The sequence below is a fragment of the Taudactylus pleione genome, unplaced genomic scaffold (genome assembly GCF_031769625.1).
Source record: "Taudactylus pleione unplaced genomic scaffold, aTauple2 ptg000332l, whole genome shotgun sequence".
Classification (NCBI taxonomy): domain Eukaryota; kingdom Metazoa; phylum Chordata; class Amphibia; order Anura; family Myobatrachidae; genus Taudactylus; species Taudactylus pleione.
In genome coordinates this window covers 2,698,421-2,842,599 of record NW_028284733.1, presented here as the reverse complement: position 1 = coordinate 2,842,599, position 144,179 = coordinate 2,698,421, and the positions used below count along the sequence as shown (strand labels likewise).

Below are 144,179 nucleotides of genomic sequence, written 5' to 3'. Positions count from 1 at the left end.
GTAGCTATTGAGCTATTGTGGAATTAAATGTTCTGGAATGCTTTCATTGAATAAATACGCTGGTGCGACAATCATTATGTCGACACTACATATGTTGGAACCTCAATGCCGACATCTTTGTAATACAATGGGCTCTATTTACTACAATCCGCATATTGAATGCGGATTGTAGTGTGATATTACCGAGTGAATTCGCATTGCGAATTCAGGTACTATCACAGGGATTTACTATAAATCCCTTGCAGGGACAGAGTTTGCGATAAAGCTCTGTCCCTGCGGATCCCATCCGCACTCTAGTCGCGGTATTTTCGGAAAAAATACCGCGACTAAGAGCCCGCGCATGCGCCGACCGACCACCGCTGCTACCCCCCCCACCGACGCTAAGCCCCGCCCCCCCCAGCGCTAAGCCCCGCCCCCCGCGATTGCGGACCACCGCGACCCCCCCCTCCCCCCCCCCCCGCGACCCCCCCTCCCTTCATTACACTTACCTGCATCCTCCTGGCCTCCGGTGGTCTTCTCCGGGCTTCCCGATCAGGTGATCTCCCATACTGCACTGGAACCCGATCACCTGATGACCGGGCCCCAGTGCACTGTGGGAGACCAGCTGACCGGAGAGGAGCCATCACCGGAGCCCCGATCACCGGTCCCTGGATTCAAGTAAGTGAAAAAAAAAATGTTTAATTTTTTTTTTCTTTTTTTTACAGCAATCAGCTTGCTGTCTATTTAGACCACACAGCTGATTACTGGTACCGGCTCCCGCCTCTGCTCTCCCCGTTAGAGCAGAGTGGGAGCCCGGTAACCAGGGGAGACCCTGGATAACGCCACCTCCAGGTGGCGTTATTATCACAGGGCTTCCCCCGGTATTTTTTTACAATTTATTTTTAGTAACTTGCACACAGATCACATTTCCCATTACAATTATGGGAAATGCGATCTGCTTTACTAAAAATAAGTGATACTGGGGGTTGGAGTAGAATTTTATTAATTCTACTCCAATTGCCCTGTAATAAATACAGGTGAAACTAAAATAATGTGAAAAGGGTGTGAAAACACCCTTTTTCACTTTATTTTAGTAAAAATAATGTTAATAAATAGAGCCCAATGGGAGAAGAAATGGCCATAAACTGTTTGTTTTTCTCTCCCATTGGATTACAAAAAATAATTGCCCACAGAAACTTAAGAAATAGAAGACCTTATTTTATAATCCAGAGCTGAACAAGGGACTAAAGTCTGTTTTATTTACCCATTTTTTCACTCTTAGGGGTAAATGTACTAAAGTGGGAATTTTAGATGTGGAGATATTGCCCATAGCAACCAATGAGATCTACATAACATCTAACTATCACCTTCTAGAAGATAATAGCTAGAATCTGATTGGTTGCTATGGGCAACATCTCCAATACTAAAAACTCTCACTTTAGTAAATATACCCCTTAGTGTAATGGGCAGAGGGCTTAAGGACCTTGACATACTAAGTGGCGGGTTTGAAATCCCAGGAAAATCCTGGTGGCTAACTGGCGAGATTGCATCCTTCAGATTTACAAAGCTCAAACCCTTTGTGAAAGCACCGAGAAACAACATTTTAGAATAGGAAAGAACATTGAATGGCTATTGCTGTTCCATTCTAAGAATTTGGATCTGGATTTGGCTTTGCAAAACCACCCTCAAGTGGTTTGGTTTTGAATATGGATTTATTTATTTTTTTAAAGGTAAAAAGTTTTAATAACAGCTAAAATCATGTAATTTATGCAATCCAAAATACGAAATTTGGATTTAAAACCGCAAATAGATCATAACCATGACCCGGATTTACTCGGATCTCCTCAGCAGATTAGAACCGCGACTCGGATTTACCCGGATTCACGAAATTCGGGTGGATTCAGATTTCTGGAGAACTGAACTGCACATCTCTAATAAGAATAGAACCCCCAGGTTTTCTAAGTGGCACGCTCCCAGCTCCCCCTATCAGAACATGATCTGTCTGCCCACAGAAGTTCCCTAGAGGAGCAGCAGAGACAGAGGCAGCAGAAAGATTTCCCACTGTGAGTCATGGTCTGTGACCCAGCCATTAAATCTTCTATAAAGGTAAGCATTGAGGAAGTATTATTTATTAGGGAGAGTGGACAAACGGATATAATGCCTAGGATCCCAATGGGCCATAATCTGATACTTCCACCAATGTTTACTTTTATTTTGTTTTAACTTCCCCCACTGCATAGTTTCAATACATAATATTTTTATAGGTTTTTCCGGTCTGGGGTCATGGCATCCTACACATAGACTTACAATGATGGAGGATCACTGTTTAGTATGTATAATATATAGACTGTATATGTTTCCATTTTTATGTTCTTTTGTTTCTTTCACATTTTCCTAGTTCACTTTTTCTCCTGCCTGACCATATGTATTAGGGTCTGAGGACTGGATGCGGTGCTGCCATGCGCCCATGGTCAGATTTTGTATCTTACTCTGTTTAGGCTGGGTAACCTATGGGTAGTGCTCTGATGATGTCATTGGAGGGCGTGGCTGTGAGCCTGAAGCTGCTGCTGGCTGGGAGGCAACATGCTGCACTGAGTGGACACCTGGGTGATAACTGGTGGAGGGTATAAGATAAGGACATATTTTGTTGTTTCTGTATCACTGATGTTGATTTGAATAAATCGAAAAGTTGGACACTGGTTTACAGTACCTATGCAATATGCTTTGTTAAAATCCCTGAGTGCCACCTTGCTGACTGTTGTTATGTCACTCTATATGGTAGGCACCAGGGTTGCTACAATTTCCTTTACACGAGAGATGGATTCTGGATCTGTACATACTGGATCCTATCATTCAGGTAGTATCTACTTATCAAGGCACCATTTCTTAATTACTTACTGTATCTAAAGTTAAATCAATTTCAATGATTAAAACTAATGAAAAGAGAGGTTTATTACTTTTTACACAGTGTCATCCTCTCGGATCACTTTCATGACAAAAAAAATCCCCAGGGGATTTAGAATCAAAAATTACACCACTATTGGCAAATTCAACCAGGGGTTTTGCAGGAAGTTGGTCGCAGTGTTGAACAAATGCAGTTTCAACATGATGCCCTTAGTGATTGAGGAAGCCGGTTGGGAACTCAAGATCACAAAAGAGAAAATGACATGCTTTGAATAAGAACACATACAAAAGCTGACTACAGACAAAACCAATAATTGGTTTGAACAACTACAAACACAGGTAGACAATTACTGCAAGGAGTTGATACAGTTTAAATGGGACAAGTTACAAACTGTAAACAGGGATTACAGCGAGTGTAAAGTATATCGCTGGGTCTCCACCACCTCCGCTAAAATCCATTTTATGGGGAAACAGAGGGTCTGTCTCCACTCTACCGAGACAGAATCCTGAGGGGGCACTGACATTTCGGCAAGTGACATAGAATGTTTACAAGCAAAACCCTCCACTTCCCAGAAACCCCCTTTTAGGGGTAAATACCTGGGTGTGGGGCAGCCTTTTAAAATACAGTTTACTAAGAACAGGCACCAGTGGGTGAGGCAGAAAAGACACCAGAAGGAAGAGAACCTAGTGTTTAATTTATCTTCCAGAATTCTGACACTAAAATGCAGTGAGTGAACACCAGGGTGAAAACTGGTGTAGAGTATACGGTAAGGACATATTTAGTTGTTTCTGTATCCCTGATGATGATTTGAATAAATCAAATTGTTGCACGCTGGTTGAAATCCCTAGGTGCCACCTTGCTGGCTGTTGTTTTATATACAGTATATATATACATATATATATATATATATATATATATTTACAGACACCAGTGGCGTAACTAGGGTATTTGGAGCCAGGGGCAAATTTGAAAAGGGAGACCCCCCCCATGTGCGCGCGCCGAAGGTGCACGTGGCAAAAAATGGGCGTGGTCACTTAAAAATGGGGCGTGTCAACTTGACACACCCCTTTATTTTCAAATTGAACATTCCTATCCATATGCACCTTAACCCCAGTAGTTCCCCTTATACAGTACCACCAGTATGCAGTTGTGGTCCCTCTCATGCAGGCCCATAGTAGTGCCCCTTATACAGTATCCCCAGTAGTGGTCCCTCTTATACAGCCCCCAATTAGTTCCCCTTACTCAGTATCCCCAGTAGTGGCCCCCCCAAATGCAGTGCCCCATGTAGTGTTCCCCCTTATGCAGTGCCCCATGTAGCAGTCCCCACAATGCAGTGCGCCCAGTAGCAGTATCCCCTTATGCAGTGCCCTTTTATATAGTGCCCCCAGCAGTAGTCCCCCCATGCAGTTTTCCCAGTAGTGGTCCCCTTAAGCAGGCACCCTGTAGTGAGCCCCCCTATCTAGTGTCCCCTGTAGTGGTCCCCGCAGTGCCCCTAGCAGTAAGCCCCTTATATAGTGCCCCCAGCAGTAGTGTCCCCCCTCCCATGCAGTGCCCCCAGTAGTGGTCCCCCTGATGCAGGCTCCCAGTAGTGACCCCCCCCTATCCAGTTGTCCCTGTAGTGGCCCTTCCTATTATTGCCCCCAGTAGTGGTCCCCCGAGTGCAGTGCCTCTAGTAATACTAGGCCCCTTTTAGAATAGAATGCCCCCAGTGGTAGTCCCCCCCAAGTAGTAGTCCCCAGTAGAGGTCCTCCCAATGGCACCCCCAGTAGATGTCCCCCCCAGTAGTAGCCAACCCCTCCCCCGTTGTGCAGATAGGTTTAAAAATAAATAAATATATATAAAAATATACTTACCTGATTCCACGCTGCTCCTGTCCGCAATGCTGCTCCCACCCTCCAGTCCGCCCGGGCTGGCGCGCTCAGCATTATGGGACTGACGTCATGACGTCAGTCCCATTACCCACTGCAGGAGCCGGACGGAAGTCCGGCTCTTGCAGTGGGTGCTGCAGCATTCAATGAGAGTCTATCTGACTGTCATTGGCTGCTGTTTAACACACGCATCGCCACCAGCGCTGGCGGCGATGCGTGTGTTATGCACAGCCTGAGCCCGCCTCCTGGCGCTATTGGGCAAGCGCTCAGGGGGAGGGAACGGGCTCTGGCGTGCAGCACAGGACCGGCGCTGGAAGCCTAGTGCCGGTCCTGTGCAAATGTGTAGCGCTGACCACACTCATTGCGGTCGGCGCTACACTGGCTATCTAGGGCGGGCGGGCCGGTACCGTGGCCGGCGGCGCCCCCCCGCACCACCGGTCCATCGGCGCCCAGGGCATGAACCCCGCTCACCCTGCCCTAGTTACTCCACTGATAGACACACATAAAACTTATAGGGAATCTTACCTCAAAATTATTTTTCCTGAAACTGTGTTTCTTCCTGTGAAACAAATGACTTGAGTTACAGTATAATGTAAAACAAAGACTAATAATTGACAATCATAAAACATTATGTTGCAGATTCATTTTTGAATTACCTTGTGAATTACAATACTGTTACTTGTCTAACATATATTAAAGAAACAATTACTTAATTTTATTCTTCATTTATGCTTGGTCTGAATAAGTTCTATTTTTTTTTATAAAGATGTTTCTGGAAGATAAAAGAGGAGATTTATGAAATTTTGTAGAAAGGTAAAGTGCCAACCAATCAGCTCCTATCTGTCATCTTACAGACTGTGCTAGAAAAATGACAGTTAGGAGCTGCTTGGTTGGCACTTTATCTCTCTCTACTTTATATATATCTAACATTTGATAAATCTCCCCCATAGTGGGTTCGTTTTCACTGAACAGCCGTAAGTGTTCCTTGTGGTTCTTTCTGCTTTCCTGTCCCTTCCACTTGACTGTCCTTCTACTCCCTAAACTGGTGTTTGATAAGAATACAATCTACAGTATGGAAGCAGAGCGATGCGAATGGAGACAAGGGTAGTGGAGATTTCTATCACATGAAAGGGAGGGCAGGTCTTATTTAAAAAACAATAAGTAAAAGGGGGTACAAAGTACAAAGGGGGTGACCCCAGTGTGCTATTTACATGCTATATATAGCAGGGACTCTGACAGAAACGTAAGAGATACACTAATGCAGTTGGTTATTTTATACTGCAGGGCAAATGTTCAAGAACATAAAAGCTAGATTCTGATTGGTTGCTATGGGCAACACCTCCACTTCTATAAATCTTCACTTTAGTAAATATACACCAGAGTGTCTATACGCCATATGACGCGGGACGCCCGACGGGACTCAGATGTTCTGAGAGAAGTAGCGTACTGTACTTTTCTTTAAATTAAGCGATTATATGCATCACAGAAACACCACTGACAGTGTACTAGAGATGCTGGGCTGCCATATTTAACTGCACAGGAATTGGTTTCACACAACAGAATATGACGTAAGAAAAAGCCGCTCACATCGGAGCCCCCAGTATCCGGTGCGCCGAGGGGGGTGATTTGGTGCGATTGAAGACACAGTATATGATGACACACCTGTATCTGATCAATCCTACACATTTTCTGTACCTTCTACCAAATGAATCACTGGGGGATGTACCACATCACTCTCACTTAGGACATCATGACAGGCATCCATTCAATAAACACAAAGCCCGTTTCTACACATTGTTATAGGACCCTATTTCTTTAAACTCCATTAGATAAACCATGTAGAATCATTTTAAAATGTTGTTAGTAAACTTTCAAAATAGGTTTAGTAAAAACATAGTAATAATTTTAAATGAAAACATTTTCTTTTGACATTTCAATTTCCAAATACAGTACTGTACTTTATACTTATTTAACATTAGAGATGTTGCTGAAAAATGTATGGGAAATGCAGAAGTTAATTTTGTTTCACAAATGATAAACAAAACATTGAGGTATGATTACAACATGATTCCTAGATAAGATACAATGCTACATAACTCATACTCAGAAAGTGGAAGGATTGAAAGTGGATTCTAGCACTTTAAGATGAAGTCCAGTGATACATTAAAGATACATTTAGGAAAAAAATGTTTATGCTTCAATTCTGATTTTGTTGCCTTTCAGTGGGGTATAACCTTTTCATTTGAAACTTCATTAAAAAAAAGGAAGAAATACTGTCACTTTTATCTGATACTGCAATGCTAAACAAGGGGGAGATTATAATTTTACTGTACCTCCAAATATAGAAAACAATCCCTAAAAATGCAATAACGCAGACAATTCCAATAGCAGTTCCAATATAAATATTAGTTTGTGGTCCCACTGTAAAAACAACAATTTACTTCATCATCATCATAATCATTGTTATAGTACTGTCATCGTCATCATCGTTATCATCATCGTCATTGTTTTAGTACTGTCATCATCATTAATGTCACCATAACTACTAATAAATTTGTCATCAACATCATCATTGTCATCCCCATTGTACTCATTATCCTTATTATCCCAACAATAGTCGTGCATTATATATTGCAGTGAAGGGGGTCCACTATCTTATTGTAATGTTGGTATCATAATTATGATTGTTACAAGCAGTAGCATTAACATTCTAATCATTAACAATTGAGCCACCATAGTCTTCATCATCTTAGTATTAGAAATCAATATCAACTTTATCATTTATCAATATTATTTTACTACTAACATCATTATCACCAACTTCATCATTATGATCATCAATACAATCTTCGGTGGTCCTTTAATATTTACCAATTTTATCATCGTGACTATTGTGATTTATTATAATAATAATAATACACAAGTTATGCTAATATGTGTATAAAGTCCTATAAATAAACTGATCAAAATGTGTGTGGTTTTTAAAGACTGATACACCTCCTACTGTTATTGTCAACAGATAATAAATGTACATGAAAAGTTGTATGCCCTGTATACAAGCACTTGGTTTATAATCTATCGTATTTATAGGGGTACAATAACTAATCTTAAATTTCAAATATCCATATTCTGTATAGTATGTAATGCATTTTCCTATATATAACCACCAATATATATACAAAATTATAATCAATATTTAATATTTTAGTCATTAGATCAACATCAATATTACCTTCAGCATAATTATCATCAATATGCACTAATATTGGATTTGCCTTTAATTAGTTTACTATTGTCTTTAAAATAAGTGTATTTTTGATGATAATAATAATATAAATCATTATAGAAAAGCATCAGGTATTTGATAATAATCTAAATAATAATAGAAAATCATCAGGTATTTCATAATAATATAAATAATAATAGAACATCATCAGGTATTTGAATAAAGTTAGTTGAAAATAGCCTGATTTGATCATTTTAAAAGCTAATTTATATTTTAATAGAGGAAGTTTTTGTACATTTTTATCAATGTTCACTAAACATTTTTGTTAAGAAAAAAACCTAGAAAATTAGGTTGTCTAAAAATAGCCATGGCTGGGGCCAAAAGCAAGAATTGGCACAGGACAAATATGAAGATTGTGCTGTAGAATGTGCTGTAACTTTTTTCTCGGTAATACAACTATTGCTTTCTAAGAAAATTTACATTAGCAAATAATTAAGGGAATCAGTATTTAGTTTTTAGTGTAGAGTGCATTAATCAATAAAGAAAAATATCGGGTTATTTATTGATATTTGCTTCAGATGGCATGTGGATGGTGTCAAATTAATAGGTACACTGGCAAGGAAGTGTTGTTATTTTGTTATAATAATGTTCTCAATATTTTTTTATATACTAAATGTAATTTCCTTTATGTTTTTGCTGTTTTTTTTTATATCTTGTATATGTAAACAATTTCTTAGTACCACTTCTGTTCTCTTTTGTGCGAGAAATATTCTTTTTTATTTTTGTATGCTGAGCTAATTAATATTTCAAGCCAGGAAGAATTTCTTCCCTTAATTAATCAATTATTTGCTTGCAAACCTCTACCTATACATTTTATATAAATATATACTTATATACAATATGCTAGGTCTGTTATGTCTCTGACATGTGCAGTGGGAGCCAAGGTCCCCCTCCAATGGCTCACACTGCTGGTGAGACATGGTAGAAGAGGAGGACAAGTATAAAAGGGTCAGGGTAGGGATGGAGAAGGGGTGGAGGTGGAATGGGAATATAGGATGGAGGAAGGGATGAGGGGCAAAGGATAGAGGTAAAGATAGAGGAGAAAATTGGGAAAGAACTGGACCCAACATAGGATGGGTCCAAAACTACTAGTTAGCTTATAAGTCAAATCAAACTGAGCATTATTATAGATAATTACATTTGCTTTGTTCCATCCTTATTTAGTTCATAAACACAATCTGTTTGAAAGCAAACAATAATAAAAAAAAAAAAAAACTTAAATTAAAATTAACATGGTTTCCTATTTTTGAGAATAAGCCTATCACAAGGTTTGTATGGAATAATATATTATATTATATGCAAAACATACTTTTAATGTTGGGTTTAGCTGTCTTGTGACTTGTTTGGCCATTGGGGAATGAAACTGTACACTGAATTTCTGATCCAATATCTGTTGAAGAGGGTTGATATGTTAGTTCAGACAATGCCCTTCTCACCCCTTCGCCAAGTTCTATGTTAAGTTCTGTGACATGTAAACCAATAACGTTCCAATTGAAATTCGGTGGACTGGAGCCACATGTATGATTTGTAGAACATGTGATTATGGTGGATTCTCCCACTGTCAACTGCCCAGGCACTGACAGCACTGCATCTGGTGGGACATCTGCAGAGATGGTTTAACCGTTAGTGATTGTTCATGTAAGTAAAAAAATATATACAGTATATGTGCATAAAAGAATAAATACCTGTTTAGCAAACACAAGACAACTAGAACCAAGTCATATGAGATTCATGTACTGTACTTTACTGACAACATACATTCTTATTTTAGATAAAACTACAATATCTATTTGAACTATTATTTGGTTTGTCAAAATAAATCATCTTTTTCTCCTTTTCATTTTTATTTGCAAGACTACATATTACAAACATTATAAAACATTTACCAGACAATTTTACATTCATCTCATTCTCAAACAGTTATCAGGTACATATTTTTGTTATTGAATAAGTCATCTTAAATTATGTATTTTGTATGCTTAATATTAAAATAACAACTTTTTAAAATACAATAAATGGATAGTCAATAGACTGTAGTTCAAATTAGAAAGATTTCTGGTGTTGTTAATGCATGTGATGAAAGTAGCCAATAATAATCATATCTATTTCAATAAGATTACTAACAGGAAATGAGATTACTTTCAGCCAACATGTGTTAAAATTCTTGGCCGATTGCCTGATATTGGTAGTAATATTTCAGCCAAGGTGGTCACCTAAAGACAGCAAACATTCAACAGTATCACCATCAACTGGTGCAACATCGGAATCGGTACAGAATCCCAGCTGCCGCATGACCGGCAGTTAGATTCCCGGCAGCCCGGCAGATCAGCAGAGCCCAGCAGTGGAAGCCCGACAGCGCTGGAAATCCCAATCGTCCCTAACATAAGTATAAACTAACCTAACCTAACCCCCTAACGCTCCTTAGGGGTGCCTAACCCTAACCTCCCCCCCAAGTACCTAACCCTAATCCCCCCTCTAAGTGCCTAACCCTAACCGCCCCTTCCCTGGTGCCTAAACCTAAGTCCCCTGGGGGGTACCTAACCCTAACCCTTCCTCCCCTTAGCCTAATACTAACCCTCCCGGGGGGGTGCCTAACCCTAAGTCCCCCCTGGGTTCCCTAAACCTAACCCTCCCCCTCCATGGCTGTCCGCTCGCGGCGCCTGGCATCCCTTCGATCGGGATACCGGGCGCCGGTCTCCTGGCATCGGGTAAATGACAGGCATCTAGATATAGAAGCCGGTCATTTAGCCCATGCCGGGATAAAGCAGCCGGGAAGCCGGCTGTCGTGTATTAATGCAGCCGGTTTCCCGACTGCATACTGCAACATCACCTTATTAATAAATTCATGACTACAGATGCATCCTCATACACCTATTCTTTTTGTACCATATGGCACAAGGTGCAAGGTGCTGCACAAACATTCCACCATGGGTAAATCCTTTAGTTTTGGACTTTATCCAGAATGTTTGCCTTGTAGTTATATACAACGTCATAATAGGTTCTCAGTATTAATAATTGTCTCACAATTAATTAGTAAAAAGTTACAGATTGGGCAAATCAAAGTGTGGTGTGAGGCATGACCTGACTCGTTCTTATCGAACCGCCGTCTTTCGCCTTTTTACCCAGATTAGAGGCACGAAAGCTACTGAACATGAAATGCCAGCGTCAGTTTCCAGGGTACCTGTGCATTCTACATTTGTTACATTAATTAAGTGAATAAGATGCATATTTTGTGAAAAAGTCTCTTGCGAGAATCTTGGTTTGACTAAGTTGCTACATCCTTGGTGCACCAAACAGGTTATTTGGTGTGATTTGAGGATAGGTGAACATTCAGTGCAAAATAGGAAAGATTGAGTCTTTGTTTGCCATTCAGAATCAACTAACTCATTTCCTCTCCAGCACTTAAATGTCCTTCATACTTCTACCAGCCAAACACATTAAAAAACAAGCTACCTGCAATGTGCATAATCCCTTTAATGTTATCCAGCAAGCCTTTATATTGCCTCTCCTGGGATTATATTGTATTTATTTAAATAATTAGTAGCATCAGCCTATACAGTATGTTTAGTTTTGACAACGAAAATTGGCATATGTTCAATAAAGTACTGTAGGTTCCATAAAAAATAGATTAGATCAAATTGAATATGTACATTTTTTTACCTGTGACCTTTAGCTCAACATAATCAAAAACTCGTCTAAAAGATTTCTTCCTGTCATTTGCATAATATGATGTTTCATCTTGTTTTGTCACTTTGTGTATACGGAGAGTACACATATCCTTTGTATATGTTATGAGAGCTGCACGGTTCTTATAAATTGTTGATATGTCTTCGATATGTGTACTGTAAATGATCTTACTGCCAAGTAGAATGCTTGGAACTTGCCATACCACTTCAAGGTTTTCTACTTCTGTGGGTGATGGTGTGACTGTGCAGGGGATCTCCACACAAGAGCCAAGTAATGCCTGGATCCTGGATGGGAAGTTATACTTCCTTTGTTGGCCAACATGCACTAGTTTAAAAGAGTAAATAAAAGTAATTGACTTAGGCAGATGTTCTGCATAATAAAAATAACCTATAGTTTATGTGTGAGTCCAATAATGATTGGACCATCTCTTATCCACTGTCTGAAAACTTCACTGGACCCATCAAAATCTGTTTCACCAACTACTTTGTATTAGTTTTAGAAGATAACTTGATTCAACTGTATTAGATTCTGTGCAGAGGGCTCTTCAGGTATCATATGTTGTCTTTGAAGAGGAGAGTTGATGCTTCTTTGTGCATACTCTGTTCACCCATCAAACTAATTACAGTGATCTGGCACCACTGATTGAAACTGGTAACCAATCTTGATCTCAAACTCTGTGACTGTGATAGTTAATTCTACCTGAATATTGTAATATAAAATAAAGGGTGCACTCCTTTATGTGCCTCAGTCAGCCACAGGAATTGTGTAAATTGTCATAATTCATAGCCAATGTGGCATGTGGTTGCAGCCTGTTTGTTTTAATTTTGGTTGAGAATTCCGGAAATGTTTACAAGTAAAATAGAGAAGTCCAAAATTAGCCATTATTGAAAGCTAAACATGGGCAAAACATTTTGGCATGGTCCAGAATTCAGTCAATTTTATCCAGCTTAGGTCTAAGTTAATTGTGAGATTAAAAAAATTACCAAATTATCAATCTTCTGGAACGGTATGAATTGGAATAGCAAACACTGAAATTTAAAGTCTAATTTTTGCCTAAGAAATTATACAACCAAAAGTCAAAGTTAATAAACTAAATAATAAATTAAATATTTTTTTATTCTTGAAAATACTTTATTTCACAATTTAAAAAAAAACTTTGCAAATAGCTTTGACAAAAAATAACTACATAGGCAGTATAACAAAACAATTACTTACTAAATCTTAGCAAAATGTTCTAATTTGTTTTCAGAAAAAATACTTCTGAAAAATAGTACTGCTCAAGATTTACCTTCCCCTGTTATAATTTAATTATCTGGTTCACCTCTCATAGACCTATTGAATTGATTAATACAGTACATGTCTGCTTCAACATTGTTACTAGAATATTACAGTAAACAGCAATGTAAATTATTAAATTACCATTTTAATATACCTGGTATAAGAATGAAGAGAATAATAAAATGTTCTCTCATGATGGCTGGTATGAAGTAACACTTCATTGGTGTCAATTGGTTTCATCTAGTAAAGTTTCACCTATGGGGGAAAAAAATACAGATAATGAATATCAAGAATTAGGGCCTGATTCAGTATGGATCGCTAATGTGATGGCGGGTGTGTCTCACTGTGATAGTATGCTAATCCACTGGGATCGCTATGCCTTCACAGCACAACATAAGGACGCCCACCTTACCTTATTGACACATCCGTAATACTTTGCAAAACAGCGAAAACATCGGTAATATTGAGTACCATCAGAGCCTCATGCACACTAGCACAAGGTCTGACCTTGCTCAGAAATTTCTAACCTCATCGCACGCAGTGAAAGCCCAAGCTGCATACTGCATCGCAGTGGCTAATTTATGCTTACCCCTGCAACGGCGTTCAAACACACTGACATGACTTCGTTTCGCCGACCACCCCCCATCTCCACCCCCCGTCACCACCCCCAAACGGATCTTCCTGGCAATCACTCTGCGATGGGTCTGCGTAGTCACTGCAATCGCAGTCCCGATTGCAGTGGCGTATTCGTGCAGAATGCAACAATCGGCCAATTGCATGCGTAATCACATTTAATTATCTCGTTGGAAAAATTAAATCACATTTAAAATATTTATTATAAACAAATGTGTTTCTTATTAACAAACATTACAATTATTTAAAAAATAACATAAACATTTTTGGAATAAATAATTAAATTGTAGCTCTACTGCCACTAAACAGAGAATTAGTTGAACTTCTGAAATATTATCTTATACATCGAGACTGACCTATCTTATGAGGAAGGCTGCAAAATACTTTTCCACACAACGGCCGGCGTTCAATTAGCCCCAATAATTTTTCGGGCAAGTAAAGCGGGTCTTATCGATTTTTTTGCATTCAGGCAATTTAATTTGATCCTGCTTTAGTCACCCCCCAAAAATTAGCCATTTTTGGGCAAATAGACATAGGATCCATGATAAGTTCACAGACCTATGTCATTTTATGGCCGAGATCACGAAAAATCCGGCAGTCATCTGGGATTTTTTTTCACCTGTCCCAGGCAGGTGAAAAGAAATCACAGTTGACTACCGGATTAGGGGCTAATAAAATAGCCCCTTGTGGATCAATTAACCATGGAAAATTACTGCTGCTAATTGAATTACCCCCATAGTATCAAACTAGATGTGGGGGGAAAAATCCAAGAAAGAGTAGCTTCAGGTACTTAGGCCCTCATTCAGACCCACTCACGAGCGGCTGTCCGCTCGCAAGCGGGTCGATGGTCCACACTGCGCATGCGCACAACGGAGGGAGCTCCGTCGTGCGCATGCGTGAGACCCGACGAGCGAAGGACTTTCCTTCGCTCGTAGTGTCTCATCAAAGGGGGCGTGCTGTCGATGGTTACTGCGTGCCTGCCAGACGGAGGCGTTCCCAAGGGAACGCCTACCGTCTGAAGCCGGCCCCACTGACATCACTCTGATAGAGCCAAAATCACTCCTGGCCTTGCGGTTGAGAAACTCAACCGCAGGCTTCTGCTCGCAGTTTCGATGGTCGCAATGGTCAAGACCATCGCGACCATCATCCTGCACGCTCGTATATGCTGTGGGTGGTGACCCACAGCTATACAAGCGTCCAGGAGGATGCTCCATATTAATGGAGGTGGGCCCTGATTCAGAGCGAGCGCTCTGGTCAGAGCGTCCGGCTCTGAATCAGGGCCTTAATGGAGACTCCACAGCGCTGTTCATCTAGTCTAATAGATATGGGGGGAATTTATACAACTAGAAAATAAACTGCTTTGGATAAACATACCATAAGGATTTGTATATTAAATAATAAAAAAACTAAGACATAAAATTAGATAAATAATGAAAACAAAATGAAAACATACTGTACTGTAATTACATGCACTAGAAAGAAGAAACATCTAGCTCTGCTGATCCATGAAAAATACAATGAAATACAAAAACAGTTATATAGCTACAGTTCTTTTGAATGCAATTAGTTTCCAAAATAAGCATCTTAACAGCTCGTTTGATAAACTTCATGTAACAAATGATCTATTTAATCCAGTTAAACATAGCTAGAAATAAAATTGTACTCAGTAAAATAGCATTGGTACTTACTTGTTACAGGCTAGTCTGCATATATTGCAATATAAAATTAAAACAAACACTTCTGTAAATATAGCATGTAATAAGATTTCATCATTTCCTTTACGTCTTCATAGCTTGTATGCGTATTTTTTGTAAATCTGTCTCTGCTGGATACTGAGGATAAATTTGTGTGTCAGCTGATTGTGGGTCACGTCAATATCACTTTATCTTTTTGTCTCATATTCAGAAAAGTCCTTTCATTGCATAGTGTGCACTTTTATACATGAACAATGCATAAGTCTAAGCCACTTTGTAGGCTAGAAAACATTTTAAACTCAGTTTAGAGATCTAGAAAGTGAGAGAGAAGGATTATTTCAGTGTAGAACAAGTATAGTAAAAATGTGCCTATCTGGGGGTGTATCTGTTGTGGGTGCTTTAGTTCTTGTGAGAAATATGTGCTGATGCTGACCATTGGAACTGTTTATCAAAAAAGAATAAGTAACCCCAATGTACCCCCGTGAATAGTCTTACCAGAAGAGGCACTCAAAGCATAGACTTGTAATTGGCAAAGCCAAGGTACAGCAATTTTGTGGCACCTCCTAGAAAGCTTCCAAGCTGGGCTGGGCTGGTGACACAACACTAGAAAAAAAGTCCCATGATACATTCACCCTCCCACAAAAAACAGAATTATCATTCTTCTTGGTCGTGAAGTAAATACTTAAAAATTAATTAAACAATAAAGGATTCCCAGCAATCCCTGTCAGCCTAAAGTTTTTGGGTATGCTATTTCTTGTTGAATTGCAAACACTGGCATACTCATAACTGCAAAAGCATGCTGGTACATGTACTGTAGAACTACAAGCAGGGTTGGACTGGCCCACAGGGGTATAGGGGAAATCCCCGGTGGGCCCCACTGCCTGTGGGCCCACCCCCTCCTCTGGGTGTCAGGTTTCATACCCCAAATTATTAATTGCTACACTATTAGACAGTCAGTTACCTGGTGGAGCAGGGAAACTGATTAACAAGGTGTTTGGTTCACTTCTATAGAAACTACACCAAGTTTTGCCTAATGGTAAGCCAAGCATCTGTGGTGGTAGGCTACACCCCCTCTGGTGGATGACCACACCCCTTAAGCATGGGCCCTTACCACTGATTACCCCGGTGGGCCCCTTATGCTCCAGACCGACACTGACTGCAAGCACTAGCAAGCCCTGTAAAAAGATAAAACACTGTAAAATAAAGATACCTAAACCATTGACAAAATTGGTTATTTGATTACACATTCCCTGGCACATAGACTCTTAACCCATTTATTGTTTATCTAAATCAGAGGGTCCTCTACTGTCAACCAGGTATGCTATCCGAGGGATGAACAAAACCACAGTAATGATAAAAAATACTACTTACAGGAGCTGCACTGCTAATTGAAAGTTTTGAGTCAGTCAATCAAGCCAAAAAGAAGTAAGTAGCTATCATCCCAAATAATGTGCAAAAAGATGCTCATGGGTGGAAGACCTTAGGTGTCACTTGTACGTCAACAATAAGATACAAAAAAGACAGTTTCAGAAATCCACAACCAGATGCTTCCTGCTAATCTAATTATCTAATTGAAGTATAAATATGTCAGAACAAAGACTGAAGGAATGATTCAGAGAGTCCTAGTCTAGGAATATAGGTGGCAACCAGTCTACAGTTTTAGAATCAACAGGGAAGTCTTTAATAAAATTCTTTAAAATATGTTTTGTATTTTTCTTAGTCTGGCTGATTAGGAACCATATAGAAAAATAAAAAATGTAATATAATGTAAATGTAATAGGTTGAGTAAAATGTTGGTCACCATGTGTCAAACATCACAGGGAGACTTAGCACCAAGGGAAGGTGTTCCTAATAATCCAACTTAGTTTTTGCATTTACAAGAATCAAGCTTAGCCAAGTCTATCAAATCGGTTTTTGATATATATACTCCATGAAGTAGAAAACCAATGACAGTACTGGGCACAAAATGGGAATATGGATAAAATTAAAAAAAGGAAGTATATCGGATAAAGCATTTATCAATAATAATAATATTTATTATTATTATTATCAAATCAAATTAATTTACTGTCACATCCCCATACAATGCGTTAGCGAAAATGTAATGCAAGATACTCACAGTCAAACATAAAACAATATCACATCACAAAATCACATAAAAACAAAATTTAAAGGTTTAAACTAATAATTAAAGCAGGGAAGAAACTGTTTCGCATCCTACTAGTTCGACACCTACTACATCTAAAACACTTACCAGGAGGCAAAAAAGAGAATAGAGAATGACATGGGTGGCTACAATCAGCGACAATCTTATTTGCTTTCGAAACATACCTTTTAGTATAGATGTCTTCTAGCCTAGGTAAAGACCAATAATTCTTTCAATCACTTTAGTTGCCCTAGCTAAGGATCCACGATCCAAACACTTGGAATTCCCATACCAAACAGTGATAGACTACATCAGAAGGCTCTCAGTTATACCACAATAAAAATTTACCAATAATGGCCTAGATAATCTACTTGCTCTTAGGGCCTGATTCAGAGCCGCTCGTAAGCGGCAGTACGCTCGTTCCGAGCGATGTTCGCACTTCTGCGCATGCGTACGGTTTATAATATGCATGCGCGAACCAGTAAGTGCAGCCGAAAATCGTTTGTTCGCTATATAGCGAATGCCTGCTACTTTGAGTGACAGGATGAGGCGTATGTGGGTGGTAACAGGGGAAGGTGCTTGAAAACGGGTAGTGGAGATCAGAACGCAGGCGTGCTTAAAGGTCAAAACGGGCGTTTTATGGGTGTGCATAATTAAAACAGCAGCGTCATTGACCACGTCACCTGGTTGTTTTATAGTCAAAACTGCTCGCAATATAGTGGTAGGAAAAACCAACCACAAGAATAGCGAGCAGTTCATACGCTGATCGATGTACTCGATTAATCTCATAAATAGCGGACATGACGTATGATGCGAGCGGCCAGGGGGCGCATTTTTCAAATAAATGTCCGCAAGTTTTGATCGCTCGTTCAGACATGGAGGCGTCCGCAAAGAGCGAACAGTTCATTTGAATAGCCACCCCCTTTTTCTGAACGAACGAGCGCTAATTGCGTCCGGCTCTGAATCAGGCCCTTAGTTTCCTAAGTAAAAATGGCTGAGCCTTTCCCACCACTGAAGACATATGTGAAGACAATGACAAGTCCTCAGAAAAATGAATTCCAGGAAACTTAAAACCACCAACCCTCTCCACCTCAGCGCCTTTCAGGAACAGGGTCGGGGGGTACTTTTCCTCCTAAAATCTACCACCACCTCTTTAGTTTTCTTACTATTTAACAGCAGCATGTTGTTCTCTCCACCTAAAAATTTGATCTACATTTGCTCTATAACTATCCTCATCCTCATTAGTGATCAGACCCACAATTGTGGTGTCATCAGAAAATTTTACAATGAGATTAGATTTCGAACTAGAGACACAATCTGATATATACAAGGATTAAAGGAAGGGACTTAATATGCAACCTTGAGGTACTCCTATACTCACAACAATTGGTGAATAATAATAATAATAATTATATTATTATTATTATTATTATTATTATTATTATTATTATTATTATTATTATTATTATTATTATTATTATTTATTGTCTGAAATAACCAGCTGCTACAAAGTAGGAAAGCACTGGAATTCCTAAAGCAAAAAATGGATATACATGGAAAGGAGCACAGAATACTACACATATTGTTATGATCTGGAGTCAGAACTGAAGTCAAGTGGAAAGAAATCAACAGTGGTCAGAGATAGTCTGGTTCAGTATATAGATAAACACATAATTGCATAAGGGGTTTAGGCAGAGGTCAATGATGAAACAGTATTGGTACATGAGTTGAGGATGACGGAAGGCAGAAAACAGAAGCAAACAATGGCAACTAAATCATTGGCAGGAGCACACAAATCTGCAAAGGAGGAAGTTACAGAATGTTGCTCATAGAGGAAGTCTGAGTGTGGAGATAGAACATGTTGAAACGCCAACCCAGTTTAGCTATCAATCAACGCTAGGTCCCTGTATCATGTGTATCAGCGATCGCACAACAGATCAGAAGTCTGTGAACGACATTTTTTATAGACATATCTGCTGTACACACTTGACGATACACTATAGATATATTCATTGAACGGGTGATATATATCTATCAGTGTTTACCCAGCTTTAGAAAGTCAGAAAACAAAGAGACTGAAGTCCTGTTTCAGAGATGGACAGTAATATAATCACAACTGCATTCACTCAATGATTGCAGTTTGCTAAAATATATGAATTACTTCCAAAGCACAGCCGAGCATAGGGTCTCCCACTGCTGCCTTCTCATATCTGTCCGATAACGTGCAACAGTGTAAACATCTGTACCATCAATGCACATCGGATTTAAGCCAAGTCTGACCTGCCTCAAACTCTGCAGCTCTCCCAACATGCCGAGAGCTCTCATGCTGCACAAGAGAACGTACTGGCTAATTTATGCACGCCCATGAAACAGCGTTTAAATGGTCAGACATGCCTGCATCCTTCTAATCACCCAACTTTACTTTCTCCACATGCTGACTACCTGTCACTAACTTTGCGAGTTGTTCCTCTACGAATGTAATCACTGAATGTGCGCAGTGTTGCGGTCGCACAGGCACAATAGTAAACAATCGCTTGTTCTGAAAAAATATAACAGCATTGCATCCATCTCTTAATCAGGCCCTGAGCTTACACACAGAGCACAAGCAAGAATAGCTCAGTCAGCAAAGGAACAGCATATAGAGGATGTGTGATGTCAGCAGGCGCGCCAAGAGCGATGGCGGGTCAGGATGAAGGGGGCCAGGAAGCCCAGGCAGCTTCTCATTGGCTCATTGGCTGGCGGCCGCGAGCCCTGTGATTGGCTGGCGCCCGCGAGCCCTGTGTTTGGCTGGTGGCCGCGAGCCCTGTGATTGGCTGGTGGCCGCGAGCCCTGTGATTGGCTGGCGGCCGCGAGCCCTGTGATTGGCTGGCGGCCGCCAGCCCTGTGATTGGCTGGCAGCCAGTGTGTGCTGACTGTAGCCGGGACTGGATGCTTTGTCCTGGCTTCATTCCAGCGTCTCCGCTGCCGGCGATCGAGATGTGTACTCTGCAGGACACATTCCCGCCGGTGTTCCAGCACTGGGATGTCATACTGCATCCCAGCACTGGTTAAAATGAAGTGGGGCCGGGAAGTGGCGGTATGTCATACCGCCGTATGCCGCCCCACTTCGACCACTATTTAAATTACCAGCCAACCAGCTCCTAACTGCCATGTCACAGGCTGTGTTTGAAAAGTGATAGGTTGGTACTTTATTTCCATTCACTTTATTTCTCTACAAGGCTTAGTACATAGACACCTTCATTTTCTGTTGGGTCACATGTTCTTTATAATTGAGGGTATACGGTCATAATCCTGAGTGTCAGAATGCCAGCGCCGGAATCCCGACACTGGTGGGAATCGACCACTAGCATCCTAAAAGTAAATTATTTGGTTAGGGGGAGGGCTAGGGTTATTCACTAGGGGGGGTTAGGGTTAGGCACGAAGGGGAGGGTTAGGTTTAGGGTGCGAGGGAGGGTAAGTTTAGACACTAGGAGGGAAGGGTTAGGATAATGACCAACAAGTGTCACTATCCTAACCCTGGCGGGATGCCGGAGTCGGGATTCTGACCTCTGGGATCCCAAGCCCTGGCATCCAATACCCAACCCTAATTCACAAGTGATGTTAATAAATAAATGCTTGTAAATAATATAAAGAGTGAGTACCGATGTCATACTGTACCTTAAAATTGGTGAGTTCTGATGTCATCACTTCAGTGTTCATTAAGAAAACGTGGTTATTATTAGGAATTATGCATTCCTTGCGTACATTTATTATGTATTTTAGAAGTCATCACAGATCTTTGACCTGTGTAAAAATATCCAGAATGAGTGCATTCTCTCATATATAAACCTGGGCCATGTTCTTTACAGGATTCTTAATCAGATTATCTCATTTTACCTGTTTTTTTTTTAAAAATGGTGATAATATTTATAACCTGCTTATGCCTGTCATCAAAACTCAGTGTTATAGGTCTATTGCAATCCGGGGGCTGTTTTTGGAATTAAATACCTGCTCCTATTCATATTGTCATTATTTAGAGTCTGGGCATCGACAACCCTACACCTCCCCTCCCTCCCTCCCTCCCTCCCTCTTACTTGGGAGGGCAGGGACTGTAGTGGGGGTAGCGGACTGTCAGGGGCTGTGCTTTATAGCAATAGGCTGTACGGCCCCTACACCGCATAGAGAAGGAAGTGTAATGTGTTTAACTTAAATCCCGCATATTGCACCTCCTTTACCATGCAGTGCAGGGGCCGTACAAAATATCCGGAGAATACCACTCTGCGCTCACTCAAAGTATAAAATTTGCTTATCTTAAATATGATGTCCTGATCTTGGGACCTCAAATCCTTTTGTAATAGACACTTTATATAATAGGTGTGGGATGTATGTTCCGATGTTGATGAATATGTGGGAACATAAAACATAAAACACAATCTAGTGCAGACGTATAAGGATTCACTTAAGTACACAATAATTCACATATAAGGGTGTATATGATCTACCCCAAATTAAGACACATATAGTCCATTCAGGTATGTACTCTCCATGTGTCCATAATGAAATGGAAAAAAGTCACGTTTGAAAACAGAAGAGACAAAATTTCCGAAAAAATAAAAATGTTTTAATTGGATATGTCCAGATAATGGAGTTCCAAATAACTTTAAAAATACAACAATGCTTCACAGCTGAGATATCCACAAAAGGTGAAGGTGGCTTCCTACCAGAATCCAGTGGTTTTTTGTGCGTGTAAGAGTGATCTCACTGCCCGCAGTAATGCACCCAAATCTTCGATGGAAATGGCACCATCCTCCTCTGGTCTGGTCAGGATAGCTGTTCAACACCAATACCGCCAACGCATTTCGATCAGTACTCTGATCTTCCTCAAGGCTTAGATGTTTACAACTCTTCCCATGGGTATTTATACCCAGTGGGATAAGATACACCTGATTGCTGGGAGGAGCCACCCTCACTTACAAAATACACATGTTTACAAATATTACATGAATGACTATCTAACATAAAAAATATCTTCCTAAACGAATAGCCATACCATCGTTTCATTAATAACATAAAAAACATAGATTTCATAGTCTTTATTTATAAATAAAATAATACATATGGATTTCCGGCTATTACTTCCAGTTCGGCCAATAAATATGTCCCCGCAGAGCTCAACCATAAAGGTTCCTCCTCCGTTAGTCTAATTTTTGGTGAGGATAACACCAAGGAGATTTACTCTTTAGCAGCCTTCGTAGCGCAATTGTTGGCAGACATCATTTTCTATACTCAGGGGCCGTACAGCCTATTGCTATAAAGCACAGCCCCTGATCATTCTGGGCTGCTGCACCTTGCCTCCCCCCCGTTCTGACACCCATGTTTAGTGTACAGCTCTGCATTACTGGTACATGCGTGTGCTTGACTGCAGAGCCTGCACAATTTGAGCATGCAGTGAACAAGCCACATAATGGCAAAATGTGTGATTAGACTGGTCCACAAGAGCTTTCACTGGTATCATTTTGATTAATTGCAATATTTTTGAATATCCTTAAGTGGGTCCTTTATTTGGGCTACTGCAGGAGTTAGCATTGACATTGTTTTAAATATTTTTACAAATCCCTAATTGTATCTATTATTTGAATTGTATCTATTATTTGATCTATTGATCCTTTGTCTCTCTTCCTTTGATATCAGATGAACTCTCATTGAGACCCCAATAGTACCCCCAATCCTGCCTGAGTACTCCTAATAATTATCCACTTTGGGCTCACAAAACAGCAGATTCATCCACTATCTTCCTTACGGGATGCAGTCAGGTTACCGCTATCGCGCCCGCCGATATCCCGACACTGACAGCCCGACAGGGGAATAAAGATAGGCATTGAAATCTCGACCCCTACCATTAGCCCCACTACAAAATCCTGACACCCAGCATACCGAACGAAGGTATGCCGTGTCTCTTAGCGTCTAGCCGCGGGAGGGGAGGGTTAGGTTTAGGGACCCCCGGGGGACTCAGGTTAGGCATACCCCCTGGGAGGGTTAGGGTAGGGAAAGGGCAGGTGAGGATTAGGCACTACTAGGGTGGGTTAGGCACCCCCCCAGGAGTGTTAGGTTTAGGGTGCGGGCAGGGGGGTTATGTTTATGCACTAACAGGGGGAGGTTAGGGATAGGCACTAGGGGGGAGGTTAGGGATAGGCACCACTAAGGGAGGGTTAGGGGGTACAGGTGAAGGTTAGGATACTTACGAGCCCCAGTCAGGAATTAGGTCCGTTGGTGTTCTGCTGTCGATATTTGATCCGGCGGCTATTCAATCGACATTAAATACCGATTCCCTTCCTTTCATCCTGACTGCCTTCTCTCACTCCCCTGTTCACTGCCTAGGCACACAGGGGAAGAGGGGGGGCAGTAGAAACATGAAAAGTCTATGGAATCAGATTATTATACAATGTAACAATTTTTCTGTTCTTGGGTAGTAAGTGCTGCTTTTTAATTGCTTATGTCTCAAAAGTACGGAAAATTGTATTCTTTCACCTGGAACTTTGCTTTTGTTATCTGTACATTTTATACTTTGAAATTTACCTATTTCAGATGAGAAAAGGGCACATTTGCATTATCTTTTATACAATGTAAGAAAAAACTTAACATACTGTATGTATGAAAATTAACATATGCAGTGTAGGGTGGTATTCAAGTGATATAGCGTACCCGATCTCTCATCTAAAGTGACCGGAGATTACTTCCGGGCGCTATTCAATTGTTGCAGATTTTTGTGCTCATCACGCCCATAGTGGTCGGGTTTAGCTATGTAAAACAGCTACCCCCGACCAAAGTGCTGGGCACGATCGCAAAAAGTGCCGCTTGGGTATCGAAACAGGTCATTTTTTGCCCATTTCAGCTCGCACTCCCCTGGGGCTGCGAGCTGAAATGATGTGCGGCAGCTGATTGCACCTGACAGGAGCAGCAATTCAATAGCTCCTGTTGGGTACATAGGGGGGTGATGCAATTGAATACCACCCATAGAATTGTACAATTATGATCACAACAAAATTAGAGGGGAGTAGCCTTTCAAGATTTTCACTTATACAGTATCACTTTCACGAATCTGCCCCCAAATGTAGTCTCCCATCATGTTCTTGTTATACTTTCCTTGGTAGCAGTGTTCAAACTCCAGTATATCTTGGTGGAAGTGCTCACCTTTCTTCTCTGAGTACACTCCTATGTTCTCCTTGAATTTCTCAAGATGAGCATCAAGAATATAGACTTTGAGGAACATCCTGTTGCCCATTGTGCCAAACTTCTTCACCAAAGTCTCAACCTACTCCACATAGTTTTCGGCTTTGTGATTGCCCAAGATTCACCAAACCACTGCGATAAAGCTGGTCCCTCCTTCTGAGCAAGCATTTTTGGGATTTCCTTGCACTGAAGTATCTTCTTAATCTGTGGTCCCGCAAAAACACCAGCTATGACATTTGTCTCAGACATCTTAAGGAAGAATTCTTGAAGGTACTTGAAGGCTGCTGAATGCTTATCTAAAGCACTAACAAACTGTATCATAAGGCCCAACTTGATGTGTAGTAGAGGCAACAGCACCTTCCTGGAGTCCATTAGTGGCTCCCACTTGATGTTATTCATCCCCACACAGAACTCTGGGCCTGATTCAGACCCGCTCGCGAGCGCTGAGCACTCGCAAGTGGGTCGATGTTGCCCAAGTGTGCAGCTCCATCGTCCGCATGCGCAAGACCCGAATAACATGGGAACGCCTTACCATCCGAATAACATGGGAACGCCTACCATCTGGGGCCGGCCCCACTGACATCACTAGTGATGTCAGTGGGAGTGCTTTTGGCTCTGATAGAGCCAAAAGCACTCCAGGGCTTGCGGAAGATGAGACCCTACCACAAGGGTCTCGTTGCAAGCCCGATGGTCGCGATGGTCTTGACCATCGCGACCATCATTTTGGCTGCTCGCTATAGCTGTGGGTGGTCACCCACAGCTATGCGAGCGGCCAGGAGGCCACTCCAAAAAGTAGGAGGGATGGCCCTGATTCAGAGCGAGTGCTCTGTCAGAGTGTCCGGCTCTGACTCAGGGCCTCTGTCCACTGTGGCCAGTGTCATCTGTTGTAGTGTGCCTTGGTGACTCTGCTGTCCTAAAGGCTCCCCTCCCGGAACTATTCAATTCAGTGTACTGTTATATCAGAGCATTCCGGTTCTCACGACTTAACAAAGGTGTCAAGGCGCAGTAACCAGCTTTCTCTGACTAAAGTGGTGGGTGCACAGCTGTAGGCACCGCGCTAAGCAGGAAAACAGCTGCGCACCCGGAAATTTTGTTGGATTTCTCCTCGCATCCCCAGTGAGGGGCGAGGAGAAATTCTTTGCCCTCCCAAACAGTGCAGTGTATTGAATAGCTTCGGGAGCTCCCTCCCTCGGCTTTTCAACATCGCACTGAATTGAATTCCATCCATAGTGTTATTATTTTCTTATCTATCTCAACATATATACCTATGAGTGTATCTCTTCCTAGCGATTCAGACAATTTGATTATTACTGACAACCAATATATGTTCCTTCACTATACTGTATAACAAGCAATCACCTATGACAATGCTGTTTTTGAGACTTTATAATTGGGTTTACAGATTGCTGAACTGATATGTGCTATATGACCACACATAGGAATGTGTAGGACCTATTTTAATTTTGCAATATATGTTGCTTAAGAGAAATCGTTTTTAATGTATAACGTATGCTGAGTAACCGTTCTTCATTTGGCCATATGTATATTTGTAAAACATTATGGGCCAAATGTAACAGGGTGAGAGTTTAGGAAATGTGAGTGTTTAGCAGTAATCTCTCACATTGTTTAAATTTTATCTTCAAAATGGGAAAACATCTGGAGGAGAGTTTAAAGCATGAGAGTTTATTGAGTCTAAAAACATGTGAGTTTCCATGTTCTCGGACTCTATTACATTGACCAAGTTTAAAAAGTGTGAGTTTAGCAGTAATCCGTCACATTTTCTAATCTCTCACCCTATTATATTTGGCCTTATATCTCTGACATTTGATTCTACTGTATCACCATAGTTGCAACTTTAATTCATACATTCTATTGATATTTCTTCTTGTGAAAGACGACAACCCTTGTGTTTCTAATACTTTTTGTTATTATGGATCACAATATGATTAGGTAGATATTATGTATTATAAACAAGAGCTTCAAAAAGAAGATCATGTACTTTACCATTTAAGGTCCTACATGTAGCTATTGAATCTGACATGATCACTTTTCTTAATATTTTTGCCGAACCTTCTTTTCAAGATCATAATTTAGGTCCAAGAGCATATGGTAAGGACAAGCAATAGTTATATCAATCTTTACTATAGGGCTATTTCTCATCCCCATAAGAGAGAATAGGAGTAATAATTTTGCCCCTATAAAAATTCCGGGTAATGCTTTATCCTTTTTTAATGATATGCTTAGATTTTTCTTAATACTTGAAGGTAATTTTGATTTATTTTGGATAAACCTAATAAAAGTTCAATTCTATCTGTCTATAAGAGTGTCCCAAACAAATTATCAATGCCTATTTCCCTATATACGTAAGCTTGCGATCCGGGCCTTCCTACCTCTATGTCTGTCTCTTATTACCCAGTTTTGTTCTATTAATGTATCCAATTGTAAAGTGCAGCGGAATATGTTGAGCTGTAAGAAACTGTTAATAAATAAAATAAATAAATAAATAGAGGAGTTTTCTTTTTTTTTTTCTTCATTTATACAACATAAAATACTGATTCATGAGTACACCACCAACTTATAACATTTACAATATCTACTTTCAGACAAATACCATTATAATGTTGTTTTGATATTACTATGTGTTTAAAAAAACAAAACTATATAATCATACATATTAAAGATCCAGTGCGGAATCCTTCTTGTTCTTGTACTACAGTTTGAAAGTGTTGGGTAAGATATCCCGGCTGTTGGGATGCTGCTAGTCAGAATACCGACACCTATAGCATTGAATGGTGAGTAGTTTTCTTAACCCTACCCTAACATCCTACCTCTACGCCTAATCCACCCATCCCAGTGCTAAACCCTAACCCTCCCCCCCAGTGCCTAAACCTAACCTCCCAATACCCACATCCTAAACCTAACACCCCCTCCCCAGTGCCTAAACCTAACCTCTCCCCCCTAGTACCTAAACCTAACCTCCCCCTCCCGGCACCCTAACCTTCCATCCCCTGGTGCCTAATCCTAACCCTAACCCCTCTAACTAATGCTACCCTCCCCCTGCACCCCGAAACTTACCGTTGGGATGCCGACAGTCGGGATACTGTTGCTGGGATCCTGACCTGTAAGGACTTTGGCGATGGTATTAAGACTGTCTGCATTCCACACACTGGGATGCTGACTACATCCCGTTTGAAATTATACAGGATCCACCTGTAAAACTGACTTTTATCTGACTGTTTCTTTCTTTGTCTTTTAATACAAAGTAAGAAGTTATAATGCCAAGGAAAATAATGTGGAACAATATCCTGCACTCTCTGGTCCTGCAACCTGCATTCTGAATCAATAGCACATTTTTCCTATAGACCACTTGGCTAAAAATTCCCAACTTTCAGGTGGACTGTCGGAAATAACCATTTCGAAACCATGATGATAAACTCATCTCTAGTACAAATCCAAATACATTGTATTTATCAAGATCAAATAAAAATTTGTGGTCCTAGATGCAAGGGTAGCAAATGCACCAAATTTACAACTGGAAGATGTTATGGACACTTACAACTGGAATTGGCCCACTGCTGACTGCTTCCCTTATGTTTATTGAGCACATTTCACTATACACACAAAAAATGGTATCGGAAGCATATTCTATGCCCAGGAGACGAAAGGAGCACCAACCAGAGTGAGCTGGCATTTGTAAGCGGGCAATCACTAGTGATCACTTGATCCAACAGCTGTCCTCACTATCAACCAGCACTTGACCACTCACAAATGATCCATCTGTTCTATCAGTAATTCTGACTTTTCAAAACCCTTTGCCTATGACGGAACGCCCATGCCCTACCTAGACCAGCCTATTAGGTTGGAAGCTTCCAGAAACAGTCGTAAGTGGCAGAAAGTAGTAAATCAGCATTGGCACAAATGTGTACACACACACACACACCATTTCCACAGGGCAAATTTTCACAATTTGTGTCCCGACAACTGTACTAATTAGTTAGCATCATAGCACATACTTTCCCATAATCTCCTCACATACAATACAGAAAAACACAGATATAATTACCTTGCCAAACATGTTTTACTGTTTTTTATTTTACTACCATACTGAAAATGCCCATTAATATAATTTTGTATGAAATTGGAAAATGATGTGCAGAAACTACAACTCCCAAACCTATCTGTATCTGTAGGTATCAGAGTGAGCTGGGTTATTTTGCATAATAGCATTATACAGGGCATTCTAATACTTCTAAGACAACAGATGAAGCACATTTTGTTGCAATAAATGGGGTAATGAAACTCTTGGTAAACAGAAGCAGCCGTCCACACCGTCAGTCACAATGCACTCACATAATCTTTATGGATGAGCGGGGATGATTATGTAGAACCAAGAACTTTTACTTTGAACTGTATTGTACAGGATTGTGACATTCAATCAACTGGAACGGTGACCCCACAGTGGCTTAGCTGTGGGCCGTAGTGCAAAATGTAAGCCATTGCTACCCATCACACTGACCTCATCATCTGAAACTCTGTAACTGTCAGTGGCAAACGCAGGATTTCTAGAGGGGGGTTTCCAAATGCTCGATTTTAGAGCGATTGTGGCCAGTCCATGAAGAGGGTCATAATTCCAGCATATACAGGGTCATAGGAAGTCATTTGATGCGGCAGTTGGCCATCCTGCCTGAGCTGAATGTTTATTTTAGATGTGAGCACCATTCCAGAGCATTGGAGCAATTCCAGGAGCCTGGAGAAGCAGCAGAAGAACCTAGCACTTCCCTGGACATATATGTACATATTGGGCTCTATAGCAGTGCATCCCTAACAGTGCATGTTTTCCAGATCTCCTAGTTGCTGCACAGGTTATTTATTACTGGCTGATACGTGTTAAAAGATCCACAGATGGTGCTAATTATTTCATTTGTGAAACTGAGAAGAACATGCAGCACTAGTAAAATTCTATTATATTACTATTTCTACTGTGGTCATGGTATGTGCTGGGGAGGGAGGTTTCCAGGCAGATGGAAACCCCCCCCCCCCCTGTGTTTGCCTATGACTGTGTAAGCACCCGAAGTTGACTACTAAATAATGAGGAGGTTCCTTTTCTCGGGATCATGCTGCAGAGATGTCATTGCACACTTCTCCTGATTTAGAAAGACAACTACAACTGTTAAAAAGTTATTAGGCCACAACAAGAAGTTAAGAACCAAGCAGCCCTTGGTCTAGAGCTTCAGTGGATTTGGGTTGAGCTCTGATCCCTTTTGGCAGATGAACTTCCAGATATGATCTCATGTTTATATCATATCTGGCTGTGTCTTAGGACTTGTTCAAAAATGTAACACTCAACTGTAGTGAGTGGAGTTTTCACTAATGGTAACATTTGATCACAAAGACAGATTTGTACAATTGCCAACAAATGGTTGGAAAGCTCAATAGAACATTTCATTAAGACTGGGAAATTTTCAATAAAAAAAAATAGTGATGCATTAGGAATTACTGTATACATATCATATAACCAAAGTTCTAAATTATTTCTATATACATAATTTTTTTTTATATTATAGGATAATACTACTTAAATTAGTCAATGTGAGGTCTGATTTCTAATATGAAAAAATAAATTTATACATTTTATTCGCAATGGACTTTCCAATGAGAGATAATCAACCATTGGGTTTTCTAAATAATTACAGTTCCAAGTTTTTTAATGAATGTTTTTGAAAGCCAGTAATGTTTTTCGGTTTATTGATGTTCAGAAAACTTCCATTCAAAATTGTTTTGCTTTTTTATGGCTATGTAATATTGATGAGATCACACTGATAAAAATATTTCTTTACAGATGGAAAAGTCTTAAAAAAGTTCAAAGCTTGAAGTACGGAAACAACAAGGGTTTCGTAGGTATAAATAAGCAAAATATAAGGTGTCCACCATGTCTAGACTAATTGTCTTCTTTAACGTCTCACAGCTGCATATTCCACAAGCTCTTCTTGGTTGCTGGTGAGATGGGACTGCCGTGTCTGGTTGTTTTGGCGATGGGCGATTGCTGAATATTCAACTTCTGCAAATGAGTGCATGAACTGTAATAAAACAAGAAAGATAAACATAATCCCATCATTTTTATAATTGTTGCTAATATGCTTAACCCTTTTACCAACATTGATGTCCGTCAACTCTATAGTAAGGGGGTGCATTATTCCATACAATACACAATTACTAAAATATACATTTTTGATTCTCCACATAACATGTCAACATTTCCATCCACATTTTGATCTTTATCAAGACCCCCAAAGAATAGTTAAAAGACCACCACTACTTTCCCAGGTGTAAAGGTCTCTGATAAGTTGCATCATGATCCCCACTGATTTGTTGCCCCCCCCCCCCTCCTTACATCAATCCTTACATGTGTTCCTAATACAAATGTCCAATGTGACAAATATTATGCATATTCCTTGGAGGAATGCATAAAGCCATTCTGATTCCAGTTATCTAATACATATCTATAACATAACACTAACTAATATGTTTTTGAAACTTTTGTTTTTATAAGTGATTCATTGATTAGTTATTCTTTCTATCACAAAATTATTTCCAATCACTGTTTTCTTTTCTGATGGCTTTCAACGGTATCACATTCTTGTTTGGTATAATTTCTAAGGGGTAGATGTACTAAGCCCTGGAGAGAGCGAAAGTGGAGTGAGGTAAAGTACCAACCAATCAGCTCCTAAGCAGTGGCGGCTCCAGGGGTGGGGCTGCAGCACAGTCCAAAATTCAAATAGGGGAACCACACCAACTGCCAGTGAGTCCCAGCCATCTACGGCACGTATTCAATTAGAGCGGACCCGCAATACTTTTGCGCCTCTCTGGACTTTCCGCCTAGTTCACCTGTTTTGCTGGCGGAAAAGTATCGCTCGCTTGACCGCATATCGCCGTACTCAATTTGAAAGTAGGCGAAAACGGGGCCCGGTGAAACTTGAACAAGCGGAAAGTCCTGTCAGATTTGAGGAAATCAGCCTGTCACCCCCCAAATGATGCTCTGACATGGGGGTTCCCTATAGTACCCCCCGATTTGGCTTGCTGAAGGTATTTGGTGTTTTTAAATGGGCTCAATAGCTGCTAAATAGCATTCTTGTATAAGTGATGCAGAATAGTATTCAGGAGTATTTTTTGTTGAAAATAACTTATCCCAGCAAATTTGGGGTACTTGAAAATGGGGGTCAGCATATTTAAAAGTTGCTAAAGTTGAAAAAATCATGAAAACTCCACCTGCCGCAAGCACTTACAATAAAAAAACACTTGGGGCATACTTGGGGACCCCCCAGAGTCAAGTCCGCTAGTTTTTGACTTTGTACCCCAACATTTTTTTTTTTTACGCCCCCCAAATTTAAAGTCATTTTGGGGTGTTCTTAAGTGCTTTTAAATTTTTTTTTGACACAGTTTACCTTTGGGGGACTGTCTGAAGGCTGCACCGGGGTTCCCGCAATGTTGCACCCCAAAACCCCAATTCTGCACTTTTATCCGCCTGCTATTCATAGGTGAAACTTTTCTGCCTATTACATTGCATTGACTTTCCGCCTAGGTGGAAAAACTTTCAAATTGAACACGGAGTAAAGTCCAAACAGGCGAAAATGACGTCATCGGGAAAAGTTTCCGCCAAAAACACCCGAAAATGGCTTTTCGCTCCAAATTGAATACGGCCCTATGTTTGGCAGCATTTGAAATGGCAGTTGGTGTGGCTTCACCTCTGGAGCCGCCACTGCTCCTAACTGTCATTTTTCAAACACATCCTGTAAAGTGACAGTTGGGAGCTAATTGGTTGGTACTTTATCTCACTCCATTTTCTCTCTCTCCAAGGCTAAATACATCTCCCTCTAATTCTTATAGCTAGTTCCAGAAACAGGAATAAATCAGGGAACTAATTTCAGAAATTAGATTAATATGGAACTAAAGATTTACTCAGAATGCGGAAGCCACTATAAATGCATCAACGTGTAATGCTAGGCCAGTAATGAGACCATTGTTTATATGTAATGGAGTTTCTTTATAGGATAAAGGACAGCACCAGTTAACTGACTTGATAGCTTTTAGTTACTGAAATTTATATTTTAATATTTCCTGAATTTCATTACTCATCTCCTATTATTGCTAAACACACATGACCGCAATCACACGCAACCTAGCAAAGCAATGCTGTGTTATAGCACCATGCAATAGATGTGATTTACAAAGACATTTCATTTTCTTACCTCTTCATTGCTGTAAATTGCATTATTGTCCTCTAATCTCTTGTCAGATGAACTCCTGAAATCGGTATAGAATATCATAATATAGAAATGTAATATTATAAGAACTGAAAATGTTGTTTGTACATACATATTTGCTTAAAGGGAAAATATTCTAATCCTGGACCTTATACTGATTTATGCTAATGCAATTGCAACTGCCATCTCTTACAGACTGCATTATTACCCCTTTTACACCAGAGCAAAAACCTGGGTTTTTGCTGGGTCTACCCAGGTCGCAGCTCAGTGTAAAAGGGTCCCTGAAAAATAACCTGGGTCAAGTGACCCAGCAATTCAACCCAGGTAGCTACCAGGGTTGGACCCAGGATGGACCCAGATAATGATGCAGTGTAAACGGTGCAACCCGGGTTATCTGACCTGGATCATGCCTAAAATTAGCGGATTGGTGGTTGTCGAGCATTCACCTCCCACTTTTTATGACCTCACAGGTTTAGCAGGGCAGACCTGAGTTCAGTGTGAACAGGGCTGACCTGGGAGTAACCCAGATAAAAGGTGTAGTGTAAATGGGTCTGACCTGGGTCTGACCAGGGTTGGAACCATGTCCAAAAACCCAGGTCGGACCTGGGTTTTTGGTGGAAAAGAGGTATTAGTGAAAATATACCTCCCCCAAATGCTGACTACCTGTCATTCATATTGTTAGCGAATCCTCTGTGCGAGCTTAATCGCAAACCACTTGCTGCAAATGTGCATTACAGCTTTCACGCATGTGTAATTGCTGAAAGATGCTGGATCTTCGTTAATATCGGTATCGTGTGAATTTCTGAATCAGGCCCTCTGATCATAGAAAGACTTCTGAAGTTGAGAGTGTGTTAAACTTCTATATTGCTTGGATTAAATTATTGCTACTTTCATTTATACTGTATATTAGAAGGAAGATTATACTGTAGCTCTGGTGCAGTACCAAAAGTGAAAATATATTGGACATTGGGCATATTGTACCAGTTGTTGTGTTTGAATCACTTAATAAGATATAAATCTTATCAGATGATATTAGTATATCTGTGTTAATCCAAGGAACGTCCCAGCGATGAAGGGTAAAGTGCTACTGGCTACTGAGAGATGTGAGGATTACCCAGTCCCTTTGGTATTTCTCTTTGGAAGCTTTACATTCTTAACTAGATGAATGGGAATTATCTTGGTTCAACAATATTTCTATATATATATATTATACATATATAAACATTATATATATTTTATTAGCATGTGACCAATTTTAAAACATTAAAGCATTTAAAGAAAGAACAGATAAACCTAATTTTTATTCACTTTTGGTACGCAGATAAGTTGCACTTTACAACAATTCTTTCATTGTTATACACCAATTAGTGCACTAGAGGGCGCCTCTTTTCTTTCTTTGGTATTCACAGGTTCATCTTTCCTCAGATCCGCAACAGAGGCAACATTGAAATTAGGCAAATATGTATGTATAAATATACTGTATATAGTTTTAAAGTGTGTATGTTTATATGTTGTCATTTTATACTCATCTGTCTATATATAATATAAAATAAAGACCCTGGTAGGCATGTGTCTGTTTGTTCAGGCTAATCTAAAGAATCACTGGATGGATTTTGATGCAGTTTTCACTATTTTATAGGAAGGTTTAGGTGTATGAAACATTAATGTGTGACAAAGAGAGCTGAGCAGTGATGATTTTAGTAAAGCAAGTCAAAGAGAAAAACAGACGTCCGAGCTCTTTCATGTCTTATGCTGCCTAAACCATTAACAATGGACTTTGGCCTCCATTTACTAACAAGTTTTACCACCAAAACGAGTGATAAAAGTCACTGTGTATGATAAATGGTGCTCCAGCCAATCAGCTCCCAACCATCAACTGTTAGAAAAATGACATTTGGGAGCTGATTGGCTGGAGCACCATTTATCATACACAGTGACATTTATCACTTGTTTTGCTGATAAAACTCATTACTAAATGGGGGCCTTTATTCTAGACCAGTGGTTCTCAAACTCAGTCCTCAGGACCCCACACAGTTCATGATTTGCAGGACACCCAGCAGGTGCACAGGTGTACTCATTATTCACTGACACATTTTAAAAGATCCACAGGTGAAGCTAATTATTTCAATTGGGATTCTGTCAGGATACCTGCAAAACATGCACTGTGTGGGGTCCTGAGGACCGAGTTTGAGAACCTGTATTCTAGACCATGTAAAGATTGATACATATTATCTGGTTTATCCATAAAAATCGTTTTTACTGATTTAAAATTTCAGTTTTTCCCTTTTATCACCGTTCCTATTTCATTTATGTGAAAAATTATATTTTTCATTTCAAACTAGTCCAATTCCCGGTAAGAGTCTGCTTCAGCATGACAATATACACAGCACAGGAACAGACACCTGACTTGGCTGGTGTTGAACTGAGTGGAGACTGTTTTGCTCAAGGAGAACTTTACGTGGCCCTTTTGCAAGTTACGTCAAAACAAAATCTTTTCATGTTGACGGTAGGTGGAAAAACAACCAATGTTGTCTACAAGGCAATCTTATAAGACCCCAATTAAAAAAATAGCCTTAGATTCAAAATGACTCCCATGTGAAGCCGAGGCGGGTCGCTAGTTTGTTATATTACCCGGATAGTAGCCCCATAAATATTGCTCACAATTTAGAAGGAAGTGCAGTATCTTGTAGCGAGAAAAACAACAGCAACAACAACACAAAAAAACTTCTTTGCAGAGGTACTGTAGGAAGAACTCACGGGGTTCTGGTGCCCTGGACATTTCCATACTCAGGTTCTTCTTCAATTATTTGGTCTTGTCCCATCATGTGCTGAATCAAGGAGATAATAATTACAGACATAACATATTCAGATGTTTTCAGATAAACCATACTGAGATATTTTACTGATGAATTCATAAGAATTAACATGAAAATCTTATTCTGCATTTGAATGGGAGTCTGTGATGGAATTTGTTCTCAAGAGTTATTTGCTGGATTCCTCCCATCATATTTATTCCACGCGTTCTACCACATTTGCAGAATGAATTGCTCATCATCGTCCCAGCTCTATCTGTGGACTATATAGTCAGTGACTTATGGAAATACAATGTAAGATGGTGATGCATACATAGAACCCAAAGACTGCGCTGCTGCAAAATGGATTGTTCCATCCCAATAATCTTTGATTACGTGATCTTTTACCACAGCTTCACTCATTTCACACATTTATATACAATTCCAATTTGTGATGTAGATCTGAAAATGTTAAGGTTTAGTGGTTGACTATAGGGGAGCTGTATCAGGTCTTGGAGAGAGATAAAGTGAAGCAGTTACTCAAAGCAACTAGACACAGGGCCGGCACTTTCACTAGGCAATCTTAGGCAGCTTCCTAGGGGCGCCAGCCACTAGAGGGCGCCTGGCCTTCTGATCACCCCCTCCATTTGTCGGGTGCCTGCTGAGATTGTGTTACCAGAGGGCGCCAGGCTCCTTCTCTCCCCCCCCATGACCCCTCCCACCCCCACTCCAGATGCCAGAAGCAGCTGTAAGTACAGAGCTCACTCCTGAACTCCGTCTTCTGGGTCCCGCAGTGCACTATGGGAGTGATGTCATGACGTCACTCCAATAGTTCTGAGGAGCGGGCACCAGGGACAGGGGGCAACAGGCACTGGAGTGGGGTCTAAGGTAAGTAGTGTTTTTTTTTATGTGTGTGTGTATGTGTGTGTGCGCAGGGGGGGGCTTACTACTTGGGGCACTACAGAGGGCACTATAGGGGCCCTTACTACTGGGGGCACTACAGGGTCCCTTACTACTAGGGGCACTACAGGGGCCCTTACTACTGGGGGCACTACAGGGTCCCTTACTACTGGGGGCACTACAGGGGCCCTTACTACTGGGGGCACTACAGGGGCCCTTACTACTGGGGCCCTTACTATGGCACTTCAAGGGGCATTACTACTGGGGGCACTAAAAGGGCATCACAACTGGGGACACTGCAGGGGCCTTTACTACTGGGGGCAATGCAGGGGCCTTTAAAACTGGGGGCACTGCAGGGGGCATTACTACTGGAGGCATTAATTTTAGGGGCATTACTACAGGGGGCATTACTACTACTGGGGGCACTGCATAAGGGGCACCATTACAGTGGGCATTGCATAAGGGTCACCTTTACAGTGGGCATTTAGTGTTTTAGGGGAACTACAACTGTGGCCATTGTGTAAGACCTAATTTAGTGGGGCCCCTTAAAAATGTTGCTATGGGGCCAAAAAATTTCTAGTTATGCCTCTGATACTGTATATATATATATATATATATATATATATATACACACACACACACACACGTACGTGTGTGTGTGTGTGTGTATATATATATACACACACACACACACACACACACGTGTGTGTGTATATATATATCTGCATGTGCCCCCCTCTTCGAACTTATTTAGCCCCTCAGGTGAAAATGACTTTGCACAGGTGGAGTGGCGGATAAGTTTTGTGTTTTATTTAAATATATAAAAATAGATTTTTTTAACACAAACTTATCCGCCACTCCACCTGTGCAAAGTCATTTTCACCTGAGGGGCTAAATAAGTACAGGGGGGGGGGGCGAGGCGCATGCAGAAATTTTTCCTAGGGTGCCTAGAAGTCTAGCATTGGCCCTGACTAGACAAATGACATTTAGAGGTGATTGGTTACTTTGTTCTCTACTTTCTCTCTCTCAGCTTCTGCACTTTCTCTCTCTCTCAGAGGCTTGATACATCTCCCTCTATACTATGTACTTAGTTAACTGCCCAATATGCACTGGATGACACTGGGAGAGACACTGAACATGAATGATAAAAACACTCACAGGGAAAGGGATCCTGGTATTTGTTCCAAGGATTGGGGTGTCACCATGAGCTGACTTGCTGTTCCGTCTTCTAAAATGATAAAATTGAAACTCAGCGCCATATAATGAGTTTCACTACAGAAGGAAATTCTGACATTTTGCATCATCAAGTGGGCAAGACAATGTGTATGGTGACACAGGGGCAGTTTAAGAGAGGAGGGGGCGCATGTAAATTCTCTGTGTGGGCCCCCTTCTTTCTAGCAGGGCAGGTCTCCTTAAACATGGCGTCTTCGCTGTGTTGCTGGAGACAAAAGTACTGCGCATGTGCAATTCACCAGGAAAATGGCTGCCATGACATTTTCCTGGTGATTAGAATCTACAGCACGGACTGACGTGGGACACTGAAGAGGTAGTTATATTAATATGGGTGTAGGGTGTGTGGTGTGGGCCTGCCGAGACCCAGAGGCCATGTGCACCACACAATCTACACCCATTATAGATATGCCAATGTGATGACACTTGTTGCATCATGATGCTGTCCACTGAGATGGATGTGGCTTGTGGGCACAATGTTCTGCACATCCCCACCCTCCTGGCAGGCAAACAAGTTTCCTTGCAGTTTAATTACAGGCAGTCCCAGCAGTCCAGGAGGTCTCTACTTAATATATGAGTCTACTGGAAATAGTGATGCCCAAGACCTATTGTAGTTCACACATATTGTGTCATCTTCAGATGGTGTTTGCTTTTCCCTATGGGGTGAGTCCTGAGTTGTGAAGAGGGATCCTTTTGGATCTCTCAGCCCGTTTGACTTCTTTCACCTGATGTAGGGTCTCTCTGCACCTGCGTGATCCCCAGTTCACGCAGGCGCACTAGCACTGCAGAGTCAGACTGGGCAGTGGTAAGTTTTACCAAAGGATTTGAGGGGACAGCTGATCTTCAATGACTAGGCAAGTGGTAATCATCAGCTAACATGCTAAGTATTTGCCTCCCACAGTGTTTGGAATGGATCTCGCATGTGATAGTGAAAGTCTGAACAAGTTTGTGTTTGCACCAGACACCAGCTCAGCTTGGGAATGTTTAGTCCATTATATATATTTTTTTTTCATTTCACTTTTTGAAAAATATTTTTCAGAAATTTCAAGAAATGTAGGGCACATTCAAAATGTCATTAGTGCCTCATTACATAATCTTATATAGATGATCGCTGCCTCAGGACACATTTTATTACCTTACGTAGAAGTAAATGAACAGTATAAGCAGAATCAGAAGTACTCCGCCCAAAGCCAACAGAATCTCAAGTAGAAAATCATTGTCATCACCATATTGATTGTTTGGGTTTTGATCATCAGCTGTAATCAAGAAAATAACGTTATCACATTACATGATACTTTATAAAGATGCACAAGGTAAATATCTTATTGTATAGTCACCAATAGTGTTATTGAGGTAAACTGCACAAGCATAACATATCTACTGTACATGGTAAAATAATGCGTTATAAAAGTTCTTCATACTGTACATTATAAGGATATTAGAGAAGTCATTGAGGAGTTTCAATACTATAATATTCTATACAGGAACTATTAGTCTATGGGGCATATTTAATAAAATATGTGATCTGCCTCCGAATATTAAGAATCCTCATTGCCGGATATTGCAGCAATAAGGATTCTTTTTACGTCAGGATCTACCAATTTGAATCTCCTGTACAAAGGCTCTGATAAGAGCTCATTCTGGTGATCAGGTACAAGAGATTGCATCTGTGCCCACTATACTTCTACCTATGGATCCTCTCGTAGCTACTGTGTATATATGGCTATACAGCTGTGCAATGGAGAAAATGGAGACTTCCTGCAGCCCGCCGGAGAGGGATCGCAATATCCCTCTACAGCATGGCAGCCTTTTTGTAATCAGTGGGCTAATGCCATCTGAAGATGGAGTAAGCCCACACATGCAAGATCCGCACAGTTTCACCTTGAGGATCTTGTTAAATACAGTCCTCATAGAAAACTAATGGGGACAGCTGATGCGAATTCCTGCAGAAAGAAAGCAGGACATAATGTATCACTAATATATTTTGTTTTCCTATTTGGTACATTTAAGGGATATTTAAGTCTGTATATTTTAGGAGCAAAAATAATTCATAAATAGGCCCCTATGGATTCTAAAGTCATTTTTATAATAAACAAGTGATTAGAACAATTTTATGATGAATTTTAGAAAATATCAGCCGTGCAGCCCCAGTGTAGGAAAATAAAGTACTTTAAGTAGTTATCACATATACAAAAAAGAAAAGTAAGTAGTGTTAATGGGTGCACTGGGACACATGTTGGTACTTTAAAATTTAATATTTTTAATAGGCATGCATTAAAATATCTCACTGTATTTAATTTGTTAAGATAGTGAAATATAAAAAGATAGAAGTGTGCAAAAGAGATGAAAATGAATGTGTACAATAAAATATGCAAATGAAACCGTTGTCAATTTGTCATTCTTTCAATATGATCAGTGTTTAGTAACACAGTGGTTCATTACTTATTATAGTTTATTCTGTTATCTAGAGACACTATTCCCTCTATTATATTGCGGTCACTTTCATGCTCTCTGCATTAAATGGTGATCTCTGGAATGCTCCTTGTATTATATGTCAGTCACTGCAAAGCTCCCTGTATTATGTGGCGGTCACTGCAACACTCTCAAACACACCCCCTCAATCTGTTGACAAACTCTTCAGCATTGTGTCGCCTCCCATTGGTGGGCCTTTCATGCCTCAGTCTGACACTGTTCACTGGCCTTAAAAGCTTAGTTTTTGGACATTCTGAACAACCTTAGGGTCGCTCCGATGTTAACAATGTTCTTGATGCTGCTTCATTGCACATAGGCAATGGATCTTAGAAGCCGGCAGTGGGCAATTTTTTTTATAAAAGATAGCTCCTGCAGCATTTGCATATTTCTCAGATCTGCTGCTGCCACAGATGCAGCAACGACCCAGACTCTGAATCAAACCCATAGTGCTCTTGATGGACCATGGCTTTGCACTGGTCCCGATCAGGCGCTCATGTCTTCCCAGGGGCTACTTAAGAGACCATGAATATGAACTCGTAGCTGCATTCTAATGCAAATGACTTATTAGGAATAGTCTTTTGAAATGTAGTGTTTTTGCAAAAAAAATTCCAATATCAGGATTGGGACTGATTCTGAGGTGGACAAGGACAGCTACATCTTTTTCTGCAATTGCACGTGCGTCTTTATGCTAGTGCCACCTGCAATTTGTAAAGACCTCTTGGGCACACTCACTTACTCTTCCGGAAGTTGCAGGAAACTCCCTATTTTTGCAGGTAGTCCCCCACACCCCCCAGAAGAGTGGGTTATTTATCCTGCCGACTTGTAGTGAAGTGAGCAGGATGGAAAAATAATTGGCAGGAGTCACGGGTCCATAGGGAGGAAGGTGGGCTAAAATTACACAGGGCATTTTGTCTGGCACTGGGGAGGGGCCTAATGACATTATGTGCCCACCCACTAAGTGGTCAGCTGCATCTCCTCTCTGGGATTCTCCCAGAGGGGAGAATTTAAATGTCAGCAAGTATGCTGTTGGACTGTTTATGTTACTGTATCTGTAATTAACAAAAAGGTACATACTACTAGATAGAGTATCTGACTTATTTAAAATATATTACCCTGAGATTCATTACTACCATCAGATTGCCCTCTTCTTAATCGATGTGTTGCCTGATGCACTGATGCATCATTAGTGGCCTAGCACACACCATCACTTGTGGACTGTGCCTGCAGCTTCCAAGGTTCTCAACATGCTATAGCTATCCCTATGTTTTTGCCTATTATAGCCAAATAGGTGATCACTCATATCTCCAGACCCTACCGGCATCTGTCAAAGGCTGAGAACTCCATTCCATCTCACAGTAGCTGCCCCTATAAGGAGTAATGAGACTAGAGGGACTTTTTCAATCATAAAGGTCCAATTCTTTTGTGAGTTAAATTAAGCCCAATTCATATGGAATCAATCAGGAGTGAACTCTGACCTTGCACATAATCCTGTCCTCCATAAGGACTATGACCCCTATCAAACTGCTATTTCTATTATCCAGCAGATGGCACCGGCCACTGACCAGATAGTGATGATGACTAACTGACATGGAAGCTAGGGTCTGCCAGGGAATGCATAACAAGGCCCCTCAAGATGGTATGGTCACAACCTTTTGAGGCAACACATTATGTTGCTTCTTTTAGAGGAACAGTATTTACAACAGGGTGAGGTCATGTTCAGTGCTGGTCCATGCACCATTTAGTACAGGGACACAACCAACCAGAGCCGTAACTACACTTTTTGGTGCCCTGTGCCAGAAAGAGAATTGGCTCCCCCCTCATTTTTCAAAGGGATTTAATGCAATCAAAAAAGAGCCATGGCCTCATGGGGAAGGGCCAGGGAAGAGATAGGGGAGGTCAGGAGATGCTGGGGATGAAATAAGAGGAAGCTACAAGCAAAAATGATAATAAACAGAAATTTGACAGGCCCAAACAGCGCCCCCTGACCTGTGGTGCCCTGTGCCATGGCACCGGCCTCGCTACCCTAGCTACGGCCCTGCAACCAACCTCTTAGCAGCCATGGACACTCCTACTGTATGGAGGATTTTGTTATGCAGAAAACAGGCCATGGGAGTTTGCACCAACTATGTCAGTGGTAATATACCTTATGTATTATTGAAACTGACATGAAATAACTCTCGCAACTAGAGAAGAATTCTAATTACAATCCCCTAATTACAATCCCCATTCCTATCTATTTTGATATGACTGAATAAGGTTGCAAAGAAGAAATATGCTATGCAGAGGCTTTAGGTTCTTGGTGTCCCTCCCAGCCTGGGCAAAAGAAAGGTATGCATAACACGTTCATGATGGTGTGATAGCATGGGCCCTGATAGGTTGTACTGCTGGCCTTACAAAAGTCAGTGCCACGCATGATGCCTTGGGGTGTCAATGCAGACATGTAGGAAACTATAAATGGCACCATAACTGGGTGTGTGGAGCAGGAGCCAACACATTATCTGTCCTCATTTTAATATAGTATTACATGGTCAACAAAGAAGGCTCAGGGCCTGATTCAGAGCTGCACGTAAGCGGCCGCTCGTTCGCTCTGAGCGATGTTCGCACAACTGTGCATGCGTATGGGTCGTAATGCGCAAGCGCAAACCAGTCATTGTGGTCAGAAATCGTGCGCTCGTAAATCAACAAGGGGCTGCTAATTTGAGTGACAGAATGTACCGTTTGTGGGTGGTAACAGGGGAAGGTGCTTGAAAACAGGGGAGTGGATGTGCGAACGCAGGCGTGCCTCATGGTCAAAATGGCGTTTAATGGGAGTGCATAATTAGTAAAGGAGCGTCATCAACCACGTCACTTGGTTGTCTTTTAGCCTGAACTGCTCGCAGTGATTGGGGGAAGTAAATCCTACCACAAGCACTGCGAGCAGTTCAGACGCCTTTTCGATGTTCCTAATTAATCTAATAAATAGCGGAGATGACATGTGATGCGAACGACAAGGGGGCGTCTTTACAAAATAGCGAGCGCATTTTTCGTACGCTCGCTCAGACATAGAGGCGTCCACACACCGCAAAGAGCGAGCGCTCAATTTAAATATCCGGACCCTTTTTAAGAACGAGCGTCCACAAATAGCGTCCGGGTCTGAATCAAGCCCACAGTCCCATAAACTTTGTAGACCCATCCAACCCTCACAGCTTCTATTTACGGCTAGAGAATGGTGAAAGATACTTTGAAATGCCCTATGCCATTAGTACTTCTATTTGATTGAGTTCCACCGGAACATTGGTAGAAATTCATGAGCATTGGCTAGAATGAGCAAAATTTACCCTTAAAGACTATCCTGTTCATGTAATTTATTGTTTTAGGGCGTTATTCAGAGGTGGATGCAAATCCCATCTTGGTTGCGATCCCGAACTCAGTGGGTCTGCGAAAATTTCCAAATGTGGCAGCCACAAGGAATTGTACTGCAACAAACACTACAGGCATCTCAAATCCACCCCTCACGTACAAAGACACACCACTGATCTTCTGATAAAATCTATTGTCATTGGAAATAAGCTGCCCGAGCCTTTACCACTGCATACACATTCACAGTCACAGGCTGAGACACAGCCCCAAAACGACCTCAACACACCTGCATTTGCCTCATCATCCCCCCATTACCTCCCACAAATGTTCCCTGACTGTCAAGCACACAGCGTCCAAGTCCAGTCCTCACTTCGACTGCCATTGGTAATCTAACTGTTGCCAAATGAATCCAATCAACTTCGAGGTAGCATTTATCAATTACATTCTATAAAAGTATAGACAGTAGCTGATTGGCTGCTATGAGCAACATCCCCACTGGTCCTCTTCTCCACTCTTTTCATTGCTTGATACATACTGTAAACCCCTTATTTTTTTACAGTTGGTTCAAACAACAGAAACTCTTGGTATGGTCCTGAATTTCTGACCTTTAAAGTGAATCTCTTCGGAGGCGGAACTCCCAGCTTTGTTGTGAGCGATACAAGAGTAGTTTCGAGAATTCTTTTCAGTGCGGTTTACAAACAGGATCTGTCCTATTTCATTTAGTAACAAAGCTTTGTCCTTCATCCAGCTGTAGTGAGTCACGTTAGGTCTGCTGCCCAGGAAATCACACCACAGCTCAATGACTCCTTCTCTGGGCTCAGATGGAATAATGTGAACTTTTCTAGGAGCATCTACAGAACAGATGATTTGAGTTAGACATAACAAGGTATATTCAGTATAGCCAACATACTTACTATCTCCTATAATGCAGTTCATTCTGTGAAATCAAGAACATTAAAAAAAAACACGTAGTTTGTGGACTAAAAACATGATGCAATATAAGAAAATAGTATTTGAACAATTGTAGAAGACTGTTGTGCATTTAAGAAATTACTTAATTAATTAACTATGAGCAAATTGAAGGGAATCATTTTTTTCTGAGCCCGTTCTTTAATTTTGTTTGTTCATGTATTTTGTGTAGTCCTCTCACTGGGCCGGATTCATACCAATGTTTCTGTTGTCGAGTGATTATTTTTGTACTGCATATGCGTACGAGTCACACCGTGCATGCGCCAAGTTTCATTACCGACGGTGGTCGTTGTGTGATTGACAGTCAGGGAGTGTTCTTGTAGGTAATCGGGGGTGTCGACGCAAATGTAGATGTGTCACATCTCTGCGACTGCAAATTCATGCACAGTGGTTATGGCACCAGCGGCTTACTTTTGATGGACATTCGGAGCGACCATGGGGTCGCCGAGAACATCAATGCTTGGACCAATGTGTGACTGATGTTGCATCTGTGCATGCAAGTGCTGGAATTATAGTGCCTCTAGTGGGCGTCTCAATACAAATCCCGGCGGCTGTGACATTTGAATATTTTCACACAACCTCTGCGTATTGGATAGCAGGCGCAATGGTATTTGCATCCACCTCTGAATCAGGCCCACTTGTATCTTGTGTATTTTGTGTTAAAGTAGCCAGGGGCACCAAAATCGGGGAAGAGGGGTGCTAATTACCCAGGCCTGGGCATTTTCGGGTGAGCCCGGGCCAGATGTTAATGGCAACAAATGTGCTGACTATTTTTTCATGAATGTTTTTGGAAGGGGCGTGGCCACAGCTTATGGATTTGGCTATGCACCAATAGTATCGTCTGTGCCCCCCGCATTTCTAGACTACCTTGATAGTAGTAAACAGAATATCAACCTTTTTTTAAAATGTCACTAAGTAACCACCTATTGTAGAAAATCTATACTTTTAATACAGTTGTAGGGATAAATTTACTATAGTGAGAGTTTTTAGAAGTGAGTTTTAAAAGTGATGTTGCCCATAGCAACCAATCAGATTCTACTTAACATTTAACTAGCACCTTCTAGAAGATAATAGCTAGAATCTGATTGGTTGCTATAGGCAACATCACTTTTAAAACTCACTTCTAAAAACTCTCACTTTAGTAAATTTACCCCGTAATGTTTGTGTCTGTACTCAGAATTTTTTTTCCAGAAATCTACTCTTTGGAACTGTGGGGGCAATTCAGGCCCGTTCTCTAGGCTGCATTCACATGTAGCTGGCTGATTTTCGCTAACTGTGCATGCGTATGAGACGCAGTGTGTGCGCATGAACCAGTCTTATTCTGCACGTTAGTTTGAGTGACAGGAGGAGCCGTTTGTGGATGGTGACAGGGGCTGGTCCATGAAAATGGGGGAGTGGATGTGCGAACGCAGGCGTGTCTGTGCGTTCTAACGGTGTTTAATAGGCATGCATAATTAACATGGAGCGTCATTGTACACGTCACATGGTTGTATTTCACACTGCAGCGATCGGAGCGTTTGCGGCGGGGTAGGGTCAACCTTAAGTGCAGTGAGAGGCTTCGATGGCTCTATATGTTACTGTTTTCACATACAATTCCTGGAGAGGATCGTGTGCTGCGAAGGGAAAGGGGCGTCATAAGACTGGCTAGCGATCGCACTGCCGTTGCTCGCTAAGACATAGTGGGCGTACTAATGTCTTACCGTGCTATCGCAGCCTATGCATATAATAGCAGCTGCGTGCGAACGCATCTAGCAAGCGTCTGAATCGAGCCCCGTGTATGACCTATGGAAACAATGAAAAAAAAATTGGAATATTTTTGTCTATCTGTTCGTTCTGCCATCACACAAAAACGAAGGGACGAATTCGGATTGCAATTTCAATACTGTATAGCTCAGTCAACTAGAAAAAAACTAAGGTATGTATTATCTCCATGTGACATCATGGAGAGGAGCATTGAAGGAAAAACCAGACGCTTGTCACTGAACGTGTACAGTGTGCAGGCTCTTCAAACTGAAAATTACTAGATGTATATAAATATTTTTTATGAGACAGCTATACTTTGTGGGACTGTTTATAAACTATGAAGATAATAAATGTTTTTATCAAAGGTCATGAGGGTGGTATGAGGGCCCGACGTCCACAGGTGGGAGTTGTGCTTACAGCCCAACACCATGCAGGACGTTTGGCATTTGCCAGAGAACACCAAGATTGGCAAATTCGCCACTGGCGCCCTGTGCTCTTCACAGATGAAAGCAGGTTCACACTGAGCACATGTGACAGATGTGACAGAGTTTGGAGACATCAAGGAGAACATTCTGCTGCCTGCAACATCCTCCAGCATGACCGGTTTGGCAGTGGGTCAGTAATGGTGTTGGGTGGCATTTCTTTGGTGGGCCACACAGCCCTCCATGTGCTCGCAAGAGGTAGCCTGACTGCCATTAGGTACCGAGATGAGATCCTCAGACCCCTTGTGAGACCATATGCTGATAATGCAAGATAATGCTAGACCTCATGTGGCTCGAGTGTGTGAGCAGTTCCTGCAAGATGAAGGCATTGATGCTTTGGACTGGCCCGCCCGTTCCCCAGACCTGAATCCAATAGAGCACATCTGGGACGTCATGTCTCGCTCCATCCACCAACGCCACGTTGCACCACAGACTGTCCAGGAGTTGGTAGATGCTTTAGTCCAGGTCTGGGAGGAGATCCCTCAGGAGTCCATCCGTCACCTCATCAGGAGCATGCCCAGGCATTGTAGGGAGGTCATACAGGCACGTGGAGGCCACACACACTACTGAGCCTCAGTTTGACTTGTTTTAAGGACATTATATCAAAGTTGGAGCAGCCTGTAGTGTGTCTTTCCACTTTAATTTTGAGTGTGGCTCCAAAACCAAACTCCATGTGTTAATAAATTTGATTTCCAATGATAATTTTTGTGTGATTTTGTTGTCAGCACATTCAACTATGTAAAGAACAAAGTATTTAATAAGAATATTTCATTCATTCAGTTCTAGGATGTGTTATTTTAGTCTTCCCTTTATTTTTTGAGCAGTGTGTATATATATATATATATATATATATATATATATACACACACACACACACACACACTGGTTGAGTCTCCCATATCCAAAATTCTTGGGACCAGAGGTACTTTGGATATCGGAATATGCAGTATTTTGTTATATTTGCATACCATAATGAGATATCTTCGGAATGGGACCCAATACTAAGCACAGAATGCATTAATGTTTCATATGCACCTTATACACACAGCCTGCAGATAATTTTATACAATATTTTCAATAATTTTGTGGCTCAAGCAAACTTTGTGTACATACACTAAATTAATTTATGTTTCATATACACCTTATACACAGTGCCTGAAGGTAATTTTATACAATATTTTTAATAATTTGGTGCCTTAAATAAAGTTTGTGTACTTTGAGCCATCAAAAAGCAAATGTTTCACTCTTTCAGTCATGCTATAACAATCTGTATTTCAGAATATTCCGTATTTCGGAATATTTGGATATGGGACTATATATACACATACACAGTATATACATATATTGCACAACCCGAATGCAAACAGTTATATATATATATATCATCACGAGGTCAATAGAATACAAACCTTATCTGTGTGTATTTTATACACAGGTTCTATTTAACCATCCTAGACTGGATAGGAAATGCATATAAAAATATAACCACGGATGTCACATTGATATGATGTATGGTATTCAGAGAACAGGGCAGTATATTTAAAATTGTGTTCTGCTGTGCTTTCAATATTTTCGCTACTTGATGTTTTTACATATATTGAGATATCATATTTGTTATAAGTCACCTATGTATATTTTATAAGGTATGTTCTTATTAAAGGTTATGTTTTAGCTATATTTTCATCATATCATAATTGTTTATATATTATAAGAGTGCCTCACAAACGGAACTTTCTTTTCTGTTTTGCCTGTGCAAAACAAAACCTTATATATATATATATATATATATATATGTATGCATGTATAAATACACAGATATATATTTATCTCAAGATCTATTTCGCAGGAAAATCCAACTGTATATTAGGCACTAATCAGGCAGCTTATCTTGAGTTATGAAGTTTCAGTATACATGTCAATCCAGTAGATGGCGCACCAAGACAAATACTACATATCATAGAATTGCTGCTTGTGTTAATGTAGGTTAAGTGGCTTGCTCACGAGTTAGGACCTCCAAGCATCATTTTGTGTTATTCCCTGAAGGTAAAACTGCAAATTTTGTTTACATAGACATTTTGTGATCAATGTCTACATTATAAAATATACATCACAATACTAGATGCCTTTGTAAAATTAGTTCAGCTGAGCAATAACAGACATCCACATGAGCAAAGCTGTGACCAAACGCTAGTATAGTATAAAGCAGTAAGACTGGTTTGGGCTCTGTGCAGCTCTCTCCTCCTTACTTGGAGCCATATTCATTTTGAGTGGACCCACAATACTTTTCCGCCTCCCTGCCTTTTCGTGTGTTTTGTAGGCGGAAAAGTATCGCGCACGTGCCCGCGTATCCCAGTATTCAATTTGACAGTACGCGAAAATGGGACCCGACGACACTTAAACAAGCGTAAAGTACTGTCAGATTTGGGGAAATCAGCCTGACACCCCCCAAAAGATGCTCTGACATGGGGGTTTGCTATGGTTACCCCAATTTGGCTTGCTGAAGGTATTTGGTGTTTTTAAACGGGCTCAATAGCTACTAAATAGCGTTTTTGTATAAGTGGTGCAGAATAGTATTCAGGAGTATTTTTTGAACAAAATAACTTTTCCCAGCAAATTTGGGGTACTTGACATTGGGGGTCAGCATATTTTAAAGTTGCTAAAGTTAAGTTGAAAAAATTGTGAAAAATCCACCGTCCGCAAGCACCTGCAATGAAAAAAACACCTGGGGCATACTTGGGGACCCCCCAGAGTATAGTTCGCCTTTTCTTTTAACTTTGTCCCCCAACATTTTTTTTTTCGCCCCCAAATTCAAAGTGATTTTTTGGGGTGTCCTTAAGTGTTTTTTTGTTTAATTTTGAAGGCTGCACGGGGGTTCCCGTAATGTTGTACCCCAAAACCCCAGTTCTGCACTTTTTTCCGCCTGCTATTCATAGGCGAAACTTTTCCGCCTATTACATTGCATTGACTTTCTGCCTAGGCGGAAAGTCTTTCAAATTGAATATGGCGATACTTTTCCGCCTGGCGAAATTACGTCATCGGCAAACCTTTTCCGCGTTTCTGGCTTTTTGCCTCAAATTGAAAACGGTCCATAGTGTCAGCAGAAGTGCAGATAACACAGCAGCAGGATTTGTACTCCACTTACAAATAGCTGATAAAAACAGAAATATAATAGCATTATAACAAAGGATGCATCACATTTCTACAGCAATCAAGTTTCCAAGCCATTCCACCCTATTTCCTATTTGTAATTTTGCATTTTGTGAAATGTATTGTGTATAACAACAGAGTAGGGACAACAATAAATAATTGATTTCATTCTATGCAGATTTTGGGAATGGACTGGATTAGGACTAGCACAGCAACTACAGCAACTAATGCAGCATCTAAACTTCATAAAATAAAAGAGAGATGAATAAATGTGTGTATAATAATTAGGGGTGTGCACCGGCCACTTTTCGTGTTTTGTGTTTTGGTTTTGGATCTGGATCTTTCTTCGTGTTTTGGATCTGGATTGGTTTTGCCAAAACCACCCTTCCGTGTTTTGGGTTCTGGGTTTTGTGTTTTGGATCTGTATTTTTTTTAAAAAAAGCATAAAAACAGCTAAAATCACAGAATTTGTTGGTTTCTCTGCTCCTATGCTATTATTAACCTCAATAACCTTAATTTCCACTCATTTCCAGTCTATTCTGAACACCTCACACCTCACAATAGTGTTTTCATGTCCAAAAGGTTGCACCGAGGTAGCTGGATGACTATGCTAAGCGACACGAGTGGGCGGCACAAACACGTGACCCATCTAGGAGTGACACTGCAGTGGCAGACAGGATGGCAGTTAGAAAAACTAGGCCCCAAACTGTACATAATGCAAAGAAAAAAAGAAGTGCAAGATGGAATTGTCCTTGGGCCCTCCCACCCACCCTTATGTTGTATAAACAGGACATGCACACTTTAACAAATCAATCATTTCAGCGCCAGGGTCTGCCACACAACTGTGGCTGAAATGATTGGTTCGTTTGGGCCCCCACAAAACAAGCTGGCAATTAATGTGTCCCTGCACAAACTGGCTCTAGGGAGGCAAGATGTCATCCTCATCCTCCTCATCCACCGATTCCTCACCCTCTTCAGTGTATACATCCTCATCCTCACAAAGTATTAACTCGTCCCCACTTGAATCCACCACCACAGGTCCCTCTGTACCTTCTGGAGGCTGGTCTCCCTGGAAGAGCTGATAATTCATTTTGATGAACATCATCTTCTCCACATTCTATGGAAGCAACCTCCTACGCCTTTCGCTGACAAGGTTCCCGGCTGCACTAAACACTCTTTCGGAGTACACACTGGAGGGGGGGCAACTCAGGTAAAATAGAGCCAGCTTGTACAGGGGCCTCCAAATTGCCTCTTTTTCCTGCCAGTACAGGTATGGACTGTCTGACATGCCTACTTGGATGCTGTCACCGATGTAATCCTCCACCATTCTGTCAATGGTGACAGTATCATATGCAGTGACAGTAGACATGTCAGAAATTGTTGCCAGGTCCTTCAGTCCGGACCAGATGTCCAAACTTGGTCCTGCCTGCCCTGCATCACCGCCAGCGCGTTGCTTAGGATACCTAAGTTTTTTCCTGGCAGCCCCAGTTGCGGGAGAAAATGAAGAAGGAGCCATTGACATGTCACGTTCCGCTTCAGCTGACAGTGTGTTCACCAGCAGGTCTTTGCACCTCTGCAGGCTTGTGTCGGCCGGAAAGAGAGACACCACATAGGCTTTAAACCTAGGATCAAGCACGGTGGCCAAAATGTAGTGGTCTGATTTCAACAGATTGACCACCCTGGAATCCTGGCAAAGCGAATGAAGGGTTTCATCCACAAGTCCCACATGCCGAGCGGAATCGCTCCGTCTTAGCTCCTCCTTCACTTTCTCCAGCTGCTTCTGCAAAAGCCTGATGAGGGGAATGACCTGACTCAAGCTGGCTGTGTCTGAACTGACTTCACGTGTGGCAAGTTCAAAGGGCTGGAGAACCTTGCACAACACGGAAATCATTCTCCACTGCGCTTGAGTCAGGTGCATACCCCCTCCTTTGCCTATGTCATAGGTGGATGTATAGGCTTGTATGGCCTTTTGCTGCTCCTCCATCCTCTGAAGCATATAGAGGGTTGAGTTCCACCGCGTCACAACCTCTTGCTTCAGGTGATGGCGGGGCAGGTTCAAGAGTGTTTGCTGGCGCTCCAGTCTTCGGCACGCAGTCGCTGAATGGCGAAAGTGGCCAGAAATTTTTCGGGCCACCCAAAGCGTCTCCTGCACGCCCCTGTCGCTTTTCAGAAAATTCTGCACCACCAAGTTTATTGTGTGAGCAAAACATGGGACGTGCTGGAATTTGCCCAGATGTAATGCCCGCACAATATTGGTGGCGTTGTCAGATATCACAAATCCCCAGGAGAGTCTAAGTGGGGTAAGCCACTGGGCGATGATTTCCCTCAGTTTCTCTAAGAGGTTGTCGGCGGTGTGCCTCTTACTGAAACCGGTGATACACAGCGTAGCCTGCCTTGTAACGAGCTGGCGTTTCTGAGATGCTGCTACTGGTGACGCTGCTGCTGTTGCTGCGTAAGGTGATACATCTACCCAGTGGGCTGTCACAGTCATATAGTCCTTAGTCTGCCCTGTTCCACTTGTCCACATGTCCGTGGTTAAGTGGACATTGTGTACAACGCCATTTTTCAGGACACTGAGGACACTTTTTCTGACGTTTCTGTACATTCTCGGTATCACCTGCCTAGTGAAGTGGAATCTAGACGGGATTTGGAACCGGGGACACACTACCTCCATCAATTGTCTAAATCCCACTGCACTAATGGCGGATACCGGATGCACGTCTAACACCAACATAGCAGTCAAGGCCTCAGTTATACGTTTTGCTTCAGGATGACTGCTGTCGTACTTCATCCTCCTCGCTAAGGACTGTTGGAGGGTCAATTGTTTAGTAAAAGTAGTGGTGTTCCTACTTCCTCTCTGGGATGATGAACGACTCCCAGCAGCAGCAACAGCAGCAGTGGCAGCAGTAGGCGTAGCAATGCAGGATCCTCCAGAGGAATCCCGGATAGGAGAGTCAGTCATGCCAGTGACATGGCCTGCAGGACTACTTCCGATCCTGACTAAGGAGGAAATTGACGAGGAGGGAGTTGACGGTGGGGTTTGCAGGCGCTTGGATACAACAGGACAACGGGATTTAGGTGTCCATGGACTGCTTACGGTCTTAGCCAAAGTTTCTGAACTTGACAGTAACTTTTTATGAACGCGCTGCAGGTGCCGTATAAGGGAGGATGTTCCTAGGTGGTTGACGTCCCTACCCCTACTTATTTCACCTTTACATATGGTACATATGGCAAGACAGTTGTTGTCCGGATTTGGATAGAAATATTGCCAGACCAAAGAGGTGGAATGTTTGGTCTTCTGCCCAGGCATGACCGTGATGGGCTTTTTCATCCCACGGACAACAACTGTCTCCCCCGGAGCCTGATTTAAACAAACCACATCACCATCAGAATCCTCCTCGCCAACTTCCTCCTCAGCGCCAGCTACACCAGAATCCTCATCCTGTTGTACTTCAACAGTGACATCTTCAATTTGCATATCAGCAAGTGGACTGTGGGTGCTCCTTTCAGCACTTGCAGGGGGCGTGCAAATGGTGGAAAGAGCCACCTCTTCCCGTCCAGTGCTGGGAAGGTCAGGCATCGCAACCACCACCACACTTGGACTCTCCTTGGGGATTTGTGATATCTTCTTAGAAAGCACAGTTCTTCGCTGTGCTTTTGCCAGCTTAACTCTTTTGATTTTTTTAGTGGGAGGAGGGCTTCCATCGTCATGTGAAGCTGAACCACTAGTCATGAACATACTAGGGATCGACCTTAGCCGTTCCTTGCCACTCCGTGTCGTAAATGGCATATTGGCAAGTTTACGTTTCTCTTCAGCTGATTTAAATGTCTTTTTCAAGGTCATTTTCCTGAACTTTGCCATTTGGGATTGTATGTGCCCTCTACTATGACATTGGGCATCGGCCTTGGCAGACGACGTTGATGGCATGTTATCGTCTATGTCATGACTAGTGGCAGCAGCTTCACCACTAGGAGGAAGTGGTTCTTGATCTTTCTCTATTTTATTTTTATCGGAGAAAGTTTGGTCCTCCATTTATGTTATATCGATTTGATATATACGTGCGGCTAAACACAGAAAATAATTTTTTTTTTGGTTTGGACTGTAGTGTACTTTGGGGGTTACAGCACCCTTTAACGGTCAAGCCAGCCGGCCCTTTACTTATGACACAGGCGCACGCTTGGCACTACTTTGTTGATGCACGTGCGGCTACTGCGCACACAATTCACAAACACAGAAAATAAATTTTTTTTGGTTTGGACTGGAGTGTACTTTCGGGGGTTACAGCACCCTTAACGGTCAAGCCAGCCGGCCCTTTACTTATGACACAGGCGCACGCTTGGCACTACTTTGTTGATGCACGTGCGGCAACTGCGCACACAATTCACAAACACAGAAAATAATTTTTTTTTTGGTTTGGACTGGAGTGTACTTTTGGGGGTTACAGCACCCTTAACGGTCAAGCCAGCCGGCCCTTTACTTATGACACAGGCGCACGCTTGGCACTACTTTGTTGATGCACGTGCGGCTACTGCGCACACAATTCACAAACACAGAAAATAATTTTTTTTTTGGTTTGGACTGGAGTGTACTTTCGGGGGTTACAGCACCCTTAACGGTCAAGCCAGCCGGCCCTTTACTTATGACACAGGCGCACGCTTGGCACTACTTTGTTGATGCACGTGCGGCTACTGCGCACACAATTCACAAACACAGAAAATAATTTTTTTTTTGGTTTGGACTGGAGTGTACTTTCAGGGGTTACAGCACCCTTAACGGTCAAGCCAGCCGGCCCTTTACTTATGACACAGGCGCACGCTTGGCACTACTTTGTTGATGCACGTGCGGCTACTGCGCACACAATTCACAAACACAGAAAATAATTTTTTTTTTGGTTTGGACTGGAGTGTACTTTCGGGGGTTACAGCACCCTTAACGGTCAAGCCAGCCGGCCCTTTACTTATGACACAGGCGCACGCTTGGCACTACTTTGTTGATGCACGTGCGGCTACTGCGCACACAATTCACAAACACAGAAAATAATTTTTTTTTTGGTTTGGACTGGAGTGTACTTTCGGGGGTTACAGCACCCTTAACGGTCAAGCCAGCCGCCCTTTACTTATGACACAGGCGCACGCTTGGCACTACTTTGTTGATGCACGTGCGGCTACTGCGCACACAATTCACAAACACAGAAAATAATTTTTTTTTGGTTTGGATTGGAGTGTACTTTCGGGGGTTACAGCACCCTTTAACAGTCAAGCCAGCCGGCCCTTTACTTATGACACAGGCGCACGCTTGGCACTACTTTGTTGATGCACGTGCGGCTACTGCGCACACAATTCACAAACACAGAAAATAATTTTTTTTTGGTTTGGACTGGAGTGTACTTTCGGGGGTAACAGCACCCATTAACGGTCAAGCCAGCCGGCCCTTTACTTATGACACAGGCGCACGCTTGGCACTACTTTGTTGATGCACGTGCGGCTACTGCGCACACAATTCACAAACACAGAAAATAATTTTTTTTTGGTTTGGACTGGAGTGTACTTTCGGGGGTTACAGCACCCTTAACGGTCAAGCCAGCCGCCCTTTACTTATGACACAGGCGCACGTTTGGCACTACTTTGTTGATGCACGTGCGGCTACTGCGCACACAATTCACAAACACAGAAAATAATTTTTTTTTGGTTTGGATTGGAGTGTACTTTCGGGGGTTACAGCACCCTTTAACAGTCAAGCCAGCCGGCCCTTTACTTATGACACAGGCGCACGCTTGGCACTACTTTGTTGATGCACATGCGGCTAGTGCGCACACAATTCACAAACACAGAAAATAATTTTTTTTTTGGTTTGGACTGGAGTGTACTCTCGGGGGTTACAGCACCCTTAACGGTCAAGCCAGCCGGCCCTTTACTTATGACACAGGCGCACGCTTGGCACTACTTTGTTGATGCACGTGCGGCTACTGCGCACACAATTCACAAACACAGAAAATATATTATTTTTTTAGCACTTGGAGGGAGCACCCCTGATAGACAGAGCACCCCCTGGACAACACTACAGCACTCCTTTAGGACTGGGACACTTCACAGGACTTTGGAGTGGACACAGCCCCTATGGAGAACTGACTGCACAACACAGTCCAGCCAGCCCCTATGGACTTTGAAGTAGTGGACACAGCCCCTATTAACAACAGCAGCACAGCACAACACAGCCAGCCCCTATGGACTTTGAAGTAGTGGACAACAGCAGCACTACACTACACTACACTACACAGCCCTAACTCCCACCCTCCCTCTTCACTGTCCACAGCCGAGTGAGAAAATGGCGCCGACGCGGGTACCTTATATAGGATCCAAAACCCGCGAGACTCGGAAGGCGGGATGATGACGTTTTGCCTCGATTTCAGATCCGAGTCAGGCGGGAAAAGTCGAGCCTGACTCGGATCAGACTCGGATCGGGGGGGCTCGGGGGGGTTCGGATTTCAGAAATCCGAACCCGCTCACCCCTAATAATAATTAGTAGTAGCATTTTAACACGGGATGTAGTCGGCATCCTGGCATGCCGACAGTTTGAATACCGGTGCTGAAATCCTAACAGGTCGAGATCTCGGTACCGGCATTAAGTATTGGAGAGTTAGGGGGAGGCTAGGGTAAGGTAGCGGGGTTAGGGTTAGGCATTAGGGGGAGAGTTAGGGTTAGGCACCAGGGATAGTGTGTTAGGATTAGGGTGCGGGAAGGGGGAGGTTAGGTTTAGACACTAGAGGGTTGTTAGGTTTAGGAACCGGGGAATGAGTGTTAGGTTTAAGGTGCGGGAAGGGGGAGGATAGGTATAGGCACTAGGGGGGAGGTTAGGGTTAGGCACCGGGGAGGGAGGGTTAGGTTTAGGGTAGGGGTTAGAAAAATGCTCACTGCTGTTCTCTATGGGTGTCGGGATTCTGGCTGTCGGTATTCTGACCAGCGGCATCTCGACAGCCGGGATTTCATACCCAACCCATTCAACGCATGACCAACCTTACACACAACATTTAGGCAAGGGAAAGCATTCAAACAAATACGATTTTAAAATATGCAGCAGCCTGCTAAGTTCAAATCCCTCTGTCCAAGCTAATAGCCTGTGCTATCCTATGGTTTAAAAACATTTCTCATGCCTACACTCACTGTGATACAGTCAGGCAAAACATTGCACAGGGGGAGGAAACATTTTAGCCCTTTTCACCCTCTTAGAAGTCAATTTTTTTTAAATATCCCTTCTTAGTGGACACTTACGTCATGGAAGGAATATACTCCCCGATTTTCATGTTTCTAGGTCCCGGGGTTTGGGCTGGACATTGATAAATTAGTCAGTCAGGACATTTGATTATATGTTTATGGATTAAAAAAACCTCTTTAATGTTTATAAGATGTATGTATTGTCATACATATGAGAAACAAGCTAAGTAAAATAAAATCAAAAAGTAAAGAAATAAAGACTGTATAAAACTCACATGCTAGTGGGTTTTTATCTGTGCTTCAATATAAATATATAAAATATATATATATATATATTATATATATATATATATAGCCACATTTATGTATCAGTAGCAGAAGGATGACTTTTATGAGAGACATATCTCTATGATGCCGTTGTCTGAGCAGGGTCCCCACAAGATGCGCTGATAGATGTGTCTGCAAATCGCATTGTTTACACCAGGCCGGCCTTGAGGATGTTGATGTGGTGGAACCCATACAAGTCACCCAGAACACGCAGTTCAACAATGTACAGAATAACAATATCAATTGATACTCCGCTTGCATTAGATATGATACAGTAATTTCACCACAATACTACTCTTTGTATCCTATGGACATGCAGTCCCTACATTTCTTGGTAGAGGAGATTAACGACCATTTTTCAGAATGCTGTCATATAGGAAAGGTTTTGTTGCCCAATGTGGTTGTTCCAACATATTTAGCAGAACACTTTATGATAAATACCCTCAAATTATGGATTCATTATCTCCATAATATCCCCAGTAAATAAAATCCATAATATTCTCCATAACTAAGGTGGAGGGATTTTCTAGTATGTTTAATAATGTTTTCTGGCAAAGACGGTCAGCAATTGTCAGAAATAGAATGTTCATATACATGGACAAATCACCTGGAAAATTAGGTGCCAGCCACTTCCCAGATATTTGCGCATGCGCAGTAGAAGTGTACCTGGTATCAAGCCTTAGATGCCATGTTACCGTAGACCTACACATGCGCAGTAGTGGAGTTCCCTGATAGCATGTCATGGTGCGCAGTGCCAGACTCTACTGCACCACAGAGAGGAGGGGTCCGCACGGAGAAGTCTGCACACGGGCCCCAATCTCTCTTAAACCTCCCCTACCTCTTGGAGCTGTTTCCTTGATATATTCCTGTAATTAAGTAAGCATATCCTCATCACTCTACTGATATAATACCCCCACTTGCCTTTAGTTTTCATGCAGTCTTACCTCAATAGATGTGGTCTGCCTCTTATAGGGTTTTCCCAGTCATGATTAGCATGGACTACCTGTCAGACCCATCCCCACCATCTTCAGACCCTCCAACTTGACCCATTCCATTAGGTACACAATGCTCTGTTCTTGGACTTCCCACCTAATTTATGATTGCAGACACCTGTCTTGAAACACCTGTCTCATCAATCTCCTAGTTCAACACAGGTGACTGCAATCATATATTAGGTGGGAAGTTGAGTAGCAGAGTGTTTTTTACCTGGTGGAAAGGGTCTTGTTGGAGGGTAGGTCCGTTTGTCTTGTACTGAGCTCACCATCCTAAGGTGGAACAGCAGCACTCATTATGTATTAATGGTGGTTAGCTTTTCAATATGGGCTGTCCACTTCACAGAGGGAAATGCCTGCCACTCCAAGCAGACCACTTACAAGTCCTGTGCCCACCTTGCTTGGGGGGTGACTGGGTTTGCTGAGAATTAATTCAGTCTCAGCTATAGCTCATCTGCATGTCCAGGTGCTGTCACATGCAACAGGTCCCCAGCCCTAGTTCACTTCATGGGTCAGGTGCCCTAAACTACTGGGAGCAAAATGATGGAGAGCAGAGCGAAAGCAGACTTTTGGTGCCATGTGCCAGAGAGAGCATTGGCGCCCCCCCCCCCCATATTTTTTAAAATAGTGCACCTGCACCACCCTAGTTACGGCCAGTAGCAACTCCAGGCACGGGCAAGCCGGTCCGTCGCCCGGAGCGCTACTGTTTCCGGAGGGTGCAGGAAACGCCCACCTCCCTCCCAGTGCTACAGTACATATTTAAGCTCAGGGGGAGGGAGCGGAGCCTAGCGCCGGCCGTGGTTACGGCCCTGATGGAGAGCCAGGATTGGCAGAAAGTCAGCTATCAATACAAGAGTTTAGCTGAACACCTTTACACCCTTGAGTAATGAATATACTAAAATCCTACACAGAAATAAATCTATACCCTTCTAAATGGGCACAAAATTAAATACTGAAATCTAGCCAGCGGAGGGGCATAGACTGGGATTAGTCAGAGATCAACAAGTCTGTAGTGTACTTGTGCCTTTCTCCAGTGCTAATGCCCTCTATACCCCATGGTTCAGCAGTGTCCACTAACAAGGATGAAAGATAAATTGTAAATTCAAAAACAATGTAAGTTATTAAATGAAAAAAATGCCTATTGGTAAAACAAAAAAGCATTATTGTGTACACCAATTCACAGAACAAATTATTTAAAAAGTACATATATACTGAATATCTATGTAAGTGCTGTTGTGTATACGTACATTGCACAGGAATCTCTATTAGCGCTGAATCTCCTCTGCCCACTTCATTTATTGCAGTACAGGAATAGGGTTCAGTGTCCCATCTCACGTCACTTATTCTAATGAACAATCCTCTGATTTGTAATTTAGTTTTATTCTTCCCTTTGTACCATTCATATGTAGTTGCGGGAGGCTTAGAGATGCTGCTTCCACATGATAAAGTCACATCACTTCCTTCTGTTAGTTCTTTGCTTCCTATGAGGGAGACAGTCACAGCTTTAGGTGGGTCTGTGAACAAAAAAATATTTTTATTTAGTTCACTTTAAAGAAAAAACAAAAACACATGTATAAACATCTCATCTGACGGAGTGGGGGAGTGAAAACTACCCCCTCCGCGGATCTTGTAGATAGTGGTGCCAATTATGACAGGGGCGCATAGCGCCCCTATCATTTATCAACAAACCACCTCAATAATACATGTGGGAGAAAAGGTATCAGCACATAACGTGCACTGATACCATCTACCCTCAACCATGACCCTTTCTATTAGGTACAAAATGCTCTGCTCCTGGACTTTCCACCTAATGTATGACTGCAGTCACCTGTGTTGAACTAGGTAATTGATGAGACAGGTGTTTCAGCACAGTTGGCTGTAATCATACATTAAGAGGGAAGTCCAGGAGCAGAGCATTGTGTACCTAATGGAACGGGTCATGTTGGAGGGTCTGATACCACTTCTTCCCCATATCTACAGTTAATACATCTGCCCCATAGATTGTAAATCATTGATGCTACAGTAAGTGCAAACAGAGCTGGGATCCCCCAAATTACAATCAATAGAATAGAATCTGGATTTGAAAGCAGAATTAAAAAAGTATATTTTTATTGCAATTAGATAATTAAATGACCGAATTGATTTATTGGGCTATATACAAACTTATAGGTAGTCTTATAGCTATCTGAACCATAGCATACAGTATTAAATAATTGTATATTAGTAACATTGTATTATTGACATTATATAGAACTATTATATTTACAGGAGATTCCCAACTAAAATATTTGATTTTATCAGTATTTGAAACCTCTGGTTGCTAAGAAACACAATAACAGACAAGCAAGCCTAATGTAGATGTGTTGAAAATCTGGGGAGGCACAGACCTGGTGCTGGTGAATTGCATGTTGGAAAGCTACCTCTTCTTCCATCATCTCATATTTTGTTTTAAACCTATGTACTGCTTCCAACATCAAAAATCAATATCAAGTTTTAATTTCTGACAGAATATACTGTATGTATTTTGTTCTACAGTATGTATGATAGAGGCATACTGTAGGAGGAAATTGACTACATGTTCAGTTGAAGTAATAATCATAAAATTTGCTATATTTATGATCTACAGCTCTATTTCCTAATTTCCAGCTGCCCAAACCTCAAAAAAGAATTTAAAGAAATTACCAGAAAAGGGAAAACCACTACTACACTCAAATGTGAGAGTGAGAATATGTAACATGGTGATGTAATAAATCACCGTGGAAATCACCAAAACTGCTTTCCCTAAAAAAAAAAAAAAAAACTTTTATGTATGTAGAAGTATTAAAATTAATGGGCACATTCATTTAAATGGAGTTTTCAGTGGTATACTGCTAAACCCAGTAAAATGAATGTGAAAAGCATTTATGAAGTCTCCCATTTCTATCCAATTGGACTAGTTACTGTGTGGAATATTTATGGACACCCTCCTGGAGTTGTCAGGTATATTTCATATAATCGGGTGTGGTATAAGAGATAGACAGTAATTAGATAGACAATGTTTCGATAGACACCAGATGTTAGACAGACAATAGATCGACAAGGACAAAAGGTCGACAGAGACAAAAGGTCAACACACTAAAGGTCGACATGTAAGAAGGTCAACAGGTACAAATGGTCTAATCTTCACCCTAAACCTAACCCTCCCCTTGGTTCCTAACCCTAACCCTCCCTCCTGGTGCCTAGCCCTAACCATCTGGGTAGGTGCCTGACCCTAACCATCCCTTCTAGTGCCTAACCCTAACCCTCCAATAAGTGCCTAACTCTAAAAAAAAAAAAAAAAAATCATGTGTCGACCATTTTTGTGTTGATCATTTTCATTTCAACCTTTTGACCCTGTCAACCTTTTTACATGTTGATCTTTACTGTGCCGACCTTTTGTCAATGTCGACCCTTGTCTCTCTAACATCTGGTGTCTATGTAGACATTGTCTATCAAATTACTGTCTATCTAGAGTCTGGAACCCCATATAATCCTACACATTTTTTGTGGCTCCATGTTTTTATAGCTCCCCATAAGTGTTCATACATTTTTACCACAGCAATAGTGAAACAGAACAATTTGATCATTTTGTTATAAATGTGATATGTAATGGTGACATTTTTAAATCAGTGTAAATCACTAACAAGCTGAGGAATTGAAAAGTAAATCAATGCTTCATAGACTAGAGATTTCGAACAAATAAATTGCCCCTTTTTGTTGATTTATAGTTATTTAGATGATTTGTGAAAATGTTGGAAAATCAACAATTAGTGCAGGATGAGACCATGGAGCAATGCAACATGCAGCAATGGGAGAAAGTGGAGCAGACTTTTATCCAGGATGGCAGATGACCAATCATTCAAAATAGTATAGAAAACAAGTAAACAACATGTACATTATAAACCTTTAGGGAAACATTTAAATAATCATTATGCCATTAGAACACGTTCCTATTCCTATATTTGGGTATATTTACTCTGCACCGGCTTTTGAAAAGTTCTGGCCGCTGGATTTACAGCGGACAGAATATTAATTGTTAAGCACTCCTGGTTTTACATTTCATATTATTGGCATTTAAATTCAGAAAGCGGCAGCTATGAAATGCCGGCACTTAGTAAATATATTCCATCATATTAAAATGTCAATGATCTGAATTTACCCATAATACGTACATTTGATGTTCAATATGGCTTCTGCCTGGGATCTTAGTCCTCTGTGATAGGTGACTGTGCATCTAATGCTCGTCCTATCGTCCACATATGAAGGAATATAAGTAAGTTCTGATACTTCTCTCCAGCGCCCTCCGGATAGTTGTACTGATTGACTCTTGGTCAGACCAGGTTTGTTCCATTGTAGAAGTGGGCGGCTGCTGGCACAGGTGTGATCTGTATGACAATAAATAATGGTGGTTTTTCCTTCCATCATCTCTCCAGACCCTGTAAGTGCAGGTTGTCCTGGGGAATCTGAGAAATTTTAAGTTAAAATGTTATATTTACTGTAATGTTTCAGCACTATTTTAATTTTCTGTTTTTTTTTCTTTTTTTTTTTGCTGTAAATATCCCTCTATCTTAATACACTACATAACCAAAGTCTTTGGAGGGGGTCCCCAGGGACCCCACTATTTGTTGTACGTATAGCAGTTTCCTAGCTCAATCATATAACCAGAATTCACTTTTAGTGATGCTGGTTTCCATACACAGCATTAAATACAGTGGAGAATTAGTTAATAGTATGGTCAGCGCTCCTAAAGAAGGGTTAAAAAGGAACCACTAGCTTCTACCATAGGGAATGTCCTAAATTCCCTAAATGTAAACGTACAAAAAAGAGCGGGAGGAAGTGCTCTGTGGTGAGTGGGAGAGGTAAACTAAATGATAATGTCTGATTTGAATAATAGTCCCATATCACTGAAGCTCTTATACTAATATAGTCAGTAGAAATGTCTAAATGTAGAATAGCTGGTAGGCAATAACTTAAGGCTGGGATTTGTCAGTAGAAATATATATATGCAGAATAGCTGATAGGCAATAACTTGAGGCTGGGATTTGTCGATACACTGTAATCAAGTAACTGGAGAATATGTGCAGTCTATATAGGATACTGGTGGGCAAAAACCGTAGGCAGTAAATTCAATATAGATGTGTTAGCAAGGTGAGATGGAAATGTTGGTGGTTAAATCCAATAGGTGGTGACTCAGTGGTCAAAAACTTTCGGCTGGGTGTTCAAATAGCATCACAATCAGTCCTCTCTGGTGGTGATTACCTTCTCCTCCCAGTTCACATTACCTCGGAAATATGACTGCAAATTCAGAGTGACAAGGACACTATATTGCAGGGTGACTAATAGGTAAGATGGACTTACTTACCAAAGTGGTATTGCTGCTGGTCCGACACTTCTTTGCAAATCCTCCGGTAGGTGCACGCATGTGAGTGGGAGGGGGAAGGGAGCTTCAGTGATACGGCACTATTATTCAAATCAGACATTATCATTACATATAGTGGGTCCAGTTGAATAAGATTATAGATATTGGGTCTGAGTCTGATTCGGACACAATGTCGACCTTGCATGCTGGGGACCGACATTTTTCAGATGCGCGTGCATCTGGGTTACACAGCACAAATGTCCCAGTGGTGCTCATAAAGACAATCAGTGCAGATTCAGATGAATGCCTGTAGAAGTGGGCTAATTACCTGGGCGCCACCCCCCTCCCTCTTAAAACACAGCAGCCCAGCAAACGCTGCTGTCTGCTGGGCTGCAGTGGGAGACTGTTTGCTGCTGCTGAGCTGCAGTCTCCTATGCCTGTGGGGGGGACGTGATCACACTGATCACGCCCCATAGTTAAAGACAGGGTGAGTTTCCGATTGCCTGGAAACCCCCCTCACCACTCACACCATGACCACTATAACAGTATATAATTAAATTTTACTATGAAATAATTAAAACATCCAGTAATGATTAAACCTTTGTGCACTAATATAGACCATATATAGGGATAATTATTAATAGTGTATAACATACACTATCCAGTGCACAAGAAAACAAATGTGTACATTTATGTCCAGGACAGTGCTAGGATCTTCTGCTGCTCCCCCAAACTCCCAGACTTGCTCCAATGCTCTGAAATGGTGCCCACATTTGAAATAAAACCATTCAGCTCAGGCTGGATTGCCCTACTGCCACATCTAATAGGTTAACTATGTTTGCTAGCCCATATGTCAGAATTATGACATGCACTGCACTTTGTATGATACATATTATAGCTGTTTAAGTGTTAATGATGCCCTCTTCATGGACTGGCCAAACTTGCTCTACAATCAAGCATTTGGAAAGCCCCCTCTGGAAATCCTGCATTTGCCACCGCACCCCCCCCCCAGCTTCACGCCGGGCCAAGGGGCTAACAGCACCCCCTACCCAGTGCTCGGCTTTGCAAAAATCTTAAAAATGAATAAAGAAATCCTAAGGGGGCGTGGCAATACCTCTCGCGATTAGGCCACAGCCCCTGCACCCAGGTCTGGCCAGCCTCTCTACACCCCTGGGTATAGGCAGTGTATGTGGAGTTCCTGGGCGTCAACTGGGGGGCAACAGGGTAGTGGCTCATCAGACACACACAAGGTAGCATCTTATGGGAGTGTCACAGGCATGCAAGTGAAAGTGGTTGCTTGTAGAGACGCACAACCGCTTCCCTAGGAGGCCATACTAAAAAGAGAAACTGCACCTCCCATTGGCAATGCAGCAGGAACTAGAGTGGCTAGGATGTAACTTGCAGGGACTGCAGTTTTCGCAACCACTGCCCATTCAAGTTACTTTTAATTAGGGATCAGTGGGTTCAGATTTATGGAATCCGAACCCCCCCCCCCGAGCCCCCCCAATCCGAGTAGGATCCGAGTCAGGCTTGAGTTTTCCCACCTGACTCGGATCTGATATCAAGGCAAAACGTTATCATCCTGCTGTCGGATCTCGCGGGTTTTGAATTCTATAAAAGGTCAACTTGTTGGCGCCATTTTTCACTCTGGCTGTGGACAATGAAGAGGGAAGGGCTGGGCTGTGTTGTGCTGCTGTTGTCCATGGGGGCTGGCTGGACTGTGTTGTCCCATAAAGGCTGTAATCCTAAAGGGGTGCTGTAGTGTTGTCCAGGGGGTGATCTGTCCATCAGGGGTGCTCCCCCCAAGTGCAAAAATAAAAAAAATAATTTTCTGTGTTTGTGAATTGTGTGCACTGTAGCCGCAAGTGCAACAACAAAGTAGTGCCAAGCATGCACCTGTGTCATAAATCAAGGGCCAGCTGGCTCATCTGATAAAGGGTGCTGTAACCCCCAAAGTGCACTTCAAGAAAAAATATATATTTTTTCTATGTTTGTGAATTGTGGGCCTGATTCAGAGACGGGTGCTCTGAACGAGCGCTCGCTCTGTATCAGGGCGTTTTTTTTTTTGTTCGGCCTCCTGGCCACTCGCATAGCTGTGGGTGACCACAGGTTGACCAGGTTGATGACCAGGTTGATGGTAGCAATGGTCAAGACCATCGCAACCATCGGGCTTGCAACGAGACCCTTGTGGTAGGGTCTTGTGGCCGCAAGCACCAGAGAGCTTCTGGCTCTAATAGAGCTGGAAGCTCTCCCACTGACATCACTAGTGATGTCATTGGGGCCGCCCCTAAACAGCAGGCATTCCTTCGGGAACGCCTCTGTTTGGCCAGCCACCCCCCCTGCCCGCCTACCAAATGGGGCGAACTGTCAATCACCATCGACAGCTCGCCCCCTTTGGTGTGAGAACCGGAGCGACAGAGCACCCATTGCTAGCCAGGTAAACTTGCCAATATGCCATTTACGACACGGAGTGGCAAGGAATGGCTGAGGTCTTTCACTATGTTCATGACTAGTGGTTCAGCTTCACATGACGATGGAAGTCATCCTCCCACTACAAAAATCAAACGAGTTAAGCTGGCAAAAGCACAGCAAAGAACTATGCGTTCTAAGAAGATATCACAAATCCCCAAGGAGAGTCCAAGTGTGGCGGCGGTTGCGATGCCTGACCTTCCCAACACTGGACGGGAAGAGGTGGCTCTTTCCACCATTTGCACGCCCCCTGCAAGTGCTGGAAGGAGCACCCACAGTCCACTTGCTGATATTCAAAATGAAGATGTCACTGTTGAAGTACAACAGGATGAGGATATTGGTGTAGCTGGCGCTGAGGAGGAAGTTGATGAGGAGGATTCTGATGGTGATGTTGTTTGATTAAATCAGGCTTCGGGGGAGACAGTTGTTGTCCATGGGATTAAAAAACCCATCACGGTCATGCCTGGGTAGAAGACCAAACATTCCACCTCTTTGGTCTGGCAATATTTCTATCCAAATCCGGACAACAACTGTCTTGCCATATGTACCATATGTAAAGGTGAAATAAGTAGGGGTAGGGATGTTAACCATCTAGGAACATCCTCCCTTATACGTCACTTGCAGCACTTTCATAAAAAGTTACTGTCAAGTTCAGAAACTTTGGCCCTGACCGTAAGCAGTCCCGAGACACCTAAATCCCTTTCTCCTGTTGTATCCAAGCGCCTGCAAACCACACCGTCAACTCCCTCCTCGTCAATTTCCTCCTTAGTCAGGATCAGAAGTAGGCCTGCAGGCCATGTCCCTGGCATGACTGACTCTCCTATCTGGGATTCCTCCAGAGGATCCTGCATTGCTACGCCTACTGCTGACGCTGCTGCTGTTGCTGCTGGGAGTCGTTCATCATCCCAGAGAGGAAGTAGGAACACCAAAACTTTTACTAAACAATTGACCCTCCAACAGTCTTTAACGAGGAGGAAGAAGTATGACAGCAGTCATCCTGAAGCAAAACGGATAACTGTGGCCTTGACTGCTATGTTGCTGTTAGACGTGCCTCCGGTATCTGCCATTAGTGCAGTGGGATTTAGACGATTGATGGAGGTAGTGTGTCCCCGGTACCAAATCCCATCTACATTCCACTTCACTAGGCAGGTAATACCGAGAATGTACAGAAACGTCAGAAAAAGTGTCCTCAGTGTCCTAAAAATGCGGTTGTACCCAATGTCCACTTAACCACGGACATGTGTATAAGTGGAACTGGGCAGACTAAGGGCTATATGACTGAGAGAGCCCACTGGGTAGATGTATCACCTTACACAGCAACAACAGCAGCATCACCAGTAGCAGCAGCTCAGAAACGCCAGCTCGTTCCAAGGCAGGCTACGCTGTGTATCACCGGTTTCAGTAAGAGGCACACCGCCGACAACTTCTTAGAGAAACTGAGGGAAATCATCGCCCAGTGGCTTACCCCACTTAGACTCTCCTGGGGATTTGTGATATCTGACAATGCAACCAATATTGTGCGGGCATTACATTTGGGCAAATTCCAACATGTCCAATGTTTGCTCTCACAATAAATTTGGTGGTGCAGAATATTCTGAAACACAACAAGGATATGCAGGAGACGCTTTGGGTAGTCCGAAAAATTTCTGCCCACTTTTGCCATTCAGCGACTGCGTGCCAAAGACTGGAGCATGAGCAAACACTCTTGAATCTGCCCTGCCATCACCTGAAGCAAGAGGTTGTGATGTGGTGGAACTCAACCCTCTATATGCTTCAGAGGATGGAGGAGCAGCAAAAGGCCATTCAAGCCTATACATCCACCTATGACATAGGCAAAGAAAGGGGTATGCATCTGACTCAAGCACAGTGGAGAATGATTTCCATGTTGTGCAAGGTTCTCCAGCCCTTCAAACTTGCCACACGTGAAGTCAGTTCAGACACTGCCAGCTTGAGTCAGGTCATTCCTCTCATCAGGATTTTGCAGCAGCAGCTGGAGAAATTGAAGGAGGAGCTAAGATGGAGCGATTCCGCTCGACATGTGGGACTTGTGGATGAAGCCCTTCATTCGCTTTGCCAGGATTCGAGGGTGGTCAATCTGTTGAAATCAGACCACTACATTTTGGCCACCATGCTCGATCCTAGGTGTGTCTCTTTCTGGCCGACACAAGCCTGCAGAGGTGCAAACTAAGACCTGCTGGTGAAAACACTGTCAGCTGAAGCAGAATGTGACACGTCAACAGCTCCTTCTTCATTTTCTCCCACAACTGGGGCTGCCAGGAAACAAATTAGGTATCCTAAGCAACCCACTGGCGGTGATGCAGGGCAGGCAGGACCAAGTTTGGACATCTGGTCCGGACTGAAGGACCTGGCAACAAGTTCTGACATAACCACCAACAAAAAAATGGCAGCGGCTTAATCAATCTGGTAGTATTTTTTTTCAGGTGCATGAAAGGGAGGGGTCATACCAAGTAGAAAAGAAAGGGGAGTTTAACCCCCTATTGTTCTTCAGCACACTGAATTATACTAGCAACAATATATGAACACTATATGGTCATAGAATTTCAGAGATATTAGTTGCATGCATTTGCAAATACATGGGATGCTGCTAGGCCTCGTCAAGGCTTCTCTGTCACTATCAGTCTCTACACTAAATGGTTCACGTCCGGTGCGCAGAGCACCCCAAAATAATGTCCAGCCCAGGACCCCCCCCCCAGGGCATTACACGAAAAATGGAAAAAGAGTGAGAGTGCAGTGTAAAGTATAGAAGTGTGCAAGTAATTTCTAAGTGTTAAGGGGTTAAAATACATGTGAAAAATTACATGAATAATAAACAAACATAAAAAGGTGATGTGAAAAGTAACTGTGTTTTAAGTGGTGATGCCCTCAGGAGGCCCAGCCAGAGCAGCCTCGGGGGCCCTATGCCCAAACGCTCACCCCAAATGTAATGTATGCCAATTAAAGCCTCATAATAAAGGCACATATATATTTTTGGCAAATGTAAGTCCTCATGATAAAGGCACATACATAAATGCATCTGAATTGAGAGCCAGCTTACCTGGGAGTCACCCCTGGGAACTCCAACTAGCACTACTAGAACCAGCATGCCTTGCTAATGCTGGCTCATTCATGCATCTCATAACCACAAACAAAAAAATGGCAGCTGCTCAATCAATCTGGTAGTACTTTTTTTCTGGTGCATGAAAGGGAGGGGTCATACCAAGTAGAAAAGAGAGGGGAGTTTAACCCCCTATTGTTCCTCAGCACACTGAATTATACTAGCAACAATATATGAACACTATATGGTCATAGAATTTCAGAGATATTAGTTGCATGCATTTGCAAATACATGGGAAGCTGCTTGGCCTTGTCACGGCTTCTCTGTCACTAGCAGTCCCTACACTAAACGGTTCACATCCGGGGCACAGAGCACCCCAAAATAACGTCCAGCCCAGGACACCCCCAGGGCATCACACGAAAAATGGAAAAAGAGTGACAGTGCAGTGTAAAGTATAGAAATGTGCAAGTAATTACTAAGTGTTAAGGGGTTAAAATATATGTGAAAAATTACATGAATAATAAACAAACATAAAAATGTAATATGAAAAGTAATTATGTGTATTAAGTGGTGATGCCCTCAGGAGGCCCAGCCAGAGTGGCCTTGGGGACCCTACGCCCAAACGCTCACCCCAAATGTAATGTATGCCAATTAAAGCCTCATAATAAAGGCACATATATATTTTTGGCAAATGTAAGGCCTCATAATAAAGGCACATACATAAATGCATCCGAATTGAGAGCCAGCTTACCTGGGAGTCACCCCAGGGAACTCCAACTAGCACTACTAGAACCAGCATGCCCTGCTAATGCTGGCTCATTCATGCATCTCATAACCACAAACACTTTACACTGCACTCTCACTCTTTTTCCATTTTTCGTGTGATGCCCTGGGTAGGTCCTGTTCTGGACGTTATTTTGTGGTGCTCTGCTGCCCCGGACGAGAACCGTTTAGTGTAGGGACTGCTAGTGACAGGGAAGCCTTGACATGGCCTAGCAGCATCCCATGTATTTGCAAATGCATGCAACTAATATCTCTGAAATTCTATTACCATATAGTGTTCATATATTGTTGCTAGTATAATTCAGTGTGCTGAGGAACAATAGGGGGTTAAACCCCCCTCTCTTTTCTAACAAGTTCTGACATGTCTACTATCACTACATATGATACTGTCACCATTGACAGAATGGTGGAGGATTATTTCAGTGGCAGCATCCAAATAGGCATGTCAGACAGTCCGTACCTGTACTGGCAGGAAAAAGAGGCAATTTGGAGGCTCCTGTACAAACTGGCTTTATTTTACTTAAGTTGCCCCCCCTCCAGTGTGTTCTCCGAATCAGTGTTTAGTGCAACCAGGAACCTTGTCAGCGAAAGGCATAGGAGGTTGCTTCCACAAAATATGGAGAAGATGATGTTCATAAAAATTAATTATCAATTCTTCCAGGGAGACCAGCCTCCAGAACATACAGAGGGACCTGTGGTGGTGGATTCCAGCAGGGACGAATTAATACTCTGTGAGGATGAGGATGTACACAACACTGAAGAGGGTGAGGAATCGGTGGATGAGGAGGATGAGGATGACATCTTGCCTGTGTAGAGCCAGTTTGTGCAGGGACAGATTAATTGCCAGCTTGTTTTGTGGGGGTGCAAACGAACCAATCATTTCAGCCACAGTTGTGTGGCAGACCCTGGCGCTGAAATGATTGGTTTGTTAAAGTGTGCATGTCCTGTTTATACAACATAAGGGCAGGTCGGAGAACCCAACCACAATTACATCTTGCACCTCTTTTTTTTCTTTGCATTATGTACTGTTTAGGGCCTAGTTTTTCTAACTGCCATCCTGTCTGCCACTGCAGTGTCACTCCTAGATGGGCCACATGTTTGTGCCGCCCACTCGTGTCGCTTAGCATAGTCATCCAGCTAACTCGGTGCAACCTTTTGGACTAAAAACAATATTGTGAGGTGTGAGGTGTTCAGAATAGACTGTAAATGAGTTGAAATTAATGTTATTGAGGTTAATAATAGCATAGGAGCAGAAAAACCCACACATTCTGTGATTTTAGCTGTTTTTATGCTTTTTTAAAAAAAAATACAGATCCAAAACACAAAACCCTGAACCCAAAACACGGAAGGGTGGTTTTGGCAAAACCAATCCAGATCCAAAACACGAAGAAAGATCCAGATCCAAAACCAAAACACGAAAAGTGGCCGGTGCACACCCCTACTTTCAATACATAACTGGGATAGTTTAGTGTCAAATTAAAAAGTCTGCGATGATACTGACTGAACAAAATTACACACTTTCATTATTTTTATTACATAGGCCCATGGGCTTAGCTTTAGTGGGTGCAATTGCTATGGGGTTCAAAGGTTTAGGAAGCCCCAGACCTAGAAAATATAGTTGCAAACCAATTTCCCAGACTTGCCTGCTAAGCAACTGGGATCAGCTTGAATGGGTGACCTTCCATTTTTTTAAGTTAGTGATGTGTGTATAGTAGCCATGATAGTACTAGGCAGAAAAACAAACTATGTCCGTGCTCGGTGTCACCCGTATTGCACATGGCACCCAGGTGTGTACCATGTGTACACACACAATACAGAATAGAGGAGCCTTAGGGTACTGTGCAATAAAATACAGGTGTGCAGCTAAAAATTGCATAAATTGGTGTTTATCTAGGTCAGGCATGTCAAACTCAAAATACCAACTGGGCCGAATGTTCAAGGGCTAACAGTGTGTGGGCCGCAACAAAAAAAGTCTTATATGCAATTTTGAAAGGTTTATTATTAATAAGAATGAATATAGTGCCCCTTAGGCAATTCTACCCTGTATTGCAGCCCCTTTTGCAATGCCCCCTGAATTTGTGCCCATTAAGCAATGCCCCTTATGCAGTGCCCCAGTATTACCCCTTAGGTTGTGCCTTTAGTAGTGGCCCTTATGCAGAGCCCCCAGTAATGCCCCTTATGCAGAGCCTCCAGTAATGCCCCTTTATACAGAGCCCCTAGTAATGCCCTTAGTAGTGCCCATTTATGCAGAGCCCCCAGTAATGCCCCTTATGCAGAGCCCCCAGTAATACCACTTTATGCAGAGCCCCCAGTAATGCCCCTTTATGCAGAGCCCCCAGTAATGCCCCTTTATGTAGAGCCCCCAGTAATGCCCCTTTATGCAGATCCCCAAGTAATGCCCTTAGTAGTGCCCCTTATGCAGAACCCACAGTAATGCCCCTTTGTGCAGAGCCCCTAGTAATACCCTTAGTAGTGCCCATTTATGCAGAGCCCCCAGTAATGCCCCTTATGCAGAGCCCCCAGTAATACCACTTTATGCAGACCCCCCAGTAATGCCCCTTTATGCAGAGCCCCCCGTAATGCCCCTTTATGTAGAGCCCCCAGTAATGCCCCTTTATGCAGAGCCCCCAGTAATGCCCCTTTATGCAGAGCCCCCAGTAATGCCCCTTATGCAGAGCCTCCAGTAATGCCTCTTTATACAGAGCCCCTAGTAATGCCCTTAGTAGTGCCCATTTATGAAGAGCCCCCAGTAATGCCCCTTATGCAGAGCCCCCAGTAATACCACTTTATGCAGAGCCCCCAGTAATGCCCCTTTATGCAGAGCCCCCAGTAATGCCCCTTTATGTAGAGCCCCCAGTAATGCCCCTTTATGCAGATCCCCAAGTAATGCCCTTAGTAGTGCCCCTTATGCAGAACCCACAGTAATGCCCCTTTATGCAGAGCCCCCAGTAATGCCCCTTATGTAGAGCCCCCCAGTAATGCCCCTTTATGCAGAGCCTCAAGTAAAGCTCTTAGTAGTGCCCTTAATGAAGAGCCCCCAGTAATGCCCCTTTATGCAGTGCCCCCAGGAACTGGGGGCTCTTATGCAGAGCCCCCAGTAATGCCGTTAGTAGTGCCCCCAATAATGTCCCTTTATGCAGATCCCCCAGTAATGCCCCTTATGTTGTGCCTTCAGTAATGCCCCTTATGCTATACCCCCTCCCAGTATAGAAAATGCCCCACTCACCTGTCTGTGCAGTACTTACCTTTCTTCATGACGGCCGCTGGGCACCGCTCCAGTCCTTGCCGTCCCATGTAGATGCTGCCGCTGACTGGATCCAATTAGATCCAGAGTGGCAGGCGTAGGCTCCACTCATCGCGGGTGACGTCATGACATCACCGGCGCGCTGCATCACTGGGAACGCTGGCCTCTGAAGCGATCAGAGGTTTCTGATCACTTCAGAGACCAGCGTTGCCAGCTAAAACACTGCACGATCGGAGCTGAGCTCCGATCGTGGCAGTGGTGTGGGCCGCATATTATATATATGTGAGAAACGCAGAAATTGTTTATTTAGGCCGCAAGTTTGACTTGCCTGATCTAGGTACACCAAAATCAAACAAAATAGACAATTATATGCAATATTAGAGCACTTCCTTTATAACAAATCTCTTTAAACACCAGGTGCCACAATGTACGTGAAAGACAAAATGAAATGGGATAAATCATCCTGCAGCAATTCAATGGTGTCCAAAAACAATCATTGCAATTAGAAGGCAGATTTATGGGGCCTATCCATTAGCAGATAAATTGAATGACTGAACGATATATTGTTCAGTCATTCAATTTATCTGCTAACGGATAGGCCCTGAACGATGACAGATGCGCACTCCCGCGTCCGATAAATTTTATCTTTCGTCTCTCCAACATGTTGGTCAATTATCGCATATCGCTGCCAGATATTAGAAATATCTGGCAGTTTATATGCGGTAAATGACGAACGATATTAACAGCAGCTACAGAGCACTGGAGAGAAAAAAATCCACTCCCTGAATGATGTCATGCAATATCGTTCATCGTTCGTCTTTTGCAAAAATCTGTCATGTACATGACAGATATCGTTCAGCACAGCCACCGGAATTTTCAATAGATATCTTTTGTCTTTCATCGTTCAGAAATACATCTGCTAATGGGTAGGCCCCTTTACATGGATTATTCCAATCTAATGAATATGGAAATTTAGTGCACACTCTACTTCTCTCTCCTTGCATATATCTGAAATGACGTGTCTCCTTTCCCCTGTGAATTAACACTGCAGGTGGGGAGCACACTTAAAACAAACAGAGTAGTGCAGAGATCATTATAAAATTTGAAACATTTAATAATTCAGTGCACTTACAAACATAACTGGTTAAAAGCATGTACACTCTCCCAAATAGCAATACAGGAACAAAAGGGTAATCTCTGGTGGTTCCAAAATAATGTTGGTACTGGAACTGGTCAGAACATCGGTGCTGGACACCATGTCTGCTTCCCACAGAAGCCCAGTGTTACCCAATGTCAGCAGAGGAAAGTCCCACTCAGAGCCATACTTAACGCGTTTCTGACCCCTCCGGGTCCTTCATCAGGAGCAACTGCTTTTGATTTCTGATGAAGGACTATATTGCCATTTGGGAGAGTGTACATGCTTTTAACCATTTATATTTGTACAGCAGTGCCGACATTGCCAAAAGTCAGTTTGTAATTCAAAGATACCTCTTTCTGGGCTAAGACTTGTAGTTCAGTGATGGTTTTATACACCGCTGTTTAGACCCCACTACTAATTTATAAGACATGCCATAACTGTGTGAGCACAACACACCATTTTCTACAGTGCCCAGCACAGGCAGAGAGAGGGAGGCTGGCAGCACATGTGACATCATGATGTTGTGCAGCAGAATTCGAGAGGAACCAGAACCTGAGCCACTGTCTTGACTGGAGACTTTGGTTTGCCCGGATGAGGTTTAGGCGCCTGCTCACTGTTGATTCAAGAGGTTTGGCGTAAGGATTGGTGTGTATGCAGCTGGGCAGAATGGAAGGAAAGAGCCTAAGCGTAAACACCGTAATGGACACTGGAGCTGGACATGGACTGGACTTGGCAACTAAAGCCGGAATCTCACCAGACTTGGAATGCGGACTGGAGCCAGACAGGGCCTGGACTTGGAGTACAAACTAGAACCAGGGAACATTGGCTGCATATATATCAGCTGGAATTGATGGTTTATAGTTGTATTGGCAGGAACTGAAGGACTGTGATTATTGACTAGAACCAATGGACTGAGATTATCGGCTGTAACCGATGGACTACAATTATCGGCTGGAACCGATGGACTACAATTATGGGCTGGATCGATGGACTACAATTATCGTCTGGAACCGATGCACTAAAATTATCAGCTGGAGCCGCAGCAGGATTCACTGCTAACTATAGACAGCTAGTCATGGAGCTGGAGCCAAGGACTTCTGATAGTGATGAAACTCAGGCACTGAATGCAGTCAGTGCAGGATACTTATACTCTGGGTCTCACAGGGATTGGCAGATGAAGTCAGGTGGTCTGGTAGCAGTAAGGTGACTGTGTCCAATATGGCTGCACCCACACTGAATTTAGGAGATAACTGTGGCATGCAGCCTGAGTACAGGCATGCTTTGGAAGTGTAGAGGGAACAGCATGCACAGAGAGTAATTGTATTTGACATCTCTGCAGTTTCAAGCCATTACTACTATTTGGACTACACCTGCTGTTCCAATCAGGAATTTGCAGAGTTCAAAGACAGAAGGAGACTCAGGTGAGTAATCAGTCCAGAAGGGGAATCCAGTAATTAGCAACACAGACGCATGCTGCAGCCTGCACACTGAACAGATCTCCCAGGCAAATCTGGATATCCTAACCTGCAGAGCAGGTGATAGAGGTAAGCCACAGGACAAACTAGTAAAATATGAGGGAAATAAGTCAGGATCATGACAGCCACCAGGGATGAGGAACAGTGTTGGCTGGGCTGGGTTAGAGAGACACTGGTTGGGCATTGAAATGCTGCAGATTAATTGGGGGATGGAGCTGAAGACACAGGGCTGGGGAGATACAAGGGCTGGGGAATGAAACTGAGTGAAACAGGACTGGTGAATGTTAACAACCATAGTGGCTGGGGAATGAAGATGTGAGACACAAGGGATGAGCAAATGGCTAACCTTCATGTACCTAATGGAAGAGTATAGGGGGACCCAAAAATATGAGTGTGAAGAGCCCCAAGATATCTATTGCCTGCCCTGGCATAGTTTTGAATTGGGGCACTGATGTGTGGCATAGTTATGTACTGTGTGGTATAATAATGTATTAGGTACAATCATGTGTGGCATATTATGTATTGGGACACTGATGTACTGCACACTGTAATTATGTATTTGGTGCGCTGGTGTATGGCATAATTATGTATTAGGCCACTAATGTGTGGCATAATTTTGTATTGGAGCACTGATGTGTGGTATAGTTATGTATAGGGACACTGTTGTGTGGCATAACTATGAAATGGGGCACTGCAATATGGCATACTATGTACTGGGGGAACTTATGTGAGGTATATTACTCTCTACAATCCACACACAAATGTAGTTCCCAATGCTTGGTCAGAAGCATGTGGTTTAATGTAGATGATGGGAAGTGTATTAGGGGAGTTGGGGTGGAATTTTTTGCCAAGGTCCCCAGAAACCTTGCATCAGCCCTGAGGAGTGTGATAAAGGAGAGGAGTGGCTGGAGACTGAGGGACATAGAGAAGTGATGACGGAGAGGTTGGGTCCAGAGTATGAGGGAAGAACTAATGTATTGAAGGATAGGATGGGTCCAATGTGTGAGGGAAGGCAGAGGGAAATTAAGGAGAGGATGGGTCCAGATGAGGGTGATGAAGGAGAGGATGGTCTATGTGTGAGGGAACGAGGAGTGATATGGAGAAGAGGATGTGGTCAGGGTGTGAGGGAAAGAGCAGGGTGATAGAGAAGAAGATGTGGTTTGGGTGTGAGTTAAGGATGAAGGAAGAGAGGATGGGTTTGGAGTGTGAGGGAAGGAGAATGAAAGAGGAGAGGTTTAGGACAGAGTGTGAGGGAAGGAGGAGGGTAATGTAGAAGAGAAACTGGATGGAGTGTGAGGGAAGGAGCAGGGTGATGGAGGATGTGACTGGGGTGTGAGGAAAGGAGGAGAGGATTTAGTGTGAGAAAAGGAGATGGCTGATGGAGAGTATATGACCATGGTGTTAGGGAAGGAGGAGTGTGATGGAGGAGAATATATAGCCAGGGTGTGAGAGAAGGATGATAAGATGTAGCCAAACTGTGACGGAAGAGGATCATAAGTAACTGATTAATCATTAGGCAGATTAGAATGCAACCAAGGGTGCCATGGCTTGGGTGAGTACCAGCCCTCCTTACTGGAGCATAGCTTGAGCAATAAAGGGCAACATTGAAATGCACCCAGCTCCACCCGGTACTTTTAGCATTGTGACACTACAACATTGGCAGATGTCAGTGCAGCAGAGCTGTCATCAGGAATGTAAAGAAGATGAAGAACACATGGGATGGAGTTTGAAGTTAAGGCAGTGGTTCAAAAACTCGTGTGCCGCTGTGCACTTGCAAGGGTGCCACAGGTTGGTGGTCAAGGACCAAATTCATTTTTTTATGTTCAATGTGAGAGGCAAAACCAGTGCTGGTGGCTGCCAATCATAAAATACATGGACAAACAGAGCACAACCGTCTCCACCACATTACTAAACCGAAGGATGAGAGGTAAGCAGAAACTACTTATTTATGGCTCTATTAGTGAATAATAATTTGGCACCCTCCTAACACGCCATATTTGCCTCAATAAATTCATTAATCATGCCATTTCACCTCTGTTTGACAACTCATCCCTTATAAGCTCTCACGAGCAAGGCCCTCTTCCCTCATGTACTCTTTCTTTGCTTACCTGTGCCATCATCTCCTCCTCAGTATTATTTTGCAATCAGTGGCTCTAACCCATGGGTAAAGCTGTCACCAGGGCAAAGTCTAGGCTTCACGCTCCCTCCCCTGCCTCATTTTTTAATACTTTCTTATATGCATTTAGATCATCCAGATGCCTGTTATATGCCATCAGACTCCTTCAAATGTCCTTATATGCCATCATACTCATGCCACTTATAGTGTATACCATCAGATCCATCTAGATATGTCATCATATACCATCCCCTCCATAGAGCTTAGAACCACAACAACTGGATATACACACAATGCATAATATTTGCATACATCTCTGAATCAGGCCCAAAGTCTGACTATTCCAGAGGCATGCAACAGGAGCTGAGGAGGGAAACGTGTGGACTGTGGATGCCCAATTAAAGACCATACTCCTCTGAAGCCATGTGCTACAATGCACTGCCCTTGTTTCCACCCTGACCCCCTCCTTACAGTCCATGTCAGGACCTGTTTCTACTTGCTTCTGAATGTTTCAGGACTGGAGTTGAATTCACAGACTACCTACTAGCTCTAGTGCAGAGCTGGGCTCTCCAGCTGCTGTGGGACACATCACAGCATGCCTTGCTACAGTTTTGCTATTAGGGCAGGCTAAATTATGGCAGGGCATGCTGGGATCTGTACTTCAATAGCAGCTGTAGGGCTGCTTACTGGCCACCCCTGCTTTAGTGGCAGCAGCACAACATGTTCACAGTGGCAGCAACAGTGGCACTTCAGGGGGACTAAGGGGGCACATTTCCCATGTGCTGGACTTGAGGGGGCACTGAGGAGAGGCTGCTGAGGAAGAGGGGGGGATGGGGCCTGGTTGCTGCTCTTGTGGGCTTGGAGCTGCTTGCCGACCCCTGCAGGCAGCCATCTGCAGTCCGACCTTGAGAGACACTGCCTGTGTCAGTCTAATGTGGTGCCATTCACAAGCCAACCAAAGCTTGTGGACAAGCAGCCAATCAGCATTGGCTGCTGGTCCATGAGCTCGATTGGTTCATGACCAGCAACACATTAGAATGAAGGCAGTTCTGACAATTCCACAGGGTGTATCAGTCCCATGCCACCTGGAGCTCACCCACCACACAGCCCCAGTAGGTAAGAGAAGGGTCTTATTCAAGAGGCAGACAGATATGCTCCTGTGGTGGCGCACTAACATGAATGATAAAATAACTTTTTTAATTCAGGTTAGTGCACCACTACAGGACAACTTCTGTCTGCCTCTTGAATTTGAATGTTCTAAATAGTTGTCAGCTTGCAGCAACCCCAGCATAATGTGACTATTACTGTATAATAAGGTGAATATGGACATAGAATACATAATCCATTTATACAGGGATGTTTTGTAGAATACATTAACATAGGGAGTAGTGCAGTACAGTAGGTGCTTTCTTCTTTGGATAGGTAAGAGAAGGGATCTGGCATATTGGGACATGTAATTTTAATGTGTAAATCTGTTTTTAATAGTTCTTATAGTGCCCCCAAATCTGGTGTATTACATCTGTCCGCTCTGGAGGTCCACCGTCACCTGGAGGCATTACAGTGGCATAATGTGTAAGGGGCATTACTGTGGCATAATGTAGTGTAATGGGCATATGGGTATTGCTGTGACATGTGTTGTAAGGGGCATTACTGTGGCATAATGTAGTGTAATGGGCATATGGGCATTACTGTGGCATGTCTTGTAAAGGACATTACTGTGGCATAATGTGTTGTAAGTAGGTATATAAAGAGACATTTTAAATGGGATTTATTATGAGGTGAAGGAGTTAATACATTAATAGAGTTAATTAAGGAGAGGGGAACATTTTATTAGATTACACAAATTAACCCAAGTGTGTATGTGTGTGTGCATGTGATAGGGAACATAGAATGTAAGCTCCACTGGGGTCAGGGACTGATGTGAATGGACAAATACTCTCTGTAAAGCACTGCGGAATATGTGTATGCTATATAAATAACTGATAATAATAATAATTATTAGACTGAGGAAGGTAATAATGGGATTGATGAATATGAAATAAATTATTTGTTGATGCAGGATTAATAAAAAATGAGGATAAGTGAGTTAATGATTATAAATATGACTACATGGCTTATTAATGATTACAGAATAATATTGTATCAGTCACAAAATATTCTGTATTGCATAGCCATCTCAAAAATGCTCTCATTTTTGAATGACAGTTTAAAAAATGTTCTCTGCTTTATATGGCTGTTTCCAAAATACTATGTGATGTATGACTATCTCAGAAATGCTTTCTGAGTTGTAAGGTAGATTCTAAAATGTTTTTTGTGTTGTCTGGAGGGTTCAAATTGTTCTTTATATTTAATGGCAGTCACAGAAATGTGCTCTGTATTGTACGGTGGTCACAAAAAATCCTCTCTATTGTAATGCTGTCATTTGAGTGCAGTCTATATTGAACAGCAGTAAGTTGGGTGTTTTCTGAATAGTATGGTTGTCATTAGAATGCTCTCAGTATTGATAGCTGTCATCAGGAGGCAGTTTGTATAGTATAAAAGGTCTGTACATATTGGGCCAAAGGGTTGCCCTGAGTTAGCTGGCACACTAAGCTAAGCGACAGTAGTGGGCAGCACAAACACTTGGCAGTTCAACTTCAAACATGGCTAGGAAAGAGAATGGCACTGCAGTGGCAGAAATGATCACAGTTTAATTTAAACTATTTAAAGCTATAGAATGTTTTTATTAATCAAGAACTAGATTAGAGTCCCAAGAGTAGGGGTGTGCATCGGTCACTTTTCGTGTTTTGGATCTGGATCTTCGTGTTTTGGATCTGGATTGGTTTTGCCAAAACCACACTTCCGTGTTTTGGGTTCTGGGTTTTGTGTTTTGGATCTATATATTTATTTTAAAAAGCATAAAAACAGCTAAAATCACAGAATTTGCGGGTGTTTCTGCTCCTATGCTATTATTAACCTCAATAACATTAATTTCCAGGCTATTCTGAACACCTCACAACACACAATATTGTTTTTAGTCCAAAAGGTTGCACCGAGGTAGCTGGATGACTATGCTAAGCGACACAAGTGGGTGGCACAAACACGTTGCCCATCTAGGTGTGACACTGCAGTGGCAGACAGGATGGCAGTTTGAAAAACTAGGCCCCAAACAGTACATAATGCAAAGAAAAAAAAGAGGTGCAAGATGGAATTGTCCTTGGGCCCTCCGACCCACCCTTATGTTGTATAAACAGGACATGCACACTTTAACAAACCAATCATTTCAGCACCAGGGTCTGCCACACAACTGTGGTTGAAATGATTGGTTAATTTGGGCCCTCACAAAACAAGCTGGCAAAGCTGGCAATTAATCTGTCCCTGCACAAACTGGCTCTACGGAGGCAAGATGTCGTCCTCATCCTCCCCTCATCCACCGATTCATCACCCTCTTCAGTGTTGTGTACATCCTCATCGAGTATTAAATAGTCCCCACTGGAATCCACCACCACAGGTCCCTCTGTACGTTCTGGAGGCTGGTTTCCCTGGAAGAGTTGGTAATTCATTTTTATGAACATCATCTTCTCCACATTTTGTGGAAGCAACCTGCTACGCCTTTTGCTGACAAGGTTACTGGCTGCACTAAACGCTCTTTCGGAGTACACACTGGAGGGGGGGGAAACTTAGGTAAAATAGAGCCAGTTTGTACAGGGGCCTCCAAATTGCCTCTTTTTCCTGCCAGTACAGGTACGGACTGTCTGACATGCCTACTTGGATGCAGTCACAGATGTAATCCTCCACCATTCTGTCAATGGTGACAGTATCATATGCAGTGACAGTAGACATGTCAGAAATTGTTGCCAGGTCCTTCAGTCCGGACCAGATGTCCAAACTTGGTCCTGCCTGCCCTGCATCACCAACAGCGGGTTGCTTAGGATACCTAAGTTGTTTCCTGGCAGCCCCAGGTGCGGGAGAAAATGAAGAAGGAGCTGTTGACGTGTCACATTCTGTTTCAGCTGACGGTGTTTTCACCAGAAGGTCTTAGTTTGCACCTCTGCAGGCCTGTGTCAGCCGGAAAGAGAGACACCACATAGGATTTAAACCTAGGATCGAGCACGGTGGCCAAAATGTTAGTGGTCTGATTTCAACAGTTTGACCACCCTCGAATCCTGGCAAAGTGAATGAAGGGCTTCATCCACAAGTCCCACATGCCAACCGTAATCGCTCCATCATAGCTCCTCCTTCACTTTCTCCAGCTGCTTGTGCAAAAACCTGATGAGTGGAATGACCTAACTCAAGCTGGCAGTATCTGAACTGACTTCACATGTGGCAAGTTCAAAGGGCTGGAGAACCTTGCACAACATGGAAATCATTTACTGCGCTTGAGTCAGGTGCATACCCCCTCCTTTGCCTATGTCATAGGTGGATGTATAGGGTTGAATGGCCTTTTGTTGCTCCTCCATCCTCTGAAGAATATAGAGGGTTGAGTTCCACCGCGTCACAACGTCTTGCTTCAGGTGATGGCGGGGCAGGTTCAACAGTGTTTTCTGGTGCTCCAGTCTTCAGCATGCAGTTGCTGAATGGCAAATGTGGGCAGAAATTTTTCGTGCCACCCAAAGCGTCTCCTGCACGCCCCTGTCATTTTTTCAGAAAATTCTGCACCACCAAATTTATTGTGTGAGCAAAACATGGGACGTGCTGAAATTTGCCCAGATGTAATGCCCGCACAATATTGGTGGTGTTGTCAGAGGTGAGTCTACGTGGGGTAAGCCACTGGGCAATGATTTCCCTCAGTTTCTCTATGAGGTTGCTGGCGGTGTGCCTCTTACTGAAACCAGTGATACACAGCGTAGCCTGCCTTGGAACGAGCTGGCGTTTCTGAGCTGCTGCTACTTGTGACGTTGCTGTTGTTGCTGCGTAAGGTGATACATCTAACCAGTGGGCTGTCACAGTGATATGGGAGTTGACTGTGTGGTTTGCAGGTGCTTGGATACAACAGGACAAAGGGATTTAGGTGTCCCTGGACTGCTTACAGTCTTAGCCAAAGTTTCTAAACTTGACAGTAACTTTTTATGAATGCGCTGCAGGTGACGTATAAGGGAGGATGTTCCTAGGAGGTTAACGTCCATACCCCTACTTATTACACCTTTTATATAAGCTACATATGGCAAGACAGTTGTTGTCTGGATTTTGATAGAAATATTGCCAGACCAAAGAGGTGGAATGTTTGGTCTTCTGCCCAGGCATGACCGTGATGGGCTTTTTCATCCCACACACATCAACTTTCTCCCACGGAGTCTGATTTCAACAAACCACATCATCATTAGAATCCTCCTCGTCAACTTCCTCCTCAGCACCAGCTACACCAGTATCCTCATCCTGTTGTACTTCAACAGTGACATCTTCAATTTAAATATCAGCAAGTGGTCTGTGGGTGCTCCTTCCAGCACTTGCAGGGGGTGTGCAAATGGTGGAAAGAGCCACCTCTTCCCATCCAGTGTTGGGAAGGTCAGGCATCGCAACCGCCACCACACTTGGACTCTCCTTGGGGATTTCTGATATCTTCTTAGAAGCCACAATTCTTTGCTGTGCTTTTCCAGCTTAACTCAATTGATTTTTGTAGTGGGAGGAGGGCTTCCATCATCATGTGAAGCTGAACCACTAGTCATGAACATAGGTAAATACCTTAGCCGTTCCTTGCCACTCCGTGTCGTAAATGGCATATTGGCACATTTCTCCTCAGATGATATAAATGTTTTTTTTAAGGTCATTTTCCTGAACTTTGTCATTTGGGATTTTATATGCCCTCTACTATGACATCGGGCATCGGCCTTGGTAGAGAACATTGATGGCATTTTATTGTCTATGTCATGACTAGTGGCAGCAGCTTCAGCACTAGGAGGAAGTGGTTCTTGATCTTTCCCTATTTTATTTTTATAGGACAAATTTTGGTCCTCCATTTATGTTATATTGATATATACGTGCTGCTAAGTTGCACAGAAAAGAAGAATTTTTTAGATTTTTCTGGAGTGCACTTTGGGGTTTACACCACCCTTTAAGAGATGAGCCAGCCGGCCTTTTACTTATGTTACAGGCGCACGCTTGGCGCTGCTCCTTTGTTGATGCACGTGCGGCTACAGCCAATACAATTCACACACACACAAAAGTTCAGTTTTTATTTTTTTTGGAGTGCACTTTGGGGGTTACACCACCCTTTAACAGACTTATGACACAGGCGCATGCTTTGTGCTGCTCCTTTGTTGATGCACGTGCTTCTACTGCACACACTGGGCCTGATTCAGAGCCGCTCGCTCTGAATCAGGGCTGGGGAATTTTTTTTTTGGATCGGCCTCTTGGCTGCTCGCATATCTGTGGGTGACCACCCACAGCTATTGCGAGCGGCCATGATGATGGTCGCGATGGTCAAGACCATTGCGACCATTGGGCTTGCGACGAGACCCTTGTGGTAGGGTCTTATGGCTGCAAGCCCCAGAGAGATTTCGGCTCTAACAGAGACGGAATCTCTCCACTGACATCGCACTTGTCAGTGGGGCCGGCCCCAAATGGCAGGCATTCTCATGGGAACGCTTCTGTTAGGTCAGCCAACCCCCTGGCCCGCACACCAAAGGGAGCGAGCTGTCACTGAACATCGACAGCTCACCCCCTTTGTTGCGAGACCCGGAGTGCCAATGCGGGAACCTTTTTATAAAATCCAAAACCCACGAGATCCGACAGCAGGATGATGACGTTTTGCCTCGATTTCAGATCCATGTCAGGCGGGAAAACTCGAGCCTGACTCATATCCGACTCTGATCGGGGGGGGGGGTTCGGATTTCAGAAATCCGAACCCTCTCATCCCTATCCAAGAGTAGTACAGGGAAATGGAGGTGGAGTATTTAGTGGAAGAGAGATTGATTGAATAATTGATCATTATTTTATTACTGCTATAAGAAAAACAAATCTGAGAAGTGGAAAATGCTATTAAAACACAAGCACCCAAAATGGATGAAAGTGGTGCATTAATTAAATGATTCGTTGATTAATTATAATTGATTAATTGATTAAGAAAATTTAATTTTAGGCCATAAAATAATACATTGTTAATAGCCAAGAATTCCTCACAAGGGTTGAAATAAAAGCCAAGAAAATTAACAGTTGCACTGCAGAGCAGAAGACTCCAAATCATTATATACTAACAAACATTATGAGGCTGACCTGCTGGCCAAACCACCTCCCCTAATTGGGTAACACACCCCTGTAGTACATTTATGAGGTGCACCAGAGAGTCTGAGTATGAGGGATAATACCATGTGTTTTCTCCTAAATCTAGTCCACAAGCAAAGAGATTTTCTGTTTATCTATAAACTACAAGCTTGCAAGCATTTCTGTTGACTCTTGTGAATAATCTATATAAAATAATCTTGTGCATATTACATAATAATAATAATAATAATAATAGTAGTAATAATATTCCATAGTTCTGTTTAAGTTTTTTAACAAATGACAACCACTTCACACTGCAAATCATACAGAGCTTATATTATTAACGTGGTGGCACTGCACAGTATCACGGCCAAAAGTTTTTAGAAATCACACAAAAAATTGTGATTTTGATACAAGTAAAACAAAAAAAAAAAACTGGCCACGCCATGTTACACACTATGCAGATATTAAGGCGGTGGCCCTTGGCCTACTCACCATTAGTTTTCTTAAAAACTTTTGTATCACAGCCTCAACTTTTTAGAACACACACATTTTTTTTTCCTTTTTGTCAAAGTAAAACAAATAAAACAAAATACTGGCCACCAATTGCAACACATTGTGCAGATGTTAAGGCGGTGATCCTTGACCTACTGACTGTAATACCCATTTTACACCACAGCCAAAACCCAGGTTATTACAGGGTTACAAAAATAGAAAAGGACAGGAAAAAAAGGGGGCAATAGTTCACCGCACAGATCCTCAACAGATTATCATTGGCAAGGAATAATAATGGTGCTATAGCCGCCTCTGAAATTAAATACGATAGTATAATATCTTTAGTAATTCAGGGTGGTGATGCTACCTAGAGTAATGCAAGGGTTAAACAAAGCCAGAAGTATAAGCCAAGAGAGACTTAAACCTAAGAAACTCTATAATGGTGCACTCCAATAGCTTTGAAATATAACTATTAAAACATAACTTTTATTAATATCATTTAACCTTTCAGAGTAAAAGGACTCACAATAATGTCAAAGATTTGGCAAAAGTAGTGAAAAGAGTGAATAAAGAAATCTTTGTTATAATAACCCAGATAAAGTATGCAAAATACAGAAAAAACATATAATAGACAATACAACATGAAACATGTATTAGTAAAAAACATCAGGTTCGAGTGATGTTAATTGTACGCAATAAATATAGTATCAATACAATCTTATAATACCCTATTTGGGTTGTAACAGCGAGATAAAAGGATAGAAAGATAAAGAGTACCAGATTCAAAACCAGGCTCTGCTGCTTCTTTCACACTTCAAAAAGTGGAGAAATAGGAGTGCGAGATCTCCAAGTAATGTGACCCCTAGAATAAGTAGTCAACATTGGTCCATCTTGTAACCAAATCACTACTACTTGTTGTCATTCCAAATGGTATTGGACAGTATTAGAGTGAAATATAAGGTTTAGAAGTGGGCCAATGGGATAGACAGGTAAGTAATCATAAAAAAAAACCCTGAAATTAGGTAGGGGCTATCAAATTGGGGAATAATCACTTTTTGAATATATAACAGCCAATTAGCATTGAAATGCTCTAATTACAAAATATAGTGGATAAAGAAATGCAAGTTAAAGATAAGTGGGTGCTAAAGATTCTACAACCAGGCTCTGCTGCTCAGTCTCATGCACTGTTGAGGAGGAGGAGTGAGAGATCTGCTGGTGTAGAAGTCCCGTGTAAATTAAGTTAATAGAGGTCCCCGGTCTTCAACCCCAATTTCTGCTGTTGGTTGTCATACCCAATGGGCCTTGGACAACAAATTATAGAATCATCAGATTGGTATGAGAACCTCTCAGAAAAAGGATATATATTAAGTGAAATATGATGTGAGATGTATCCGGAATGATTGATCACATAACAAAATAGTGTTAAAGAAAGCCTCATAAATGAAGTGTATTGATACAATTAAATGATAAAGGCAAAGGCTGATCTAAATCTTAAAGCAAGGGGATACATTTCAACAGTGGATGTAATCTTGGCACCCAATCATGATAAATGGCATAAGAAACGTTTTTATCAAATCATACATCAAAAAGGAGTGATACATTGGATAGGAGTCTCATTATTCATCTTAATTGAAAGCGACCATCTTTCTATCATTAGTATGAACAAGGTAAACCAGATAAACAATTGACTGGTTTAAACAGAAGAACTTCAATACGATTCACATCATAAATTGCTCATAATAACAGAAGTGGGAGAATCATAGACATCAAAAGCAAGTTGCAGCAGTAAAGGGGTAAATCCCACAAAGGAAAAAAATCACTTAAATTGACAGATAAATGTAATAAAATTACCATTCATGGCTTATAATAAATAACATATTGTTACTTATTAGTACAAATCGTATCTGAAAGAGCATATCACACAAGCATATACCATACATTGGCAGTGAAAGGGTATTCCCAATTGCCATAGTGTGCTTTTCAGTGAATAATGTTGTGCTGTTACACAATATCAAACATGCTGTGTCTGCAAGAGCAAATCATGCTTTGGCAATGAGAGGTTAATCCTAGTCGCCGCGGTATGCTCTATCTTGCAGTGACATGTTTGAAATAAGTTAGTGTCTAAAACAAAAGTTCCACGGATACAAAACCTGGTGTTGGGGTGTCCCGTATTGCGCAGTCACGGGAACACCCTAGATCCATGCCGACGCGCGTTTCACCTTGTGGGCTTGGTCACGGGGGATACAGCTCAGTAAGTCTCCCAGTATGCAGGGTCTATGTACACTTGTGTGGCCAATAGGGAGAACCAAGCTGAGTGACAGTCACAAGTCTCAGCCTATTACACACAAGGGAAAGGGGAGAGAAAGATGGGAGGGCTTAAGATAAGGGTATTCCCCGTATGTGTCATCACAGTAGGTTGGAGGAGAATGAGAGACATGATCAGAACTATCTGTTGTGCACATCACATCATCTCTATACATAGTAGTCAAAACCACTTACACCTATATGAATGGATCAATTCAGAATGCCATTTTACAGAATGGTAAAGGCAAACAAATGTTAGGTATAATGGAATTTGAAGAAAATAAATAATAGGGAGGGCCAAGCTGGGTGACAGGCATAGGTCTCCCCCTATTACTAAGGGGAAGGAGGGGGGAAGGGGATGGGAAGGCTGGGGAGAGGGTATTCCCCCATATGCATCATCACGTCAGGTTTAAGAGAGATTGAGAGACGTGATCGGAAATTATTTACTGTGTAAATAGCGTCATCTCTCTCAATGGTAGTTGATACCAAATGTAACTGTAAATGATCTCTTAATATTACACTGCATGATGATGCAGGCAAACAAATATTTAAATAAAACGAAAAACATGCAGAATAAGAAAAAGAAAAAATATATAATAATGATATGTCGCTGTGTCCTTGAGAAGGATATGAGGGGGGATAAATATATGTAATAAATATATGTAATAATAAGGGATCTAATAAGTGAAACGGTGGTGTGTGTGTTAGTTTTATTGGAAGTTGTTATTGATCATATCAATTAGGAATATGAAGGTGACAATGAGTACATATAATAAACTTTTTTACTAATACATGTTTCATGTTGTATTGTCTATTATATGTTTTTTCTATATTTCACATACTTTATCTGGGTTATTATAACATAGATTTCTTTATTCACTCTTTTCACTACTTTTGTCAAATCTTTGACATTATTGTGAGTCATTTAACTCTGATAGGTTAGATGTTATTAATAAAAGTTATTTTTTAATAGTTGTATTTTAAAGCTATTGTAGTGCACCATTCTAGAGTTTCTTAGGTTTAAGTCTCTCTCGCTTATACCTCTTGTTTTTCATATAGCGGGGTTAACACGGGTAGCTCCTTGGTGAAAAAGGGGACAGGGTTGGATTCCTGGGTCGAGTGATCCTGCAATCCAACCCAGGTAACTTGCTGGGTTTACCACGGGAATGACCCGTGAAACCCAGCAGCCTAAACGGCGCAATCTGGGTCATGATGACCTGGAGCGTTGCCCATCTTCAGTGTCGCTTGGAGATGATGTCATCTCCAAGCGTCCACTTCCATGCCAGAAGAGTCGGGTCTCTACAGACTCAGCTCTGGTGTGAACGGAGCCGACTCGGGAATATCCTGGGTCGGCACCAGCTAAATTCTGGGTCTGATCCGGTTTGGAACCCTGCTCCAACCTCCGGGTCAGATACAGAAGTTAGGTATAAAAGCAGTATTACTATTATAGATCACAGACAGTATCACAGCCTGAAGTCTCTATAACATAAAAATATACAATTTTCACTTGAGGACACACTTAAACTCTCCTCAAGGATTTGTGACGTTTTTGAACACTCAGTTTGTTGTACTGGCCAAAGCATTAACACCTGTCCACTAGACAGGTCAGGCTGGGGATCCCTGGGGAGGTGGGGACCCCACAGTAAAGGGGTTTCTCCTCTCCAGGGAACCCCAGGCCTGACCTGATAGCATGGGGATATCCCCGGCACCTCAGTGCGGTGTGTGCCTGGTTGATTGTGTAAAAAAATAGATTAATATTATCTTTTACAGTAGAACTAGAGGTCCCAGTAAGTTTCCCCTGCATGCTGGTACTTGGTGAACCACAAGTAACATCATGTGGGACATTAAGAACCCACTGGTACTTTTATTTCACCTGCAAAATAAATATTAAAATACAGATAAGTCTCACACACCGCTTGGGGTATCCTAGAGAGGGGGAACCCCTTTATTGGGGGGTTTCCACCTCCACAGAGATGCTCGGCCTGTGCTCACTAGCAGTCAGATGTTAATGCTTTGGCCCGGGGACCTGGTGAAAAGGTTCCCTGGCTGTGTCATTACCCCCCCCAGTAGAAAGAGTCCGGTGGTGGTTTTGTAAAATGTGGGGATCCCTATTCATTTTGTCCCTCATAGTTCCAAAACCAGGACTGACTCACTGAGTGTCAGCATACTGACTATTTCTTTCATTTGTTTTGTCTTGTGACTTACACCTGCAAACTGACCTGTGGATCTGGATGTTCTAATTTGCCTGGGAGATCTGCTCAAACATGCAGGCTGCAACACTCCCAGTGTGTGCATCTAGACTGCTTTTCCTTCCAAGCTGATTACTCACCTGAGTCTCCTTCTGTCTGCAAATACCTGATTGGAATAGAGGGTGTAGTCCAAACAGTAGTGATTGCTTTGAATTGCAGAGATTCAAGATACAATTGTCTTCTGTGCATGCTTGCCCTGATTCAGAGCTGCTTGCTCTGACAGAGCGCTCGCTCTGAATCAGGGACGGGCTATTTTTTTTTTAACGGCCTCCTGGACTCTCGCATAGCTGTGGGTGACCACCCACAGCTATAGCGAGTGGCCAGGAAGATGGTCGCGATGGCCTCCCAAATGGAGGCGTTCACATGGGAACACCTCCGTTTGGGCAGCCACTCCCCCGGACCGCCCACCAAAGGGGGCGTACTGTCACTCAACATCAACAGCACGCCCCCTTTGTTGCGAGACCCACAGCTAATGTGAGCGGCCAGGATGATGGTCGCAATGGTCAAGACCATCACGACCATCGGGCTTGCGATGAGAACCTTGTGGTAGGGTCTCGTGGCCACAAGCACCAGAGAGCTTTCGGCTCAAACAGAGCCGATATCACTTGTGATGTCAGTGGGGCAGCCCCCAGATGGTAGGCGTTCTCTTGGGAATGCCTCCATCTGGGCAGCCATCCCCCCGGCCCGCCCACCAAAGGGGACGTGCTGTCACTCAACATCGACAGCACTCCCCGTTTGGTGCGAGACCTGGAGCGACGGATTGCCTGTCGCTATCCAGGTCTTGCGCATGCACACGATGGAGCCAGCTCCGTCGTGCGCATGCACTCTGGGCCACCATCGACCCGGTTGCAAGCACTCAGAGCTTGCGACCGGGTCTGAATCAGGCCCAGAGTTCCATCTTAAACTCAGTATGGGTGCAGCCATGTTGGATTCAGTAACCTGACTTTTCTCCACCAGTCAGACTGCTGCTACCATACCACCTGACCGCATCAACCAATCCCTGCCAGACCCAGGATATAAGGGCGCATATCCACTTGCTGATTTCTATGTGCAATTGAACAATAACTATATTGTTATTGTTCAATCGCGAATGAATCATGCATGAATCAGTCACACTAAGGTCAGAAACGACCAGCGATGCATGCTCCCGCTGGTCGTTTACGACATAGATCATCGCCCGAACATGCTGAACAACCTGACGATATCGTCAGGTTGAGCATGTTAGGGGATGATTGATGTGCCTACACTGATTGACTGATCGTTCAGTGTAGGCATAGCACAGACTGAGAAACGACTGCACCATTACAATGTCATAATTGTGCACTCATTTCACAGTCGGCAAGTGGATATGTGGCTTAAGTATCCTGCACTGACAGCATTCATGGCTCAAGCTCCTTGACTAGCCATCTACAGTTTACCAGTGGATCCTGCTTTGGTCCCAACTGATATCAGTTACCATCGGTCCCATCCAATACCAGTTACACAGAACAGCAGCAGTCACTGGACACAGGGGACCTAATGCGATCACAGCTGCAATTACACACAGAGTTCAACTGCGATAGTTTGCTAATACATTGTGATCACTATTCTGTAGCAGCACTACATAAGGACACCCACTTTAGCTTACACACATCCGTTATGTTTAGCAAGACTTTGAAACCATTGGTACAATCGAGAACCATCGCAGCCTCCTGCACACTTGCACAAAATCAGACCATACTCATAGCATGCGATGAAGTTAGCAATTTCTAAGTCCTCAGGCTGCATATGGCATTGCAGTGTCTAAATTATACACACCGATGCAACGGCATTGAGATACACTGGAACACTTGCGTTTCGCCAATGACCCCCCATCACCACCCGCAAATGGCACTTCCAGTCAATCACGCTGCAAAGGGTTTGCGTAGTCACTGTGATCGCAGTCCCAATTGCAGTGATCAATTTGTGCATGCTCACTGCGATGCATATACATGCGCAGAATGTGTCAGGTTTCGGCTTAGGATCGGCCGTTGCTCACCTCAGTGCCTGCTTTCCCTGACCTCTTGAGCAGTCAGACGCCAGTTGCGGCAGTGAGTGACGTGCTGAGGATTATGCCTGAGGTCCACTAGAACATCCATGTGTTGTTCCGTGACTTGGTTTCTGCAGTTACCGTCATGGGCACAGCCATGACAGTCTACATCACTTGATTAGCACTTCACACAAAGGTAGCATTGGTTGCTGTCAGCTGACACTGTCTTCCAATGGACTGCTACCTTAGGTATTTAGCAAGGCTCTGGACAACAGGAAGTTGCCTGTACAATGTTGCTACTTCCAGTAAATACTTGCTGTACAGCGTTCCAGGTTCCACACTCCTTTCTTCTAGTGATTCATTCCTAGTTTTATCTTCAGTGTGTGTACTCAGTACGTCATCTGAGTACAATCTCTTAAAGTGTCATCTTCCTGTGCTAGTTCTGTGTATGGAACCACAGTGTGTGTACTCAGGGCCTGATTCAAGCCTGCTCGCAAGCGGGTCGATGGTGGCCCAGTGCGCATGCGCGAGCCCCGGAGCGAGCGCAAAAAGCACTCGCTCTGTGGCTCACTACAAAAGGGGCGGCTGTCGATGTTGATTGACAGCTTGCCCTGTTTTGTAGGCATGGCAGGGGGATGGCTTCACAAATGGAGGTGTTCCCAAGCGAACACCTGCCGTTTGTGGGCGGCCCCACTGACATAACTAGTGATGTCAGTGGGAGAGCTTCCGGCTCTGTTAGAGCTGGAAGCTTTCTGGGGCTTGTGGCCACGAGACCCTACCAGAAGGGTCTCATCGCAAGCCCAATGGTCAAGACCATCGCGACCATCATCCTGGCCGCTCGCAATAGATGTGGGTGGTCACCCACAGCTATGCGAGCTGCCAGGTGGCCGCTCCAAAAAAACCCCCAAAACTCCCTGATTCAGAGCAAGCGCTCTTTCAGAGCGTCCGTCTCTGAATCAGGCCCTCAGTACGTAATTCATGTACTGACTCCTAGTGCTACTGGCTGCAGCTTAAACCCAAATCCCACTTAGAAGGGTCACTGGTGAACACCTCCCAGTAGGTTAGACTCCATGCCTTTGGTCAGGTCTCGCCAACATCCGGTACTTGTGGATGAGGAGGACATACATTCAGGCCCCTCTCCTTCGGTTCCTTTCCCAACTTGGGACCTCGACTTCTAATCCCTCAGCACAAGAACTCTATAGCCAAAACATGACAGAACACAACAATCAGCCGATTGCGTATTACCATCTGCGTTCCTTGCTGACTCCTATCCAGGGACTGGAATGGACACAGCATAGCAGCTACTGGACATGTTGTCACAGCACAAACTAGAGTCAGTGTTGAATGGCACCCAAATCACCGGGAGAGGGACTTATATAGAATCCAAAACATGCGAGAATCTGGTGCTAAAATGATGATGATGATGATGTTTTCACTCGGATCCATGAATTTTGGGTGGACTCTCGGGGTTGAGGGCTCTGCAGCACAGGGGTTAAACTTGGCAGTGATCAAATCATTCACAACCTTTGTCAATGCAGTCCCTGGGGCTGATTCAATTGTGGACGCACTAGCTTTTGCAGCTGCTTACATGTGGGCAACTGCTGTTGCTGTAATATGCTAATGCTGCAGGAGGCATCATGCCTTCTGCATGCATTACTGATACTAGCTGTATTTTAGAATGCAACATTGGATCATCTGTGATCACATTGGCCAGCTAAGTGACCCATGGCGCCATGCAAGCCAGTTGCCGCAGATGCTTAAAAGAGATCAGCTGAAGGAGACCCTGGCCTCACCACTCCCCCACAATGGTGGCAACATGCCTCCATTTTGAGAAACGAAAGGCCGTCACTGCCCTCTTTCCACCCCAAAATGGCAGCAGACTACTAATGAGAGGCGTCACAAGGGGGGTGCGAGCTGCACACAGGTGTCACCCACCGTGGGGGTGACACAAGGTGCTGACTCCCCCTCAGTGCCTGACACTGCGAGGGAGCCGGCACTGAAAACAGGGCAGACACTCCGCACCTCCGGCACCACCCTTCCCCACTGTCTGCACTTAATCATACAGTAACCACTGGGGTTTGGACCGTGCGGCCACACCCCTTCCGGAGTGGCTACACCCCTTAATTTGAGACCACACCCATTTTCATCGGCACGCAGATCCACCGCGCACAGCTTCCCTCCACGCACCAGGTAACACTGCGAGGAGGGGTGCCACTGCTGTCAATCCCTGAGAGTCTGCTGCCAAACTGTGAATTATATTGCAGACCTGTACTGCACATGGGCAGATTTCCAACCATCTGAAATCTGCGTAAAACATTTCTTGCGTACTCTGCGAAATCAGGCCTTCTGTGAACTGTTGGGAACAGAAGCCTGACTGAAGTGGGTCCAATAAGTTGTGAAAATCATGAAAGTGGGTGAGGTGGGTTTAGGCAAGCCTCTCAAGGAGCTTGGAGGGACATGAGAGTGGAGCGATGGGATGTAATTTGAGAGAGAGAGCTTGGGTTACAATTGTGTTTTTTCATAATATAAGTAATCACTGCATGATTAAATAATGATGGACAGAGAGACAGGCTAGGATGTACTATAGGAAAAACGCAGTAAAAACCCAGTTTTCAGGGTTCTTACAGCATTTCCATATGTACTAAGCCCCAGCCGCACTTTTATCGGTGCAGAGGGTAATGCCAGAAAAACCTATGGGCATCTTACCGCAACCCGCTCCCGACACTTTGCCGTCATCATCCAGCGCTGGCCCCCACCCACCTGCTCTCCATGGACGCCGGCCCGCGGTCCTCCTGGGTCCTATGCCTTCTCCTCCTTCTCTTTTTCCGGGTGCAGGGAGGAGGAGCCTGAGCACAGGTGACCAGCAGGAAGCTCCCAGGGCTCGGAGGGGGCGGGGTCCCGCGGAGACCCCATCACCCGGCATCAGCTGATTCGCAAAGGGCAGCTGTTATCGCAAGGGCTGTCCTTTGCGACACTAATCGCATATGTTAGTACATATGTGATTAGTAAGGTTGTGGTGACTGGCAGAATGGTCACAGCAACCTTGGTACATCTCGGCCAAAGAGAGAGAGAATAGATATTAGTTGGAATAAACAAAGTACAGGGCACAAGTGATTTGTAAGGATGTAGGATTTTTGTATATATAGTTGTATAAACTTATTAATGGATGCACCAAAATATCACACTTTTATTTATGGTAGTGGTCTCTGGGGTAAGGTAAGAGAAGTTCAACTTAATCTAGTCTGGCACTTCTGACATGTCCCACAAGGCTCGATTCATCCAAAGCTATGATCCTTACAGATATTTAAACTAACCGCTGAATGTCCAGGGTCATTACAAGGTGTGTGTAGTAGCGGCACCTACACTGTCTCGGGGCACCTGCTTTTGGCTTGAAAGGTGCCTAGAATGACACCTTGTAGCCTGCAGAGCTACCAGGAACGCCCTTAGGATGCTCTGGGCACTGCTAGACGTCCCGGAGCTGGCGACTTTTCCCCCGGGGCATGACATCATAAAGTAATAGGTTTAGGCGCCACCCAGGGCACACATCCTCCCTGTTTTGGCCCTGCCGCAAGGTGTCCAGGTCCGCTGCCATTGCCGCTCACAGGTGCCATGGAAGTCTCAGCTATCACTGAGGTGATTGACTTGCAATCTGCAGGTGTGTCCTCTTGTGGCCTTTATCAGTTCTGTTTGTAATGTCATCAATTTATCCCTATTTAAGGAGGAACTGTCCCGCAATCTGTGTTGATTATTGCAAGCCCACCCTGCATTTGGAATCAGAGGTTCCTGTGTCCTACAGTAAGTTACTGACCTGAAGTTCCTGGACCTTAATTCTCCATTGGATTAACTCTTGCCTAAGCACCTGAATTTATCTATCCACTGTGTACTGACTTTGCCTGCTGATCATGTTTACCACATCAACCCCTGCCTGTGCTTATGCTTGAATATATCTGCTTCACTCTGTACCTACGTGGCTTGCTGACCATGTTATTGCTCAACCTTTTCTTTCACCTGTGCCCTGATATTAATGCCTCACTGTGCACCAACCTTGCTGTTGACCATTCCTTTTGGATTTTTCTATTTGTAAATCCCCCGAGTTCCTCTAAAGAGCTCAGAACATTGGCTACTGTCCTCCTAGCTTCAGAAATAAACCCCTTACCCTGTGACTCAATGTGACAATGTTTTCCTATGGCAACTCCATTTATTCCCTGCACCAGTTTTCATACATAATTGCAATAAGCTATCACTTTAGGAGGATTATAAAAAAAAACATTTACCTGTGACATCAAGGCCAATACTCCTCCTTCCATGTAGCTCATAGGCATTCTTGCTGGGACTTCCTGCTACTCCTGGATAATATAGACCTTTATCTTCTCTTCTCACTGGGTCTATCCTCAGAGAGCAGCTTCCTCCAGGTACCAATGAGGTTCGGCTTATGTAGTCACTTTTTACTGATGAGGATGTTCTGCTGTTAAAAATCTCCATGTAATACACCCTGTCATATAGATACCATACAGTACTGGACTTCTCAGACACCTTGTCAGGTACATAAATACATGGGATTTCCACACAGTGACCAATCAGAGCGACCATTTCAGAAGGGAACTCCCATCTCTGACACAAGGAACCCAAGTAAAAGCCTGAAAGATACAGGTTACAAATAATTAGATGTATGCCATTATATTTCATAAGTATTGTAAAATGAGAATTGATTTTACCTTGGAAAAGTGCGAGTAGAAAAGCCTTTGTAATATTCATCTTGTGCTTTGCTTTTTAATTGCTAAAACTGTAACCCTGGATGTAGATTCATTTCCTGTAAATTAAAAAAAAAACCTACAAACAGTAAATAGAATAATTTGCACAACGATCTGTGCATTCAATTAATTTATAGGATTTGTATTATCAATGTATCATACACTGACTATACTGTACCTATTGTAATGTCAGCTACTGTGCAGTACACAGTGGCATCATTATCTTAATCTTAATGCATTGAATTTGTTGATTTAAGAGGGTGAGACAAGGACACTGGCACCTATTTGTCTGTAATTCACATATTCTTTAGTTTTGATTATCTGACTAAAAGTTACCACATTCCACTTTGAGCCTTCGATGGGTACAATTGCTTATTGTTTTGAGGACCCCCTGGCTAATGGCCTGATATGCACTGAACATCAGGACCCTGCAGCAGGCATCATTGCTGCCCAAAGACATTTGGTCTGCAGGGTGTCCAGAACAGCACTTTGTATGCTTCGAGGGGCTCTGCAACAACTCTACTGGCTACAAAATTCAGGCTAAGGTTGATCCGGCAGTGCTCTTTTTCCTTGTGCAGTTGGCTCCGCCCTTTCAACGTGACATCAGATGGGGGGCAGGGCCAGCACAGGGTGTAATTACATCATGCTCGGCAATTTTGCCAGATCAGGGGTTCCTAACCATGGTCCTCAAGGCACATTAACAGTCCAGGTTCTAATGATAGCCATAATTGAGCACAGGTGACTTAATTTGTACCTCAGTTATTTTGATTTTACCATCTGTGCTTTAGCATGGATATCACAAAAACCAGGACTGTAAAGCTGGGCATCCACTATACAATTTTCTGTCAGATATCTGTCCAATCTGGCTGGTTGGAATGAAAACCTGGTAATGTATGGGAGCAAATGACAGTCGATCATATGGTTTTAAACACTAAAAAAAGGACAAAAAAAATAGTTCAAATTGGTTACATTTGTGTGATTTAACCAATTTGTCTGAACAACCATTTTTGGCTATTTTCAAGTGTTTGTGAGCAAACGGACGATTGTCATGAAAACGAACTGTTTGTAAGCAAACGGACGATTGTCATGAAAACCAATCTGGCTGGCAGGTTTTCATTCCAGCCAGCCAGATTGGACAGATATCTGACAGAAAATTGTATAGCGGATGCCCAGCTTTTAGTGTGCCTTGAGGACCGAGATTGGGAATCACTGTGCTAGATGATAGTGTCAATGTCAGGATTGGTGGGCTAAGAAGTCTTCTAAAGCTCAGTTACTTGAATGCAATTAAACAGGTAAAAAAAATTCCATATGGTTTATTCATTGAATTAAGTTTTTTAAAAAAAAGAAGGTTAAAAGGGAAAACAGGTCTAAGAGCATAAAAACTAGTCAGTGTTAATAGAAGTTGAAGATTTAATACAAGAAGATTTGAATAGAAGTTGAAGATTTAATACATTCAAAGGAGTCAGAAACTGTGCATCAATTGGGTAGAGGAAAGAGATGGTGTTAAATGCAAAACAGCTCATATTTAGATATTAATATGATGGTTTTAAGACTTTTTATTATTTTTAAAATGTCTATTTTAGCTGCTAATAGGTCCTGTTACATTTTCTTTTATATGCAAATATAAATAAGAAATACAGTAGAGATGAGCATTTCGGTTCTACTGTGTTACCTTCTAATCTGAAAAACTAAATTTTATTGGCTACCAGGTTCTCACTTGTTTTGGATAGCCAAGAAGATAAATCCAAACAAATTTGGCATAAAGATCCAAGCAGAACCGGACCATTCATCTCAAAAATAAAATAAATAATTCAATTAAGAGCAAGTAGCGCTGTATCGTAATCTAGTGATAAGTAGGTCTGGTAATAATTATATTTACTAATGTGTTTTTGTCACAGTGCCAGCCTACTATGTATTGCTTTAATGATGTAAAATGACGTTAACAAAGAACAGAAAACAATTTGAATTGTCACACACTATACAGTATATAGCGTCATCAATACAGTAATACAAAGTTACAAGTCTTCATGCGGTCAGAATTTTGCTTTGTATTAATATAATTTTGATTCAAGGCCAGAATACCCAGTACAGGAATATATGCAGCTATTCAAACACACACTATCTTGGCAAGCCCAAAATGAAAAGTGGTGCACGATGGACTCTTCACCATTACAGAAGTCTCTATACTTTGTAATTATTGGCAAAGATCTTCCTCAGAAATTGTAGTTCACTTTGATTAACATCGTTTTTTCCACATTTTGGAAGTAGCCTCCTACTCTGATGGCTCACAAGGTTCCCAGCTGTGCTAAACACTCTTTCGTAGTAGTACACACTGGAGGGGAGGCAGCTTATGTATGCAATAGCTAGTGTGATACAGGGCTCCAAATTATCTTTTTACTCCCAGTATTCAAAGACTGGCGGTAAGACTGTCACGTGTGGCAAGTTTGAGGGCTGGAGAACCTTGCACAACATGGAAATCATTCTCCACTGCGCTTGAGTCAGGTGCATACCCCCTCCTTTGCCTATGTCATAGGTGTATGTATATGTTTGAATGGCCATTTGCTGCTCCTCCATCCTCTGAAGAATATAGAGGGTTGAGTTCCACCGCGTCACAACCTCTTGCTTCAGGTGATGGTGGGGCAGGTTCAAGAGTGTTTTCTGGTGCTCCAGTCTTAAGCATGCAGTCGGTGAATGGCAAAAGTGGGCAGAAATTTTTCGGGCCACCCAAAGCATCTCCTGCATGTCCTTGTTGTGTTTCAGAATATTCTGCACCACCAAATTTATTGTGTGAGCAAAACATGGGACGTGCTGAAATTTGCCCAGATGTAATACCCGCACAATATTGGTGGTGTTGTCAGATATCACAAATCCCCAGGAGATTCTAAGTGGGGTAAGCCACTGGGCGATGATTTCCCTCAGTTTCTCTGAGGTTGTTGGCGGCGTGCCTCTTACTGAAACCAGTGATACACAGCGTAGCCTGCCTTGGAACGAGCTGGCGTTTCTGAGCTGCTGCCACTGGTGACATTGCTGTTGTTGCTGCGTAAGGCGATACATCTACCCAGTGGGCTGTCACAGTGATATGGGAGTTGATGGTGTGGTTTGCAGGTGCTTGGATACAACAGGACAAAGGGATTTAGGTGTCCCTGGACTGCTTACAGTCTTAGCCAAAGTTTCTAAACTTGACAGTAACTTTTTATGAATGCGCTAGGTGGTTAACGTCCTTACCCCTACTTATTACACCTTTAATATAAGCTACATATGGCAAGACAGTTGCTGTCTGGATTTTGATAGAAATATTGCCAGACCAAAGAGGTGGAATGTTTGGTCTTCTGCCCAGGCATGACCGTGATGGGCTTTTTCATCCCACGCACAACAACTGTCTCCCGTGGAGACTGATTTCAACAAACCACATCATCATTAGAATCCTCCTCGTCAACTTCCACCTCAGCGCCAGCTACACCAGTATCCTCATCCTGTTGTACTTCAACAGTGACATCTTCAATTTGAATATCAGCAAGTGGTCTGTGGGTGCTCCTTCCAGCACTTTCAGGGGGTGTGCAAATGGTGGAAAGAGCCACCTCTTCCCATCCAATGTTGGGAAGGTCAGGCATCGCAACCGCCACCACACTTGGACTCTCCTTGGGGATTTCTGAAATCTTCTTAGAACGCACAATTTTTTGCTGTGCTTTTCCAGCTTAACTCATTTGATTTTTGTAGTGGGAGGAGGGCTTCCATCGTCATGTGAAGCCGAACCACTAGTTATTTACATAGGTAAATACCTTAGCCATTCCTTGCCACTCCGTGTCGTAAATGGCATATTGGCACATTCCTCCTCAGATGATATAAATGTTTTTTTTATGGTCATTTTCCTGAACTTTGTAATTTGGGATTTTATATGCCCTCTACTATGACATCGGGCATCGGCCTTGGTAGAGAACATTGATGGCATTTTATTGTCTATGTCATGACTAGTGGCAGCAGCTTCAGCACTAGGAGGAAGTGGTTCTTGATCTTTCCCTATTTTATTTTTATAGGACAAATTTTGGTCTTCCATTTATGTTATATTGATATTAACGTGCGGCTAAGGTGCACAGAAAAGAAGAATTTTTAAAAAATTTTTGGAGTGCACTTTGGGGTTTACACCACCCTTTAAGAGATGAGCCAGCTGACCTTTTACTTATGTTACAGGTGCACGCTTGGCGCTGCTCCTTTGTTGATGCACATGCGGCTACAGCTAATACAATTCACAAACACAGAAAAGAACAGTTTTTTTATTTTTTTTTTGGAGTGCACTTTGGGGGTTACACTACCCTTTAAAAGACTTATGACACAGGCACATGCTTGGTGGTGCTCCTTTGTTGATGCACGTGCGGCTACTGCACACACTGGGCCTGATTCAGTGCCGCTCGCTCTGAATCAGGGCTGGGGAATTTTTTTTTTGGATCAGCCTCTTGGCTGCTCGCTGCACCCACAGCAATTGCGAGCGGCCATGATGATGGTCGCGATGGTCAAGACCATCGCAACCATTGGGCTTGCAATGAGACCCTTGTGGTAGGGTCTTATGGCTGCAAGCCCCAGAGAGATTTCGGCTCTAACAGAGACGGAATCTCTCCACTGACATCACACTTGTCAGTGGGGTCGGCCCCAAACGGCAGGCATTCTCATGGGAATGCTTCTGTTTTAGCAGCCACCCCCCCGGCCTACACACCAAAGGGAGCGAGCTGTCACTGAACATCGACAGCTCACCCCCTTTGTTGCGAGACCCGGAGTGCCGATGCGGGGACCTTTTTATTGAATCCAAAACCCACGAGATCCGACAGCGGGATGATGACGTTTTGCCTCGATTTGCCTGGGTCTGAATGAGACCAAGTATTTTTTGGACAACTAAGCTTGAAATCACACTGCCTCTTACCCAAGTGACAATATAAACTGCAGTGTAGCTAGGTATCCCTGTGAATCACAATTTTAGGAGCATCTCACTTCAAGTTCACTTCAAAAACATACACAAGAGCCTGTTTGCACTGGATTGCAGGAGCTACTAGTATACGACAAGCAAACACACAGTGAAAAATACACACTGACAAACATATACACAATTACAAAGATGCCTGCAGTCTTTTGCACCCCACAACTCTCTCTATTGACATCAATTGGACCAAGACTACAGCCCACGCCCTCTCCATATGCTTTCCTATGTGAAATGGCACATGATTACAAGGGGATGTAGTCGGCATCCTGGAGTGCAGGATGCCAACAGACTAAATACTGGTGCCAAAATCCTGACAGTGTTGGGTTCCCGGCACCAGCATCCTGACCGCTGGCATCCCGAAGGTAAGTATTGGGGGTTAGGGTGCGGGGTAAGGGTTAGGCACTACGGGGAGGGATAGGTTTAGGCACTGGGGAGGGAGTACTATATTTAGGTTGCAGGGAGCTGGAGGTTAGGCTTAGGCACTAAGGGGTAGGTTAGGTTTAGGCACTGGGGAGGGAGTATTTGATTTAGGTTGCATGGAGGGGGAGGTTAGGTTTGGGCACTGGGGAGGGAGTATTAGATTTAGGTTGCAGGGAGCTGAAGGTTAGGCTTAGGCACTAAGGGGTAGGTTAGGTTTAGGCACTGGGGAGGGAGTATTAGATTTAGGTTGCAAGGAGGGGGAGGTTAGGTTTGGGCACAGGGGAGGGAGTATTAGATTTAGGTTGCAGGGAGGGGGAGGTTTGGCTTAGGCACTAAGGGGGAGGTAAGGTTTAGGCACTGGGGAAGGAGGGTTAGGGTAGGGATTAGTACTAGCATACTTACATCTGGCTGTCAGGATTCCAATGTCGGTATTCTGAACAGCGGCATCCTGACTGACAGCAATTCATGCCCAACCCCATTACAAGGGAGGAACTCTTATATGCAACCCAAAACATGTAAAATTCAACATTTCTGGGAAAGTGATGTTTTACCTTGTTCTGAAATCCAAACTTGGCTGGAAAACCTGAGCCAGGATTGGTTTCTCCTAGGAAACTGATGTTCAGTTGTGTTCATTTTTCTGCAAAACTAATCCACTCATCTCTAGTTTAAAGTAGGTATGTGTGCGGACCCCTTTGTTTTGGTTCTAATTCATTATCGTGTTTTGGTTTTACATTTAGCAAAACAATCCTCAAATTTTTTGGTTTGGATTAGGTTTTTGTTCGGTTATGCAATCCTTTAAAATCGAAAAAAAAAAATCAATAAAAACAAAACAGCTAAAGTCATGTAATTTGGACCTGTTTACATGAAATCCAAAACCAAAGTTTATTTTCTAAAACTGAGTTCCGAACTGACAGCAGACCCAAGTCCCACTCGGAACCCCAAAGTGATTCCAAAATGGGACTCAATTCGGCTCAGAAACCCCAAATTCAGGTGTGTTCATATTTCATGAAAACCGAACTGCACATCTCAAATTTAAAGTGGCAACCCTCCAAGAAAACCCTTGTGGTTTAATGTTAAAATTTACAGCCTTCAGTTAAACATACTGTAAAGACCAACAGAAATTTCCACTTGATGGATAGGTATCAGGGAATCATGTTATTATAATTCTGACTACAGTCTTACCGGACGATTGTCATGAAAACCAATCTGGCTGGCAGGTTTTCATTCCAGCCAGCCAGATTGGACAGATATCTGACAGAAAATTGTATAGCGGATGCCCAGCTTTTAGTGTGCCTTGAGGACCGAGATTGGGAATCACTGTGCTAGATGATAGTGTCACTGTCAGGATTGGTGGGCTAAGAAGTCTTCTAAAGCTCAGTTACTTGAATGCAATTAAACAGGTAAAAAAAATTCCATATGGTTTATTCATTGAATTAAGTTTTTAAAAAAAAAGAAGGTTAAAAGGGAAAACAGGTCTAAGAGCATAAAAACTAGTCAGTGTTAATAGAAGTTGAAGATTTAATACAAGAAGATTTGAATAGAAGTTGAAGATTTAATACATTCAAAGGAGTCAGAAACTGTGCATCAATTGGGTAGAGGAAAGAGATGGTGTTAAATGCAAAACAGCTCATATTTAGATATTAATATGATGGTTTTAAGACTTTTTATTATTTTTAAAATGTCTATTTTAGCTGCTAATAGGTCCTGTTACATTTTCTTTTATATGCAAATATAAATAATAAATACAGTAGAGATGAGCATTTCGGTTCTACTCTGTTACCTTCTAATCTGAAAAACTAAATTTTATTGGCTACCAGGTTCTCACTTGTTTTGGATAGCCAAGAAGATAAATCCAATCAAATTTGGCATAAAGATCCAAGCAGAACCGGACCATTCATCTCAAAAATAAAATAAATAATTCAATTAAGAGCAAGTAGCGCTGTATCGTAATCTAGTGATAAGTAGGTCTGGTAATAATTATATTTACTAATGTGTTTTTGTCACAGTGCCAGCCTAATATGTATTGCTTTAATGATGTAAAATGATGTTAACAAAGAACAGAAAACAATTTGAATTGTCACACACTATACAGTATATAGCGTCATCAATACAGTAATACAAAGTTACAAGTCTTCATGCGGTCAGAATTTTGCTTTGTATTAATATAATTTTGATTCGAGGCCAGAATACCCAGTACAGGAATATATGCAGCTATTCAAACACACACTATCTTGGCAAGCCCAAAATGAAAAGTGGTGCACGATGGACTCTTCAGCATTACAGATGTCTCTATACTTTGTAATTATTGGCAAAGATCTTCCTCTTTGAATTTGTAGTTCACTTTGATTAATATAATTTTTTCCACATTTTTGGAAGTAGCCTCCTACTCTGATGGCTCACAAGGTTCCCAGCTGTGCTAAACACTCTTTCCGAGTACACACTGGAGGGAAGGCAGCTTATGTATGCCATAGCTAGTGTGATGCAGGGCTCCAAATTATCTTTTTACTCCCAGTATTCAAAGACTGGCGGTAATACATTCTCTCATGGATCGCAGTTGCCAAAATATGCTAATGCCTTCCTAAGAAGAATTGAGCATAGCGACGCCCACTGCTGCCTTCTCATATCTGTCCAATGATGTGTAACAGAATAAACATCTGCACCATCGATACACAGCAGAGTCACACAGCATGTAAGGCAGTTTTCCTAACACACAAAGGTCTCATTCTGTGCAGGAGAACGCAATGACTAATTTATGCACGTCTTTGAAATGGCATTTAAACAGTCAGACGGGCCTGCATTTTTTTTAAACCACCCCCCTGTTACCATCCCCAAAAGCTAACTACCTGTCACTCACTTTTTGAGTGGATCCTCTGGACGAACGTGATCGCATTGCAATCGCCGTGCATGCGCAGTGCTGTGTTCGCACATGCGCATTTGCAAACTATTGCTCATTCTCTGAAAATATTATCATTGCTCCTGTCTAATTTGTACATTGTCATTAACGTATTCGTCCACCATCCTATTGCTTACTGTATCAGTTTGAGTCACAGTAAAGGTGTCAATATATGTATGCAATTATTTTAAGCCTGACCAGATGTCATAATGTTGAGTTAACTAATCATCAGCACCAGTTGGTCTCTTGAAAAAGGTCATTAATTTCCTGGCAGTAGTATTCGCAAGAGAAGCTGAAGCAGGAGACATTGGTCCTCATTCAGAGCCGTGCGCTCTGAGCAGAGCTCACGCTCTGAATGAGGGCCGCCCTCCATAATTATGGAGCGTCCTCCTGGACGCTCGTATAGCTGTGGGTCACCACCCACAGCCTATAAGAGCGTGCAGTTTGATGGCCGCGATGGTCTTGACCATCGCGACCATCGAAACTGCGTGCAAAAGCCTGCGGTTAAGTTTTTCAACCGCAAGGCCCGGAGTGATTTTGGCTCTATCAGAGCCAAAATCACTCCCACTGACATCACTAGTGATTTCAGTGGGCCGGCTTCTGATGGTAGGCGTTCCCTTTGGGAGACACGCCCCCGGCACGCCCACCAAAGGGGGCGTGCTGTCAATCAACATCGACAGCACGCCCCCTTTGATCAGACACAACGAGCAAAGGAAAATCCTTCGCTCGTCGTGTCTGGCGCATGCGCACGACGGAGCTCCCGCCGTCGTGCGCATGCGCAGTACACAACATCGACCCACTTGCGAGAGGACAGCCGCTTGCGAGTGGGTCTGAATCCGGGCCCTTGTGTTGTCAGGATTTGTTGTGATTGTGTCTTTGGACTAGAAGAATGTGAAAAAGTGGATGGCTTGATGTAGGTTCTTCGCATCAATAGGACACTACAAGCTGGATCCACAAAGGAGGTAAATACAGGAACTAAAACTAGCAGCAGCATGTTGATGAAGACCCAGAGCAGGCGCGTAGAGTCTTACCCGGATGGTGGTCTTTGCCAGGGAATCTCACAAGGGAATTTGGGCACAGCTGAGCCCGATGGGCCCATTGCAGCCCCACGATTGGGTCACCTGGGCTAGCACTAGACAGGTAAATGATGACTGAGATGACGAAGGAATATTGGACTTGCACCAATGACTGAAGAATATCGGACTTGCACCGATGGCTGGGGATTAATTAGATTTGCACCAATGGCTGAGGATTAATCGGACTTGCACCGATGGCTGAGAAATATCGGACTTGCACCGATGGCTGAGAAATATCGGACTTGCACCAATGGCTGAGGAATATTGGATTTGCACAGATGACTGAGGATTATCAGACTTACACTGATGATGAGGCTTATTGGACTTGCACCGATGACTATGGCTAAGGAACTAAGGGCTTGATTCAGCAGTGCATGCAAGTGAATTGCTGAACTCAGATTCCCGATTATCGTGAATATACAGGACTCATTCTGCAAGTGTGCAGAATGGGTCCTGCTTAATTGCATGCAGAACCTTGAATGCTTCTGCCTGATTGCCAGGCAGAGACATTTAAGGAGTGATGGTGGCGGTGGATGGACTTCCTGAAATCAGGGTGTTTCTCCCCATTTTCCGGGAGTGGCCAGCCCAGGGACTGCATGTATGTATGCAGTCTTCTGGGCTTGCAAGCTGGCTAGGCAGAGGCTTACTCAGCTAGTGGTCCGCCCCGGCGCCATCCACTATTGTGACAATCGTTGGTTGCGATGGTCGCAAGAGTGATCCTAGACTTCAACCTATGTTGCAGTGCTGGGATCGCAAATGCAGCAGGGGCTGTCATACACCTCCTGCTGCATTTGCATTATTGCAAGGAACAGAATTGCAAAGCTGCCTGTGTGAAGCTTTGCAATTGCGATCCTTGCTGAATCAGGCCCTAAGTCAGAATTAACACCAGTGGAATCGCTAACAGACTCATAATAGCAGTCAGGATCCACAGGAACCATCTGGGAGTACAAGGGAGCACAGATACAAAGCTCACATGCAGAGCTGTGTGACCTATGGCACTGGCAACTCAGGCCCTGCTGACCTGGAAGCTTTATACCCTTGGCTATATCCAGATTGGCTGGAAGAATAAGCTGAGTACCTGACTGGATAGGATTGGTCTGGATCTGAACACATGACAATGGACAAGATGGCTCCATCCATTTTGCAGGCTCAGAAGGAACAATGCCATGAGGGATGCCAGTAATGCACCCCAAATCCTGCTCAGTGCACACATGTGCAGAGTTAACGGAACTTGCAGAATCTGCAGTGAATACCACCCGGAGTTGTGACAGTTATGTGCCACCTGAGCTGACAACTTGCTTGCCAGGATCTCTTAACATCTCATAAGATCTGTGTTGGTTGGAAAGAAAGACATTACATAGGACTTAAACCTAGGACCAAACAAGGATGCCAAAATATACTGATCCAATTGCAAGATGTAGCATACCCATTGGTTATGGCAAATAAAATAAAGAACTGGATCTACCAGTCCAACATACTTAGTGGATTTTCTTAGTTTAATATCCTCCATTAACTCTAGATAATTGGCAGTAGTTTAATTAAGGGTATGACCAGACTCAGGCTGGCAGTATACTCAATTCATTGGTTACAATTAAAATGGTTTCAGAAGCTAGCATAAAAATGAGAGTATCTATCAGAGCCAAAAGCACTCCCACTGACATCACTAGTGTTGTCAGTGGGGCTGGCCCCAGATGGTAGGTGTTCCCATGGGAATGCCTCCGTCTGGGCAGCCACGCCCCCGGCATGCCCACCAAAGGGGGCGTGCTGTCAATCACCATCGACAGCATGCCCCCTTTGGTGCGAGACCCATAATGACGGCTTGGTCATAGTTATTCGGGTTTCGCGCTTGCATACGACGGAGCCGCCTCCGTTGTGCGCATGCGCACTTTTGCAACATCGACCCGCTTGTGAGCAATCAGCGCTCGCGAGCGGGTCAGGGACAGGGTACTCACACACAGTGGCAACTTCACTCATGCGTAGATAGTAACAATTGGCCATCTGTGAGTGTAATCGCAATGGCAACCCTTGCTGAATCAGACCGGCAATCATGTCATCTTTCATTTGACCAGTACTGCTTGTCCATATATCTGTAGTTAAGCAGATAGTCACTACAATGGCATTTTGTAGGATAAGAATAACACATGACCTCAACTAATCGGCTTAAACCAGATGCATTGATGGCGGATTATGGATGCCAATCTAATGTTAACATAGCTCAGTCATTGCTTCAGTGATTTACTGTGCAACAGGATGGCAGCTGTCATACTTGGTTCCTCTTGTAAATTATAGTTTCACAAAACAATTTTCTGTTAAACAATTAGTCGTCTTCTTGGTCTCCTTCTGTAATGAAGATTCACCTTCCAGCAGCAGACCAAATGCGCAAGGATTCTTCTTGGAAACCCTGGATAGCGGAGGAGTCATTTTTTTTCTTTGCAAGTTGGATTCAGGACTACCTCTGATTGCTAGTGAGGATGATAAGTACAGTAATATACACTGCCTCTTCAAAACACACACTCTTGAAATAATTTAAATCGAATTATAAAATACTTGATTCCAGAAAAAAACATTTCTTACACATATATTGGGCTGCAGTTGATGGGGACACGATTACACCCAGTAAGTACAGTAATATACACTGTCTCTCCTAAACATACACTCTTGAAATATGATTTCAATTGTTTTATTAAAGGTTTACCATGTATTTTATTAAACCAGAAAAAAATGGACCTCATTCAGACCCGCTCGCAAGCGGGTCGATATTTAGGTCCTGCGCACGCAAAGCGGCCGCACTGCACATGCTCAAGCCCCGGAGTGCGAGAGAAATTCTCTCACTCCGGAGCTCACTACAAAAGGGGCGGCTGTCGATGTTGATCGGCAGCTTGCACCATTTTGTAAGCGTGGTGGGGGGTGATTTCACAAACAGAGGCGTTCCTTAAGGAACGCCTACCGTTTTGTGTGGGAGGCGCTGGGGGAGCTTAGGGTCTCGTCGCAAGTCCTGATGGTCGCAATGGTCTTGACCATCATGACCATCAACCTGATTGGTCGCTTAGCTAGCGTCCAGGAGGCCACACTTCAAAAGAGAAGCAGCCGCCCAAATTCAGAACAAGTGCTCGCATTATGCGAGCACCTCTGAATGAGGGCAAATGTCTTTTTTGCACTTATTATTTTTGAAGTGCAACTGATGGTGACATGACCACACCTAGTAGTAACATGAGTTTACGCTGGCTCTCAAAAAAATACACTTTTGAAATATAATTTAAATTGAATTATAAAAGATTAGTAATTTAAAAAAAAGGAAAACATGTCGTCTTTTTGGTGTAGCTCACTCAGAGCACAGTGGCCCTCATTCAGAGGCGGTCGCAAGAAGTGATCGCTCTCTCCGAATGAGGGTGGCCACTTGATTTTTTAAGTGTGGCCTCTTGGTCGCTAGCAGCTTAGAGACTGACCAGGAGGCCGCACCCACAGCTTAGCGACCGACCAGGGTGATCGTCGCGATGGTCAAGACCATCGCGGCCATCGGGGCTTGCGACGAGACCCTAAGGTTGGGTCTCATCAACCACAAGCCCCAGGGAGCTTCCTGCCCTGATCGAGCAGGAAGCTCCCCACTGACATCACTGCTGATGTCAGTGTGGCCACCCACAAAATGGCAGGTGTTCGCTTGAAATTCCTCCATTTGTGTAGCCACCACCCGCCCCGCCTACACAATGGAGCAAGCTGTCGATCAACATCGACAGCAACCCCTTTTGTAATGAGCTCTGGAACGAGAGAAATTCTCTCTCGCTCCGGGGCTTGTGCACGCGCAGTGCGGCCGCTGCGCATGTGCAGGGCCTAAACATCGACCCGGTTGTGAGCACTCAGTGCTTGCGACTGGGTCTGAATGAGACCAAGTATTTTTTGGACAACTAAGCTTGAAATCACACTGCCTCATACCCAAGTGACAATATAAACTGCAGTGTAGCTAGGTATCCCTGTGAAACACAATTTTAGGAGCATCTCACTTCAAGTTCACTTCAAAAACATACACAAGAGCCTGTTTGCACTGGATTGCAGGAGCTACTAGTATACGACAAGCAAACACACAGTGAAAAAATACACACTGACAAACATATACACAATTACAAAGATGCCTGCAGTCTTTTGCACCCCACAACTCTCTCTATTGACATCAATTGGACCAAGACTACAGCCCACGCCCTCTCCATATGCTTTCCTATGTGAAATGGCACATGATTACAAGGGGATGTAGTCGGCATCCTGGAGTGCAGGATGCCAACAGACTAAATACTGGTGCCAAAATTCTGACAGTGTTGGGTTCCCGGCACCAGCATCCTGACCGCTGGCATCCCGAAGGTAAGTATTGGGGGTTAGGGTGGGGGGTAAGGGTTAGGCACTATGGGGAGGGATAGGTTTAGGCACTGGGGAGGGAGTACTATATTTAGTGTGCAGGGAGGGGGAGGTTAGGCTTAGGCACTAAGGGGGAGGTTAGGTTTAGGCACTGGGAAGGGAGTATTAGATTTAGGTTGCAGGAAGCTGGAGGTTAGGCTTAGGCACTAAGGGGTAGGTTAGGTTTAGGCACTGGGGAGGGAGTATTAGATTTAGGTTGCAAGGAGGGGGAGGTTAGGTTTGGGCACAGGGGAGGGAGTATTAGATTTAGGTTGCAGGGAGCTGGAGGTTAGGCTTAGGCACTAAGGGGGTGGTAAGGTTTAGGCACTGGGGAAGGAGGGTTAGGGTAGGGATTAGTGCTAGCATACTTACATCTGGCTGTCAGGATTCCAGTGTCGGTATTCTGAACAGCGGCATCCTGACTGACAGCAATCCATACCCAACCCCATTACAAGGGAGGGACTCTTATATGCAACCCAAAACATGTAAAATTCAACATTTCTGGGAAAGTGATGTTTTACCTTGTTCTGAAATCCAAACTTGGCTGGAAAACCTGAGCCAGGATTGGTTTCTCCTAGGAAACTGATGTTCAGTTGTTTTCATTTTTCTGCAAAACTAATCCACTCATCTCTAGTTTAAAGTAGGTATGTGTGCGGACCCCTTTGTTTTGGTTCTAATTCATTATCGTGTTTTGGTTTTAGATTTAGCAAAACAATCCTCAAATTTTTTGGTTTGGATTAGGTTTTTGTTCGGTTATGCAATCCTTTAAAATCGAAAAAAAAAAATCAATAAAAACAAAACAGCTAAAGTCATGTAATTTGGACCTGTTTACATGAAATCCAAAACCAAAGTTTATTTTCTAAAACTGAGTTCCGAACTGACAGCAGACCCAAGCCCCACTCGGAACCCCAAAGTGATTCCAAAATGGGACTCAATTCGGCTCAGAAACCCTAAATTCAGGTGTGTTCATATTTCATGAAAACCGAACTGCACATCTCAAATTTAAAGTGGCAACCCTCCAAGAAAACCCTTGTGGTTTAATGTTAAAATTTACAGCCTTCAGTTAAACATACTGTAAAGACCAACAGAAATTTCCACTTGATGGATAGGTATCAGGGAATCATGTTATTATAATTCTGACTACAGAGCTCAATGTGAATTCATTTTTGACTTCATTTTACCACTTTAAAAGAGAATAATGTGTCCAAATACATTATAATAAGAAACTTCTGTATTTTATACCCTTCAAATAGTACAATATTTTCATGACCATCCTTAGTGTTATACAGTATGTGGCTTTATGGAAACAAAATAATGTGAATTGGTAATCTATTATATATTTTTATTGGGTATAAAATATTAGAGGTCACATTAGCACACTAATGCATGTCGGCATTAATGGCCGGTACACACTAGACAATATGTCGTCCGATCCATCCAGATTGGACAACATGTTGGCAACATCGTCTAGCGTGTACACGCAATGTCGATGAAGATGCGCACTCCCATGCAATATCAGTGACATCTCCCATTGGACCTGCATACAGGTCCGACAGGCAACATCGTCAGCGAGGGCCATGCTGCCAAATGCATCATGGTCACAGTCATCATGATGTCTCTCCCGCCGGGTCCCATCACACGACAGGTTGGCTGGGTACACATCGTGTACACCGTGCTTACCCAAAGACACTCAAGTACAATCACCTCCTCCACTCAGGCACACACCCTCACTCACCTAAACTCATACTGAGACATAGAATCCCCTCCTACCCCCTCATGCTCAGGTACCCTCCTCCTTCCCTGCTATACGTCCACACTCCCTTGGGCATACTGTGTCCACCCACCTAGATTTTCACTAACACTGACCATATATAACATATATTTTCCTTGAGGGGTACAAATGGGTGATTATGAGAGCACACACTTAGATTGCACCCACTGCAAATGAGCTGGTACATTTCACATCTGTAGTTCTGGTTCCTCTGACTTTTGGGAACTAAATATTCAACTTCTAGAACTTTACCATGCAGCTGCACTTTCCTTGAAAGGACACTTAATGTAGTGCTACAGCAATACCCATACACCCATGCCACCGACTTCTGTAATGTGAGATGTGTAGTGAATTAGTAGAACTAATTGTGATAAATAAACACATTAATGATTATGAGCTTGTAACACTAGCAAAGAAAGATGGTCTTATTATTTTTTAAGGGGAACAAACATTATTTTTTAAGGGGAACAAAACATAAGGTGTAGATTTATCACAACCCTGTTTTTACTCTGGGTTTGATATTACCATATATCCCCACATATTGTCACACATTGTTATGATTTTACCAACCAAACCGCTGATTTTTTTTCTATTGAAGGTTAAAAACATACAGTACTTGCCAACTCACCCTCATTGTCAGGGAGACTGAAATAGTGACAATCTCCCTGTCACCTGAAGATTCTAGCAATCTCCCTGATTGCACGTTACTCCCATTAGATAGAGATATATACATTCAAATGGGATCATTAGTATAATTTCCCTGCATTGGGTATAAGGCACAGTGATCCCTATGGCTACATGCATTTTCTGAAAAGTATCATTGTGATTTTATCAACAAATAGATCTTACTGACTGCTTTTGGGCTCGTTTACATTTGGATGTAAGTAAGGTTTATGACACACCTCTCAAATGTAGCAGTACACTCCCATCACATGTATGACACGCCTCTCAGATGTAGCAGTACACGTCCACATGCGCTTATAGGTGTTACTTTCTCAATCTCCCTGAAATGCTTTTTCAAAAGTCGGTAAGTATGGTCAGGGCCGGATTATAGGAGGGGCGGATGGGGCGGTCATCCAGGGGCCCCACACCTTGGGGGCCCCCACACAGCCGCAGATATTGACCGAAGCTGGCCATTCACCCTGGCCGACTCCCAGCAGAATCACACAGACAGCACACTGACAGTCAGTACGCTGCTTGATGGACCTCTAGTGGCTGCCTCTAGAAGCCCCGCCCCCTTGTTGACATAGTGCCATGATTCACAGGTGCCTCTGTAGGGGGCGGGGTCTAATGTAGTGAAGTGCCCGTCCCCATAAGAAGGCTGATGTCTCCTTCAGCTGCAACAGGTATGTGTGCAGGCTTCAGTCCTCTCTCTCTCCTGCTCCTTCCTCCATCCCCTTACTCCCTCTCTGTCTCTCTCCTCAATTCCTCTCTCTCTCTCCATTCCCATATTCCCTCTCTGTCTCTCTCCTCCATCCCTCTCTCTCTCTCTCTCCATTCCCTTACTCCCTCTCTGTCTCTCTCCTCCATCCCTCTCTCTCTCTCTCTCCATCCCCTTACTCCCTCTCTGTCTCTCTCCTCAATTCCTCTATCTCTCCATCCCCTTACTCCCTCTCTGTCTCTCTCCTCCATTCCTCTCTCTCTCCATCCCCTTACTCCCTCTCTGTCTCTCTCCTCCAACCCTCTCTCTTTCCATCCCCTTACTCCCTCTGTCTCTCTCCTCAATTCCTCTCTCTCTCCATTCCCTTATTCCCTCTCTGTCTCTCTCCTCCATCCCTCTCTCTCTCCATTCCCTTACTCCCTCTTTGTCTCTCTCCTCAATTCCTCTCTCTTTCTCCATCCCCTTATTCCCTCTCTGTCTCTCTCCTCCATCCCTCTCTCTCTCTCCATTCCCTTACTCCCTCTCTGTCTCTCTTCCTCCATCCCTCTCTCTCTCCATCCCCTTACTCCCTCTCTGTCTCTCTCCTCCATCCCTCTCTCTCTATTCCCTGTCCCTCTTCCCCCTCTCTCTCTTTTCCCTCTCTCTGTATCTCTTTCTCCCTTCAACCCCTCTCTCTGTCTATACTGTGTGCATGTGAATATATATGTATGTATGTATATATGTGTGTGTGTGTGTATGTATATGTATATGTATATATATATATATATATATATATATATATTTATATATATATATATGTATGTGTGTATATATATATATATATATATATATACACACAAGTCCAGATCACCGGCCCTCACGGGTTCCACAATGTCCTGGGCCGGGCCAAACAGGACGAACTGAACATAATCTCCACAAGGCGGCACTCCGTGTGAAAAACGACCAAATGTGACAAGATGCTGTCTGCAGCATCTTGTCACATTTGGTCGTTTTTCACACGGAGTGCCGCCTTGTGGAGATTATATATAATATAATATGCACCCCTTTTAACTAGTTATCTAACTTGTGTCAGCTGTTTTCCTAGGTGCTTTGCAACAGGTGTGCTTGGTAACTGTCTCACATTTAAAAGCAAAGTTCCTGTGAGCTTTAAACCTTGATAGCATACCCTGAGTTTAACACTAATGTGATGGCTATGTCCATGTTATAATTCTGAGCAATAGAGTAGGGACTTGCAGTAAAGTGGGGTCCCGTGACGGGGGCTGCCAGCTTAAATGCATTGATCAATTCATGAACCAAAACCCCACTGTTTATTAAGTTTATAATTATTGTTAGTTATTATGGTGAGTGCAGAGCCCTTGTGATTTCTATTTAAACAATGTGGTCACATACCATGTTGCACCCCAAAACTAGGAATGGTGAGTGCTGTGGATTAGTGCTTTTTATATATATATTAGTCAAAGAAGGAGAAGAGTGCGCACCACAGTAAGTTAGGTAAAGGATTTATTAAATACAGCACACGTAAAAAACTTACCCTTAAGTTTCCAGCAAGCAGCGTACACATATTACAGCAATACGTCACGGAATTCAATGAAGCCGCAGAGCGGCACCAACAGCCTGAATATAAACAGCAGCGCTTGTAACCATAGACCGGTGTTAGCGGTGCTCGCGTCTAGGCTCTGACTCCCTAGCACAGACTTCACCAAGGTAACGGCGGTGTCACGGCATCGTGACGTCACCAAGCCACGCCCCAAATGCGTTTTGTCATGGAGACTTCATCAGTGGGTGTGGCTAACCTTTGCCTTAAGCCCATTTTATAGTGCTGACACTTAGAATATCGCTGTTTGCATAATAGGATAATTGCTTATACATTCGTGAATTAGTACTTAATCACTTCCTATATTGACACAATCTAACACATTCATTTTTAATCATATATTTTACTTGCTTTGTCGACAGTAGTGCAGCACAGTAATCCTATTTAGTTAGTTGTCATCGGGACACCATTTCTTGTAGTCCCATATGTAATTCCTTTCATTATTACTTAGTACTTATAGTAATACGTCTCTTATACTGGGAGACACCATTTTGTCATAGATTATAGTTCTTTGCTTTTTTCAGAAAGACCACACCATATAGGAAAACAGCGATCTGCACATTATCTTCATCATGTTCTATTTAATCAATTGTTCTACATTTAATTAATAAACCTACAAAGTATATTACAGAATACAGTACAACCAGATGAAATACCCATAAAAAAACATAGAAAACAAATAGAATATCAGATAATAAAAGACAGGGAGATTACCCAAATATTAACATATATATGGAATTTTTTTCTTTCTATCTATGTAAACCATATCATATCAATTAAAAATATATAAAGTGCAAGTCTGACGAAAGAATATTGTGCAAAATCTCAACAATACATGTTAAAAATATATTTATATATCATTCTTAAAAAATATATATATTTTTTAAAAAATTAATACATTAATTAATATTAATAAATATAAATATAAAAAACCTCTCAATTCTATAATTATAACACAATCAGCTGGATTTTTTACTCAAGTAAAAACAGAACAATATCACATCCCTCATTTAAACCGTGAGGGCTCATAGTATTCAGAGTGTGTATCGAGTATGTCTCCCTTCATGTTAACTTTTTACCTAAATCTCCCCCCCTCTCATCTAATGTTACATGTTCAATCCCTTTAAAGGAGAACCCAATTAACAGCGACCCCTGGCATTCCAAAAAGTGTCTGGGAACACTATGATTAAGAATCTTATTTTTTATATTTCTTGTGTGCTCCAGAATTCTTAATTTTAATTGCCTTTTTGTTTTTCCTATATATTTTTTCCCACACCTACACTCTATCATATAGATGACTGAGGTAGTGAGACAATCAATTTGACTGTTGATTTTAAATTTTTTCGTATTATCAGCATTGTAGAATTATTTTTTATTCTTACTACAATGCTGACACATTTTACAGCGTGGACATGGAAAGAAGCCTTTATTATTATTAAGAAAACTATTCGGGTCCTGTTCCTTAATTCTTGATAGTTTAGTAGGTGCCAATCTATTTTTAAGAGTAGGTGCCCTTCTAAAGATGACATCTAACAAGTGTTTACTGTGATGGCTTTTCACCCTATTATGGGACTTTATTAAATGTTTTGCTACTTTTTCAAACGGTGTGCTGGTTGACATTTCTACCTTGTGCTACACAAGTAGTAGATGGAGTATATATATATATATATATATTTGAAATCATCACCTACCCAGAGCCAGGAGATAGCATTGTGTACATATATTCATCACCTTCCCAGAGCCAGGATCTCCTGGCTGCCCCTATCTGCTCCCTGGCCAACCCCCTTACTTCTGTCCACCTCCCCAAGCACCTTCAGTCACATCCTCTTTTATTTAGCACACACAGCTATCTGCCCCACAATTTATGGTAGCAGTCCTGAACACAGCCACCAATTCCTGACCCAGGTGTTACCAGCACTTCTTGAGTAACAGTGGTACAACAGGATCGGTGCCCCTTCATCATTGTATTGGACAAATCAGAATTGTTATGGCCCTTACCCATGAGGCCATGTCCCTTTTTCAGGGAGTGCCAATGCTCTTTCTGGCCTAGGACACCATAAGTTTAGTTACAGCTCTACCAGTAACTAGCATTCTATAAACAGTGAATACAGTCCCTGTAATTATCAACTGCCCAGTGCCAGGACCTAGCATAGTGCCTATAATCACCAAGTGCCCAGAGCCAGGAAGTAGCACAGTGTCTGTAATCACTAAGTGCCTACAGCCAGGAACTAGCACAACCCCTGTAATCACCAAGTGCCGTCAATGATTTGTGTTCCGTCAGTGGATCGGGGAAATTCAACATTCTAAAAATCCCTGATTTGCATATTTCAGGTTGGGATCAGGGAACTGAGTTTGGTCAACATGTTGAATATCCCTGATTCCCCAATCCCACTAGATGTATATGTTCTTTAACACAGTGCCTGTAATCACCAACTGTCCAGAACCAGGACCTGGCACAGTGCCTGTAACGGTGTATCCTGTATCCAGGAACTCTGCCAGAGCCAGAGACATGTATGGAGTCCTTAATCACCAAACACCCAGAGCCAGAGACTAGTACAGAGTCTGTAATCACCAACTGCCCAGAGCCAGGACCTGGCACAGTGACTGTATCCACCAACTGTGTATCCTGTATCCAGGCACTCTGCCTAGAGCTGGATACTTGTACAGAGCTTGTAATAGCCAACTGCCCACAGGCAGGACCTAGCACAGAGCCTGTATCCACCAACTGTATATCATGTATCCAAGCACTCTATCCAGAGCCAGAGACTAGTACAGAACCAACAGATCAGAAGAAGGACCTGGCATAGTGCCTGTATCCACAAACTGCTTATCAACCCCACAGAACCAGAAAAAGGGCTGAACATTAATGAAATAGACCGCTATATGTAATAAGACATTAGCAGATATTTTAAACAAACATTACTAAGCTCTACCAAACAAATATGGAACTGAAGGAAGAAGGGTTTATGGGTCGCAAGGGTTTCAGGGCCGAATGCGGGCAACTCATTGCCCATCAGGGGCCTACAGAAAGGAACTAGTGTTCAACCTGTAATCTCTAACTTCCTGGAGTCAGAATCTAGAACATTGTCTATAATCATGAGTATGAACTCTGACCAACAACTGCAATATATATTCTTCTATTGTATCTTATGTATCAAGTGTACCCCACAACTCCTATATAGAAATTGTGCTATGACAGGGCCATCTTTACCCCATACTTACTGACCTTTATATTTTCCTCTCCGGGATTTGCCCGGAGAGGAGAACCAGGTGGATGGTGATGGTGTGAGATCAGACTATCTGCATCATTATTGACTACCCCCTCACGGTAAAATGAAGGGAATCTGGTATATTTGATTAGAGGGGAGGACTAAATGTCGCCATTTGCTTAGAACTGCTTCATTAGGCCCCGCCGATCCCATAGAAAATTCTCCCCACTTTACTAGGGAGTGGGTAGAATGCGGGAGAAGTGCCTACTCTTCCGAGGATGCGGGGAGTTACTCAAAATATCGGGAGCCTCCCGCAAGTCCATGAAGGGTAGGCATGTATGCTTTACCTTCTGTTTCATGTCATTTTATATATGGAAAAAGGAATAATGTAGTGGTGCGCTAGTCACATCAATGTAATAAAATATAACTGTATTCACTTATTTAACCCTGCGTCAGGCACACCTCTGGGTTTGGGCACAGTGCGCCTGACAGGCGCCTGTTATAAAATCGTCATTAGCACCTAATTAACTAAATTCTAAGGCTCTTAAAGTGATCAGTGACCTTCATTAGGATGTACAAAGAGAGAATATATGGAAATCTGATTCACAAAACCACATTTATTAACCTTGAAACAAGTAAAACAAAAAATACTAAATGGTAAGAGGCGCAGTGTGCCTAAGAGGCCACCCTGGACAAACCTACATATTTCCGCAAAATACCCACAACCTTTGTCATTTTCATTCATAAAATGAGCAAAATACACAAAATTGTGAGAAAATAAAAAGAAATACGTACCTGTACCTTCAAAAGTCGGACGAGTTCGGGCGCAATGAGCCTGAGAGGCCAGGAAGGTCACTACAGCACTCCACGCAGGTGGCGGGAAAACTGACTAGGGGGGTTTCAAACAGCACCTAGAGATAGGAAGGTACTAGGAGGCCCAGGCCCCTGCGCCCCCTTGTGGCGTAGAGGTGAGCGAGAACAGCTTTGTGGCGCCTGTCATGCCAGCTGCGCCTGACGCAGGGTTAAAACAATTGCAACACCAATTAATCAATATCTACATACTGTATATCCATGTACTCTGCATATGGTTTATCATATTTACATAAGAAGGGTGAGAAAATATTTCTAAAAACTGTGACAGGAACACACATAACAAATAGACTTTTTAGCTAGCAGTTCTGTACTTCTCTCCAGAACCTGTGTAGCAACTTAACCAATATTTGGCTGTACTTGCAACATTGGTTCCACCTTATAATGTATAATGTTGTCAATCTCTCAATGTGAATCGCCACTGTGGAGATGGAGATTTATTAAAGTTGATTATACTCAGTGTGTTGACATGACTTTTTTTATTGCACTTTGGAGCTGATTCAGACCCGCTCACAAGCGCTATGTGTTCGCAAGCGGGTCTATGTTTGCCTCCTGTGAATGCGCCGCCTCCGGCGTGCACAGGTGCGATTGCCCGGCCAGCGACGGGTGCTCAGTCGCTACGGGTCTCGCACCAAAACGGGGCAGCTGTCGATTGTGACTGACAGTTCGTCCTTGTTTTGGAGGCGGGCAGGGGGGGTGGCTACACAAACGGAGGCGTTCCCGAAGGAACCCCTGCTGTTTGTGGGAGGTACCACTGATATCACCAATGATTTCAGTGGTGATCTTCCTGCTCTATTTAGAGCAGGAAGCTCACTGGGGCTTGCGGGAACGAGACCCTACCACAAGGGTCTCGTCGCAAGTCCCGATGGTCGCGACCATCATGACCATCACCTGGCCGCTCGCAAAAGCTGTGGGTGGTCACCCACAGCTTAGCGAGCAACCTGGAGGCCGGTTCCATAAAAAAAAAAAACCTGATTCACAGCGAGCGCTCTGAAAAAGCGTCCAGCTCTGAATCAGGGCCTTTATTTCCTGAAGTGGGTATGTAATGAAATCTTATTACTTATTAAGGACTTACACATTTACATTAAATAGCCATAAAAGCGCTAATCCATTTATTTTTATTTAATCACTATCCACATTTGGATTTGTAGCTGCTGCAAAAGCACACTGTACTATGCAGGTTATATATATTTTTTCTGATGTACAGTAATAAAATCTGTTAATTATGCTAAATAAAATGTATATAGGTATCATACATAATTAAATAGCTGTCTGTCCTAAAATCATCTCTATAGTTTGTACTCAGTAGTAACTGATGTTGTTGCATGTCATTTTATGTCATTTTATGTTATTTGTGTTAAGTCAGAGCATACATGACCTGTGGGTGGAACCGGCCTCCTCCACCCGCGATCACCCCTCTTATTTGCCTTTTATCTACAGCGACTGCCTGGTGCAATGTATAATAGTAACTGTGCCCGGCTTCTTCTCTTCTGGGCCAACCGCTACTATTACACATTACAGCAAGCAGCGCTGCAGCTGCCTGCCCCCTGAGGTCCGCCCCCTCCCCCGTCTGCAGAAGTGTATTCAAGGAGCGGGAGAGTCATCATGACGTCTCTCCCAGCCCAGTCCCACAGTGCCCTGCGCCGAGGAGCCATTCCTTCAGCATGGGGGCTGGGCTGCAGCCCAGTCAGTCCAGAGAAGGTGGTATAGGCTGGAACGAAGACTGTGGCTACACCCGGCATAATGTGTAAGCCCTCTGTGCCATAATGTGTAAGATGGGATGGGGGGAGTTGTACTGTGTGGCATAATGTGTAAGAGGGTATGGGGGGAGTTGTACTGTGTGGCATAATGTGTAAGAGGGTATGGGGGGAGTTGTACTGTGTGGCATAATGTGTAAGAGGGGATGGGGGGAGTTGTACTGTGTGCATAATGTGTAAGGGAGAGGGGGGAGTTGTACTGTGGCATAATGTGTAAGGGAGAGGGGGGAGTTGTACTATGTGGCATAATGTGTAAGGGAGAACGGAAGAGTTATACTATGTGGCATAATGCATACGGGATAGTGGGGGAGTTGTACTGTGTGGCATAATGTGTAATAATGGATAGGGGAATTGTACTTTGTGGCACAATGTTTAAGGGAGAGGGGGGAGTTGTACGGTGTGGCATATTGTGTAGGGGAGAGGGGGGGAGTTGTACTGTGTGGTATAATGTGTAAGGGTGAAGGGGGCATTGTACTGTGTGGCATAATGTCTAAGGATGATGGGGAAGTTGTACTGTGTGGCATAATGTGTAAGGGAGAAGGGGGGATTTATACTGTGTGGCATAATGTGTAAGGGAGAGTGGGGGGAGTTGTACTGTGTAACATAATGTGTAGTGGGGGAGGAATTTGTACTGTGTGGCATTATATATATTGGGGGGATTGTACTGTGTGGCATAATGTGTAATTGGGGAGAATTTGTACTGTGTGACATAATGTGTAGTGGGGGAGGAATTTGTACTGTGATATAATGTATAATGGGGGGATTGTACTGTGTGGCATAATGTGTAATTGGGGAGAATTTGTACTGTGTGACATAATGTGTACTGGGGGAGGAATTTGTACTGTTTGACATAATGTGTAGTGGGGGAGGAATTTGTACAGTGTGACATAATGTATAATGGGGGGATTGTACTGTGTGACATAATGTGTAATTGGGGAGAATTTGTACTGTGTGACATAATGTATAATGGGGGGATTGTACTGTGTGGCATAATGTGTAAAGGAGAGTGGGGGAGTTCTGTGTGGTATAATGTGTAAGGGAGAGTGGGGGAGTTGTACTGTGTGACATAATGTGTAGTGGGGGAGGAATTTGTACTGTGTGACATAATGTGTAATTGGCAGGAATTTGTACTGTTTGGCATAATGTGTAAGGGAGAGTGGGGGGATTGTACTGTCTGGCATAATGTGTAATTGGCAGGAATTTGTACTGTTTGGCATAATGTGTAATTGGCAGGAATTTGTACTGTTTGGCATAATGTGTAATTGGCAGGAATTTGTACTGTTTGGCATAATGTGTAATTGGCAGGAATTTGTACTGTTTGGCATAATGTGTAATTGGCAGGAATTTGTACTGTTTGGCATAATGTGTAATTGGCAGGAATTTGTACTGTTTGGCATAATGTGTAATTGGCAGGAATTTGTACTGTTTGGCATAATGTGTAATTGGCAGGAATTTGTACTGTTTGGCATAATGTGTAAGGGGGGGAGGTGTAGTGGGGAAGGAATTTGTACTGTGTGGAATGTGTAAGGGGCACTACTACAGGTATGTAGTGTAATGTAAATAAGGGACACTACCGTGTGGCATACTATGAGACTATGCACTTTTTTTGGCATGTATGCCTGCGGTGCGCACTGTCCCTGTTTACGATTGGGGGAGGCACCAATGATCTTTCTGGCATAGGGCACCAAAATGTCTAGTTACAGCTTTGTAAGCCACATCCCCTGAATGAACAGAATTGCTTAGTATTTTGAAGCTATAAAAATAATAAAATAAATAATATTAATAATACTATATAATAATAATAATTATAATAAAATAATGTTAAGAGATGTTTATTGTGTGCAGTACAGCAAAAAATAAATACTGTAAACAGCAAACAGACTCCCACTCATGCTTCTTTCTCACAGCCGTCCAAGGTCGCTCTTCCACGTAAACATCGTTACCATCAACGCACATGAACCAGTTATGTAGCATTTACAATAGGTCTGACCAGCTGCAGAAACTGCAAGTCTAGACGCACCCAGAGAGGTGTCTTGCAATCGCAGTGGCTAAAATATGTCCACCCAGGAAACAGCATTCAAATAGACTCGTCTGTGTTCTTCCAACCACCCCCGTCACCACCCCTAAATGCTGACAGCCTGTGGCTTATACGCATGTGTGATAATAAACAATTGGTCAATGTGTGTCCTTAATCGCACTTGTGTATGCTACTGAATCAGGCCCACAGTGCTATGCCCAATATATAAAGGTAAGTTGCCCCATTTGTTATATAGAGATACCATTGGAAATCCATTGGTTTCCTGATAATAAAAAATCCCAATGTACTAACACTTCCTTTAGATGTTAATACTTTAAATATAAAAGAAAATCATTGGTAGCTATTACAATATATTAAAATCTGTATTCAGCATTTTTAATTGAACATGTACCATATTAACTTTAAAATATTATAAAATCTTCAGCAATTACTTACAGGTCTTATGTCTCAAAGGTTTTATCCTCAAGAGCAGATATAAGATGCTTTGTGGAACTTACACAAAAACTGACCCGTACATTTTAGAGAAGTGAATTGTCCTCGTCACTTCCCTAAATGAGCAATATCCTCTTTTGCAAGTTGCAACTACTTAAATTAGAGATGGAAATAAAATTATTTTGTGGGCGATATAACAAACCTCGGGGCAAATCAGTTGCCAAATGCAAAAGATCAGCTTCTAACTGTCGTAGAAGATAACGACAGAAGAGACTCGGACAATCTGCTATATGCCTTGGTGGGACAGACACAAATTTAAGTGACCATCTCTCTCACTTAGGACTTTGGGCCTGATTCAGCAAGGAATGCAGTTGCTAATTCGCACGCAATCGGTCGATTAATTCACATTGTGCATGAACTAGCAATTGCGATGAGAACTGTGTTTGCAGAAGCTACGCAGACCCAGAGCAGAGTGATTGACGAGAATTGCCGTTTGCGGGTTGTGATGGGGGGTGGATGGGCGAACGCAGGCGTGCCAGTGCGTTTCAACGCCATTGAATGGGCATACATAAATTAGCCACTGCGATTCCAGATGCCGCCTGAGACCTCATAGCGTGCACAGAAAATAGCAATTCCTGAGTGAGGTCTGAACTGCCTTACCTGTGTGTATGGATCCGATGTTACTCGATGTTTCCGATTGTTTTGGATGTCCTTATGTCAGGCTGCGTACACAATGTGAATGCTTACATTTAAATAGCACCTCTGACATTAGCAACTGTGGTGCCTGCGTAAAAGCAGAATTGTGATCCATGTTGAATCAGGCCCTCAGTCCTGACTTAATGGTCAGTTGTGAAATACAGACTATATATGTGTGTATATATATATATATATATATATATATATATACATACACACACTGCTGAATGCAAATGTTAACATTGGTGGTTTTGATGGTGTGGGAACTATGGGCCCGATTCATACCCGGACGCTAAGCCGCGAATGCTTGCTATGAGCTATTGGTGGCCATCTGCGCATTTGCATGCTTCGCAGTGCGCATGCACGAACTAGTCTGTGCGATGGGGAAATGCCCACTCGAAGCCCACAGACTGAGCGCTACTTTGAGTGACAGATAGCGCCGTTTGTTGGTGGCAACAGGGAAAAGTCCTTGAAAATGGGGGAGTGGTTGTGCGAACTCAGGCGTGTCTGAGCGTCAAAACAGCATTATTTGGGCGTGCATAATTAGCATGGAAGCGTCATTGTACACGTCACCTGGTTGTATTTCAGCCTGTAGTGATCGCAGTGCTTGTGGTGGGGTAGGGTCTACCTCAAGGGCTGCGTGCAGCTCCGATTACCTCGGTGGTTCTGATTAATCATACACTTCCTGGAGATGACGTGTGCTAAAAAAGAAAAGTGGGTGTCATTACACCGGCGTGCACTCACTCTGCCGGCTCTCTCTAAGTCAAAGAGGGCGTCCTTTAGCATGGCTGTGTGATCGCAGCATTTGCATATCCGCCCCCTGACAGCTGCAAGAGAGCGCAGCTTAGCGTCCGGGTCTGAATCGCCCCCTATGTGTCTAATAGTGGCCAGGTCCTTTGATAAGCAGGGGTGCCGAGAGGGGGGAGTGGGTACTAATACCCGGGCCCAGGTTTGCTGGAGGGGCCCTGGGGGGCCCCGGGTCCGACACCACCCACCTCCCTGTCAGCTGAGAAGCCCAGCACACGCTGCTGTGTGCTATAGACAAAAACCCCCAGTGAACTGCGCTAATGTTAGAAGTACTTAGTTAATAGGAATATGTTTGATTGAATGACAAAAAAGGCTTCCTATAATAATACAAATGTTTATTATTCATAGTACTCTAATACATGTAAATACTAAATTAAATAATAATACAATGCCCAATATAATCCAATTGCAATAGTAACTATATGCATGGTAGTTCAGTATAAAACTATACTCCAATATTTTGTATAAACATAGAGTCTGACACTAATGTGCTCATCAGCTGGTTGCTAAGGTTGTTCTATGCACAATGTATCTATTGTTTGAGACAATCCTCCGATACTTAGTAAATAGTCAGAGTCTTGACATTTTAATGCTCACCAGCTGGGTCTTTATAATTGGAATGTTTGCTCAATAGTGGAGCGTAATCCCGAGATGCTGGCAAGTTGATGAGATACACAGAACTTTGGAATTCGGTCTCCTCCAACACTGTAAGTGTGCCAAGCCTCTCAGTGCTTGCCATGCTATTATCCGATCACCGAGAGTGGGATGTGTGGCACCGGCTAGATTCTCTGGTGCTCAGTGTTTTTCTCCTCTCCGCCTCCGATCACCGATAGCGGAGGATGTGGCACTTTGTACCAGCTGGAATCTCTGGTATTCACTCCGGCTAGGTGTCTGTGCGCCGGGTCCATCTGCCGTATGGATTGTGGAAGAGCACAGTGCAAATAGGAGCTTCTGTATCTATTCCACTGTCTGGTGTATAGCAAAGGATTATGGGCAATTAACCCTTATCAACGCATTTTGCTCCTGTCCGGGAGCTTTTTCAAGCTGCTGTGTGCTAGGCTGTAAAGGGAGACTGCCCCCCTGGATTGCGCTGGGCTGAGGGGCTCACAGCAACTGCAGTGTGCAGCAAATGTTTTTTTTCCTGAAGGCCACGCCCCCCTTCACCCAGACCAGGGTCGACTCTTGGCAGCCATATTGATAAGGCCTTGTGTCTGCAATCACTTTTTTTTAAAAAGGTACACATACTGTATATAGTTTGATCCATCTGCTAGATACTGTAGAGTGCTTCAGGAACCAGAAGTCCTAGGAGAAGAGAGATCATGTGGGGACCCGCAGATTTAGAGCAGTCAGAGAGCCATTGGGTCACTCAGTCTGCTGCATTGTTGATATCAGCTGTGGAACTACAAGGCTCACAATAACCTGCCAGAGTCTAACAGGATCTGCTGGGCACTGGCGTCACAAATGGGGTGCGGGGGTGGCGGGCTGTATCCGGGTGTCACCAGCCCCCTCGGCTGACAACAAAGTGCTGGCTCCCACTCAGTGACAGGAGCTGGGTGCTGCATTAAGTGCAGCACTCGGCTCCTAGCACAGTGAGGGAGCCAGCACTTCACACAGGCTGGTCCCCGGGGGCAGACTGCACCTCCGGCACGCCGATGTTACAAAAAACAGGGGTTTGGGCAGTGAGGCCACGCCCACAGCAGCAAGGCCATTCCCACTTATTTTCCGATGCCGACAGACTTTGGGCTTACAGTATTTTCCTGTCAACTGGAAAGCCATGTATTTCTTTTACTTGCTTTGTCTTTATCACTTGTTGTGGAACTATAAGTCTCAGCAAGTCCCATATTACTTATAGCTATAAACAGCTGATAAGTCAATGGTTGTCAGATCCTGAATTTGTCATTGGCACAGGACTGGAGTAAAAGACCATTGTAAGTAACTGACTTGAACTGGAGTAGGACTGGAATGGAGTATGTAGGCTGGACCAGAGTAGAACTAGAATGGGGAATGTGGCTGGACTGGAGTAGTACAGGAATGGAAAATGTAGTCTGGACAGAACTGGAATAATAACCAGGTTGGAATATGTTAGAAGTATCTGGACTGGGACTGGAATTATGGTGGGACTGGGACCTGTCAGTATCACAGGGATGGAACCAACTTGGAGTCCAGACTCGAAAAAGTTAGCAGTATCTGACTGGGAAAGGAATAATAGCCAAGCTAGCACCTGCTAGTATAACTGGGCTGGAGCCCACTTAAAGACCAGACTAGGTCCGGTTAACTATATCCAGACTGAGACCAGAATAACGGATAGACTGCTGCCGGAATAATGAGCAGGTGAGATGGCAGATGAGTTGTACAGTAGCTGGAGCACTTGAAGGTGAGTGGTACTTTAAGAACTGTATGATAGTCCAAAGAAACAGCTACACTCTATGACAGAGGTTCCCAAACTTGGTCATCAAGTCACCCCAACAGTCCAGGTTTTAAGGATATCCATGCTTGACCACAGTTGACTTAATTAGTACCTTGGTCAATTTGATTATACCACCTGTGCTCAACCATGGATCTCTCTAAAACCTGAACTGTTGGGGTGCCTTGAGGACCGTACTTGGGAACATCTGCTCTATGACATGCTTCCTCTGGAAGTAGGATCTGTAATGGAAGCTGGATCTCTGTATACAGCACAGTTGCTGAGAGGAATTCAGCCAGTTTAGTTTTTAGTCGAAGTAACAATATACTGAAATTATGTTTTGGAAGTTGCTCTGGTTCAGCAGATGAGGGCAGCTGTTTGTAGGAATATACTTGGAGACTACACACAGAGACCCGGTCCGCAGATGTAGTCATGCTCATCATTGCCGCGATGCGTGCACATGGGCACATGCATCACAGTTTAGCGAAGCACTCACCAGGATGTGACTTGTTGCAGCCGGCATTTACTCCATTGAAATATATGGCATACACGTGAGCAGGCCATAGACGTGGGCACCATCCATGCCGCGATGCGTGCAAATGAGCATGGCTACATATGTAATTTCTGACATGCATATAAATATGCTGTAACAAAGACAACAGAATAAGGCTTCCAACAGGTGTTCAGGGTAAGCAGGCAGGAGCACACTTATGTATGGAAGGCTGCGCACCGCAGGAAAGCACTAGCGTGTAGAGATGCAGACTGTAGGGAATCACACAGAGGGCCTGATTCAGAGCCGGACGCTCTGACAGAATCTCTGAATCAGGGCCGTTCTTCTTGTTTTTCAGAGCGGCCTCCTGGCCGCTCGCATAGCTGTTAGTGACCACCCACAGCTATAGCGAGCGGCCAGGAAGATGGTCGCGATGGTCAAGACCATCGCAATCATCTGGCTTGCGACGAGACTCTTGTGGTAGGGTCTTGTTGCCGCAAGCCCCAGAGTGCTTTCGGCTCTAACAGAGCCGAAAGCACTCCCACTGACATCACAAGTGATGTCAGTGGGGCCGGCCCCAGATGGTAGGCGTTCCCATGGGAACGCCTCCATCTGGGCAGCCACGCCCCCGGCCCGCCCACCATAGGGGGCGTGCTTTCACTCAACATCAACAGCACGCCCCCTTTGGTACGAGACCCGGAGCGGCGGTTTGCCCGTTGCTATCCAGGTCTTGCGCATGCACACGACGGAGCCGGCTCCATCATGCGCATGCGCACTGGGCCACCATCGACCTGCTTGTGAGCGCATAGCGCTTGCGAGCGGGTCTGAATCAGGCCCAGAGTGACTAGGGATAGAAGGTATAATCAGCAGGCAGGATTGACACTTCAGTGTGGGAACAGCAGACTGAACGCAGAATGAAGCTGTAAACTGTAAATGACCTGCTGAACTTATTACAGGAGACAGACAGAAGCATCCAGCTGAAAAGTTGTTAAATGCTGTAACAGGGTAAAACAGCAATATAGGAAATAATCAGATTTACAGAGTGTTTTTAGTGGGATATAGTTAGCGGACCAGGGGATGGTATGCCACAGGTCTGAATCCTGTCACTGGAAGTCTGACACGGGACTTAAGACAGGCATTGAAATATTAACGCCTACAGTATCTTAATCCCAATGCCGGAACACAGATAGACGCCAGTTCGAACCAGGTACGTTTGGTGTGTCTTTGCTGTTAGCCATGGGGGGGAGGTAGGGCTAGATTTAGGTACCATAGCGGGGTTAGCATTAGGGGTTTTTTTTGGGGGGGGTGTTAGGTTTAGGCATCCCTAGGGGGGGTTAGGGTTAGGCATTAAGGGGGAGACTTAGGTTTAGGCACTAAAAGGGAGGGTTTGGGTTAATGAATGCCTAAATTTATACTTTTTGCCAGATCTGGGATGCATAAATGAATCCCCAATGTCCAAGTAAGAGCAAGTAGTGCATCTGAGACACTTAGACTGGATTGCCCCAAGATTGAGAGGAGGCGATCGAGGTAGAGCATTGTTGCGCAAGGAAGCCTTTTGGATACATGAGCTCCAGACTGTATATCCCTTGGGGCTTAATGAACAATTATCACTAGCTTGTTTTATCTAGACCTTTTCGTGTAGCCTTTCCTGATTATCGTATAGGTATAGGTCCTGAGACATTAGGATCCTTTTCCTTGTCCTTCCCTTGTTGACCCCTGCATTTTTGTAATGTCATTTTTGTAATGTTATTTTTGTAATGTTGTTTGCATTTAACATTGTTGTGTCTTTTTGCATTTTTGTAGGATTTCTATCCACAGCTATGTGCCTGGAGTCTGCATTGGGGCTCACTGACATTGTATGCTTTGTTCCCACAGGTTCTGCATCCGCAGCATTGTTGTTGTTGTACCTGTCTCCATGGTGATGGGTTGTGCACATGTTCTCTCTGGCCCCACCCCCTGAGGCAGTAGTGACGCCGGCGCTTGATGCGCATTGTGATGACGCCATCGCGCCTCGGATAGCGGCGGCTGGAGCACTGCACTGGGTCACGACTTGGTATAAAGGTATGTGGATGTTACTTGTATGGTGTTCCTGACGAAATGATTTATATCATGAAACGTTGAAATCGACACTGCTGTGTCTGCCCCGTTTTTTTGTGCAATTGACAAGTCTTTAGGAGTGCCATCCTAATTGTTTGACAGAATATATATACATATATATATATATATATATATATATAATCATGCGCTTGTAAGTTCATTAATTTAGCTATGTCTGTAAATCATAACATCTGCCTCCACAGACATCAACACATGACCTGTTGGGAAAACTTGAGGCTTGAAATTGAGAACCACCATCCTATACCATATTAATACACTTAAATTGAGAGTTATCATTAATAGTGTGATTTGTGTACACATTTGTCATTTAGTTATTTGAAATAGACAATTCCGAGCATTCCATACCCAGGATTTGAACTCACAAACTTATACACCATAGTCAGGCATGGAACACAAAGCTATTTGCTACTGCGTAGGAAGACAAGTCATTCTAGCTATATGAAGTTAGTTGTAATGGTCAGTATAGAAGCATTGCAGCTAAGCAGATCTAGATAGTGTGTGGTTGTGATGTAATGATATTCTTTAAGCAACACGTTATTGGTTAATGTTTTTTTTTTATCATCCTAAGTCTAAATGGCTTTCTTAATATTGTGTGTGTGGAATTGCAGACATCTGATACAATTTCCTTAATTTTGTGCAGATTCCAGTGTTACAACATCAAAACTTTGTAACTGCAAATGACCAACTTTCCGCTCGTCAACTTCCAACATTCATGTCACTGGGTTTTATTATGCAGAACCCACACAAATCATACCTTGTTTTTTTTTTAGAAGACTTTGTAGTTTCAGAAAATACCTTTAGTCGTTTTACGAATACATAAAAAAGTAAATTATAAAAAGTGTTTATTGAAATTTAAATAAAAGGAACCAAAAGCAAACCTGATTTTGTTTTGTCCTATAAATACCACAAATAAATATTTTGTAGTTCTTGTCTTGCCAATAATCCACCTTTCTGAAATGGTAAAAGCAGGTTTCTATGTGAAGGTTTTGACAAAGAAATCTGCAATTGACATGAAAATGCATTTTGTTTTTACATTTTTGCTGTCTTGATTTAAATGCTTACTATGTGTAGGAAGAATTTAGCAGTCCTACAAGACCTATCATTTTATAAGCTAGACAACCTACCGCATTAAATGAGGGTCCACTTCTTTATTTGACACAACATGGGTGAGATATGAGCTTTGGATTCCCCCACATATGTGGAAAATTTATTTTATGTACTATTTCAGTTATTGGGTGGAATGCATCAATGTTAAAAATGTGGTCAAACCTTTGAAAGTGCAGTTTTTTGGAGGTTAATCCTCATTTTTCCATATACACCAGAAAATGAAGCAAAGCTTTCCAGAACTTATTGGGAGAGCTGTCCTTTGCTTAAATCGTCATGCATACAGCATTACTAAATGCCGTTATGCAGGCAATGATTGGGGGGATGAATTGCATCCAATATGCAATGCTGGATGCATCCGGGATGCAGTCAGGAAGCCGAAGGTCGAAATGCCGACTGCTGGCTTCCCGACTGTCAAATCTCAGCAAGGTGCTAATGACAGGCATTGAAATCCTGATGCCGGGAGCCCGACATAGCAAATGAAGGTAAGCCGGGCACGGACAGCCGCGGGGGAGGAGGGTTAGGTTTTAGGGTTCCCAGGGGGACTTGGGGTTAGGGAGGGTTAGGTTTAGGCTAGGAGAAGGGGGGGTTAGGGTTAGGAACCCCCATGGGGGGGGAGGTCAGGTTTAGGCACCCCCCCGGGAGACTTAGGTTTAGGCTGCCTGGAAGGGGGGGTGGGTAGGTTTAGGGACTAGGGTTGGAGGTTAGGGTTAGGCACCCCTAAAGGAGGCTTGGGGGGGAGTAGGGTTAGTAAATACTTACCTTTGGAGCTGTCGAGATCCTCACTGCTGCCGGACTTCTGCATCTACCGATCCCATGCAACCAGCCTATTGTCTGGTGATCACCAATTAATAAAGGAGCAAGTTGTTTGAAAAAGGAGACTCCCCCCTTTCAAGACAGGGTGACCAATGTGTGTTGGCCAATATGGGGGAGATAGGACACAATGTTCCATTCCCCATCTAAGGAAAATATTGTTTTACGTGGCACTGGGCAACACTGGTGCTCAGTATACACTAGTGGGCCATATAATTTTAAAGAGCGGACTCCTCATTTTTAAATACAAGTGGGCACAAAATTGTTAGTGTCATTATGGGGGTGAAAGTGTACATTATACCTTACCCCATACATACAGAAAAGATACATTTTACAGGGTGCAAGATAACATTTTCTAGTGATCATAGATGATCACCAGAGTACAAGTTCTAATGGGATCTCTCATTTTAAAGAGGAGACTCCTCTTTTTCTAAAGTGGGAGACCCTGGGCGTCAATATTTTTCTATACTGCAGCAGGTCTTGCCTGGTGAATACTAGGCAATAATCTCTATTGGGCCACATAACGAGAAACTTGCATTTTTTGAACATGGGTGCCCCATCTATCTAGGTGACAGGTATGGGGAGATGGAAGGACTTAAATTCCCTCCCTCCTTCTTTGACAACTTTTTTCTTTTAAATTTAAACTGACCTTGATGCTTATGTGTGCCATTGGTACATCACTGGGACCAAATTCACTCCTACTCAGGGGATGGGTATGGGATGCTGGAGCTTCAGGATCCCATCGGTCAAAATTCAGACACCGGCATCTCGACAGGGTTAGGATACTGACACCTGTCGGTTGGTATCCTAACCCTTTCCCTAACCCTCCCCGGTGCCTAAACCTAACCTCCCCACACCCTAAACCTAACCCTCCCCCTTTAGTGTCTAACCCTAACCACGCTACTTACATTCGGGATGCCAGAGGTCAGGTTGCCTGCATAGGGATTCTGACAGTATATACTGTATACGAATGATAAGCCCCACACGTACACTATAGCAAAAGGTGTAAAAATGTTCTCATTGTATGTACTGTCAATATTTGTACACTTTTGGGGCCTTAGTTGCTTTGGTGAACTGATTTGAAAGTGCTGCCCGATCAAGCTCCTCCTGGCATGGTGTGATTATAATATGTTAGCAATAAATAAGCAGCATGGTTGGCATAGTGGTTAGCATACTGTCTCACATCACTAAGGTCTTGGGTTAGTTCCTCACCAAGGTCCTATCTGTGTGGAGTTGACATGTTCTCCCCGTGCTTGCATGAGTTTCCTCTGGGAGCTCCCGGTTTCCTCCAACAATTCAAAAATAAACTCTTGGTCAATTAGATTCTGTCAGAAAAAAAAATTAACCCCACTGTGTATTTGTTTATACATGTGATAGGGAATATATTGTGTCAGCTGCACTGTGTCAGTGACTAATGTGAATTCCTGAAATATTCTCTGCAAAGTGATGCGTAATATGTGTGCATTACATAAATAATTTAATAAATAAGGAAAATAAAAATATTTCTACATGTGTCAATACAAAAGATAATAAAAGAAAAACACCAAGGCAGTCACACATAACAAAACTGAACAGTGATTTACACATACTCCACTAATGATTCATGCTAAATTGGGAGACCTAATGTCATTTAAAATAAGAATTTAGTTTATTAAGTACCTCTTAATTACATATTATTTTAAGCATGCTTTCTACATGTAAAGTGCAAAATCCTAATAATTAAATCCTAAAATGATTTAATATGAATGTTTATAGTTGTAGCTGCAATATAAAAATATTATGGGGCTAAAAGAACATTATTGTTTCCAGACTGCTACATAAAAGCACCTTCAGATCAGGTAAATGTTACTCTGCTTCATAAGACAATGACGATCACCTGAAACCAATAGTTGCCAATCAAAACGCCCAGCAGCCATGTAAGGTGTCTACCAAAAAGTTTTAATATGTCCAGAACACTGGACTATAAGCAGAAACAAAATGAAGATAGTGCTAATGTGACCAAAAGTAATGATAACAAAGTTAATAAATAAAGCACAAAGTAATGGGCTAAATACCAAACTAATCTAAATACAGTATATATATATATATATATATATATATATATATATATATATATACACACACACACAAATACACATACATACAGGAGAGTGCACTCAGTAATAAAGTAATACACACTTTTTACTTGTATAAATACCCACATACAGTACATTAAAGTTTAAAAGCGCATACATGAAATTTCAGCAGTCACCCAATCCCCGGCAAATAATGGCAGATCCAGGAATGGGACCATTTCCACGAGTGACACTGGATCTGGACACAGGCAGATCTCATCACAGCATCCACGTCACAAGCCACGCCTCAACATGTTTCGTCATTCAATGACTTCATCAGGTGGTGTGGTGCTCTGCTTCCGGCATCAGTTTAAATGCCCATGTATATTAGGTCATTGTTAAACGGTAATAACATCCATCATTTGCATTAAAATCAAACTACAATCATATAGAAATAACCATAAAATCATATGACTCATAAAAGTTACATATTATATGGTATAATAACATACATTTATACAAAATATGAGGGTTGTTCAAAAAGTAATGCCTAAGTGCTCATAACTTTGAAATAATATGCAATATTTATTTGAAACTTTGTCTGTTTGTAGTTTATGTCTGCTAGCTATATATGTAGTTTTGTTTTGGTAGTCCAAGAAATACCATGGAATCCAAGATGAAACAAAAAACCATCATTGAATTTCTGGAAAAAGAAGGCTGCAGTGCTACAGAAATCCACAGAAGACTGAAAAAAGTGTATGGTGAGCGTACAATTGACTATAGCAATGACAGAGGGTGGATGAAGTGTTTTCAATTGGGAGAATAGTCTGTGTGCGACAAACCTCGTGGTGGCAGACCATCAACTGCAGTGACAGCAGAGAACCGACACAGTCGATGCCATGATTCAGAAAGACCATTGTGTGACCATCAGAGATATCAGTGATGAACTGGAATGTTGCCATGGCACTGTAGAAACACTAATCAATGATTTGGGATATTGTAAACTGTGTGCTAAATTGGTTCCAAAGCAATTAACCAGGGATCATAAGGCCCAGAGGGTGGAAGTGTGCAATGACCTATTGACCAACTTTGAAGCCAACCCTGAGATGAAAATGTCATTACAGGAGATGAGACCTGGGTATTCCTTTATGACCCAGAAACAAAGGCCCAATCCAAGCAATGGAAGCACCCAAGTTCACCTAGGCCAAAAAAGTTTAAATCACAGCGATCCATAAAAAAAGTCATGGCCACATGCTTCTGGGATTGCTGAGGTGTTATTCTCATCGATTACTTGGAACAAAACCAATCAATCAATAGTGATTGATACATTATTACACTTAAGAAGCTGAAAGAAGCATCCTCAAAAAAGGTCAACACTTCGATGGCAACATCTGCGGCAATGGGGTGGGCATTAATGCCACATCCACCATACAGTCCTGATTTGGCCCCTTCTGACTTTCATCTGTTTGGCCCTCTGAAATACTATCTCCATGGTCAACATTTTGAATACATAGAGGTTGTTAAAAACGCCATACGTTCCTTGGTCAAACACCAACCACTGGAATTTTTCCAAAGTGGATTCACAGCTTGGGTTGAGAGGTGGAGAAAATGTTTGAGGGCAGATGGTGAATTTTTTGAGTAGAGTCAATCTGTTACTAAGACTTCAAAATATTTTACTGAAAATTTTCATATCTGTATCTATAATAAAATTTGAGATGTGAGCATTTAGCTATTACTTTTTGAACAACCCCCATAGCATAAAATAAAGGTTAGAGATCCATATCTGGGTTATGTTTAATTAGCTATATAACAGGTGCTCTTAATAGATCTCATACTGACAGGTACCATAGAGAGGCTAATTTGTATTAAATTTAGCTACATAGTTCACCAGACATCGATCTTCATCGTTCTACAAAATGTATATTCAGTGTGCACCATCTGCATAGTAAAAATCAACCTTTATCGCCAGTGATACAATTAGTACTAATATCTAATATTCGAGAGAGAGCACTAATTATATCACTGGCAATAAAGTAAAGACCAATACGTTTATAAAATAAGTGAATCGGATCAGTTACGTACACTATCAAAGTTGCCATTATAAAAAAGGGATCTCAAAAATCCCTTACCTGCAATTTGTGAGACTTCGTCTGAACTGTTCCGAGATAGGGAAGTTTGAGGAACAAGCTGCTATTTATGGACAAAGAATTAAAGATAAAATTTACCCATAAAATATAATTGAAACACGAAAATAAAGCTAAAACAAGAGGTTAATCTGAATTTTTAACATATAAAGAAGAGAGGAATGATAGAATGAGCTTAAATGATTTGGTCCCATTTGTTGCTACTTCTAATATAAAGTCTAGGGAAATAGAAAAGGTATTGGGTAAGCATTGGGATATACTGTGTATGGACCCTTTGCATAAAGGGATGATTCCAGATAAGCCGCCCAATAGCTATAGAAGATCATGAAATTTAAAATGTACATTGGCACCAAGGAACTTAAAAACAATTAGGGATGAATGTTGGCTAAGTAAAACAGAAGGGTTATCCCCATGTAATAAATGTAAGCTATGTAAGTTTGCCGATAAAAATAAGGAATTTTATGATTCAAAGAACACTAAACCATAGCAGGTAAAAGGCAAACTAAGCTGTATAAGCACATGTTATATATATGTATTAGAATACGGCCGTGGGAAACGCTATGTGGGTAAAACTAAACGTCAGCTAAAATTGCGTATTTTAGAGCATATGCGTAATATTTTAAATAATGGAAAAAACCATAGTGTTCCTCACCATTTCTCTAGTTGCTGCAATTGTAAATTGGGTAGCTTATCATTTAAAGTGATAGAACAAATTAAATTGGATGAGAGAAGAGGGAACATTTTACATCAGCTGTCAAAACGTGAAACATTCTAGATTTATACCCTTGATACTTTCTTAGCAAGTGGCCTGAATGAAGGATGTGACATCACCCCTCTTTTGCACAATTAGTGTGACTAATAATGTTTCTTTGTGCCTGTCCATTGTTGATATTATACCCAGCCAGGGTGCTTATAAGGAACAATAGAGTTTACATGAGTGTGCAATTATCTGATGTCCAGAATTATTACATTTTTTATAGATATAGATTCTGGGTATAAGTGAATTCTCTATCTGGAGTATGGATAATATTAGTTTGCTAAATGAGAGTTTTAAAATAAATAAAGTAATGCCCTTTATTTGGATCATAGGTTATATGATATAATTAAAATATTTTTTTATAAAATAGTAATAAATTAAAATATAGGATAGAAATGAGTGATGTTCTTATATTATGTCATTCATTAGAGGTTGATTTTTACTATGAAGATTGTGCACACTGAATATACATTTTGTACAAAGGTGAAGATCGATGTCTGATGTCTGGTGAATAATGTAGCTAAATTTGATACAAATTAGCCTTTCTTTAGGGGTTTGGTACCGGTCAGCATGAGATCTATTAAGAGCACCTGATATATATCTAATTATACATAATCCAGACATGGATCTCTAACCTTTATTTTATGCTATTTTGTATAAATGTATGTTATTATACCATATAATGTTACTTTTATGAATGTCATATATTTGTATGATTATTTCTATATGATTTTAGCATGATTTTAATGTTAATTATGCATGTTATTCACAGGTTAACAATTTAACAATTACCTATTTGACATGGGTATTTAAACTGATGCCGGGGGAAGAGAACACACCTCCTGATGAATTCATTGAATGATGAAACATATTGGTGTGGCTTGTGACTTGGATGCTGTGATGAGATCTGCCTGTGTCCAGAGCTGGCATTACTCATGGAAGAGGTCCTCATTCCTGTAACTGCTATCATTTTCTGGGGATTGGGTGACTGCTGAAATTTCATGTTTACGGTTTTAAACTTTAATGTATGTGGATATTTACACAAATAAAAAGTGCATTTTACTTTATTACTAAGTGCGATCTCCTGTATCCATTTGTTTCAGAAAATTTCTACTCCGGTGGCAAGGAGTTTTTGGATTGAGCTTTACTACATGATTATATATCAATGATCTGGATTATACAGACGACTGCAAAGTGCGCATAATTGACTATTGTTTATTTATATATATATATATACATATATATATATATATAGTAAAATGTAAATTTGCTTGGGTATGAAATACCGGCAGCTGAATAGCCACCAGTTCAAATCCCGACAGCGGCATTCCGATGAATGAAGAGCCCAGCAGAGGTGGTAAGTATGCTATCCCTACCCCTCTTCCCCCCCCTAACCCTCCCTTAGTGGTGCCTAACCATAACCTCCCCCTAGTGCCTAACCCTAACCTCCTCCCGGTGGTGCCTAACCCTAACCCCCCTTCCCACACCCTAAACCTAACCCTCCAGATGGGTGCTTAACCCAAACCCCCCCTCCAGTGGTACCTTACTCTAACCCTCCCTCCCTGTAGCCTAACCCTCCCAGGGGGGTGCCTCTCTCTAATCTCCTCATGAGGGTTCCTAAACCTAATCCTCCACCCCGAGGATAAGACCTAACAAGCCCCGCTTACCTTCATTTGGGATGCTGGCTGTCAGGTTTTCAGCATCAGCATAAAGATAGGTATTGGGATGATTTTGAAGCCTCTCTTTAGTCCCAGGTCATGCTTCAGACACCGGGATTCCTACCACCGGCTTTCTGGCCACCGGTAATATAACTACATCCCTGTAAATTATATTAATAGTAATAATAAGAGATGTGGTTTTGGTTCTAATTTGTTGTCGGGTTTTGATTTTGCCACAACTGCCCTCATGTGTTTTGGTTTTGAATCTGTATTTATTTAAAAGAAAAGATAAAAAACAGCTAATATCACATAATTTGGGCCTGTTTTCTGTTCCTACAGTATTATTAACCTCAATAACATGATCCAGTCATTTCCATTCAATTTTGACCACCTCAAAGCTCACAATATTTTGTTCATCCAGTTTAGGCTATAAGGTGGCACCAAGCTAGCTGGCTGAACTTGCTAAGAAACAGCAATGGGCAGCACAAACTCGTGGCATTTTAACGTCATCATCTAGGAGACAGAGTGGCTCTGCAGTGGCAAACGGGGTGGCAGATTAATAAACAACATGACTTCAAGTTTAGAAACCAAGTTTCATGTTTTCATTAATCAAGAACTAGATCTAAGGCCTAATGGAGGTGGATATAGTGGAAAGCCAGGGAAAGTCAAGGAAGAATTGATTCATGAGTTAATATATCATTTACATTTTTGATTCTGAATTAAATTTATGAGTGAAAGGGGAGATTATTAAGTTAAAACTATAAAAAAACAGATCAGAAAAATGGAAAGGATTGGTAAAAACAATCATACAAAATCCCAATGAATGTTGACTGATTAATTATTACAACTGGGTGAACATGTCTTATGTTTTTATCACAAAATAAACTTGGTGGTTCAGATTCATTTTAAAAATTAAAGGGGAATGCAGGAGATGGCCACAACAATTTATGGACATCTGTTGAAGATTTCAGGGGCTGTGGCAGTTCAAAATTCAACATGGCATGTCAGGATGGCAGTTTAATAAACTACTGTATATGACCCCATATTAGAAACCAAGAATATTTTCATTACTAAAAAAAACTAAATCAGAGGCCTGAGGGAGGTGGAGTATATGTATATAGTGGATAGAAATATTGATTTATTTGTAAATTGAATTACATTTTTTGATTCTGAAGCAAATTTATGAGGGCGGAGGCTCCTAGATGGTTAAGGTCTCTACCTCTACTTACTGTTGCTTTACAAACAGTATAGATGGCAAGACAATTGTCAGGATTTCAACAAAAATAATTCCACACATAAGGTGAATTTTTTCATCATATACACAGGCATGACAATGGCCTCCTTATCAGAGACAAGAACTGGTGCCTCACTTACACAAAATACATCCTCTTCATTAACATGCTCATCATCAACATCCTCATTACTGCTGGAGTCAGCTACACAAATATCCCTCTCATGCTGTTACACTTGCACAGTAGCATCCTTAATTTCAAGGTCAGCATCTTTACTTGTGCTGCTCATCCCACATTGGCAAAATGTGCAGAATGGTGGAAGTAGGCTTCTCTATGAGTACAGTATCAGAAAGATTAGGCTTACATGTAGCACTCGTGTAGACACTTAGGGCAAAATTTGCTAAGCAGCAGGTTCTAAACCCCAGCGGTTTAGGGGCTGTTTTGCTATCCACATATTTACTAAGGCCAAAACTGCTGCAAAACACATTTTAGAATAGAATAGGGCTTAGAACCTGTCGTCAAACTGCCACCAAACCGCTGGGATTTAGAACCAGCTGCTTAGTAAATTTTGCCCTTAGACTCTAATAGATTTGTGATGTTTCTGAACACACTGTTTGCTCTACTGCCTTAGTGTATTTATTTAGCACTGATATTCTGGTTTTAATTTTTGGACACCCCTTGTAGACTTTGGGCCTGATTCACTATGGATTGCTATTGCAATCGCAGCTCTGTAATCGCACACAGGTTAGCTGTGAAAATATGCTAAAGAGTGCAATCTCAATGCCGTTGCACTGCCAGCACAGAGATGCCCACTGCCTCCCACTACTGCATTTCCACATCCATATTTCCTTGTAATACACCCTATACATTGGGAACATCAAGTAACATCAGACCCTCATGCAGATTTACAACAGGTCTGACCTTACTTAGAAATTGCTAACTTCGTAGCTTGCAGTGAGTACTCTAGCTGCATATGCCGTCGCAGTGGCTAATTTATGCAAGCCAATGCAATGGTGTTCAAAGGGACAGGCACGCCTGCATTTCTCTGACCAACCCTCATCACTACCCCAAAACTTTGCCCTGATGTCACTCACTCTGCGATGGCTTTATGACTCCGTGAGTGATTGCAGAGCAATCACAATAATAACTCACGCACACTGTGATGCAATTGCATGCACAGTACTCAACAATCACCCATCTGAGTACACTGTCGCAGAAGTTGCAGAACCACATCTCAGAAAAAAGGACAAGGCCTGAACCTTTGCTTGCCACTGCATGTTGGCAATTTTGTTTTACTGCAGGAAACTTTACCTTTATTAGAGGTGTTTTTTATTTAACAATGTAAAATACTGTTTTGATTTTAGATACCCTGACTGAAACCCTCTATGCCCTTGAGCTTTAGCATAAATTGATGACAGTGAAGGACTAGTATCATAATGATTGATGGCAGCAGGTGCAGTGCTAGTATTTGGCTGCTGCTCCTGCTCTTCTCTTTACTGATCGTCATGATTCATATTGATGAACAACACAAGTTGTACAGAAAAACAACACTTATTTTTGTCAATAAGGAGTACTCACACTGTGAGGAGTCACACAGTGGGTGGCACCTACAACACACAGAAGTTGTACAAAAGATTTTATTTTTCACTAATGACAACTCACACTACTTCAAGTCACACAGGATGCAGCCCCAATAGCACACACCTTTTATACAAAAAAAATATATTTTATTTTTTGTCCCTATAACTCACACTGTGCGTGGTAACTACAGTACACGCCAGCTGTACAAATGTTTTTTTTTTTTACTAATGACAACTCACATTGGGGGTCATTCCGACCCGGTCACAAGCACTGAGCGCTCGCAACTGGGTGGATGTTCCCCCACTGGGCATGCACACGTCGGAGCCGGCTCCGACGTGCGCATGCGCGAGACCCGGCTAGCGACGGGCGCTCCGTTGCTAGGGACCCCATTTGGGAGGCAGGCAGGGGGCGTGGCCATTTGGGGGTGGCCCCACTGACACAGCAGTGATGTCAGTGGGTAAGCTTCCTGCTCGATTAGAGCAGGAATCTCCCTGGGGCTTGCGAGTGCCGAGACCCAACCTTAGGGTCTCATCGCAAGCCCCGTTGGTCACCCTGGTTGGTCGCTAGAGCTGTGGGTGGTAACCCACAGCTTAGCGATTGACCAAGAGGCGGCACTACAAGATACAAGCGGCCGCCCTCATTCAGAGCGACTGCTTGCATCTAACAACTGCCTCTGAATGAGGTCCTTTGTGCCAAGTCACACAGTTCTATATTTATGAACACAGAGCCTGATTCAGACCAGCTCGCTAGGCTGCGTTCACACGCAGCCTGCCAATGTTTGCAATCTGCACATATGTATGCTTTGCAATGCGCGTGCGCAAACTAGTCCATGCGATCAGGTAGCGATCGTTCACTGCACATAGGTCGCTAGAATGAGTGATAGGACAAGCTGTTTATGGGTGGTGACAGGTCGATGGAAACGGGGGAGTGGTGGTGTGTACACAGGCGTGCCGAAGCATCTTAATGCCATTTCAGAGGCGTGCATAATTAAGATGCAGCATCATTGTACACGTCACATGTTTGAATTACACACAGAAGCACTCACAGTGCTTGCGGTAGGCAATGGTCAATCACAAGTGCTGTGTTCGATTCCGATGGTATTCGATGTTACCGATGGCTACATACACATCCTGGAGATGACGTACATAAGTGGGAATCTTAAGACAGGCTGCTGTTTGTCTAAATACACACCGCAATCGCACACCAATAGACAGTGGGTGTGCTAATGCCTTGCCATGCGATCGCGGGATTTGCATACTTTGGCTGCAGGCGAATGCATCTAGCGAGCGGGTCTGAATCGATCCCATTGTTTGAATGCAAGTCACACTTGAATGCCTTTATACTACGGTTTCTAAATACTGTACAATATTGATTGTTTTAGTTTACTTTGGATTGAACATATAAAACAGCTGGAGTTACAGTGCATCACTTTTGCTATTAATCACATGGTAACAGCAAGCATGTTATGTATTCTCCTTGGTCATGTAGCATTAGAAGTCAGTATCTAAAAAGCAAGCTATATTTCATGGTCTGGTACTGTTTGGCTGCAGCTGCTAATTTGTTAGGTAATAATATAAAAAAAAAGGTGTGGTGATAGCACAACTGGTATTGGATATTTATATGTGGAGAATCGTGAGCGACAATAACCCAGAGATACCGCCTATAACAAGGCAGATTCTTTTATAATAAACATAAATTTATTACACATTCTATATAAAATGTATAATATAAATAAACATGATAAAAACCGATGCAATTGAAATGTGCAATACTGGTGTGTAAAAAATAAATAAGAATTATATGATTAATTTTGAAAGAATAAGGTGTAAAAATGGAAATGGAAGAAAAAATTGAAAAAAATGTATAATGAATTTAAAAATAAAAAGGTTGATAAAAATGAGAATGAACAAAAAAATGTTTTTGAAAAAATGAATAAAAAGTAAAGTCAGATAGATAATTTATAAAAAGTCCCTGATGGGAAACAGGTCTTTGTGGATGTAATATACGTTGCTGAAGGATTGATAAAAAATTGCCTAACCTGCAGGTTGGGTGGTATTAAGGTCTGTGTCTCCCCAAGAGTCTGATGCTTGATCCAATAGTATCACTAGTTGGTGTGATGTACTCAGCAATATATAGCTGGATATAGTAATCCAATGGAAAGCTAGCAATCGTTTATGGTAGTAAAATGAAAGATCCGTGTGTCACGGAAGATTAAGGTGCTTGTACAAGTATTAGGGTTTCCAAACATGCTGACAACAGTGAGCTGGTCAGCTGAGGCAATGGTGAATTCTGGCCCCTTGTGGAATAAGTGCCGGAATCCAGCCCAGGATGAAG

The 144,179-nt window shown here is 42.7% G+C and overlaps 2 protein-coding genes and 1 long non-coding RNA gene across 4 annotated transcripts in view; 1 reads left to right on the top strand and 2 right to left on the bottom strand.

Moving 5' to 3' along the window:
* The window catches only part of LOC148509087 (B-cell receptor CD22-like), an 18,782-nt gene extending 2,912 nt beyond the window's left edge, over positions 1–15,870 (bottom strand). Inside the window, exons 1-6 of one of the 2 annotated variants that reach the window (XM_088443647.1) lie at positions 15,826–15,870; positions 13,158–13,258; positions 11,699–12,049; positions 9,348–9,641; positions 7,086–7,173; positions 5,278–5,311 (exon numbers count right to left, since the gene is read on the bottom strand). In XM_088443647.1, coding sequence (XP_088299773.1) covers positions 5,278–5,311; positions 7,086–7,173; positions 9,348–9,641; positions 11,699–12,049; positions 13,158–13,224 — 834 coding nt within the window. In that variant the 5' untranslated portion in view covers positions 13,225–13,258; positions 15,826–15,870. Of the gene's footprint in view, positions 1–5,277; positions 5,312–7,085; positions 7,174–9,347; positions 9,642–11,698; positions 12,050–13,157; positions 13,259–15,324; positions 15,487–15,825 lie in introns of those variants that run through there. The other variant, XM_088443646.1, reaches the window with a different exon arrangement.
* A 14,517-nt stretch (positions 15,871–30,387) lies between these two features.
* On the bottom strand, positions 30,388–97,227 carry LOC148509086 (B-cell receptor CD22-like). Its single transcript, XM_088443645.1, has 10 exons — positions 97,159–97,227; positions 96,718–97,080; positions 62,742–63,032; positions 59,799–60,065; positions 44,285–44,530; positions 39,004–39,124; positions 37,797–37,866; positions 35,704–35,774; positions 32,932–32,986; positions 30,388–30,762 (listed from the first exon to the last, which is right to left on the bottom strand). The coding sequence occupies exons 1-10, from the start codon at positions 97,196–97,198 to the stop codon at positions 30,637–30,639; spliced, it is 1,650 nt and encodes a 549-aa protein (XP_088299771.1). The 5' UTR covers positions 97,199–97,227; the 3' UTR covers positions 30,388–30,636.
* LOC148509085 (uncharacterized) lies at positions 76,079–131,359 on the top strand. Its single transcript, XR_015869491.1, has 3 exons — positions 76,079–76,161; positions 130,260–130,445; positions 131,143–131,359. It is a non-coding gene; the product is annotated as an uncharacterized LOC148509085 (long non-coding RNA).
* The last annotated feature ends 12,820 nt before the right edge of the window (positions 131,360–144,179 follow it).

Excerpts from the sequence above, each read along its gene's own strand:
- LOC148509086 (XM_088443645.1), bottom strand. The coding sequence starts at position 97,198 with ATGAATATTACAAAGGCTTTTCTACTCGCACTTTTCCAAG. Across the intron at positions 63,033-96,717 it reads TATTGGCCTTGATGTCACAG|ATTCCCCAGGACAACCTGCA; the intron begins GTAAATGTTTTT and ends AAAATTTCTCAG. Across the intron at positions 44,531-59,798 it reads AATAGAGATTCCTGTGCAAT|ATGCTCCTAGAAAAGTTCAC; the intron begins GTACGTATACAC and ends TCTGTTCTGTAG.